This window comes from Mirounga leonina, unplaced genomic scaffold (assembly GCF_011800145.1).
Source record: "Mirounga leonina isolate KUSES-001 unplaced genomic scaffold, KU_Mleo_1.0 Mir_170, whole genome shotgun sequence".
Classification (NCBI taxonomy): domain Eukaryota; kingdom Metazoa; phylum Chordata; class Mammalia; order Carnivora; family Phocidae; genus Mirounga; species Mirounga leonina.
This window is the reverse complement of record NW_023270433.1, coordinates 4,820,988-4,953,160: the sequence shown is the minus strand read 5'-3', so window position 1 is coordinate 4,953,160 and position 132,173 is coordinate 4,820,988. Positions and strand designations below refer to the sequence as shown.

Sequence of the window (132,173 nt, the reverse complement as noted above, 5' to 3'; positions counted from 1 at the left end):
GGGCCGGGGCCGCGGGGGCCGCCCAGGCCGCGGTGCGGAGCGCCCCGCTGCCCTGGAAGCAGCCGGGGCGGCCTGCCTGCGCCCCCCTTCCCCGCGCCGACCTGCCCGGGCACCACCCCGAGCGGGAATGCCGGGGTCGGGGCGCCCCCGGGCCGCGGGGCTGGGGGGCGGCGGGGGCGCGGCGGTGCCCCCCGCGGGCCCGCGGACTTGGCGTTCGGGGGCGGGGGGCTCGCGGCCGCCGACGGCCGCGGTTTCGGGGCGCGAGCGCCAGGATTATTTTGGAAATACTTAATGCTCTGATACTGAGAATGTTTAATAATAAACAGGATGTCGCTGCTCGGGGCCTGCCAGACGGGGTTCCCCCCCTCTTTTTTCTTTTTTGCCCCCTTCTCCTAAGCCAGAAACAGCGCTGTTGAGATCGTGGGCCTCCGGAGTGGATTTGCCTACACAAAACTGGAAGGCGGTTTTCTCTTCTCTCTTCTCCCTCGCTTTCTAAATATCGTGGGAGGTCCGAGCCCACCTTTAGTCAAGAAGAGGAGGTGTTTCTCAAGGGAATGGTTAGCTTGGAGGAAGTGGGGAGAACGGGGGCTGGGGAGGCTCTCCCGACGGTGTCATTTGCTAAATGGCTGCCAGGGAGAAACCTTTAGAAGCCTTTGGTTTCCAGGATTGTTAAATTGGCCCTGAGATTTTGTCCCCCCCGCCCCCCTTAAGATTTTGTGTGCATTTTATTTGGCTTTATGCATTATCCAGTTTGGTTTTTACAACCACCCGTTTGCAGTCGTAGCGTGGTTTCTCCAAATGCATCTGCAGCCCTGTCTGGGTACGGTGCTGGGTGGTGTAAGGGGCTGGGGAGGCCCAGGCTTTGGGGTGCAAATCCTGCTTCTGCCAGAGAAATCTAGGGTTCAGAGAGCCTTCGCTGGCATAAACAGTGCATTCTCCGCCTTGTAGGCTTAGGGCAATGGTGAAAGACCTAGAAGAGCCTGGCACACAGTTACTGTTTAAGAGTTGCTTCTCGTTACTGCTGTTTCTGTACCTGCCATCAAGCCCTGGGATGGAATCGAGCCACTGCGATGCCTCCCGTAGGGCTGACCTGATCCAGCCGGTGGATGCCACAGGTGCTGGGGCTAAGGCGCCCAACCCATGGAACATCTCTGGGCCCTTGTTTATTCAGTGCTGGGCCTCTGTGGGGAGACAGGGATGGGAGAGAGTAGCCTTTGTTGGGAGCCTCCCAGGAACTGGCTTGTGTGGCCGTAAGTCACTGTCCTTGGGTCTGGGGTGCCTGCCCCTTGCAAGGCAGATACACAGCTTGGTTGAAGGCAGATCTAGAACAGTGGAAGATACTGAGAACAACAAGCAGAGGCTGGGGACTCCTGCCTTTTGAGGACGACTGCTTTCCTTTGGGAATGGCAAATTATCCCTTGGGGAGACTGTGCTTGTTCAGGCAAGTGTCTCTTGGAGCCAGGATTCTGGTCTTCGTTGGGTTACCTCATGCAAGTCCCTGAGCCGCAACTCCTACATCTGTAAAATGGGAATAATTAATGCCTTGCTTTGGGTATCTGTTGGGGCTCTTGTGAGCCTCACATGCTATTTGTAGCAAGCCGCTTCTGTCCATAGGAGGGTGATGAAAATGTATGTTGTTTTTGTTGGTTGCCTAGTTTTCTGGTCCTTGCTCCAAATTCCTGATCTTTTCCTCCTGTTCTCCTGGCTGATGGCCCTGTGACTTCCCCACCCCCAAATTCGATCCCTAGCTAATATTTTTATATCACGACTGCTACTCAATGCCTGGAAGCACTAGGATGGCTAGAACAGCTAGGCTGCTCGAACAGCTAGGCTGCTCGTGGTGATCATTGGGGAGCATAGGAGGGACTGAGGCTAATAATACCGGGGGAAACTGACCCCAGTCTTGGTCACAGGTGATGGCCGAGACCCAGGTTAGCTCTGGGCCACACCTGTAGCCTGTTTGTAAATGCCCCTGGAGACAGTCTGCTTGGACTGATAGTAGTTCTGCAGTCTGCTGGGCATTTCTTTCAGTACATTTTGACATTCCCACAACCATCTTGGTTTTGTTGTGTTCTGTTTTTTTTTTAAACCTCCTTGGAACCTCCTCCAGGCCCACTGGCTGTGGAACTGAGATGTCTTAGCCGGGCCATGTCGCCCTTTCAGTTTTCCCAGCTTCCTTCCTCTTGGCCCTTCTTTTCTATCTGATTTCATTCTGGCCAGGTCTGGCTCTGGACTGTTTATTAGCTGGTTTGTTAGGGGAGGAGATGAATACGCTGCCCTTCCCAGCGGGCTTTTGGTTTACCTGTGAGTTGTCAGTTTTCCAAGGCTGCACGGAGGGGCCTTGTTTCAGCCCGCAGTGGGGCTGGGGGAGGGGAGGGCTGCTTACAGTGGCCTGGGTCCTTTCCCGTCTCCTTGGAGCCCAAATGGGTAAAGAGCCTGGGGAAGGGAGAGCCAGAAAACCCTGGGAGAGTGGAATTTCAGGAATGGCAAGTCAGAACTAGTTCCAGCATGGTCTGCTGGCCTGGCCTGGCTGAGGGATTTTTGTTAGGCCTGTTCACCATCCCCCACCCACTTTTAAATTTCAGTTCTCTTTTTTTGCGAAGAATTATTTTATTGTACTTTAAAGATTTTTTTTTTTGGCTTGCACAAAGTACTGACTCATGTTGCTAATGGCTGTATGCTGGTTACATGTCTCATTATTCCACCATTGAAGATTGATCATTTCTATGTTGGTTTCTATTTCAAACCAGAATAGGCCAGGTGGGCTAGTGTGGTGTATTTCTAAATTTGGTAATGAGGCTTGTCTACCATCAAGCGTATGTATCTTGTTATGGGCCGGCAGATATTAAATAGGGCCTATCTACACTGGGTTTTCAAGCAGTGCACTCCCCTTGAAAAATAAAATTTCCACCAGAGATCTGTTGGGCTTTGTGCTCTGAATCTCGTATCTTGGTCAGAGCTAACTAGACTGTCTGCTTTTCAAGTCATAACTGAATTTCTTTCTTAAGAAAGTCCCATTTTTTCCTGGGTCTTGTATAGCCTTAGGAACCTTTGGTCTGTCATTTGGACAAAGAAATAAAGGCATCACCTGTGGTGCTCAGGAGAGAGAGAGAGAGATGAGAAAGACGGTAAGATTTCTAATGAAATAAAATTGTTTATGACCAGCTTTTAGGCTTTAAAGTTGCCATTTGGACCAGGCCTCCTCACCTGGGAGCTCCAAGACCCCAGCTCTGCTGTCGATGATAGAGATCATTGTTTCTCTCTGTTCCTGGCATGTGGGGACTCTCTGCACTAGGAGGGAGGCTTGCCTCGGTGACCTGAGCCAGGAGTCTTGGTTGAGTGTTGTTGTTAGCTGTACTTGTTGATTTTTTCCCCGTGTGGCCTGAGCGGGGGGCTGGGTTGCGCCCGGAAGATGCGGGCTGCAGTGTTGGCTTCAAGCTCTCTGCCTGGAGCGGGGTGTCTGGGGGGCAGAATGAGGTCTGTCCTAAGTTGCTGGTGGTCCTTCACGGTCTCTCTCAGCGTACTTCCTTCTGCTCCCACCTCTGCAGCTGGGTTTGTAGCTCTGCTCTGTATCCTTTCTCCCTCTTCTCCGAGCAAACCATCGGCCTTTTCCTCTCGGTGGTGTTGCGAAAGCAGTATTTGTTGATTTTAGAAGTCACTGTCATGCAGCAGATACTCCTTGAGCACATACTCTTTGCCAGGCACTGTACAAGGCCCTTTAAGTACATTTTTCCTTATTCATAAAAGGAACATTTTTTACTGGAAACAAATTGGAATAAGTGAAAAGAATAAAGATAAAAATACAAATACGAATAACCTGTAACCTCACTGCCCAGAGAGAACTACCGTAAAGAAAGGCTGGTGTATTTCCTTTGAGTATGTGTTTGTTTTTTCAAAATTAGAAAACTACTGTGTAGGGCGCCTGGGTGGCTCAGTTGGTTAAGCGACTGCCTTCGGCTCAGGTCATGATCCTGGAGTCCCTGGATCGAGTCCCGCATGAGCAGGGAGCCCGCTTCTGCCTCTGACCCTCCCCCCTCTCATGTGCTCTCTCTTTCTCATTCTGTCTCAAATAAATAAATAAAATCTTTAAAAAAAAAAAAAACTACTGTGTATACTGTTCACAGTGTATAGTTCTTAACGTTAGAGTGTATTTTCCTAAGTTATTGAAAACATATTTTTTATTTTATTTTATTATTATTTTTAAGTAAGCTCGATGCCCAACATGGGGCTTGAACTCATGACCTCCAAGATCAAGAGTTGCCTGCTTTACCGACTGAGCCAGCCAGGTGCCCCGAAAACACATTTTAATAGTTGTGTGTAATTGCTTTATATGAATATGCTATGATTTATTGAATCCTCTATTATTAGACATCTACATTGTTGTTACACACTTTTCCCTCTTTTTTTTTTTTTAAGATTTTATTTATTTATTTGACAGAGAGAGAGATAGTGAGAGCAGGAACACAAGCAGGGGGAGTGGGAGAGTGAGAAGCAGGCTTCCTGCCGAACAGGGAGCCCGATGTGGGACTCGATCCCAGGACCCTGGGATCATGACCTGAGCCGAAGGCAGACGCTTAACGACTGAGCCACCCAGGCGCCCACACTTTTCCCTCTTGTAAACAAATTTTTAGGGCGCACCCTTGTACCAACATCTTGGTGCACGTTGCTGATTATTTCCCATAAGTGGCATTTGCGGGGCAGAGAGAACGCAGGTTCCTTCTCTAGTTCTTTTTGACACGGTATGGGTTTTCGCCTTCAGCCCTTGTGACTTTGGACTCCAGCCTTGCCTCCAAAGTGGCTTTCCTTCCTAGGCCACTAAGTTCTGAGTATCTCGGACCTGGCTATCTCAGTCCTGGCCAGGCCCTGTGCTGAGTGAAGCTTGGAGTCTTACTCCATTTACGGGGTTGAGTCTGAGCAAGTGTCATGACTTAAACATTTGTTGTTCTGGGGACACAGACATGTGAATGCCATACTTGGGTCCTCGGAAGCTCACGGGCCGGGGAGGGGGGAAGCAGGCACCTCCTTAGAGAAGCCTTTGGGAACTTCTCAAACTGACTTTGTCCTCGCCCTCCCATGATTCTTTCCTCTCCTCTATTGCTTTTCTTCGTAGTTCTTTTCACAGCTTTAGATTTTATTTATTTGAGAGAGAGTGAATGGGACAGAGAGGGAGAGAGAATCTGAAGCAGCCTCTGCCTGTGCCCAGCCCTTTGCGGAACTTGATCTCAACGACCAAGATCAGGACCTGAGCTGAAGGCAAGAGTCGGACGCTCAACTGACTGAGCCACCCAGGCACCCCCTTTTCACAGCTTTAAAAGTGCTTTTTTTTTTTTTTTAAAGATTTTATTTATTTATTTGACAGAGAGAGAGACAATGAGAGAGAGAACACAAGCAGGGGGAGTGGGAGAGGGAGAAGCAGGCTTCCCGCAGAGCAGGGAGCCCGATGCAGGGCTCGATCCCAGGACTGTGGGATCATGACCTGAGCCGAAGGCAGACGCTTAACGACTGAGCCACCCAGGCGCCACTAAATGTGCACAATATTTTATTGTGATAAAGTGTACATAAGGTTTATCATTTTTTAAAAGATTTTGTTTATTTGTCAGAGAGAGAGAGCACAAGCAGGGGGAGCGGCAGGCAGAGGGAGGAGCAGGCTCCCAGCTGAGCAGGGAGCCCGATGTGGGACTCAATCCCAGGACCCTGAGATTATGACCTGAGCCGAAGGCAGATGCTTAACCCGCTGAGCCACCCAAGGCCTCTCTGAAGTTTATGATTTTAACCATTTTTTAAAAAAAAGTGTACAAGGTGCCTGGGTGGCTCGGTCATTAAGCGTCTGCCTTCGGCTCAGGTCATGATCCCAGGGTCCTGGGATGGAGCCCCGCATCGGGCTCCCTGCTCCGCGGGAAGCCTGCTTCTCTCTCTCTCCCTCTCCCCCTGCTTGTGTTCCCGCTCTCGTTGTGTCTCTCTCTGTCAAATAAATAAATAAAATCTTTAAAAAAAAAGAGAGAAGAAAAGTGTACAAATTCAGTGGCATTAAGTACATTCACGGTGTCGTGTGACAGCCATCCGTCTCCAGAAATGTATCACCTTCCCAAACTAAGACTCTGTACCCATTAAACACTGACCCCTCATTCCCCTTTCCGCAGCCCCTGGCAGCCACCGTCTGCTTTCTGTCTGTCTGTCTCTGTCTCTGTATTCTGTATATATAAGTGGAATCCTATAGTATTTGCCCTTTTGTGTCTGGCTTATTTCACTTAGCATAATGTTTTCAAAGTTCGTCCATGCTGTAGTAGGTTTTAGGACTCCATTCCTTTTTATGGCTGAATAATAGTCCATATTCCGTTCCATGTATCACAGTGTGTTGATCCATTCATCTGTCAGTGGATGACAACTTATAAATGCACTCTTGCCCTTGTTTATTGACTGGCACATTTTCCCCAGTGGAGTGCGGGCCATGAAGCAGAATTTGGTTGCTTCCTGGTGCTCGCTGTGCTTGGTGTCTGTGACGGGGGGGTGCCCACATGCAGAAGGTGCGGTGATGCTGCTAAGAGGCTGTTGTGGAAGTGTGTGGAGGATGCAGGGCCCCTCAGCCTGGGGTAGTCAGGGAAGGCATTCTGGAAAATGTAGCCAACTTGAGATCAGCACCTTTTGGGGCACCTGGCTGGCTCAGTAGGTGGAGCATGTGATTCTTGATCTCGGGGTTGTGAGTTTGAGCCCTACCTTGGGTGTAGAGATTGCTTAAAAAAAAAAAAAAAACTTAAAAAATAAAAGAAAGAAAGAAGTACCCATTGAAAACAGTATGCCAAGCCCTGACATATTAAAAATGTGTTTCTAAGTTGAAATCAGAAATGTGTGGGCCGCAGTAGAAAGCTTGTGGGTCAGCTTGCTTTCCAGAGCACCAGAGCCCTTTGGATGGGAACGTGTTCTGTGAGTACCCTGCTGTGGCTGGTCTCCAGCCCAGGGGAGGGCAGGTAGGACCTCGGCCCTGGGAAGCCGGAGGTGACTCTCCCACCCATCTCGTCCTGTGAGATTGGATCTTGGTGTAGAGTGATGGGATGTATTGCTGCAGGACCAACTGGAAAAAGGAGGTCATCCCCGGCACTCTCTCCACGGCTCCTTTGTGTCTTCCAGAGCTTTTTTCGGCAGGTGTTGTTTACACACAGTTCAGACCTTCAAGAACTGCTCTGTCCTGGGTGGTACAGAAATGCAGGCCTGTCTGGGAGGGGTCCTGTCAGGGCCGCCTGGCTGACCTGCCATGGGGGTGAATGGGCTGAGTGTTCAGAAGTCGCTGGGGACAGTGGAGACCTTGTCCTCGAGCAGAAAGTGGAATTTTTTTCCTGATATAAAATTAATTGCGAAAGTATACATACTCATTAAAAAAAAAAAAGAAAAAGAAAAAGCGAGTGTATGAAGAGAAATGAAAGCTCTTCCCTCCAGCTTTCCAGGCAGTAACTACTGTTTACAGTTCAGCGTGTTTATCCTCTCAGACTCTGAATGCGTATAAATACGGCCCTTTGTAGGCAGGTTTTTAGAACACAAAAATGGGATCACACTTCTTTTTCTTGTACCACAACATGCATTTTTAAACATGTCAAGAGAATTCTTTCATATTAATATATACAGATCTATCACATGTTCAGTGTTTTTTTAAAATAATACTAAATTTTAAAAAATCTACAAGTGTATGAAGAAAAAAACCCAAAAATAGTTTATAATTCCGTGGCCCAGATATTTCCAGTTGACTTTGTAAAACAAACAAAAAAAATAGAAAATTTAAGCTGTATTAAAAGGTTGTAAGGGCTCTTTTCCAGTCTCTCTGCAGAGAAAGCACTATGAGAAGTTTCTTGTCATTCCTTCCAGAAAAAAAAGTGGTGCACATTATCCCCACACACGCATTTATATTCTTTTTTTTTTTTTAAGATTTTATTTATTTATTTGAGAGAGAATGAGAGACAGAGAGCGTGAGAGGGAGGAGGGTCAGAGGGAGAAGCAGACTCCCCGCCGAGCAGGGAGCCCGATGCGGGACTCGATCCCGGGACTCCAGGATCATGACCTGAGCCGAAGGCAGCCGCTTAACCGACTGAGCCACCCAGGCGCCCCGCATTTATATTCTTAGCATGCTTCCCTTTGCACTTAATAAAATGCCTTGGTGTGCCCCCTAACAGTCTGTACAGATGGCTTACATCATCTGTTTTAGCAATTGCAGAGGGTATTTTGTGGATATACTTCCTTGATTTAACCTCTTCCCTATTGGTGGACATTTGGGCTATTTCTTATTTTTGGATACTACACAATTTTGGTAAAATTCTGCCAAATTTTTCTTGAGAAACATAATTTGTATATAATAGCGTGTGTTTCTGCAGCGTGGACTCTTCCACTTGAATAGCATTTTGTTAAGAATTCTGCTAAATAACTCTTTAAAAAACTGTCAATTTATAGGGGCGCCTGGGTGGCTCAATCGTTAAGCGACTGCCTTTGGCTCAGGCCATGATCCCAGGGTCCTGGGATCGAGCCCCGCGTCGGGCTCCCTGCTTGGCGGGAAGCCTGCTTCTCCTTATCCCACTCGCCCTGCTTGTGTTCCCTCTCTCGTCATGTCTCTCTCTGTCAAATAAATAAATAAAATCTTTAAAAAAAAAAAAACCTGTCAATTTATAAACAATAGTATACGAGAGTGGGTGTTTCTGGACTGTGGACTTGACTAAATGGGTAGCCTTCAGGCGTCATTTTGGAGGAGCACGTTTCTCAAATCAAAGGCACTTAGTGTTTCGGGCTTGCTCTAGTCAGTGTAGGACCTTGGGTTTTGTTAGGGAAGCAGCATTAACTGTGGTCTTGAGGTGCAGCGGTGGCCCCGGCAGGAGGTGCTCTGGGCATCTCCCTGGGGGAAGGCCAGGAGGAGGTTGTGGAGAGAGGCACAGGTAGCCTCTTGGCACAGATGTTTTCTTCCAGCCTTTACACGCTGGAGCCTAGCCTCTCTGGAGGTTTCTGAGGCTCCCATTTTGCAGCCCTTGGTGGTTTTGTTGCTGTTAATATTTCTTACTGTGTGGAGCTTATTTGGAGGCCAAACCTCTGTTGCATTTCCTGATCATGGCTGTCGTGCAGATGCGCTCAGCCACTCTGCCTACTCAACCACTTGGCCTCTAGACCTTGTCTTTCCCCATCTGGTTATTCCAGGAAATCACGCCTCCTGGGTGAAGCGACCGCAGAGATGAAACCCCTGGAAATGGCTGGATGGTATTTCATCAGGCCAGGTGGGGAAGGATTTGTGCTCTGGTGAGAGAATGTGCCCGGTGGAGGTGCAGTTTGGGATGACACTCCTCTGGCCCTGGAGGGTCGTTATGGTGAGCCTGGCCTGGGAGAAGTCCCCGGCAGACTGGGGCATGCCTTGCCCCCTCCTGCTCCTTTCCTGATGGAGAGTAGCCCTTGGCTTTGAGGTCCACTGACTTCAAACCCAGGTTCAACCACTTGCGAGCTGGGTGATTCAAGGTTATTTCTTTTCTTTCTTTCTTTTTTTTTTTTTTTTTTTTAAGATTTTATTTATTTGACAGAGAGAGACACAGCGAGAGAGGGAACACAAAGCAGGAGGGAGTCCCGCATCGGGCTCCCTGCCGAGCAGGGAGTCTGCTTCTCCCTCTGACCCTCCTCCCTCTCATGCTCTCTGTCTCTCATTCTCTCTGTCTCAAATAAATAAATAAAATCTTAAAAAAAAAAAAAAAAAAAACAAAGCAGGAGGGAGTAGGAGAGGGAGAAGCAGGGTCCCCGATGAGCAGGGAGCCCGATGCGGGGCTTGATCCCAGGACCCTGGGATCATGACCTGAGCCGAAGGCAGATGCTTAACTGACTGAGCCACCCAGGTGCCCCAGATTCAAGGTTATTTCATCTTTCAGAGTCTCTGTTCTCCTTGTCTGCAAAATGGGGTAGTAACATCTTCCTCCTAGAATGGGGGAAGGATTCAGTGGGTCGTTCGCCGAAGTGTTTATAAAGGTGCATGGCACTAGGCAAGCAGCTCTCAATAAACAGGAGCTATTAATGGTTCCTGGATGCAGCACTAGCCAAGGGCCTGGGGGTTTGGAGTAGGCAGGCTTATACACTTGGGGCTCACTTGTTTACTAGATGTTAGTGTTTCTAATAGTGTGCTAAGCCCTGTGCTGAGTGCAGAAGACTTAGACCCAAATCAAATAGCCCCCGCCGTCACCTCCAGGAACTCAGACCCCTTAACCAAGGGCCTCCCTGAGGGGCAGGTGCATCGGAGCACTCTCTGCCGTACTTCTCTTTGTCTGAGGTGGATACCACCTCACTGGGGCATTGGGTCACTTGCTGCCGCCCTGTGCTGAGCCTCTTCTGTTCTTGGAGAGTTTCAGGTAAATGTCTTGAGGAGTAAAGATAAGTGTGTTCAGGCAGTTGGTGGTGCAAGGGAGGCTCTGCAGCTTGCTGGCCTAGAACCCTGGCTCCCCCTGACTGGGCATCAGGCAAACAGGAGTGTTCATTTCCATCACTTACATCTACTCCTTTAGGAGCTTCACCAAGTGATCTTTACGCCTTTGAGCCTCTGTTTCCTGCCAGATGGGGATGAAACCTGTCTTCTACTCAGCTCAGAAACAGTGTAAAGCATTGATTCAGTATTGCTCAGTTTACCCCAGACCTTAAAAACAGTGTATCAGTAACCATACAGGCTTGTTACAAAAAACCCAAACAGCACGAAGTAGAAAATGAGTCATTTCGTCCCACCCGTTATCCCTTTTTCAGATGAAGAGATGAGTGCTGTCTTGAACAATTTTGTTTTCCACTAATGAGAATGCTTTAACTATGCATATGAATTTTAAATCAGAAGTGACCACAGGAAAACAGGAGACATGAATGTTTATAGGTATATCTTTTTTTTTTTTTTTTAGAGGGGGAGGGGGGGGGGGGGGGGGGGGGTGGGGAGCAGAGAGAGAGAGAGAGAGAGAGAGAATCTTAAGCAGGCTCCGCTCAGTGCAGAGCCAGACACAGGGCTCAGGCAGAGCTGGATCTCACAACCCTGAGATCATGATCTGAGCGGAAAGCAAGAGTCAGGATGCTTAACTGAGCCACCCAGGCACCCTTATTGGTATATCTTTTTTTAAATTTTTATTATTTTTTAAAGAATTTATTTATTTATTTGACAGAAAAAGACACAGCAAGAGAGGGAACACAAGCAGGGGGAGTGGGAGAGGGAGAAGCAGGCTTCCCGCGGAGCAGGGAGCCCGACGCGGGGCTTGATCCCGGGCTCCTGGGATCATGACCTGAGCCGAAGGCAGATGCTTAATGACTGAGCCACCCAGGCGCCCCCCTTATTGGTATATCTTAATGTAAATAAAGACAAGTAAAAGACATTTTATTTTACATATGGTTCCCCAGCATTATCATTGGGGTCCTTCCTTGTTCTCTTAAGGAATAAAAAAAAAGGCCATCGTAGTTCTTTGCCACCCTGGATGAGTCATGACACTGTGCAGGGTCGTCCTCAGCGGCAGCAAAGAGTAGATGTAACCAGCGAGTGCAGCCCTGCAGGCATCTTCGGGTTGTAGGATTTGGTGTTGTCACGGGAGTGGGGGGCAAGGTGGGCCCTGCGCGGAGCTTGTTTAGGGTAGGGAGCAGTACAGTGGGGTGTGTTAGGACTGGTGGGGCAGACGATGGAGTGGGGAGGGGGCCGGGAGTGTAGTGAGAAGAGAGTTCCATCAGTGTGGGTAGTGTCTGTGTAAGACTTGTTAGAAATAGTAAGTGAATGAAGTGAGTGTGTTTGCCGTGAGCGTACAAGTTCCTTCCTCTGTGCTGCAGTGACGAGTTTGGCTGCCTGTGAAAGCCCCTGGGAGCACTTGTCTCTTATTTTTGGGTTCTTCCTTCTTGTTACTTTGCTGATTGGTGGCCCAGTGACGGTAATCGTCCTGGGTTTCCTGTAGTGTCGGAGGCTGGCGGAATAAATAGCATGTGGGTTCTGGGGGTATATGGTCCTTTGGGCTTTGTTGGAGATCATTTAAACCAACTCAGCCATTTTAGCCCCCCCTGCCTTCACATTTGGGTTTGTTAATTTACTTCCGTCCAAGAAAAGGTGGATTTCTGGGGGCTGTGTTGTTGATGAACCATCTCTGGGTAAGAGACAACCCAGTGCCTGTGGCTCAGCTCTGGGTTGATGTGACATGAGGAGTGAGACAGCAGAGAACAGAGTGGCCTTGGCCTGTTCTTCCTTCACCTGTGGCCTCCGTGTGGGGGTGATAGGACATTCACTTCTGCAGCCGTGAGGAGGGTCCTCGGTGCAGTCGGGGCGCAGATGGCGCTGATCCCGCCAGCCTGGTGAAGGACTTGCTCCCTCCGACCAAAGGGTGCCATTCCCTGCAGGTGCAATGGTCTGGGGTTTGTCAGGAAGCTACGGTTGCCCCTTTTCCGCCGCCTCCCGGTGGAACCATGGGAGTGCCACAGTCGGAGGAGGGCTGGGAGATGGGGCCTTTGTTTTGTAAGTGGGCTGTGTTCTTCATTCCTCCGCCACGGCTGCTGGAGGCCATCTGCCTCTGGTGTAGTGCACCTGGGGGAGGGAGGGTCTGGGGTCTCCTTCCTGCCTTTCAGGTCTTTGGGCACAAACTAGAAATACGCTTCCTAGAAATGTCAGATGGTCCACCAATACTGGTCAGGGGCGGGTGTCTACATACGTGTCCTGGGATGTTGCTGGTAGCAGTATTTGTTGTAGTACACAGTTGGAAATAATTTCTTTTTTTTTTTAAGATTTTGTTTATTTGAGAGACAGAGAGCACAAGCAGGGGGAGGGGCAGAGGGAGAGAGACAAGCAGACTCCCCGCTGAGCAGGGGAGCCCGATGTAGGGCTTAATCCCAGGACCCCGAGATCGTGACCCAAACCCAAGTCAGATGCTTAACCGCCTGAGGCGCCCACAGTTGGAAATAATTTCTCCATCCCTCCGTAGGGCAGTGGGTAAATGTGGCACAGTTACACAGTGAAATACTATATGTAGGCCTTCAAAAGGATGAGGAGGATTGGTATGTTATTTTCTTGGAAAGATGACCACAGTGTACTAAGAGAAGAAAGTGAGCTACAGCATTGTAGGGTAACTTCCCACGTTGGTAGAATACAACTTGAAGACCAGGAGCTGCTGCTGGGTTTATGCGAGCTGAGAAAAAAAAGTATGAAGGGTATCCACCCGGTTAATGGTGATTACCTTTTGAGTTGGATTGACTTATTTTGCATACTTTAGTGTTTTTGTTTTATTACACTGAATGTGTGTTTGTAACATCTGATAGTTACAAAGATAACTGATCACAAAGGTAACCCATATAAATATAAACAGCATACATGGTCGTGGAGAGTGGTCCCAGGACCAGGCAGCTGGTACATTTTTGGCTCTTCCTGGCAAGAGCTTCTCCCAGGCTCTGTATTTTGCTCAGCCTTATCCCGAGTGCCCTGGCTCCTGGTGTTGGGGCCCTGATGGCTCACAGGAATCTACCCTAGTCAATCACGTGTTTCTGTTCATTTGTCAGTGGCCCTCGGAAACTGCTTTGTTGATCTGGTTAGAAAGAACAATCCAATACAAATACCCTCTCCAGTTTCTGTTCTCTGCTAAATCAGATTTTACAAGAAAGAACATAGATTTTGGTGGCATTTGCAAAGTGCTGCTCCCTTGCTAATTCACTGCTCTCTGGAGGTGGAAAAGGAAGGAGGAACTCAAGTACAGGTGTGTGTGTGTGAGATCTATTCTTTTATTTGCCAGGTCCCTGGTAAGTTCTGACCCTGGAGAGAGAGGCCTGTTTGTGGCACATCTATCCAACTTGTCCATCTCCAGCTGTAAATTGAAATTGTCTTTTCTTGTTGTTAAATCAACTGCATTTTTTTTTTTTAAGATTTTATTTATTTATTTGACGGAGAGAGACACAGTGAGAGAGGGAACACAAGCAGGGGGAGTGGGAGAGGGGGAAGCAGGCTTCCCGCAGAGCAGGGAGCCGATGTGGGACTCGATCCCAGGACCCTGGGATCATGACCCGAGCCGAAGGCAGACGCTTAACGACTGAGCCACCCAGGCGCCCCTCAGCTGCATTTTCAAAAGATGAGTTAGGCCAGGATCTCTTTGCAGACTGCAAATGGATTTCTAGCCAGAGTCCTCTGAAGGCTTCAGCCCAGGCCTGTGAGCTAGGGGTGTAGGGACTGACCCCATGGCCCATGAAGAAAGGAGCCGTAACAGTTTAAGTTGGTCAGGAGTGATGACAAGGGTCACTGGAACCATCCGGCAGGTACTGTGGCTTGGAGCCTTGAGATAGACCCCTGTGGATGAGGAGCCTGGAGCCGCCACACCCTCTGGGGGCCCTGGACTCTGTTAAGTCCCTCCCCTGATGCCGTGCCTGCCCAGACCCCACCCCAGGCCACACTTGACCCACACACTCACCATGGCCCCGGGAGTACTGGCAGAGCCTGGGAGTACTGTGGGCATCTTATCCTGGTGGCCACGTGGTCATTCTCTGGGGCCCACTGAGCGCCCGAGCTTTGGAGCAGACCTGGATGTCAGGCTGACCTGGGTTTGAGCTCAGGTGTTCCAATGCCCTGACTTGTTGGTAGTGACCTTGGGCCAGTCTTGGAACCTCTCAGATTTAGTGTCTTGTCTGTAAAATGAGGTGAACATACCTTTTCCTCGGTGGTTTATCTATTTTATATCTTGGTTCAAAGAACTGTTTTTAATTCCATTTTATTCAAATGTATTCATTAAGTTCATTAAATTACTTTTGGCTCTTCTTCCCTGATTGTTTCTGCATCCCTCTGCATTCAGTCATGTCTTTTTTTTTCTTTCTTTTTTAGAGAGGGGGGTGGGGGCAGAGGGAGAGAGAATCCCAAGCAGGCTCCACTGTCAGCGGGGAGCCCCACGCAGGGCTTGATCCCACGACCCTGAGATCATGACCTGAGCCAAAATCAGGAGTCAGATGCTTAACCGACTACAACACCCAGGCACCCCCCATCATGTCTTTTTTCCAACTTCTAGAATTGGATGCTTAATTTCATTCTTTTCTGTTAGAAATTTTGGGTTTTTAGATTACTAAATGTCCTCTGACTACAAATTTGCCTTTGTTTTAAAAGTTTTGATGCATAATGTTCTTTTCTCCATCTGTGCTTTCCTAGGTATTATGCAGTGATACTTTTGAATTTCCCTTTGATTCAGAATTTTTTTAAAGAGAGTTTTAAGTTTTCCAACCGATAGGGTTATTTTGTACTTCTGCTTTCATTATGTCTTGTTTAATTGCACTGTGGTCAGAGATTTTTGCTTTTCAGAATTTGGGTTTTTCCTTAAAGTTTCATATGTAGTCACTTTTTTGGGGGTAAAGATTTTAAGTAATTTCCACTCCCAGTGCAGGGCTCGAACTCATAACCAAGCGATCAAGAGTCACATGCTCTGTTGACTGAGCCAGCTGGGCTTGAACACGTTTGCTGATCTACCTTAATTAGATCATCTGTTATCTTCTGTGTTTTGAGTTGGCTTGGTCCACCAAGGTTTAGAGATTTTTTTTTTCCCCAGTGTTTTCTACTTACAGTGATTTTTTTTGTTTTGTTTGTTTTGTTTTGGAAGTTACTTGGTGTGTAATAGGTTCCTGCCAGTCAGTGTTTTCATTATGGATTGCCCCCTGACCCTTATAAAATGACAGTCTCTGTTCTGCTTCTTTCTGGTATATACTTCTTTCGTTCGACATTGTATCTGTGAGTTTCATCCACGTAGTTGTGTGTGAGTTTATTAATTCTCGTTGAGTAGACGTGGTGATGATTCGTTCCAGTGGTGATAAACTTTTAGCTCGCATTAGTCTCCATTTTGAGCTTCCGCATAGTGCTGCTGTTAACGTTGGTTGTGTAGATGCACTTGTGCTGTTGGGTATGCACCTGGAATGGGATGGTTGGGTCGCAGGGTTGGCATATGGTCAGCTTTAGCAGACAGCTGCCAGTTTTCCAGTGATTGTACCAATTGGCACGCCCACCAGCAGTGGGCAAGAGTTGTCCTTGCCCCACGTACTCACCAGCGCTGCTGAGTATGGCCTCGTAAAGATGTTAGTTCTCCCGAATTTGAACTCTGGCTTCCATGTAATTCCAGTCAAAATCCCAGCAGGCTTATTTATTTATTTATTTACTTAAAGATTTTATTTATTTGAGAGAGAGAGAGAATGAGAGACCGAGAGCATCAGAGGGAGAAGCAGACTCCCTGCCGAGCAGGGAGCCCGATGCGGGACTCGATCCCGGGTCTCCAGGATCATGACCTGAGCTGAAGGCAGTCGCTTAACCAACTGAGCCACCCAGGCGCCCTGGGCTTTTTTTTTTTTAAAGATTTTTAAATTTATTTATTTGAGAGAGACAGTGAGAGAGGGAACACAAGCAGGGGCAGTGGGAGAAGCAGGCTTCCCGCCGAGCAGGGAGCCCAATGTGGGGCTTGATCCCAGGACCCTGGGATCATGCCCTGAGCTGAAGGCAGACCCGCAATGACTGAGCCACCCAGGCGCCCCTCAAAATCCCAGCAGGCTTTTGTTTTCTTGTTGTTGTTTCGTTTGGAATTGACAAACTGATTCTGAAATTTATATGAAAATGCAAAGAGCCAAGAATAACCCAAGCATTCTTGAAGAAGAACAAAGCTGAAGGACTTGCCGTACTGGACGTCCAGACTTTATAAAAGCTGCAGTAATGAAGACAGCCCAGTGTCGTCAAAAGGATAGACAATAGGCTGATAGAACAGAGATTTTGAAACAGACTTCACAAAAGTAGTCGATTTATGACATAGGTCATAAGGGACCACATGACAAAGGGAAAAGGTAGCCTTTTCAAAAAATGAGTCTTATGCCTCAAATGACATCCAGAATCGTGTTTATGTAGATTATAGAGCTAACTGTGAAAGATGAGACAGTAAAGCTTCTAGAAGAAAACATAGAATATCTGTACGATCTTGGATTAAGACAATTCCTTAAGTGGGACACAGAAAGCAGTATCAAAATAGATGATAAACTGAACAACAAACTTGTATCTTCTCCTTTTTACAAATGCTCCAGTGAAATACAACAAATGCCATTTTTTTTTTAAGATTTTATTTATTTATTTGAGAGAATGAGAGAGAGAGCATGAGAGGGGGAGGGTCAGAGGGAGAAGCAGACTCCCTGCCGAGCAGGGAGCCCGATGCGGGACTTGATCTGGGACTCCAGGATCATGACCCGAGCCGAAGGCAGTCGCTTAACCGACTGAGCCACCCAGGCGCCCAAATGCCATTTTCTAATTGCCAGTGACGTTAGATAATCTGTGAGTCCGTTTACCCCCGGAACCCGCCGTGCTGCTCTCATCAGCGTGGGCACTCCCCTGCCTGATGTGCCGCGGCCATCTCGGGTTCCCTTTGGTTGTCATTCCTGGGGCTTTGCCCCTCTGTTGGATCCCTTGTTTCCTGGATCCCAGGTGTGTTTCCGTTGGGTAATTGGAGCATCAAGTAACCACAGCTATCTTAAGCTGCCTTAAACAATGAGGTTGTTATTGCCTCAGGTATGTGGAAGTCCAGAGAGGGGCAGGTTTCCAGTTGGTTGGTCCAGGGTGCCTTGTTGTCATGAAGGAACGAGGTATCTTACTTGTCTGGGTGGATCAGGTAGCCTTGCTGAACTGTTGGACCGGAGGGGAATGGGTTTCTCTTAGATGAGCGTGGTTCTCCCCGCAGCTGGGTGTGGGGCAGCCCTCAGGTGTTCTGGGGAAGGACGAGACCACTTCCTCCAGGAAGGAGGAAGGGAGAATTAGCTGCTCTGACGTCTGCCTCTGTATTGGATTGCTCTCTTGTTTGTTAGAGTATATTTGTCTGCAACTTTTTGAGAAGGTGTATGTTTGAGCCCTTGTGTGAGTCTGAAAGTGTCTTTTTCTATCTCCACCTTGACTTGGTCAGCTGAGTATTAGATTCTAGGTTGAAAATCATTTTCCGGGGAGGGGAATGATGTTGGTGAGAAGTGTCTCGTTGTTGCTCTTAAGACTTCATTGCCATTTTGATTGTTCCTTCCTGGGTTTTTTTTTTTTTTGTGGGTGGGTAGGGCGCTTTCATAAGCTTTTGGGTTCTTCTCTTTATCCCTGATGTACTTTGATCTTTTTGTATCCGTTATTCTGAGCACTAGGTGGGCCCTTGTAATCTTGGGTATTCAACCTGGGGATGTTTCATGTTTATTTTCATTTGATAAATTCTTCTCCCCTTTTTCCCTGGGAAATCCTGTGTTTCCATCACTCCTAGTTAAGTTTGGACTCCTGGGTTCGTTCATCCTTTAATTTTGGGGTTGGGGGGGGAAGACCAGCATTCATCTTCTTGCTAGTTTTTCTGAGATTTCCTTCTCTTTCATTTCTTCTGTTGAAATTAAAATTTAAAAAAATTTAGAATAGTTTGGATTTACAGAAAAGTTTTAGTTTCTGTATACTGTACTGCCAGTTTCTCAGTTACAAAGTTCTAATGTTAGTATGGTATTTTATCCCAACTAATTGACCAACATTGATACATTGTTGTTAATTGAAGTTTATACTTTATTCAGGTGTTAGTTTTTTTTACCTTATGGGCTTTTTCTGGTCCAGGATCACACGTTTAGTTGTCCTTACTCCTTGGTTTCTTCCAGACTGACGCTGTCGGATTTTCTTTGTTTTTGATGACCTTGACAGTTTTGAGGAGTACTGGCCCTGTATTTTCTAGAATGTCTCTCTGTTGCGATTTGTCTGTTGATTAACATAAGGTGGTGGGGTTTGGCCTATCATATATTTAATACTTCCTAGGGTTTTTTCTGATTGTCCCTTAAGAAAAAAATCCTGTTTCTGTTGCATGGGTTTAGTATCTTCTCTTAGTTTCTTGTGGATACTATTTTTATATTACCTTTTTTTTGTTAAAGATTTTATTTATTTGACAGAGACATAGCGAGAGAGGGAACACAAGCAGGGGGGAGTGGGAGAGGGAGAAGCAGGCTTCCCGCAGAGCAGGGACCCCAATGGGGGACTCAGTGCCAGAATCCTGGGATCATGACCTGAGCCGAAGGAAGGAAGATGCTTAACAAGGCTGAGCCACCCAGGCACCCCTCTTACTTTCTTTTTTAAAATTTTTGGTGCCTGACATTGTGTTTCTTCTAGGTTCTTTTGTTTGTGTATTTGGTATCTGCCTTTTCTCTGAGGCCTTTCAGACGTCTGTGGTCTTGGGCACACACAGCAATTGAGTCCTGAGTGGGTGGGTCAGTGGGGAAGCTCATCCCTGTAGGGTGAGTTGGTGGGAGGCCGGCCTGCTTTCCTCAAGCCCCAGGTGTTTGTGCCTATTGGTTTCAAGGGAAGACTCCTTCGTCTTTGCCAGGGGCATGGAGAGAGGGACTGAATATGTTTGGAATACGTTTGTCTGCCACCCTGCCGTGAGGCTGACTGCAGAGGGGGCCGAGGTGCCCAGCATTTGCCACTCAGGTTTTCACGAAGCTTGTTTTTTGGTTTTTGTTTTGTTTTGTTTTTGTTGTTGTTGTTGTTTTAAGTTCTTTTCCTCACCCCCACCTGCTTTGATCCTGGCTTTTCAAGTCTAGACTTTTTAAATTTATCCAGAGGGGGAGGAGCTCTTTCAAGAAGCCCTCCCAGTGTTAGATCCCCGCCTTCCTGTCGGCCGAGGTGCCCACCGCCTCTCAGGGCCTCCTGAGCTCTCTCCAGTGCCTGGCAGTCCTGTTCGTAAGATCCTTCAGTCTGCAAGATCTGTTTCCACTCTTGTCCGTTCCTTGTCGGCCAAAATCGGCCCTGACCTTTGGGTGCCCTTTGTTTATTTTCATTTTAGGGGTTTTGGAAGGGTAAGCTATAAACGCCAGTAGTCTTTTTTGCCGTGTTTAACCGGAACCTCCCTGTATTCTAAATAGCGTTTCTTGAATCCAGTGGAATTGAATTAAGGGATGTGTGTGCTTATATAGATAGACACACAGTCATATTTGTGTGCGTGCGTGCGTGTGTGTCAGTTACAGGGTTCTGCTGCAGCGCGCTCCGCCCCCCGCCCCCTTCCGTCCGCCCTGGCGGTCTTTTTGTGTCGAACATTGAGTGCTACTTTTGGTTACCGTGGCTGCAGTGTTGCAAGGACCAGAATAAAGGGCGGGTTGGAATGCCTGGTCATTTGTCGCCGCCTCCTTGCATACACGGGGAGTGAGCTCTGGCTTTCCCCGCCCGGGACCCTTGAGAAGGTTTGGAACCGGAAGCTGCCAGGGCTGCAGAGGGAGGTGGGCGCTAGGAGGAGGGCGGCAGGGGAGTCACCCGGTGCCGCAAGTACTCAACAAGGGGTGTTTGTATTACACCTGTGACCGTCATTTCTAGTCCTGCAGCAGCCTGCCAAAGTAGACTTTCTGTCCCCAAACGGAAGTGGCTGAGGTGGCCCTTGGACTCATGGTAATTCTTTGTGTGTGTGTAGAGAGCCACTGTCCGCAAGAGCCCCTCAGTCGTCTCTGGGGCAGCCTTGAGTTTATGCAGCCCAGCCGATGTTTGACGGTTGTTAGGACCAGTCTCGGTCCCTCCACCCTCTTGTGTCTTCATAGCTGAGGATCTGCGAGGGCAGGGGCTTCGGGAAGGGGGAAGGAATGCTTTCCACTGGGCTAAAGACAGACACTTCCTGCCGGTCCGTCCTCCCCCTTCCAGCCCAGCTTCCAGCCTCGACAGTGACGTCGTTCCTACGGGAAGGCTTTGGTTGTAAACAGTCACTGCTGGGACTCTCCTTCTGCGTTCTTGTGCTTGGCCCGTCGGCAGTCCTCTGGAGGCTTTCCTTAAAATCATTTTTGTAATTTTCTTAAACCAATAGCAAATTGGTTTAGAATTTAGTTAACTGATAATTTTCTGTATTTTTTAAAGCTTTTTTTTTTTTTTTTAAGATTTTATTTATTAGAGAGAGCATAAGCAGGAGGAGCGGCAGAGGGAGAGGGTGAAGCTGACTCTGCGCTGAGCAGGGAGCCCGACGTGGGGCTCGATCTAGGACCCTGAGATCATGACCTGAGCTGAAGGCAGATGCTTAACCAACTATGAGCCACCCAGGGGCCCCTTTTTTAAAGCTTCTATCAAGCATATATTCCTTTTGTTACTGAAGAACGTTATGGATAAACAAATGAGTGGGGCTGGGATTACCCCCTCCGTGAAGCAGTCTGTCGTAACACAAGTGTGATGGCGCCGAATGCTCATGCTTACTGCCCTGAAGTGGGAAACCTTGAAGCTGGGGCAGTTTTGTCTTGTTTAAGATGTAGCCACAGTGGCATGTTTATCTCAAGAGGGTTTCCTGAGAGTGAGTGTGTCTCTGTCTCTTGAGAATTTATTATAGGGTCCACCAACAGATCCTAAACATCTCTCGGATTTCTCATGGTGGTTTGGGAGGCCTGCACTCTGCATCAGGGCCCTTTAGCTGTGATGCACCAGACTGGGGACAGGTCCCTTGATCACAGGAGAAGAGAAGGTGGAAGCACAGGTGGGAGCCTGGGGGGGCCGGGGAGGATGAAGGCTTCACCACTCGCAGTCATCGGTCGGAGGGATGAGTGTTGGGCGAGAGGCTGATGGTGGGGCTGGATGGCCGAGAGATGAGGTGTGCGGAGCCAGTGTGACAGCTGCCCTTGCCGAGAACCTTTTAAGGGTGAACAGGCACGGGGTCGCACGTGCTGTGTTCCTTCTCTCATTTATTCCTGACGTCAGACCTGGGAGGTGGGTAACAGTATGTTCATCCCTATTTAATCCACGAGGAAACAGGCCTTAAAGACACAGCCAGTGTGGGGTGGAGGCGAGATGCAAACCCCGTGTTTTGGAGAGATGAGACTGGTGGGGGTGGGGATGAGACTGGGGGGCTGTTTGGGGCCAGTGTGTTGGGCTGGAGGTTTGGGTTTGTCCGTGGCACAGTGGGATCCTGATAAAGGTGTGATAGCAGGGTCTTCTGATCTGGTTGGGCCCTGGTGGAGGGTCGCCAAGGGCCAGTCCAGGAGAGCTGAGCCTGTGTGTGGTCCAGGGAGTCAAGGATGGGGCTTACAGACCTCAGTGTGCAGAAGAGTGGACTGGGGAAGTGGCTTGGTCCCTGCAGCGCACGCCTTGTTTCTTATTTTTAATTTCTGTTGCTTCCTGAACATGCTGTCTGGGGATGGGGGTCTTTTCTGGTGATGGCCCACAAACATGGGGACCAGAAACCCCATTTTCATTCCGATGTTGTTCCCTCGCCTTTATTTTCAAGCAGCTTGCTCCTAGAGAGGTTTGTCCTGTAGTCTGCAGGCACCCCTCACGGCTCGTCTGCAGAAACCTCGAGGCTGGGCGTCTGCAGGTGGAAGGACTGGTTTGTGCCACAGAGAGCCCAGGCCCCAGCTTTTCTGACGGCCTGCTCCTCACAGCTGGGGGACCCTCACAGCCAGGGGGACCCTTACAGCCATGGGATGCAGAAGTATGGGTCCCTGCTTTTCTGACTGCTGCCTTGTAGGGAGCCTCTGAAAGCTGGAGGTGTGCAGAATGTTTGGCCCCAGCTGTTGCTGAGGGAGAGGTGGCAGGAGTTCCCCTGCAAAACCAGCTGGGATTCGCCACCCCCACCCCCCAGTTCTGTCCCCAGCTCCTGCTTTGTCCTGATGCATATGTGAAGCTCTTTTACTTGAATTCACCTTCCTATAACACATTATTTTCCTTTAGACCAGGGATCAGCAAATTGCAGCCACAAATCCACCTGCCTCCTGTTTTTGTAAATAAAGTTTTATTGGAACACAGCTCGACTTTGTGTTGTCTGATTGCGTCACTGCCGCAGTGGTAGACGTGGTCAGCTGAGCAGCTGAGGTGGGGTCTGTGGCTCTAAAGCCAAACACACTATCTGTCCTTTCACAGAAAACGTCGTGTTCTGGGGACAGGGATGGAGAGTCTGTGGACGCCACATAATGGTCCGTAAGCGTCTGAGGATTTGAAGTAGGGGGTGTGGTGCCTCCCTTAAGTTAAAGTTCTTTTTTGCCAGACGTTGGCATGTTGGAGAAGGGTGGGATCATCTGTTAATCTTGCACCTGGGTTTTGTGGCGATGGTTCTTCCTGTTTGAGACTTAGCGAGCATACTAACAACTACATCCGTTCTGGCTCCTCTGGTGGTTTTCTCAAGTGTTTATCTAGCCTGCTCTCAGTTTCCATCCCTGTTGGATCATGCTTTTTTGATATGTTTTGTGTCACAGCGGGATCTTTCTGTTCCTTCTCTGCGGAGACAGTCCGCCTTTGTGTCACCCCCACCCCTTCCCGGCTCCTGCTCATGCCTCACCGTCATGGCACGTACGCTGGCCTCACGGTTCTGGCAGATCATGAATCTTCAACCCAGTGATTGTCTGTGCACAGGGAGAGCAGGGCTGGAGCTGGAGCACACAGTAGGTCCTTCCTCAGTATTGGTGATGTCTCCAGGGCCTGAGGGTTGATGTCCTGTAGGCTTGTGACCTTGACGATTTACTTCTCTGTCCGGACCGTACCTCGGTGTCCTCTGTAAAGCAGGCTGGTGGCATAGTGTCTTCCAAGAGTGGGGACATGTGGGTGCTCAGCAGGGTGCCTGGCTCGTGGCTGCACTGGTTCCCTCGTGAGTTACAGGCCCGCCCACATCACCTGGCCAGGTGGGCTTCTGGGTGTCTGGCACCGTCTCATACCCAAGCAGAGGGAAATTAATCGTGTCCTGGAAATGGCTTTTGGTAAGAGAGCTCAGGGAGGTGTTCCCCCTGGCAAGCAGCTGACGGGCCGCCCGGTAACCTGTGTGGCAGGTGGGGCTACTGTCTGCAGGGGCAGGGCTTGGATATTCAGTTGCCTCTGTGGGCGGATCTTTCTGGTGGTTTTCGTGCCAGCAGATCCTGGGCCTCTCAGAGCACTTCTTTAGATGACTTGCCAGAATATGCAGACCTGCATTTGTTTTTAAATGTCCTTTTCTTCCTAACACAAAGCTATGTTCCCCGTGGATTTTAGTCCTTTTTTTCTTCCACCTAATGGTGATATTTTCATGTAGGCCAGCCCTTTTCAGAACACGCCGGGGGCCCCCTGGCAGGCTTCCCTGGCGTGCCTCAGAGTGGCTGGCTGTGGGAAAGAGCGGGGTTACCACGTAGGGGGCGGGGGGCGGGCAGGACCCCTCCTGGCGCGGCACCCGGGGCTCGTATCTGTTATATATGTAATACTGAGGATCCAAATTAGATTTTATTTGGGAAAGAAATTCTGTTACCTACCAAAGGGAGAGAAAGCTGTGGCTACGAGCCAATCTCAGTCCGCGCCTGTCTGCAAGGACCTGTGCCTCAGCAGGTTCTTGTCCCCGGATCCGGGCGTGAGTCGGGCTTGCACGAACACGCCTCTGAGCCGCTGAGAAACACGTTCTCTCTTGTCCGGCTTCATGATTCACACCCAGATATTTGCCTGCACTTCTCTGCCATCTGATGAGACCATTGTGTGGTGTGTGTGTGTGTGTGTGTGTGTGTGTGTGTTTCAATGGGTAGAAACTCGGCAGATACCTGTGAGCTGTTTAAACTCCTATTAACAGTTAGTGCTCCTGGCCTGATGTTTGTGAAAACCAAGGGGCAAGCAGAGTGGCACTGCTTTACTGGAGGTGCATGCGGTTGGGGATACCTGAATGGTTATATTTGTGTCCAGTGAAATCTGGCTTAATGAAAGAAACTGTATGCTCTGAGGCCAGTGTCTGTGATCTTATTTTGTAAAGGGCCAGGCAGTAAATAGTTTATGCTTTGTGGGCCCTCTAGAGCTCTGGTGCATATTCTTAGGGCTGACTGTAACTTGTTGACTGCTGTTCTGGGGAAAACTGGAGGCTGGAAGAACCTCCCTCTGTGCGGTCTTACTGTGGAGCCTGAAAATGAAAAGTACGCGGCCCCTCCCCCACAGGCTCTGTTGCTTTGCCTGTTAGCGCCCCAGCTTTAGGTAGGAATATAGGATCCAGTCCTGGATGTGTGATAAGAGACAGCTACTTTGACAAAATCATTTGTAATTCTGTGGCTGTGCGGTATTAACAACACTGATGTGTTTGATTTTTAGAACCAGCTGGGACTTGGGAAATCTTGTCTTGGCTCCTCAATTCTGTAGACAGGGAAACTGAGGACAAGGGAGGCCAATAGTGTGTCAACACGTGCAAAATTTGGTTAAAAAGTGGGAGGAGGGGGCACTCCCCAAATCTGCATGTACAGGTTCAATGCAGGCGTTAGTCCAGTCTGTGCCCTCCTCTGGCTTCCCCGAGGTGTGCCGGTTGCCAGGGGTGTGAAGCATTTCACCTGAACATAGTAGGTGCTCAGATAGTATTTGTTGAATGCTTGGATTTCTTGGGAGGGCTTCAGGCAACAGCTGTAGACCGACTAACAGTCCTAGACACAGTTCTAAGTTCCCAGGAGAACAGATCCTGTTTGCCTGGGGTTTTTCTTTTCTTCAGTTTTTTTCAGGGGTGCCAGGACTGGGGGTGTGGTCAGGCTTCTGGTCTCCTAGTGCTTCCTGGGGGTGGGGGTGGGGACTGGTTAGTTCTCAGGCGGGTGTTGTCACCAGGAAGACCCAGGAGAGCTATCTGTGTTCGCTCTAGCCTCTGCCCACAGGCCCGGGCAGTGCAGAATCAAAGAAAGGTCTGTTTGTACCAGTGAACTGGCAGAAGTTTGGACCAACAGACTTTTTAGCACTATCTGTGGAAACAGGTATTTTCTGGTCAAGTCTCAGAATTAAAAGACATTTGATGTGCAGAAGTCAAGTACTTTAGGATTTCATGTGGAAATGGGATAGCCCAGAATGGCTGGTAAATAATTTTTCCTTCCCTGGCCTTTGTCAGTTTGGTTTTGAATTTAGTAAAGAACTTTGTAGTTAGGTGAATTTAAATTAACAATGCTAAATCTGTAGTTCTGCAAGGTATGTGTCCCAGAAGGAGGCACCAGTGATTTTATTCAGAAATGTTTGTAGGGTCACCAGTCTGGTGAGAGCTGTGGTCAGGGACAGCAGACAGGTAGCTGTGATGTGCCACTTTTCATCATTGTGCTGAAGCAGAAAGTTCTGGAACGAGTTTCTTATTAATTAGCTCTGTGACCGTGGGTGGATCTTGTCATCTCTTTGGGCTGGACATATGGAGGGGTGGGTCCAGGTTGCCCTCAGCTGCATCCCAGGCTCGGCTCGGTGCTGGGCACATGGTAATGCCTAATAAAAGCCTCTTGAATGAGTGTCTTTTCGTTTTTCCTTTTTTTTTTTTTTTAAAGATTTTATTTATTTCTTTGACAGAGAGAGAGAGATAGCGAGAGCAGGAACACAAGCAGGGGGAGTGGGAGAGGGAGAAGCAGGCTTCCTGCCGAGCAGGGAGCCCGATGTGGGGCTCGATCCCAGGACCCTGGGATCATGACCTGAGCCAAAGGCAGACGCCTAACGACTGAGCCACCCGGGCGCCCAAATGAGTGTCTTTTCTGTTGTTGTAACCAATTACCATAAATCCAGTGGCTTAAAACAGTGCAAATGTAGGGGTGCCTGGGTGGTTCAGTTGGGTAAGCGCCTGCCTTCAGCTTAGGCCCTGCTCTCAGGGTCCTGGGATCCAGCCCCAAGGACCAGCTCCTTGCTCAGTGAGGAGCCTCTTCTCCCTCTCCTCCTGCCACCATCCCACCTGCTCACAAGGGCGCATGCGCTCTCTCTCTCAAATAAATAAAATCTTAAAAAAACAAAAAACAACGCAGTGCAAATGTATCCTCCTATCCTCCAGTCTTGGAGGTCAGAAGTCTGAAGTCTTATGGGCTACATACTGTCAAGGTGTGGGTGGGGCTTGTTCCTTCGGGAGGCTCCAGGGGGAGAATCCTTTCCTCGCTTTCTCCAGCTTTTCCAGGCTTCTGCAGCCCTAGCTGTGGCCCCTCCCATCCTCAAAGAGTGCTCCAGCCTTAGCTTCCACAGCTTTCTGACTCTGGCCTTCTGCTCCCCCTTCTAGGGACCTTGTGATTATTGTGGGCCTGCCCACATAATCCAGGATCATCTCCCTATCTCGAGATCCTTATGTTAATCACATCTTCAGAATCCCTTTTGCTGTGTAAGGTAACGAAGTCAGAGTTCCGGGAATTAGGATGTGAACTTCTTGGTTATGCGTGTTGTTCCCCCCCCCCCCCCGAGTTTGTGAAAAGAGTGCTAAGTAGACAAGTCCCTAAGTGTCTGGATCACAGTCCATGGGGTAACCTGCTCTGCCTGCTCACTCCCCACCCTCCCATTTTTGGGGCCCTGCCCTGACCCCTGCTTGAGCCTCTCCTGGGCTGCCCAGCTATTGCCGACCTGGAGACCTTGGAAAGTGCTTGTTCAAGACTTCCTTTTAGACCCAGGGTGAGCAAACTTTTTCTACTTGTGGCATTGTGGGCCACATAGGGTGTCACAAATTCTTTGTTTTTTAAAACAAATGTGAAAAATGACTTTAAAAAATCATTCTTAGTTTGAGGGCTTATAAAAAAACAGGCCGTTGGAAAGGATGCTGACCAGTGTTTGCCGTCCCCTGTTGTAGACTGTGAGCTCTGTAAGGCAGGGGCCCCATGTCCCCATCACCATGGTGACAGTCTCCAGGGCTTCTGTTAATAGTCAGGGGGGTTTCATGTTCCTATCCGAATGATCTTTTGATTTGATAGAAGTGTCTAAAAGTTAGATCTCATCCAATCCTGGTGGAGAATTTCAAGCTGATTTACATTTGAGGTCCTGTTAAATACCAGTTATTCTGATGAAAATACAATCCAGTTCCTGCCCTGAGGGGCTTACCGCCCATCGTGGGGGAAGAATGCTGTTATTAGTTATGACTGTTGGGGGCGTGGAGCAGAAACTTCCTGGAGCCAGCTCCCGGGAGCGAGATGTAAAGATAAAGCGGTGTGTTATGGAACCCCAGGGCACCAGAATCAGGATTTGGACACTTCAGGCGATTTTCCGTCTGTGGTCGTTCTTTGCTCCGGGCACTCCGGGCTCGTGAGGCAGACACACTAGAGGGGGCTCTGGCACGTAAGCTTGGGAGCGTTTGTGGTTTGTGTCTTCACTGAGGCTGAGTCTCCTAGAGATTTCATTCATTTTCAAGACGAATGAAAGGATGGATGTACCCAGTTTCGTGTAAGAACCAGCTTGGTTCGCCTTCGGCCTGGCGCCAGGCTCCGGGAGCCTGGAGGTATGTGATGTCACTGTCTCTCCCGTTACACTTTTTTGGCCCCAGTTTGTAACTGATCGTTGCTCCCTGTGCTTTATGTAAAGTCTTGGATCATAATATATAGGATTTTATCTTAAATACATAAATCCATAATATATAGGATTTTATCTTAAAGTCATCCCGGGGGGTGCAGAGTGCTTTGCCAGCACACTGGGGCTGTTCCTTCCGGCCTGCATGGCTTCTGAATAGGGTAAAAGAGCAAACCATACTGTGGCTACTGCCCCCAGGCGCCTTTTATTATCAGCGAATATCAGTGTTTGCAGGTACCTCTGACATACATATTAGCAGTATGTCTAAGTGGATGCTTTAGCTTTCTTCCCCATACACGAATTCCAATGGGAAGTAATAGTCGCTTCTACAAGTTTATTTATCATGATCAAGTTTTAGAAACAATAACCAAGAACCTCTTGAGTATAGGATAAAAGATGTGGAAGCTCTTAGTCCCCAGGTGAGTCCCCTACCAGGCGGCACTCACTCACCGTTGGCAGCACGCGCTCGTATTTGAGTGAATGAATGAGTAACATGCTAATGGACTTGTAGAAGCCCGAAGGAAATTAGAAAGTGGCAGAGGTTAGGAGCTGCCTTCTTGGTCATCTTGTCAAGATTTTCTAAGTGGAGGGGGCAGTGGAGCCCCCGCGTGGTCTGCCCCTGGGGGTGCTGCTGCTGAGTCTGCACCCCAGAGAGCCCTGCTTGTGTTGCCTGAGCAGATGCTTTTTCTCTGGATGCTGGTTCTTTGGTTTGAGAAGTGCACACACCCGGCTGTTCCTGAAGGCTTCCTGATTCTGGTTGCTACCCTTTGATTTGGTTTTGCTCATCCTTGAAATGAACAGCTTTCCGTAGGCAGGTTCTGTACCTCCCCTACTCTGCCTGAGCTTTGATGTTACATGGATGTGCTACAGTGATGAGCACTTATTTTTCCATCTTGAAGAGCTGTCCTTGACTTGGCAAGAGGACTCACTGTGGAAAGGTTTACATTTCAGTGTCATCGGTGAGCAGTAGACTCTGGTCAATTCAGACAGAATAGGACTTCTTAACTTTGGGGGTGGGGGAGGGACCTACAACAAAATGCTCTTTAAATGTGTGCAGAACGGCCTGTGTGTGGTAAGGGCGTTTTTCTAGGGACAGAATCCAAGGCTTTCTTCAGGTCTTCAAGGAGATCCGTGATCCCTGAAGAATTCAGTCCACTGCCTCAGGGATTCTGGTGGAATAACGCTCTTTTTTTTTTTTAACATTTCAAAGGCAGATTGGGAGCGGTGCCGAGAAAAATTTCCTTACTAGATGACATTTCATCGCAATGTCCGATCGTTTGGGGCAAATAACCAAGGGCAAGGATGGGAAAAGCAAGTATTCGACTCTCAGCCTGTTTGATAAGTATAAAGGAAAATCAGTAGACGCAGTCAGATCCTCAGGTAAGAACCGGGGTGAGGCCAGTTCTCTCCGCTTTCCCTTACATGAGAAACCCCAGGCCAGGAATTCGCTTGGTCAGACTGCCTTCTGGGCGTGGAGTGGTCACCTGGCAGCTCTGGGGACGCAGAATTGCCCCCCTGCTCCTGTTGGTGTCTGATTTCAGGGCCTGGATATCCTGGCTCTGCTTCCATGGGATTGTGTCCTCTTCTGTCTTATCTCCTGGAAGCCGGGGATCGGTTTCCCCCCATGGGGTAGACTGGGACTTCATTTGCATTAGTTACCCTGTCTTAGGCTTCCTGGTTCTGACATTCTGGAGCTTGGTGGGAAAATCCTGTTGACACCATCCATACCCTGGGAGGATTTGGGGAATGTTGAGGGGCCCTGCTCAGGCCTGGCACGGGGCTTGGCAGAGGCTGTCCCTTCTGTCCTGCCACAACGGGGCCGGAGCAACCTCAGCTTGAGGAGGGGTGGTTACCACGTGGGGCGGAGGTGTCTGGGCCTGGTTCCCTGCCTGTGGCATAAACTCCCTGCACCTGCTCTTGCCCGCTAGGAAAATGGAAGCCTCGGCACAGATGTCAGCCGCTTCCGTGGCTCCGAGGCCTCGGCGAAGGCCAAGGCCTTGTTAAGCGGCCGAAGCAGCTCCCAGACCGTTTCGTTTGTTTGCACGCAGGCTGCCCCTTGCGTCTGTTTGGCTGTCTTTGTCGTCATTGCTTAGAGCTTGAAGGAGCAGTTGACTGACCGGCCTCTTTGCTTCTGAAACTTGTCTGTTTCCACCCCTCTCTTCGTGCAGTTATTCCTCGACATGGCTTACAGAGTCTCGGGAAAGTTGCCACAGCCCGGCGCATGCCACCACCTGCAAACCTGCCAAGCTTGAAGTCTGAAAACAGAGGAAACGACCCCAACATCGTGATAGTTCCCAAGGACGGAACGGGATGGGCAAACAAGCAGGATCAGCAAGACCCAAAGAGGTGAGAGCAGCGGGGGCAGGTGTGGGTGGGGAGCTGGAGCCTCATGGAGTGCTGTGGCCCCCTTTCCTTCTGCAGAAGGCAGTGCAGAGCTGGAGAACCGGGGAGATCCCAGAGGAAGCTTCTTTCACCCTGACTCCCGCTGCTTGGTCGTTTCTTGCTCCCTGCTCTCGTTTTTCCTGGCTTTTGGAGCTGATGCAGCAGGGCTTCTGTGGGCTGCCTCGTCCCCGGTGACCAGTGTCCCCTGTGCCTTATTAGGAAGGGCCTCATCACCCCAGAGGAGCTTATGCAATGCCTCGGTGCCAGTTCCTGAGCCAGGAAGGGCCGTTGTGGACGGGGCGGGTGCTCGAACACTCCATTCTGCCGGTAGTCCCTTTCTGTTGGTTCCAGGGTGAGGAGGAGGCTGTCTTCCCAGCTTCGGGGCCAGCAGCTTTCCACAAAGACTGCTGCACTTAGTTGCTCCAAACAGACCCAGTTATGAAGGCGAACAATCCAGAATCCTCATTATTCAGGATTGATATGCAGCCTCCCTGTAGGCTCCCACCACTGCCAGCACAGCACTTACGGGAGCCTTAGGAGGCCCAGGGTCTGGCACAAAAATCATGCGAGCAACAGAGCAAATGTTGTGGCTGCTGGGGGCCCGTTCCAGCTCTGCCCCGGGCATGTGACCTGGGCCCCTCCCTCCCACCTTCCACTGCGAGTCTCCTCTGCTGGGCGCCAGCCAGCCATAAGGGTGGCGAGGAGGGAGGATTTGGGATTTGTGCTGGGAGGGGACCAGAGAGGGACAGGACCTTGCTAAGGCTGGCCGGCAGGACCTGCTGCTAGGGTTTGCCTGCGGGGAGTGAGAACAACACAGTCTGGTCTCATACGTCTTCCTGCCCTCAATCTCCTCTTGTGCTCTGGCTGCCGGTGCTCGGGATCCAGAGAGTCAAAGTGACCTAGAGCACAGCCTGCCAACCCGTGTCCTTTTCTCTTGCCGGAAATGGCCATGATAACTTTTTTTAGAGAGAGGGAGTGCGCGTGCGAGTGCGGGGGTGGGAGGGGGAGGAGGAGGAGTAGAGGGGGAGAGAGTCCAGCAGGCTCCAGGCTCAGCGCAGAGCCGGACGCAGAGCTCGGTCTCACAACCCTGAGATCATGACCTGAGCCGACACCAAGAGTTGGCCGCTCAACCGGCTGAGCCACCCAGACGCCCCGGCCGTGGCGGCTTCTGTAAAACTTGCCTGCAGTTACTTCAGACAACATGTAGAGAGTGAGCACATGGTTCAGTCACATGAGCATAAAGGAGTAATAACCAAAGTAGAGTCTGAAAAGCTGTTTTTAAAAATTTTCTAACCGTTTGTTTAGGAGTCATACAGGTTGACGGTAAGGCCTGACTGTTAGGATCAGCCAGGCCACTTCCTACTAGCTTTCTGGAACCTGGAGAGGGATTTGATTTGTGAGCTCCCCTGTCCTGGGTGGTTGTGGGAAATAGGCGAGCTGCCGCAGGTCAGGTACCTGGCACGGAGAAGGTGTGTGGCAGGTGTGAGCTGCTGCTGTCATTCTGTTCGGATGGCAGATGCTACAGACCCTGTAATGACGTGGATGTTGTACATTTCAACATAAGTCCTGCTTTGCCTCCGCCACGGGAAGTTCCAGAGAGCGAGGACAGGGCCTCACTCCCTCCTTCTGTGGGGTCCTGCCGTTACTGGCGCAGAAGGGATCAGGCCGTGCCGCAGCACGTCAGCCAGGGGAAGGTCGGGACGGGGCACTGGACGAGGCCGTGGACCCCAGGCGCTGGTCCTCTGTTCCCCTGGGCCTCGTCCTCCCTCAGAGTCTCAGGGAGGTGATGGGGTGAGGGCCACCACTGCTGGGACTCTGTGCTTAGGTTTGGAGAACACAAGAGCGACACTACATAGAAGCTTCTGTTGTAGGTAGAAGGTAATGTGAAAGGACATTAGGGCCTTCATTTTGTAGTCGTGCTGCACGCTGGGTTCCTTGGGTCGTGTCAACCCCAGCAGCGTATGTGTGTGAGTAGCATTTGGGGTCAGCTTACTGGTGAGCCCCCGGCATCGGGGGAGACTGGCTGACGGACTGCTGCCCTCCTCGGGTCTCCTCGGTGGAACAAGTGCCCAGAAGGCTCTGGGGGAGCAGACATCTTCCTCACGGCCCCTCGTTGAGTATCGACTGACACAGTCTTCTTTGGAGGGCGCCTGGGCCATACCTTGTAAACTCCAGAGCCTCTTAGACTACTGAATGATGCAGAAGTGTGCAAAGATACGTATTAAGAAGTGCTCTTTGAAATTTTGCCAGTAATGGGAAAAAAAATTGGGGATGGGGGCCCATCCAGTTGTACTGTGTCTCTAAAACAAAGAGGTAGATCCGTGTGCTGTCCTGAAAGCACGGTAGATACGTTAAGTACAAAAGCTACGAATTGTGTGTGTGGTGTTATCCCACTCATGTTAAAAAAATACTATGCTAATATATATATAGCAAAATCTGCTTGGCGTTTCACTCTGGAGGATGAGATCGTGACAAATTCTGTGTTATATATATTTACACATTTATTTTTATTCTGGGCACATATTTCTTTTATAAGCCAGGAGAAAAATCACATCTCAAAGCCATCAGCCCCCTGCACTGCCGTGAGCTCTTGGTCAGAGTCTGGGGCTCCGAGCCCCTTCCCTTGCTGACTCGGTTTCCCTGTTGGCAGTCCCTCCAGCTCACGGTGGGCTCCCGGGTTGTGCAGGAGCGGCTCTGCCAGGGCGCCGACGACTGTCCTGCCCGGCAGCGGCCAGGCCTCGGAGGGGGCCCGGCGTCTCATGGGCTCTGCGGCGTGAGAGTCTGCTGGGGAGCTCCCGTGTTGCTGCCGAGGCTCCGGCGGGCGCAGGGGGGCCCGCGCGCCCACCCCTCTGAGCCCCGCGCCCCCTGCCTTGTCCAGTTCCAGTGTGACGGGCTCTCCGCCGCCGGAGTTGCTGCCGCAGCCGGGTTTGCAGAGGCCTGTCTCCAGCTTACAGAAGCCGACACAGTCGAGCAGCCAGGAGGTAGGTGCCGCGTGCCCCGCTCCTTCCAGAGGCGAGCCTGGCGGGGGGCCGTGGGACAGGAGCACGGGACATTGTCGGGGTCCCGTGAGGTGCCTTGAATCTGCGGCTTTTGGAGAAAGACCCCCCAGATCCAGAACAGAGTACAGACAGCTAATTAGCTTTCTGGTGACTTGCCTTCAGGCGAGGTCACGGGGGTGAGCCACAGGCCAGATCAGGGTCCCCCGCTGTGCTCCATGGGGACCGGTCAGGTCACAGGAAGGTTCGGGGGTCAGGTGAGTTGAAAAACAAAGTTAAGCAAGAGCTCCTTTACTGTCCGACTTCTCGTCAGTGTCTTCAGTGGGTTCGCGTGTGCTGTGACTCTACGAAGACTTAGCGGATGGTGCTCCCGGAACCCATCTGTCCTAGGAAACCTGTCTGAGGGACCGTCTTCAGAGACTAGCGTCTCTAAGAACAACTTCGGGAAATACTGACCTATGACCCTTTATTTGTTGATGCATGTAAAGTGTTCTCCTGGGGGTGCCTGGCTGCCTTAGTCGGTGGAGCATGCAGCTCTTGATCTTGGGGTTGTGAGTTAAAGCCCCGTGTTGGGTATAGAGATTACTTAAAAAATAAAATCTTAAAAATAAATGAATAAATAGTGTTTTCCTAAACAGAAAGTCAGGATTTAAGCAAGGGCTCATAATGTATTGTCCATCGGAGTCTGTCTGTGGGTTTCATGGATCAGCAGGAGGATACGCTTAGCTGGTAGCTGGAAATCCAGATGAGACGTCTACAGATTTTTTAGAAGACCACAAGATGTGTAGATAGGTACCTAGCACTCAGCAGCTCTCTGGAAAACAACCTGCACTACTGTGTTTTCATTTTGTACTGCCCCCTGGGCATCAGAAGGGCACCCTCCCCCACCCAACACTGAACTGTGCTTTTGAAATTAAAGGAAAAGGTAAAAGAAGCCCACATTCACACGAAGCTCCCGTGTTCCTTGGCCTGAATCCACCAGTACCTGGCGCCCAGTCAGAGCACGGAGTTGAGTCCGGATCTGTGTCCTGGAGTTGGAAGCTAAGAGATTGGGGGAGCCTGGGTCTTGCAGCCCTTGCTGTAGGTCAGACTCACCTTGGGAGTGGCTGGAAGTGGATCTGTCCTGTCCCCCGGGACTGCAGAGTCTGGGCAGGGCCTGGCATGCTCCTGGCATCTGCGGAGGGTCAGAGCCCCGGCCCGGGGCCAGCGTGCTGGTCGCCCTGCCCGGGGCTCAGCTTTTCCCACGGGGTGGCCATGAGAAGGGACTCCCGGTGTTCCCCAGCCTCTAAAGCCTCGCCCCGGAGGCCCGACAGCACTTCTGCTCTTGTCAGAGGCGCACCAGGAACTCTGATGGCAACATTAGGACCGCTGCTCAGCCCTGAGCCATTGTCTTCCCATTTGGTGCCTTTGGTGGGCGAGGGCTGCAGACACCGAGTGGGAGGCTGTGGGGCCTTGGGGCCTCTGTGCTTCCCGGGGGGCCGGCCAGTCTCAGGGGCCTGTGGCCATCCCAGAGCACTCAGGTAAATCCCAGAGCAACTCCTGGTAAATGAATGGATTGTGAGATCTAGTCAGTTCTGCAGCCGTGTGCCCTGAGTGTGGTGGTGCGGGTGGCTGTGCTGGGCGGGAAAGAGTCATTACTTAATGTGACGTTTGACCCAGTAAGTGCTGAAATGTCATGCTGCACCAGCTTTGTTTCGTGCGTTTTTACCTTCCGTTGGAGGGGGAAGGCTGCTAGGTTGAATGCTGTTGGGAAAGCATTGGACTCAGTGGCTGGGGACTTGACGGGGCTTGGGATGCAGGCCGAGTGGGGACAAAGCCCTGGTCCTGCCCTCCTAATTGGGACTGGCCACTCCTTTCTGAGCCTCGGTTGGGATAGGACTAGAACCTTCCCAGGGTGTGGGAGGATTTGCTCCGGCGGGGTGTGCCTAGCATAACACCTCGCCTGCTGTGAGCTTTCGGCACTGTTAGCTCCTGGGTTAGCTGCTAGGATTGCGTGCGAGCCTGGCGAGCCCAGGTTAGTGGAAGAGGAAGTCCTCACTTGAGTAGTTGTGCCTTGTAGAATGACAGTAATTAACGGAAAGCGGCGTGGTGGCCCATCCGGTGAAAGATGAGGCGCGCCAGCTTTCTTGTGCTAGCTCTCCTTTGCTGGCAGGGGAACGTGATTTTTTTTTTTTAAGTAGACCTTTTGAAGGAGGACTCCTCTTTTTTTTTTTAAAGATTTATTTATTTGAGAGAGAGAATGTGATAGAGCGTGAGACGGGGGAGGGTCAGAGGGAGAAGCAGACTCCCCACCGAGCAGGGAGCCCGATGCGGGACTTGATCCTGGGACTCCAGGATCATGACCTGAGCCGAAGGCAGTCGCTTAACCAACTGAGCCACCCAGGCGCCCTAGAATTTTTTTTTTTAAGATTTTTTTTTTTTTAAAGATTTTATTTATTTATTTGAGAGAGAGAATGAGAGAGAGAGCACATGAGAGGGGGGAGGGTCACAGGGAGAAGCAGGCTCCCCGCCGAGCAGGGAGCCCGATGCGGGACTCGATCCCGGGACTCCAGGATCATGACCTGAGCCGAAGGCAGTTGCTCAACCGACTGAGCCACCCAGGCGCCCCAAGGGCACGTGATTTTTGAGACACATACTAGAATTGGGGTCTGGTATTTATCTCTGGAGCGAGGCACAGTAGTGCTGTGTGGGCGCGAGAGGCGACCTGACAGTATGTTCTGGAGTGCAGCATGAAGGGGATGTGGGCTTGAGTCCTGGCTTTGCTGTGGGACCAGCTGCGTGAGCTGGCCATGCCCTCCGTCCCGCTCCTCACCTGTGCTGTGGGCCTGGCAGCTCCTGACGCTCAGACCGCTGCACAGGTGGGAAGCTGGGAGGAAAGCAGGCCAGTTGGGCTGGCTTTGTTCTCATTTCCTTCCTTCTTTCAGAACACAAATTCAGTGCCAGGTGGACCAAAGTCATGGGCACAGCTGAATGGAAAGCCAGCAGGACACGAAGGTGGTAAGTGTGGGTAGGTGGTGTTGGGCTGGGTGTGTGGGAGGGACAAGTACCTTTTCTGGACTGTTCCCCTTGGGTTGTGGCAGCTCTTGGCTTAAAGCTTTGTGGAAGCCCTCACCTGAGTGAGCTTCTGCTCAGTGGAGCCTTTCCCTCTGCCCCAGGGGTGGGAGCACTGACTCCGCAAGGCTTGTCGGCTCTTTGATTTCCGTGAATGCTATTAGTCAAGACATTCCTCCTGAGGTGTGTGGGGAGGCTGGACACTGGCCCTGCCGCTCTCTGTCTCGGCTGTGCTGCCGGGGGAGTTGAGACCTGCTCAGCAGTGTGGCTGACGTGCGTCCACTTTGTCTCTCCCGGGCCTGCGAGGAGGAGGTGTCGCGTGGTGTGGCGTGAGCCGAGCTCGGGCCTGGGAATTGAGCTGCTTGCTTTTTGGACGGTGACACCAGAGCATTCGTGGCTTACACGGTACTTGTTACCGTTTGTGTCATGCCCGACTCGAGAGGTCTCGCCAGGCAGAGCCGCTCCGCAGCGGGGACGGGGAGAGCGGCGGGAGGAGGTGCTCGGCTTTCAGGGACCGCTCAGTGGCCCATCTGACGGCTTCCCAGGCAGGCCGAGAGCGCGGCCAGACTCTGCCCACCTCCGGTGACAGCAGCCCTCAGAGAAGGCAGGCCCAGGCTCAGTGGGCGCTTTTTGAGAGAAGCCAAAAGTCCAGATTTTTCTACATGAGCCCTCCTAATTTGTCACTGTTTGCTCGAGTATTTCTAGCACACTGTGTGGACCAAACTGGATGATGCTGGAAGGAGGGGGCTGCTGGTGGGAGTGGGAGCCCATGATTGCCCTTTCTCCTGCGAAGAGCACTCTCTGGCTGCTTTGCGTACCCTCTAACCCCCGGTCCTGGCGGCACCTTCTCCGTGCGACAGCCGAGGCTTCGGCTGCCACCTTCTGTAGCTTGCGTAGAAAAACAGCTAACGTCCTGCCTGCCCCGAACCCCCCCCACCCCCCCCTCCCCGCCTTGCCCAGTGCACGTGCCCCTTCTGCGTGGCCGGAGGCTCTGTCCTCGGTCTCTGGTGGGGAATGACACATCAGGCAGCAGTGTGCCGAGTGTTGTCAAGCACCAGCTCCTCCAGGGGAGCTCAGGGCAGGAGAGCTCGGCCTGCGTCTGTCCCGTCTGTAAGGGAGCTTTATGCTCCAGTCTGTAGGGTGAGATAGAGGGGGCAAGACGTGTCTCAGTCCCCTACAATTAGGTCTTTAAAGAGGCTTTATAAAGAGCACTCACTAGGTTGTTTTCACAGTAGTCCTTGCTTTCGAAAGCCTTTATTCTGTAAGGCTAGAACTTTTTTTAAGTAAATCAAATGTATTAATTTGTGTTTAAAAAGAACTATAGGGGGGCCTGGGTGGCTGAGTCAGTTAGGCTTCTGCCTTTGGCTCGGGTCTTGGGATCTAGCCCCCTAGAACCCCCGCATTGGGCTCTTCTCCCTCTGCCTGCTGCTCCCCCTGCTTGTGCGTGCTCTCTCTCTCTCTCTCTCATAAATAAATAAAATCTTAAAAAAAAAAAACTACAGAGGTTAAAAAAATCCTAGTGTAAATTGGCACAACCCCCGTGGAGGGCAGCTTGGCCATTATCCAAACACTGATATGCACACCCTTCGACCTAGCAGTTCCGTTGTGTGGAAACCCCCTAGAATGATCTTTGCCCCTGTGAGAAAGGACATATGTACAGGATACTCCTTGCAACATTATAACAGCAAAAGATTGGGAATAATCACTTGACATGTCCACCAGATTTGGGTGCTTTAATGAAATACTACTTGCCTATAAGGAAAAAAAGCATTTTTACATGGATCTGGCAAGATCCCTAGGTTATAAGATACATTCTTAAATGAAAAAAAGTGTGGAGTAGTACGTACGGTATGTTACTACTATTCATGAAAAAAATTCAGATGAGGGAAAATCTACTTCTAAAACATGTATGTGCATTAGAGAAGAGTCTGGAAGGGAGCCTCAGAGGAAGGGAGGGAGTGGAGCTGGAAGCAGCCTGTTTCTGAGGGCGTCGGAAGTAGGCGGTGGGCGGGGGGGGGGAGGCGTCATCTGTTCATACCTTTTTACGGCTTCTTACTTTTGAACCTTGTGATTCTGTTTCCTATAAAAAAATAAGACGTGGTCTAGAAAATAATTCCAAAACATGACAAAATCCTCTGTGAACGTCTGATCGCTCGTCTTGGAGATGGCAGAACCCAGGAGCCCAGGAGGAGGGACAGACATGTCCTGGGCCTGGGCGGGGGTGGGAACGGGGGTCACAGGCCCGAGGTGCCGTCGGGGCGGTGGGCACTTGGCAGTGAGGCCCACAAACATGTTCCTGGCTCTGCTTCGGAAGGGCTCTTCCTGAATTGATAGACCCCTCCTTGTAGAAGATGGTCGTTGGGCCTGTTTCACCTGGACCAGCCCCCGGGGGCCTGACTGGTGTGGGCTGACGCCCGAGGCTCGTGGGCTCCGATGGGGCGGCGGGACCCACTGATGGCTCCACCTGGGACCTTCGCGCAGGGACCACGTGGCATAGGGGATTGGTGGGGGACCCTCTGCTACTGCTTTGGTTTGAGATTTTGAGTTCTTCCCTCTTTCTTACCTGTGGAGGGTGAGTTTAATCCACGGATAGAGCAAGACCTTCGTGACAGCTGAGGCAGAAAAAAGTACCGAGTGTTTGTTTTTAAGCTTCAGATGTGTATTTTTAAGGCACGACTTCCATATTTCATCCTTGCCAGTGGGTTTTGAACGTGTCCAAGTGACTCTGAGAGTCGAAGTCCCCCTTCACAGAGCAGCAGGACTCCTTTGTGACGCTTGGAGATCATCTCTCAGGTTAATCATCGCTGAGGAATGTGTCCCGTTGTCACCCTGGCAGGTGTTTTTGACCCTGGACCTTTTCGCTAAGTGGGGCAGTGAGTGGGTTGCTGCCTTGTGCGTCTGCACTAATCCCAGCTGCATGTTTCTGGCCAAGCCCGCCTTAGTTCACGGGTCCGTGGATCAGTGGTGCTAAGAAGAATACCTGGGGGGGAAATTTGGCTTTCTCGTCGAAGGAACAAGGCATATCACAGCAGGACGTTGTAACTGTCGTGTTAAGTTTATAGGGTGCTGGGCATTTGGTCCAGATACAAGCAGCAGATCCCACTGGACCCTAAAATGCACCATTTATTATTAGCCATCCGTCTAAAAGATGATTTCAGGTTCCCGGTGCTGAGTGCTCCCAGAAAGTTAAAGAAGGGTTTCTTCTCTGAGGAGCCTATAGCATCAGGGAGTGGATGGGAGAGCAAAGGAAGGAACAGATCCCAGGCTTGCAGGAGTGAAATGTTTATTGCTAATGAGGGTGGATCTGGGGTGGAGGCCTTGGGGAGGCAAGGAGAAGGATCTGGGCTGGAGCGACTGTGATCTGCTGTCCCAGCCCCTGCAGGCCTTCTGCGTCTTGCTCTCCTTGTCCCGTGCAGATGGGACACACTCAGCAGGAGCCTGCTCCAGGCAGCGTGGCTCCTGACCCGTGGGGCTGCTAAAGCCGACAGCTGTTGATGCCCGTCAGTGCCCCTCACCGGGTCCTCTGCTTTTCTCGGCAGGTTTAAGGGGCTCAAGCCGACTGTTATCCTTCTCTCCCGAGGAGTTTCCGACGCTGAAAGCAGCTGGAGGGCAGGACAAGGCTGGCAAGGAAAGGGGCGTCTTCGATCTGTCGTATGGGCCAGGACCAAGCCTCCGCCCTCAGAGTAAGTGCACTGTGGTCCCTGTCTGGGCACATGTGGGAACAGTGGCTGTCCTCCTCCTTTTGCCTTTCTGCCTCTTAGAAGCACACATGCTCTCAACAAGCTGGTGCTCCCGAGCCCCAGGCTCTCTGCCTGCAAAGCTTGCTTACTGACCCTGTTCCCTGCCTCTGTGGGACTTACTCCCTAGGCTGGTCTGTAGAGGACTCCCCCTTTCTCATCCTTCGGGTTGAACCAGGCCTGTCTGCTTCCCCCTCTGTCATCAGACATTTGTTCTGTTCTGTTCTGCTTTGCTCAGGGCAAAGACAGACCAAGGGCCCGTTCACTTCGTACCTGATTCAGGAGTCTGTTTTCTAAGCCAGTGTTTCTTTGCTCTAGCCGAATCCTGTCAGGAGCCTTTGAGGAGTTTGTTAAAAAGTCTGATTTCCGGCCCTCCTCCCTCCCCAGCCAAATTAGAATCTCTGTATTTTAACATGCTCCTCTGGGGATTGTTTGTAGCCAGCCTAGGACTTGTCTCCATGGTCCTGTCCTCTGGGGTCTGGCCAAGGAGTTGACAGGATTGTGGAGCAGAACTTACAAGTAATACATGTGTATTTTAATGGCCTCAAGAGGTGAGAGATTAAGATGTTGGTGAAATGGTTCATGTTTTTTTGTTTGTTTGGGGGTGGGTGGGGGAAGGGAGGGTTTGATTAGGTCTTGAAACATGAGGGACTTCTGTCCACTTGTCTTAATCCGCGAAGCATCTCAGTGTCAGAAGTGATACCCTGTAAATGAAACGATCACGAGATGACTCTTAAATGGCGCATGCTACCTTTTCAGTGACCTGTGCTGGCTTATTTTGTCTGCTCCAAATAATGTAACCGAATTCCTCAAGCCAAGCATTGGGTAGCTGTCTGGGATTAAAATGAGCTGCTCTGTAGGACCACAAAAATTTAGAACTAGAAGCAGCTTCTGGGATCAGTTGCATCTCCTCATTTGAGAAGATGGAGCAGGTGTGGCCAGAGCGGTGACCATAGCATTCGCCCAAGATTGCGTGCAAGGTGCTTGAATTGCTGGGACCCAGCCCTGGTTTTGTGGCTCCTGTGCTGTGTCTCGTTCTCTTGGGGGTCAAGTACTCAGGGACTTCGTGCTTCAACTCCTAACCAGACATTGACTGAGAAGGGGCGGGCTCATCTGATTCCCCCAGATCTTGTTAAATTTGGCAGCGGGACACATCATCTTGAAAAGATAGATAGGTTGGCAGGTCTGTGACCTGCAGGAGAGCACCCTGAGCCTGAGCAGGAGTGGGGGTGAAGGCCTGGTGGGTAGGGCCACAGATCCTCCTACACCCCCACTTGGAGGGCGAGGGGCTCTGCTTTACCTTAAGAGCTGCGAAATCTCTGACCAGAGGCGTCACTGAGAAACAGAGTTGAAACATGTCAGGACTTACACCCGTTTTCAAGGTTTTAGTTTTAAGTAATCTCTACACCCAACATGGAGCTCAAACTCACAACCCCAAGGTCAAGAGTCACACACTCTACCGACTGAGCCAGCCACGTGCCCCAGGACTTACTCCAGTTTTAATGTAAAGCCCAGTGCTGAGCCTAGTGCTGATCCTGATGGGTCAGTATTTGTGGGAGAAATTAACCCCAGGCTGTTTTCATCGAGGCTGTGTCCTGATTTCTTCGTGTGTTAGATCTGTGGGTGTATGTGGTTTCTGTTAATTAACGAAGACCATGTCTTGTTTACACTTGTTTTCTCTGTGAGTGGACCTTGTTTTGTATTTCTCTTACAACCAGACTTCCCACAGCAAGTTCATACTCATTGGTCAGGTGTCTGCCCTCCACCTTCCCTGACAGATTCGACCACTTGACTCTTCACTTTTGGGTTTTTTGTTTTTGTTTTTGGTGAATGAGGGGGTCCCTTGACCTTCAGAACCTCACACAATCCCTCCTCCCCCCTCCTCTTTCCCCTTTTGCCCCCTTTCAATTTCCAGATGTGACAAGCTGGAGGGAGGGCGGTGGGCGAAACATAATTTCTGCCACGTCTCTGAGCGCCTCCCCAACTGAGCTGGGCAGCAGGAACTCAAGTGCGGGAGACGGAGCCCCCTCCTCGGCATGTACCAGCGATTCTAAGGACCCCTCTCTCCGCCCGGCTCAGCCTGTCCGAAAAGGGGCTTCACAGTTCATGGGAAATGTATACCACCCACCTACATACCATGACATGCTTCCTGCTTTTGTAAGTTTTCAGAGTATGCATTTTTTTTTCCCATGAAGTTGGATTGCTCGTGTCCAGCAGAACCTCCTCTAAGTGGTTGAATGTCCACCTCGGTTCTCCTCCCAATGTCTTTGCCCTGATATGCCCTACCTTGGACGAGTCCATTACTTCTGCATTTTTCTCTCCCCCTTTTCAAGTCTTGAGGGTCTTTGGCTTCTTTCCCTGGTGATGTGGGTATTATTTTAGCCTTTGGTTCTTTAGCGAAAGGAGAGGCAGGCATTGCCTACGACATCGCAAGTCCCCAGGTGTGCTTCCTGACGGCATGAAAGAGATGGGGGATACGGGGGTAGGGTTAACTGGGCAGTTCCAAGACTTGCTTGTCTCTTCTTCCCAGTTTCCATTTTCCAAAACGAATTTGAATGCAAGCGGAACTTAGCACGTGAGCCATTACCAGAAAATCCTGTTCATTGATGTTATGTTTCAGATGTGTTCACCGCAGTCATCCGAGAACCAGGGTACAGTGGAACGAGGATCTTTTCCCCTTCCCCAGCTCCGTCTTGAACCCCGTGTTCCTTTTAGACAGTTCCAGATGAATGACCAAGATGGGTAAGGCTCCTGTGTTATCGAGCGTGCCCCCACTTGGGGGCACTGCACGAGATAATGGGCTGACGTTTGAAGGTGCTTTGTCTTCTGGAGGCCACAGTGGACCTGAAAACCAACTCTGAGCTGCAGGATGTGTGGGGTGGCTGGGATCCGGAGCTGGACGAGGCTGGGTTAGGATTGTACGTTTCTGACAAGAGTTGACGTGTTGGCACGCGTTTGTGACTGCTGCCCTAGGCGTTAGTACTGAGTGTATAAAAGTGCAGAACGGGGCAGAACTTCTCCGGGATGTGTTTGTTCGTTATAGGTTTCTTTTAAAAGGAGACGATTTAAATATTAAATGCAACCATGAACCTTGGCAATGTAGGACTTATTTTTGGGAAAAGTATTGGGTTGTGCTTCCATCTGTATACTTGACGTGAGGCCAGATCTTTACTCTTCTCGCCCTCGTCAGAAAAGAAAGCAGGCTGGGAACGACTCGCCCCATCCGCCCGCTGAGGCAGCTGGTGGGACGGGCGCCGCGGCCCACGATCATCAACGCCGAAAACCTGAAGGGCCTGGACGACCTGGACGCAGACGCTGACGATGGCTGGGCAGGTGGGTTGTGGGGCTTTCAGGGCCAGCGAGTGGGTGTGCGTCCCTCAGCACGCCGCAGCGGGGCTGTGGGGCGGGCAGCAGCTTCAGGGCCCCCAGTGGGTGCTGGCCAGCGGTTGCTTCCTCACCGAGCCGTGTCTTCTGTTGGTCTTTGGTCTCGCTCTTAGCTGCAGGGGACGTTTTGTTAACTTCCTAAAAGTTCAACAAAACTGGAAATGGGGCAGTGAGCCCCCAGCTTCCCATCACCTGGCTTTAACAAGTACCACACCCTGTCCGCCAGTCCGATTGTGTTCTCTTAAAATTCTTTTTGTTTATTTGCTTTCAAGTTACACTGAAAGGTGCTCATCTTCATTGTGCAGTTTTGACGGAGGGATACACGTGTGTAGCACACCTCCCGCTGAGAGGACTTTCTAGAACTTTCCCCTGCCAGCCTGCCTTCCTCCCCCGACTCTGCCTAGGGCCTCCCCTCTTGTGAGGGAGGTTCCATTATGAACAGTATTTTCATTTGTCTTCAGTAAATACCCAGGAGTGGAATTGTTAGGTCAAAGGGAAGATGAGCCGTTGGGCCTCTGAGACCCACCTGCACCTTTCCCCGTGGTGGCCGTGCAAGGTTACGTTCCTGGCATCAGGGTTTGAGAGCTGGGTTTCTCTGCGCCCTCACAACACTTCCATGTGATTAGTCTTTTTAATTTTAGCCATTCTAGTGGGTGTGTAGTGGTGTCTCATTATGCTTGTAATTTGCATTTTGCTGATGACTAATGATGGTGAACAAGTTTTCATGTGTTATTTGGTTATTGGTGTATTTTCTTTTTTTTTTTCTCTTTTTGAGTGGTAGGATAAAAGTCATGGATACGAGTCCTTTGCAACTTAACGTTTTACAAATATTTTTTTCTCATTGTTTGCTTGCCTTGTCTGTCCTTTTTTTTTTTTTTAAGATTTATTTATTTGAGAGAGAGAGAGCATATGAGTGGGGGGAGGGGCAGAGAGGGAGAGGGATTGAGAATCCCAAGCAGACTCCGTGCTGAGGGCGAAGTCTGACACGGCTCTCAATCCCAGGACCCATGAGACCATGACCTGAGCCAAAACCAAGAGTCGGACACTTAACCGACTGAGCCACCCAGGCGCCCCTTGTCTGTTCATTTTTTTAGCCCTGGGTTTTGATGAGCCAAAGTTTTTTTGTTTTGATGAAGTTTAATTTATAAATTTGTGTTTTTTAAAGATTTTATTTATTTATTTGAGACAGAGAGAATGAGAGACAGAGAGCATGAGAGGGAGGAGGGTCAGAGGGAGAAGCAGACTCCCTGCCGAGCAGGGAGCCCAATGCGGGACTCGATCCAGGGACTCCAGGATCATGACCTGAGCCGAAGGCAGTCGCTTAACCAACTGAGCCACCCAGGCGCCCCAAATTTGCGTTTTTTGTAGTTATTTCTTTTGTGTCCTGTCTAAAAATCTTTGTCTCCCCTTGACAGCAAAGATACTCCCCCCCCCCTTTTTTAAAGATTTTATTTATTTACTCAACAGAGAGAGTGAGAGAGTATAAGCAGGGGGAGCAGTAGAGGGAGAGGGAGAAGTAGGCTTCCCGCTGAGCAGGGAGCCTGATGTGGGGCTCGATCCCAGGACCCTGAGATCATGACCTGAGCTGAAGGCAGATGCTTAACCATCTGAGCCACCCAGGCGCCCCAAGATACTCTCTTATTTTCTATAGTTTCAATTCTTGTTTTTGGGTCTGTGGTCTATGTTGAATTAATTTTTGTGCGTAAGCTAGGAGTCCAGGCTCACTTGAATCCAGAAGGATATCTAGTGGTTCTATACCATTTGTTGTTAGGACTTCCCTCTCCCTATTGAATTTTACTTCGGCACCTTTGCCAAAAATCAATTGACCAGATAAGTATGGGTCTATTTCTGGACCCTGTTTGTTTCCTTGATGTGTTTATTCATCCTTATGCCAATACCACACTGTAGCTTTATAGTGAGTCTTAAATTCAGGCCGTGTAAGTTTTCCAGCCTTGTTTCTTTTCAAGATTGACTATTTTTTCAATATTATTCAACTATAAGATCTTTTCATTCCCATATAAATTTAGAATCAGCCTGTCAGTATTTACAAAAAGCTCACAGGCATTTTGGTCAGGACTGTGTTGAATGTATTTCTAGATAAATGATACCTTAATTTTGAATCTTCCACCCGGGAACTTGGTACATCTGACTTTTCTCAGCTGTGTTTCACAGTTTTCAGTGTGGAGGTCTCCAACATCTTTTGTTAAGTTTATTCCTAAGTAGTTTATGTTTTTTGACGCTGTTGTAAATGGTGTTGATTTTTAAAATGTAATCATTTTTTTGTTTGGTGTTACATAAACCATTGATTTTTGTGTATGGACCTGTACCAGGCACTTCGTTGAATTACACTGATTAGTTTTACTAGTTTTTGTTGATTGCTTAGAATTTTCTACATAAACCATCATGTTGCTTATAAATAGGGAGAGTTTTGTGTCTTCTTTTCAGATTATATGCCTTTTTTATTTCTTTTTCTTGCCTAAATGCAGTGTGGTACTTCCAGTACAGTGCTGTGTTGAAGTTCTTTGTTCCTGATCTTGGGGAGAAAGTGTCTAGTGTTTCACCGTTAAATCTGATGTCAGCTATAGGATTTTGGGTGTTTTTTTATCAGATCAAGGGGTTTCCTTCTATTTCTAGTTTGCTGAGTGTTTTGTTTTCTAAGTCATGAATGGGTATTGAATTTTGTTTAATAACTTTCCCTGTGTCTGTGATCAAAAGATTTTTCCCCTTTATTTTGGTAATCTGGAGGACTGCATTGATTGATTGGTTGATACTTATTTGTTTGTTTATTTATTTTTAATGCTAAACCAACCTTGCATTCCTAGAATAAGCTCCACCTTGTTGTATGCCTAGATTCAGTGTGTTGATATTTTATTAAGGTTCTTGGTGTCTATGTCCATGGCAGATATTGGTCTCTGATTTTCTTTTCTTTTAATATCTTTGTTGGGTTTTGGTATTGGGTTATGCTGGGCTCATAAGAGGAGTTGGAAAATGTTCCTTCTTTGCTTTTTGAGTTTCTATAAGTTTGGTATTATTTCTCTCCTAAATGCTTGATAAAATTCATCAGTGAAATAATTTGACCCTGGAGTTTTCTTTGTGGTGACATTCTTGATAATAAATTTAATTTCTTTGATTAGTTAGAGGGCTACTCAGATTTCCTTTGTTGTTTTTGTCAGTATTTAAAAAGTCGTGTTTTTCAAGGGATTTGTTCATTTCTTTTGAGTTGAATTTATTGGTATAAAGTTGTTGATCGCATTCCTTTTCCTTTTGGTGTCTGCAGGATCTGTAGTGATAGCCCTTCTTTCATTCCCAGTAATTGGGTAATTTGTATTTTTTCTCTTTTTCTTATTCACTTCTGCTAAGGAGTTATTCTTTTTAATCTTTATTTCTTAAGAAAAGGCAGTTTGGGGCTTTAATTTTCTCCATTGTTGGATTGTTATCTGTTCATTTTAATTATTAGGGCTTTCTGGATTTCTAATTTAACTCCATTGTAGTCCAAGAGCATACACTGTATGATTCTGGTTCTTTTCTTTTTTTTTAATTTTTTTTTTTAAAAGATTTTATTTATTTATTTGAGAGAGAGAGAGTGAGAGACAGAGAGCATGAGAGGGAGGAGGGTCAGAGGGAGAAGCAGACTCCCCGCCGAGCAGGGAGCCCGATGCGGGACTCGATCCCGGGACTCCAGGATCATGACCTGAGCCGAAGGCAGTCGCTTAACCAACTGAGCCACCCAGGCGCCCGATTCTGGTTCTTTTCAACTCACTGAGACTTATTTTATGACTAGGACATAGTCTGTCTTGGTGACTATTCAAGTGTATTTGAAAAGAATGTGTATTCTACAGTTGTTGAGCATCTGTAAATATCAGTTTAGTCACTATCAAGGTGGTTGATAGTATCCTTCAGATCTTACATATTTATATTTTTGTCTAATTCTCTTACTGAAAATGAGGTGTGGAGTTCTCCACTGTGACTGTGGATTTATCTGTTTCTCCCTTTAATTCTATCAGGTTTCTGCTTCATTGGTTTCTAAGCTGTTATTAGGCATATGCACATTTATAATTTTTATGACCGACATATTGATCCTTTGTATTGTTTTCAGATGTCCTTTATCACTAGAAATGTTTCTTGTCTTGGTGGGGGGGGTCTTTTGTCCCATGTTAGATCATTGCTCTGGTGTTAATGTTTTCATGTTGTGTCTTTTTTCTTTAATTCTTTTCCTTTCAGCCCATTTGTGTTTGTATTTAAACTGATGATCTAGACAGCGTATAGTTGCACTTGCCTTTTCATCAAATTTGCTTTGTAATTGTATTGGACTTTTGTTTTCTTTTTAAAAAGATACAGTTCATAAAACAAATTTCACATACCATTAAATCCATCCTTTTAAAGTCCACAGTTCAGTGGGTTTTAGTACATTCACATGTTTGTGCAGCCATTTCCACTGTCCAGTTCCAGAACATTTCCATCACCCACAAAAGAAGCACACTGTACCATTAGCAGCCACTCCCAGTGACCCCCCACCCCCACATGCATCCTCTGGCAACCACTATTTACTTTCCGTCTCTGTGGTTTTGCCTCTTCGGGACACTTCATGTAAACGGAAGCACAGTATAGCGTGTGGCCTTTTCTCTCTGGCTTCTCTCACTGAGCATGTTTTCAGGATTCATCTTGTTGAGGTGTGTGTCCATATTCATTTTTATGGCCAAAATACTCTTTCCCTATATGGCTCTCCCACATTTTGTGTGCCGACTTGTCAGCTGATGGGCACGTTCTGCCCCCTGAGCCCCTCACGCTGGGTAGCTCACAGATCCCACTGGCCAAGCCTCTGTGTTGCCAGGTTGGACTCCCGTCTCGTTTTGCCTGCTTTTTTGTTCACTCTTCCGTACCTTCTAATATGTTTGTAAAATATTTTGTCCAGATTTAAGAACCGTTATCTGTGGAAGGGTTAATCTGGCCGGGTTGCTCTGTTGTCGCCCGAAGCCAGAGCCATCCCTCACCTGATCTGCGGTGTTTGTCATGGTGGCGGTTGGCCAGGTTGCCCTTCCTCCTCCATTGGGCCGACAGCAGCCCTTGACTGGAGGAAGTCCCCAGGGTGGCGCTCTTAGCACTGCTCAGACTTGGCTTCTCTCGGTCTCCCTGGCCCTCCTCCTGTTGTAGGCCTTCATGAGGAAGTGGACTACTCCGAGAAACTGAAGTTCAGTGATGATGAAGAGGAGGAAGAAGTTGGGAAGGATGGCAGGCCGAAGTGGTAAGGATCCCCCATCCCTGCTCAGAGCGCCGCTCCCTGGGGCTTGACCAAAGCGGGTGCACGCGCATCACTGCTTGGCCGTGCAGCCGTGTGCTGGTCACTGTGCCAAGTGCATTTCCTGGTCATGGGCAGCCTCACGCGGGCAGATGTGGTTTCCCTTCTGCGGATGGGACAGCGTGTGGGACCGGAGCCAGGGTGCGCATCCCGGCACGGTTGGCTGGTGGGCTGGCTGAGTCCTGGTGGTTTTAACTGCGTGCCAGTGTTTCCCGAGTGTTGTTTGCACCTCCTGCTCCGCAGATTACGTGTGGGTCTGGTGCCCAGCAGGGTTTCTCTGGCCAGGCACAGCTGGGAAACCACCGGGGTTCAACTTAACTCCTTTACTTCACGGTTGCCCAGAGCCTAGGACATGCGTGCTGAAGCGTGTCGGGGATCTTTGGAGAGGTGGGAGAAGCGCTGAGTGGGGTATGCCAGATTTCCTGAACTTACTTGACCATTTCATCCTTTTTCTGTCTTTTTTGGACTCATATTACCTATAATGCCCTTTGGAAAAAAACTCCATTGTAGTTTGGTCCCTCTAGTTTTTGTCATAATGCCAGTAGATTGATTGGCTAGTACTTTTTATTTTTATTTATTTTTAAAGTAAACGCCACCCCTAATGTGGGGCTCGAACTCCTGACCCTGAGATCAAGAGTCGCACGCTCTACTGACTGAGCCAGCCAGGCTCCCCTGGCTAGTACTTTTTTTTTAAGATTTTTTAAATTTATTTGAGAGAGAAGAGAGAGAGAAGGAGAGAGAACACAAGCAGGAGAAGGGTAGAGGGAGAAGGCGAAGCAGGCTCCTGGCTGAGCAGGGAGCCTGACTTGGGCCTCAATCCCATGATCCCTGGGATCATGACCTGAGCTGAAGGCAGACGCTTAACCAACTGAGCCACCCAGGTGCCCCTGGCTAGTACTTTTTATTTATTTATTTATTTTTATTTATTTATTTATTTTTAAAGATTTTATTTATTTATTCATGAGAGACAGAAAGAGAGAGAGAGAGAGAGAGAGGCAGAGGGAGAAGCAGGCTCCCAAGGAGCAGGGAGCCCGATGCGGGACTCGATCCCAGGACGCTGGGATCATGACCTGAGCCGAAGGCAGACGCTTAACGACTGAGCCACCCAGGCGCCCTGGCTAGTACTTTTTAAATAGTACTTATGGCTGCTTTAATTTGCTTTTCAATTTAATTTAATTTTATTTTTGAATACCAGCAAATATGAATGCTTTCGTTTGTGTGGGATTGCCTATTTCCTTTGTATATTTATTTATTAGACTTATTATATCACCTTTAAAATGGGATTAGTGTTTTATATCATTTAAATATTAATGCTTTGATGTTTTTCCTTTTGTCAGTTTTATTGTCAATAACTGAATGTTTACATAGTCAAGCGTGCAAGTCTTTTTCTTTGTTATTCCATGTTATTTACTTCAAAGTCCTTCTAGAGGGGGTGGGTAGTGACCTTCAGCTACTTTTTCTCTGGTACACGAACAGTGAACTAATTGAGGCTTCTCTGGTTTATTTTACTGCTGTTTGATTTTAACTGAAGCTTTGAATGCACTTGGGAAATATCTATGGGTCAGTTCTTGGAACACTCAGCCCAGAAGGAATTGTGAGCAAGAATTTAAATCAAAGGCAAAGACATACAGTTTTACAGACTTATGGAGCAATAGGACACTCTGTTCCTCGTCTCTTTCAGTTGACGTGAATGGAATATTCAACTGAAAGGGTTAAGCATGGGTTTGGACCCAGCTTCGCTGCTGGCTTTGACCAAGGGCATCTCAGATTGAGAGTCCCCAAGCCATCCCCTCCCTGAACCTGCTCTTTTCTCCGTGTTCTCCGAGTTAGTTGTGAGTCTCCTCCTCCAAGCTCCCGGGTCTTCCTTAAATCATCTTTGTTTCCCCATCCCTGATGGGTTCCCGACACTTCCCTGGACTCCATCCCTTCCTGTTCATTGTCTCTGGGCCCCTGGGACCACATCCTTTCTTTTCTGGACCATTCAGAGGTTAGCTGGCTCACATCCTTCCTCCACACTGTGCCTTAGTCGTCTTTCCTGGTGCGTCAGGAGCCTTGCGTGGTCTTGGCGCCTCTCAAAGTGAGGGCCTCATCTTCCCTTTGCCCTCCCTGCACCTGTGTGCATGGACACACGCAGACACACACATAGGAGCCACTCCTGACCCCCTGCTTTTCTCTGAACTCCTTGATGTGTGCTGGGCGCTTCTTTTGCACAAAAGCAGTGCTTGGTAAATGCACATATTTTTTTTACCCTGGTGCCTTTGTTTCCCTGCAGCACATAAAGGTGAGCACTGTCCAGATCTCCATTCCCTTCCAGCCTCCGTTTGGAACCCCTCTTCTCCTTCTCCGTGCTGCATCTGCTTGGCTTCCTCCTCTTGCTCTCTGTATTATGCATCATTCAGTGAGTCGTCTTTTGCTATTTTGAGAATTGATTGAGCACCTCCTTTATGCAAAACACAGGGAAGGAGCCATAGTCTAAGGAGAAGGGACCTTCATCTGGGATCCTAGGTTCAAATCTGTTCGCTCTTCCTGGGAAGACAGCTCCCCAAGTTCTCTGAAACTCTGTTACCAACCCTTTAAAATGGGGGAGAAAGGACTTATTTTCCCGTAAACCAAGTAATGGATGTGAAATGTCCCACCTGGAGTTTTGTGTGTAAGAGTGACGTGGTAAATGTTGGTGCTGGATTTTGGTGTTCTGGGCGTGTCCTCTCACCCACGGCGGGCTAGGTCTGTTCCAGGGAAGGACATTGGTGTATGGACAGCTGGCTTGGGGATTCCTGAGGCCCTCTGACGGGTAAGACCAAACCATGCTGGGGCTGATGGGAAAACTCACGCTCACTGCGGTCTGTCCCAGGAGCAGTTGGGACCCCAGACGGCAGCGACAGTTGTCGATGAGCTCCGCGGACAGTGCCGATGTCAAGCGTTCCCAAGAGGAAGGAAAGGACTGGGGCGAAGCAGTGGGTGTGACCCGTGTCGTCCGGAAAGTGCCAGAACCTCAGCCACTTTCCAGGAAACTTCACAGCTGGGCGTCTGGCCCTGACTACCAGGTACCGTGGTCCCTGGAGGGGTTCTGTGCCTGTGACTAGCTTGGGGAAGACGCACGCATGCGCACACACCTGTTCTTCTCAAATTCGTTCTCACCAGAGCGCCAAGACCGCAGCTCAGCAGTCGTCTGGTCGTCTGGCCTATGCGTTTGTACTTCACTGAGTTCCGTGGTTAGGTTTCCGAAAAGTCCTGGGTGGACATTTCTCTCTTTTGATTTTTCGTTAAAAAAAATTTCTTTTAAAATTTTGAAACAGTCACAAACTTACCAAAAAGTTGGAAGCACAACACAAAGAATATTTTTCTCTGAACCATTTGTAGAGTAAGTTGCCAGCCTGGTCAGGCCCTGTCACTGCAGAAAACTTTGGTATTAATTTTCTGCCTCGTAGGTAACTGCAGTCAAAACCAGGAAGTTAGTGCTGACACCTCACTGCCACCTGATCCTCAGCCCCATCCACCTCCTGCCTGGAGTTGGTTCCGTCCAATCACAGGCTGCCTGCAGACAGTAGCCGCTCAGCCTTCCTTCACTCTCGTGACTTTGACTCTTGTGGGGATTGCAAGCCATTTATTATTTTTTTTAATTTTTTTTTTTTAAAGATTTTATTTATTTATTTGAGAGAGAGAATGAGAGCGAGAGAGAGCATGAGAGGGAGGAGGGTCAGAGGGAGAAGCAGACTCCCTGCCGAGCAGGGAGCCCGATGTGGGACTCGATCTAGGGACTCCAGGATCATGACCCGAGCCGAAGGCAGTCGCTTAACCAACTGAGCCACCCAGGCGCCCTGCAAGCCATTTATTTTGTGGAATTCACCTCCAGTTGGGTTTGTCTGGTGTTTCCTCATGATTAGGTCCAAGGTTTGCATTTTTGGCTAGACTGTCTCAGAAATGACACTGACTCCTCTCCCCGCATCCCACCATGCGACAGAGAGCCTGCTCTGTGCACGCTCTGGCAGCTTTCACTCTGATCTCTCGACTAAGGTTTTAATGTCCCCCGAATTTCACACTGTGGAGTTTCTCTCTTCCACATTTGTAATAAAAAATATGTGGGGAGATACTTTGAAGCTATGACTATCCTGTTTCTCATTAAACTTCTAGTTTACTTATTTACATAGTGAGTTATAATCTCTTCCTCTCGTTGTTTTGAAGCTCCGAGTGTTTTTGATTTGGCAGTCAGGAGCCTCTTCAGGCTGGCGTCGGTCCTTCTGTGTCCCATCCATTATTGAGCAGTTTCCTTGTTTTCTGGTAGGACAAGCTTTTCTTTTCTTTCTTTTTTTTCTTTCAATTTTTTTTTTTTTCCAAGTAAGCTCTACACCCAACGTGGGGCGTGAACTCACGACCTGAGATCAAGAGTCACATGGTCAGTCTACCATCTGAGCCAGCCAGGCGCCCCAGGACGAGCTTTTCCAAGGTCATTTTGTCCTTACCTTGCCTTGGTCTGGAATCAGCCCTTATGATACTTAGAAACCAATATGTGGGTATCGGGAGTGCTCACTCCTCCTGGGCCTGCTCGGTGGGCTGGGTGAGGAAAGGTGTGTATGTATATACAGATACACATAGATACATGTTTGTGTCTTTATTATTTCCATATCTGTGTGGAGAGCCATGACTTCACAGTGGTATCTCTGGTTCCACACAATCCAACTTGGGTCTTTCCCCCCGTGTATCTGTGGCTCCTCTCTCCAACAGTGAGACATCTGTTCCCATTGTCCCTGGTATTCACACTCACTTGATCCATCCCCCCGTGTGTGACCAGTCTCCCGTTTCTGCCCCCCACGCTCTCTCCCTTGCACAGATGCCCTGCTTGCTCCCTCAGCTGTCAATGCCCCGTCCTCCCTGCCCCACGTGGATGCCCTGAATCTCCCTGCTGGGCCGCCTCTCCTTGTGATGTGCCTCCTCACCCAGCTGGGTTGGCTCTAACTCCCACACCAGCCACACCTCTACACGGACCCCCTCCTCGCCCTGCCTGGGCTCTGACCACCTGCTCTTAGCCACCATGACTGCCCGGCGCCAGATGCCTGCCTTGTGCCACACTTCGGGACTTGGGGACTGATTGTCCAGGAGGCGCAGAGTTAGTTCAGGGAAAGGTATTAATTCAAATACGTTTAGCAAAACAACAACCACAGTAACAAAATTGCCATTTTTAATGCACTTTGCCATTTAAGGGGCTCTGGTTCTACATCATATAAAATAAAAATGCCTCTATTTTCAGTCTTTTGTATTGAGTACCTACTGTGTGCCAGGCCCTGTGTTAGGCATAGGGGACACAAAGGGGAAACAAAATTGACAGAGCTGTTCTTGGAAATTACCCTGCAGTTAATCCAAATTCCATTCCTGTATTGGGGTTACTCAGTATTCCAGGAAGGTTTCACTTTGATCTGCTCATAAACAACAATGTGAGTTAACTGAGTCAACAGAGAAAAAAATCTCTATAATTTTATGCATTCAGATTTCTGAAAAGTTCAAACGCTTTCCAGAGCACGGGGTCTATGAAATGGCAGCTAATGTTAAGGCACTCCCAGCCATCTTACTGGAGTTACACACGTGCCCTTTGATTCTGCTCTTTCATTTCTGGGAGCCCCGAGGGGTGAGGTAAATGATGATGTAGGCCCGGGGGGTGTCACTGTGCACGGCATTCCAGAGCACGGGCAGGCCTGGTCCCAGGCAACGTGAAAGGAAAGTGCGTACCTCGGCCCCAGTCTCATCATCTGAAAGTGCTTTTAAATGCTTCCAAGTTCGAAGTTTCTAATCTTTGTCATTATTGTCTCTGGATCACAAGAAGTTAACTTGCAGGAGAAAAGTCCTTGACTGCAATAAATGTGTCACATGGCTCTTTTGTCAAGGGCTCATGAGCACACCAGAAAAGGCAGAGATCTTGTTTTTGATGTTTGAGGACTGGGGACCCTTGTGTGCATCTGTCACTAGCATCCGGCATGGGAAGCTCTGTGTTGTTTTTTTTTTTTTTTTTAAGATTTTATTTGTTTGACAGAGAGACACAGCAAGAGAGGGAACACAAGCAGGGGGAGTGGGAGAGGGAGAAGCAGGCTTCCTGCTGAGCAGGGAGCCCGATGTGGGACTCGATCCCAGGACTCTGGGATCATGACCTGAGCCGAAGGCAGACGCTTAATGACTGAGCCACCCAGGCGCCCTGGGAAGCTCTGTTTTTTGATGGTCATTCCTCATGGGAGTTTTGGTGACTGGTGCTCAGTTACACTTGCCCATCATCTGTGCTGTGTTCTGTCTGCAGCTCCGCTCCCTGCAGATCGGGGAGCAATCTTCCCAGGGTTGAGAGGGCGTCCCACTGGTTGCCCGGTAACTGGGAACCAGTGAGAGACTCAGAAGTGGATGAAGTGGCCCAAAGAGATGTCTTTATATGAAGAGTCACTTTGAAACCATATGTCTGATTGTGAATTTTAGTTTCTTGCGCCCCTTTACACCCAGAGGTTTCTGTATTTTCACGGGAGAAAGAGGAGAGCCGTTTTGCGACTCAAATGATGAATGTGTGGGTCTCTGCTCCTGTCCGCTAGCCGTGGAGGCCCTAATCTTGTGTATGCATTAGCCATGGTGAGAGCATCCAGGCACTGTTTCCTGTGTCGGTAACGGTGCAGAGCACCTTGCACGTCCTTCATTGCACATCTCCTGTCCCTAGGGCCTCCTTTATCCCCAGCTTGCACAGGGGGAGCTAAGGTAGAGAACGTTGGCACTTGCCCAGACCTCCCTGCAGATTAGTAAAGGGCCAAGCAGGATTGAAACCCAGGTCCACTCGGCACGTGACTGCTGCCTCTTAAAGGTGTTCAGGGGTCTCGGGAAGGAGAACTGATCTCATGGTGGGGTGGACCGTGCCCCAGGCATGGGGCCCATTGTTTCATCCGACTTTATTCTCTGGGCAGAAATCCTCGCTGGGCAGCATGTTCCGGCAGCAGTCTATGGAGGAGAAAGAGGACAAGCCACCCCCACGGCAGAAGTTTGTGCAGTCAGAGATGTCCGAGGCCGTGGAGCGAGCCCGAAAGCGCCGGGAGGAGGAGGAGCGCCGAGCCCGGGAAGAGAGGCTGGCTGCCTGTGCTGCCAAGCTCAAGCAGCTGGACCAGAAGTGCAAGCAGGCTCAGAAGGCGGGAGAGGCCCAGAAGCAGGCAGAGAAGGAAGTGCCCCGATCTCCAGGCACCGAGAAGCTGCCCCCACAGGAGAATGGCCCTGCTGTGCGCAAGGGTAAGCGCTGGGCCCTGGTCCCGTGACGCGGACACCCTGGGCTGTTGCCAGTACTCTGCGGCTCCCTGGCTTCCTAGTGCAACCTGCGGCCGCAGCAAGGGGACGCGGGGAAGCACTGGCTGTTGAGTTCTGGCCTGGGGTCACCTCCTGTTGCAGCTACACACTTCGCTCCCTGGAGCTTGTTTCCTCATTGTTAAAACGGGATGGAAGTAGCCTGTACCTGCCCACACGCTGAGGGGCCACGGGAAAGAAAGTACAGAAAGCACTTGGCGAAGAGCATGCGTGTTACCAACTTTGTCCTCATTGTCCTCATCACTGTTCTCGTTCCTGCCACTGCCCACCCGAATATGCGGGTGCTGGAGGGCTTTAATTCAAGCACAGGGTCCTTGTGGTTCATTTAAGAAGATCCCAAAAAACGTACCTTTGTGACATTGAGCGAGCCTGCCTGCTCGTTCGAGCGCATTCTTCCTGGCATTAATTCTGCGAGGAACAGATTGCGGGGCGGAAAGGGGACTTGGAGCACTTTGAAGAGAGTACGACCCGCTTTGTTCTTTGTGATGTACTTTTTTTTTTTTTTTTAAGGTTTTATTAGTTGAGAGAGAGCGCAGAAGCAGGGCAGAGGGGCAGAGGGAGAGGGAGAAGCAGGCTCTAAACTTCAGCAGGGAGCCCGATGCGGGACTCGATCCCAGGACCCCGGGATCATGACCCTAGCCGAAGGCAGAGGCTTAACCATCTGAGCCACCCAGGTGCCCCGATATTCTTAAATCAACTAAAAACAACTCTTTTTAGGAGAGAAGGGGCTGATGGTAGGTGCTCAGGTGGGTCTTATTCCTGATCTGCTAGTCCTCAGCCCCTTCTGTCCAGGGAATTCTGAGAAACTGCCGACTGTTCTGTCCATTTCCTTGCCTGGAAGTCTGGGTGCAGCGTGTGCCCAGCCTCAGTACTCACTGAGCTGGAGAGTCCAGGAAGCAGGTGGTTTGGTGTGAGCATGGGTCAGTTGAGACGGGTCCTCGGGGGCAGGTCTGGGGGCTGCGTGTGCACCTGCCCTGCGCTTCTGCGGCGTTCCCCTGGGAAGCACCGCCAGGTCCCTGAGGTTTTGCATTGGGGTTTGATTGTCCCCTGCAGTAGAATTAAGAGTGCAGATGTTAATTATAGGTCAGTAAAGCTAGGGACCAAAAAAAAAAAAAAGAATGGAAAGCTAGGACCGGGGCAAGAAAGAAGGAAACTGTTCTCTTCCCTTTGTCGATGAGGAAGCGGGCGAGGAGAGGCGCGGTGACTCGCACAGCCTTTGGATGTGTTGACTCCTGCTGCTCGGATGATGGATGTGGGCTGTCGCCGAGCTGGTGGCTGTTCTCCGGTTTGCTGGAGTCCTTCTCAGTAAAACCTCTCTTGCCTGGAACCGAATCCCAGCCTCACCACGGACTCTGACCTCTGGCAGGTCACCTGCCCTCTCGACCCTTAGCTTTCTCGCCCCCAAAGGGATGGCGTCACAGGGGTCTGTGAGCACACGCATGCGGGGCAGTTAGCGCAGTGCCAGGACTCGGGGCTGTGAGGAGGCCGGCAGTGGGGTGTCCGTGCCAACAAGAAAGAGCACTTGCTGTCAGTGTTTGGCCGACCCAGCTTTTGTGAGCTCACTGCAGCCGTTTTTCTGGTTATTTGTCCTCTAGGCTCTCCCGAGTTCTCTGCCCAGGGAGCCCCCAACACGTTTTCGGAAGAAGCCCCCTCGGCTCCTCCAGCTGTGGTCCAGAGCAGCAGTGAGGAGGGGGCCAGGGAGGCTGGGTCCCCTGCACAGGAGTTCAGCAAGTACCAGAAGTCACTTCCTCCCAGGTTCCAGCGCCAGCAGCAGCAGGTAAACAGATCGGACTGCTCACTGGATGTCCCCTCCCCCTTCGATGAAAGCATCCGACAGAAATCTGCCCTCCCGTATCCCTGTCACTGGCAGGGATGTCAGGAGCTGCACCTGAAAACTTACAGCCCTAGAAGACCAGCCCTGGCCAGTTTGCGTTTTTCCGAGTGATTTCTCCCGTAAATGAATAAAACTGCTGTTGGTAGCGTATTGGCCGTGTTGTCTGGTGTCGGTAAGGAAGTGTTGGTGCTGTGTGCATTCACCCAGTGCAGTTCCACTGAACACTGGTGTTTTCATTCAGAGCAGTCTGCTGTGGCCTCTCCCGAGACCAGCGTTGTCCACCCTGGGACCCTCCCAGCGAGGGAGGAGGCCCAGGAGGGCTTGGAAAGCTGCCGGAGAGGTGTGCTAGCTTTGGGCTAAGGATGTAGGTTTGTGGGTGTTGAACTGATTCTGATCCTGATTGTGCAGCTTGTCTAGTCGGGTGTGGCCTTGGATGGGCCAGGAGGAATGGATTCCTGCCTCAGGGTGGTAGCGAGGCTTTTCGGGCGCCCGCGGACTGGCTCGGCAGTGTTACCAGTGTCCTCATTTTGAGTGGTTCGTAAAGCTCAAAAGGGACCTTGTTTGCCCCGGGGAGGATGACGTGGGTGATGGTTGTCATCACACCAATCTCTGGTGGCCCCACTGGAGCACTCTTCGGGGAGTGTGTCTTTGAGGAGGGATGTGTGGAGGAACAGGTTCGTACTGATGAGCAGTGCGCCTTGGTGGGAAACAGGAAATGTGGACATCACGTAGCCCAGCTGCTAGATGTGCCTTTAGTCGTTGGTAGTGATGACTGAGCATGGACCGGAACATGTGTGCCTTAGGGAGACAAATCAGGGTCTTCAGCCTTTTCCGGAATCTTTTTTAGTTGCCTTTAAAGCCTTCACCTCAGATCCTCCTTCCCCTGGGCCCCTGCGAGGTATTTCGGAAGCTCACCAGATCCTGAGCTATAAACAGGAGGTGATACTCTTCGTGCTTTGGCACTGTTGAGTGAGCGAGCACCGTGCAGCGATTCGCGGGCCTGGTGGAGAATTACCGATCAGCACGATCCCTGGGGTAACTCCAGCCAGACACAGCCGTAAGAGTAACGCTTCGGGGGGCGGGGACGGGTAAGTCATTCCTCAGGAATAGAAAGGAGTCTGAGCGCACCAGGGCAGCCGAAGGAGCCTGGCAGACAGACTGTCTGGTCAGGTTCCCCGGGGGCCTGGGGGCCGGACGGAGGAGCAGCTCCGTGCACCCGGCCCAGGCCTTCCTGTTTGCAGAGGGGTAGGGCGAAGCCGGTCGGCTCTTCTCCTTAACCGACTCTGTACCTGGCTCCTGCTGGAATGCTGATTCTCGGGGCGCTTATGTGGTGCCCCGGGGGTCACTGATGCTGGGGGGCAGGGCTGGAAGCGAACCCTCGCGGGTGCAGGACTTGATTTGAATGTTTTGCTGATACTCACCCGTTTGTGCAGTGTGGTAGGAGGGCAGGGCTGCTACAGGGGGCTCGGCATGTAGTCGCTTACAGCTTTGTGAGGGGAAACCAGCAGTACAGAATCGCGACCTCCTGGGAGTGCTACAGGGAGGAGTCCCAGTGTCGCAGAGCGAGGACGGCCGTCTGGTCCCGCCCGCGGACTTGCAGTGGGCTGCCCAGAGGACAGGCGTTTTAAGCGGAAACTGAAGGAAGGGCAGGGCTGAGCCAGGATGGAGGGAGCGAGCAGGAGCCTTCTAGACGGAGGGCCCAGTGTGTAACCAGGGCCCCACGAGGCCGGCAGTCGTGTGCTGAAGCTAGCGGCAGGTAGGGCAGCTCACATCGGGCCCGGTGGGGTTCGGGCTGCCCCACAGAGAGCCGTGGGGAACCATCAGACACTCCTCCAGCCCGGGCTTGGCGTGACTGGCGGGGGCGGTATGTGAGCATGTGTGTGTCGTGCGTGCACGTGAGTGTGTGTGTGTGTGCACGGGAGTACACACAGGCGCAGGCTCTGCCCCGGCACCTGTCTAACCTGGTCTCTCTCCCCGGTCAGGAGCAGCTCTACAAAATGCAGCACTGGCAGCCCGTGTACCCTCCGCCTTCCCACCCACAGCGCACCTTCTACCCCCACCATCCCCAGATGCTGGGCTTCGATCCCAGGTGGATGATGATGCCTTCCTACATGGACCCACGAATCCCGCCCACCCGCGCCCCAGTGGATTTCTACCCCTCCGCCCTCCACCCCTCAGGTAAGCATGCTCCAGTGGGATGGTGTGGGGGTAAGGGTGTTCCTTCGGGAGTTGGACCCACCTGGACTTTGGCCTTTCCTGGAACGCACAGGACCAGCCTGAGCTGGAACTTTTTGTTGTTTGCAAAGTGAGGCTATGGTAATAGTTCCAGTCACATGGCATCGCTGGGAAGAGTCCTTCCGGTCACGCGTTATACATTGTTTTAATTAGTTCTGGTGTTCCTGCTGTGTCGTTGTGTCCCTCTGTCTTTTTTTTTTTTTATTGAAGTTTCTTTCTTTCCATTCTTAATGTTCTTTATGCCCATTCTCTTCCCTTTTGGCCCTTGATTTGTCCTTCCCAAGGTTTGTGTAATGCCGTTAAAAAGCAGCTTTTGGATTTCTTAATTACTTTATTTTATTTGGCTTTTATTTCATTAATTTCTGTTCTTTTCCTCATTAATTCCTTTGAAATTTTTCTGTTCTTAATTAATTGTGTTGAATACTTAGCTCATTAATTTCTGACCTTTTGTTCTCAGTATTCAAGGATGACCTCAACTGTAAATTCCCATGAATAGGAGTTTTAAGATACAACATTTTTGTTATACAGTTTCAAATGTTAGTTTGATTTTGATTTATTACCCTTTTTTGGTTGATGATTTTTAATGGTATGTTGTAAATTTTCCAAATATTTAGAGTTTTAAGATTGTCCCTATGGTGTTAATTTCTAATGTGGTTGCTTTGTAGTCAGGCAATATTGTCTGGACCACAGAGAACAAGGGTCAGGAAACCTTCTATAAATGGCAGATAGTCAATGTTTTAGGTTTTGAGCATCTACTCCATTTTGCTGTTTTAGAACAAAAATGACCAAACCATCCAGCTCCTGATCCAGGTTGCTTGGCATTTGTTGATATTTTCTTTGTAGGATATGACATGATCTTTTTTTTTTTTTTTTTAACATTCTGTGTTTGCTTAAAAGAACATTATCCTCCAGTTGGACACGGCCCATTACCTGGAACTTGCTGACTGTGCTGTGAGCACCTACCCTATCCCACCACAAGCACTTACCGCCCCTCCCCACCATCACTTACCTAGAGAGGTGTGGGAGAGTCCCCCCCTCTGAATGGAGATCTGTCAGATCCCAAAGCCTGTCAGGTTTTGCTTTCTCTGTCTGGAAGCAGACAGGTGTGGAATGATGCATCTTGTTCTCCTCATCATCACGTAGCACCTGCTATCCTTGATTGTGCTTCCTCCCTCTGATGTCCACTCTGTCTGATATTAATGTCATCATTGCAGTTCTCTTTTGATGAGTGCTCACTTGGTATCTTTTTTCCATCTTTTTACTGTCAGCCTCTCTGAGCCTTTTTTTCAGGGTAATTTGTATGTACAAGATGTGTATGGTTTTACCCACTCTGAAAATCAGACTTTAATTGCCAAAGTGCCTCGCTTAGGTCTTGGGGATTATTATATTAGGATTTCCTACTCTCTTATTTTATGCTTTCTGTGCATCTCACCTTTCTGTGCTTTTCTTTTTCTTCCTTTTTTGGAGCAAGTTTTCCTATTCTCTTGGTGGTTGTGCTCTGCGTTCTGTTTCTATGGTTGCTGGTGGTTACGTTACATTCGAATACGCACCTCTGAGTTGAAACAGCCAGTGCGCGTCCTTACCTCTCACCGGAGCTCTGATGGTGCCATCAGTCTGTCTTCCTATTGATCCCTAGGATTTTAGTTCCTTGTTTTTGTGCCCACCAAGGTAGTCATTATTGTTTTTGTTGTTTCATGCAATCTGTGCTTGTTCAGATTTGCCTGTCCATATACTGGTTTCTTGGCTGCTTTCTCTTTCTTGCGTTTTCCTTCCATCTGGGTGCAACATGCTTCTTCATGACATACGTTCTGTCGAGTTCTTCAGGAAATTTTTTGGCAGTAGGTTTTCTTTGCCTGAAAAAGTCTTTGTGACACCCTTTCTCTAGCTGGGTGTAGAATTCTAGGTTGGCAGTTCTCTCTTTCAGGACCAAGAAGATAGTATTTCATTTTCTTCTGGCTCCTGTTGCTGCTGAGAGTGATTCATGTCTGCATAGCCTGCTCTGTTTTCTCTCTGGCTGCTGCTTTTGCTTTTTTTTTTTTTAGTTTTATACTTACTTTTTTTTTTTTTTTTAATATTTTATTTATTTATTTGTCAGCGCAAGCAGGGGAAGCGGGAGAGGGAGAAGCAGGCCCCACCAAGCAGGGAGCCCGCCATGGGGCCGGATCCCAGGACCCCGGGATCATGACCTGAACCGAAGGTAGATGCTCAACCGACTGAGCCACCCAGGCGCCCTGCAGTTTTCTACTTTTATTTGATACTCAGCGATTAGTTCTCATCCACATTAACTGTCTGTAGATTTTTGAAAGTGGTGACAGGTCCACAGATAACCAACACCTAGAGCTTGTTTGGTGACTCTTTATCCTCGTTATGTTTTCTGGACAAGCGCACATGGGTATGGTATGGAACATTCCTTGCTCCTTTGGCCCAGACACCAGCGTTGTTGAGCCTGGTGTCAGTGAGTGCGCACATCTGCAGTTCCCATCTCTTTCATGGCAAATTTCTGGATCTCCTTGCGTGCCCGAGGGGCACACGTCTTGAAATCCACTTTATGGATGCGCGTGTGACCGTTGGTGGTGGATTCTCTGGCCACCGCCTCGGTGGTGGCAGAGCCGCCCTTCTTTGTGGGAGCTTTCCTGCCGGGCCCCAGAGCTTCTCTTTCTCTATTACTGGAATTTTTTTCTCAAATTTGTATTTTTTTTTTTTTAAAGATTTACTTGTTTAGGGGCGCCTGGGTGGCTCAGTCGTTAAGCGTCTGCCTTCAGCTCAGGTCATGATCCCAGGGTCCTGGGGTCGAGCCCCACATCGGGCTCCCTGCTCCGTGGGGGGCCTGCTTCTCCCTCTCCCACTCCCCCTGCTTGTGTTCCCTCTCGCTGTGTCTCTGTCAAATAAATAAAATCTTAAAAATAAATAAATAACATAAAAATAAAAATGGAAACTGGAACAATTTCTATCTTCTTAAGGGGCGCCTGGGTGGCTCAGTCGTTGGGCGTCTGCCTTCGGCTCAGGTCATGATCCCAGGGTCCTGGGATCGAGCCCCGCATTGGGCTCCCTGCTCAGCAGGAAGCCTGCTTCTCCCTCTCCCACTCTCCCTGCTTGTGTTCTCTCTCTCGCTGTGTCTCTGTCAAATAGATAAATAAATTCTTAAAAAAAAAAGTTTACTTGTTTATTTCAGAGAGAGAGCGTGTGTGAGTGGGGGAAGGGCAGAGGGGGTGAGAGTCCTCAAGTAGACTCCCCGCTGAGCACGGAGCCCAACACGAGGCTTGATCCCAATACCCTGAGGTCATGACCTGAAATCAAATCAGATCTGTTTTTTGTGTGTGCATCAATACATTTTTTTAAAGTTCTTAATTACTTTCTTATGCTTTTACTAATTTAAAACATAATTTCTAGTATTTATTTTTTATCTGAAGTTCTTAGGAGGCACATAACCCTGTGGCCTGTGTGGGCTCATGGCAGGCTGTTTCCCACACATGCTGGTAATTTTGGATTGTGAGTTCATCTTCAGCAGAGTTTTATTTATTGTAGGAATCCAGTACGGCTCGAGTGGAGAATCTGTCCCTCCAGGGTGGTTTTCTCCTGCCCGCCTAGAACCACCTGTTACTCTTTTTTTTTTTTTTTATTAAATGTTTTATTTATTCATGAAAGAGAGAGAGAGAATGGCAGAGGCAAAGGGAGAAGCAGGCTCCCCGCTTAGCAGGGAGCCTGATGCGGGACTCGATCCCAGAACCCTGGGATCATGACCTGAGCCGAAGGCAGACGCTTAACCATCTGAGCCACCCAGGCGCCCCGGGAGCATATATTTTTAAATCTGCCTTTTAGTTGAGGGCCTCGCCCTCTGAGGGCCTCTGTCTTGAGTAGCATCCCAGTTGCAGCTCTCTGCCTTGTGCAGAAAAGCCCCATCGTCCCTGCTGCTGGGTGTTGAAGACCCAGCCCATAGTTGCTGGGACTGACAGCGGTGTCCCTGCTCCTGTCCAGGAGGCACCAGCTCGTGGCACTGGCCTGGGGCTGTGGTTTCAGCCCAGTGGGGGTTTCCCGTCTTCTTGGAAACCTCTGCAGGGGAATGTTTGACACATTCTGCACAGCATTTTTGAGGCAGAGAGTGTTTGGGGTAGCAGCGTTTTTCAGGTAATAAGAGCTGCCATATTGCCCAAAACAAGCCGATGTACAGTGTCGAGCGCTTTGACGTGCTTCGTAATTAGTACTTAATGAGCGGCGTGTAATTTTAGAGTTCCAGAGAGGGTCTCCACCTCCTGACTCACACTGACTTTATATTGGAGTCCTGTATCAGTGGCATTTGAACAGGGCACCCCACAGCTACAAGAAAGCTTTAAACCCGCTGGTGATGTCGAACCATTTTCTGGCCAGATTATCTTAGTAAAACATGGTCACAACAAAGTGCAGGGCTGCTAATTAGCTTTGTTGAAGAGAGTATTTGAAAAATCAGATCTTTTTCTCTCCACAGGCTTAGGCCCAACGAGACCTTTAATTTCTGCGCTGCCTCCCTGCCCCCCCCCCCCACTTGATTGAAATGGACAGAGAGGCCATGGGGGTTGACTTTACCCAGCCAGCCTCTGTCTGGTGGGACAAGGTGTCCTCTGTCTCTCTGTTTTGAAGATTTATTTATTTGAGGTGGGGGAGAGGGGCAGAGGGAGAGAGAGAATCTTCAAGCAGCCTCCCCGCTGAGCTCAGAGCCCACCGCAAGGCTTAATCCCACAACCCTGAGATCATGACCTGAGCTGAAACCAAGAGTCGGAAGCTTAACCGACTGAGCCACCCAGGCACCCCTGTCCTCTGTCTCTTAATCACCTCAGGCCAGTTAACAGTTTGTTGTCATCCGTGTGTCCTCCTGCCCCCATTCACTGTACAAAAATGTGGAGTGTTGCGGTCAGTTTTAGGGCTAGAAGTAGAAGGAACTGGGATGCTTGGCTGGCACATTCGGTGGAGCATCTGACTCTTAATCCTGGGGTTGTGGGTTTGAGCCCCACGTGAGGTGTAGAAATGACTTAAAAATAAAATCTTTAAAAAAAAAAAAAAAAGAACCGAAACCAAAATCCCTTTCCAAGTCTTCTTGCTCGGGTTTTAAAGCAGGCAGGCCCGCTCTTTGTGTAAAGCTCTCTGGCATGCAGCTCCTCTTCCTTGTGTGTGTGTGCAGGAGACCTCGGGCGTCTCTGCTCGCACACAGACCTTCGTGGCTGACGAATTGGCCCCTCTGGTCTTCTGCTAACAGGAGGAGCTCTCCAGTTAGCTATTTCCAGTTTCTATTTGCCACGTTGGTGCACTCTTCAACACGGGGCTCTGAACCTGGGAGCTCAGGTTGGACTTCACGGGCCCCAGGACTGGTCTTTTGGACACCTCACGTTGCACGCATGTGTGCTTTCAGAGGTTCTGTGGTCAGCATGGAGAGCCTGGTGATGGTGGGCAGGTGGGCTGCTGTGTCCACATGATAGGGTCACTGTTGTCTCCTTTGGGCCTCTGGTTGCCCCTGAGATTGCAGCTTGGCTCTCTGAACGAGCCGATACAGATTGGTTCTTTGCCTTTGCCTTCTTCAGGATTGATGAAGCCAGTGTTGCCCCAAGATTCCCTCAGTGGGACTGGCTGTCGCTCCGAGGACCAGAACTGTGTGCCCCCACTGCAAGAAAGGAAGGTGGCCACCCTCGATCCAGCGCCCGTGTGGAGCCCCGAGGGTTACATGGCATTGCAGAGCAAGGGCTACTCGCTTCCCCAGCCAAAATCGAACGACACTTTGGCCATGGACGTGCACGTCAGGTGAGATGGAACTTGGCCCTACTGGCCTGTGATTGAAGGCAGAATCTCCCATGTCCTGCTTGCAAGGGGCTCGGGGATGAAGCACTGTCCCCAGAGGCATTGCCTGGAGAAAGGGCGCTTTCAGGGATTGGCAGTGCCCTCCGGGGATGGAGAATGTGATGAGGTTTGCTTGAAGGCTTTTGTATGAGAGGCAATTCCCTGCCTGCCAGACTGGCGGCAGCCAGGGAGAGGTCCTAGGTCAGGACGAGGGGTGGGGCCCGGCGGGGTCGAGTGCCCGGGTCGTGGCTCCTTCCTGTGAAAGTGAAGCAAGTGGGCCCTGCTGGCCCAGTGCCCCAGACTCTCCGCGGACTCCCAGGCTCCAGCTTGTCGTTTGAACTAGAGGATCCCCAGCTGCACTGCCTCCAGGTGGCACGCTGAGTCCACCAGCCGCCACTGCACTCTTCACTCCGGACTCCGGGGGCCACCCAGCAATCTATGGCCCAGCAGCTCTGAGACATGTTTAAAGATAGAGCAGATGTTGGTGCTTATGTTTTTTTTTTTTTTTCTTTTTCGTTTTCTTTTTTAAAAAATTTTTTTCTTTTTAAAACTAAGCTCTGTGTTCAGCATGGAAACCAGGAACCAGGCTCCAATCACATTGACTGATTTTTCTGGTTCCTTTTCAGGAATGAAAGCTCTTACTCTGCCTCCCCCGGAAGGTCAGGGGGCGTAGGTGCCCAGCGCGATCTCCTTGAGGAGAGAGGGGAGGAGTTCTTGAGTGCTTTTGACAAGAAGGCCCAAGCAGACTTTGACAGCTGTGTCTCTTCTCAAAGAATAGGCCAGGAGCTTTTGTTTCCACCCCAAGAAAATATTCAGGAAGCAGGTGCTCCTGGAGGTCACACCCCAGACCTCAGGTGTTCCCCACTGGAGCCTGACTTTGCCCCAGCCGAGAAAAAGCCGGAATATAGCAATTGGGACGTTAGTCACCCTCCAGAGGCCACCAACACAACCAACGGCATCGAGAAGGGGGTGCCCCGGGAGGAGCCATCCTTTAACATGTCCTCCTGGGAGAAGGAAGGGAGCCCCAACAAAGAGCCGCCCCTGGAGCCCGAGTGGACGCCCGAGCCCAGGGGCCCAGGCGGCCAGCACCCGGAGCAGACTGGCAGGACGCGGAGGTCAGGACCCATCAAGAAACCCGTCCTGAAAGCCCTCAAGGTAGAGGACAAGGAGAAGGAACTCGAGAAGATGAAGCAGGAGCTGGGGGAGGAGAGTGCCCGCGTGGCCAAGGAGAAGGGGCCGGTTCGCACGGCAGACAAGGACGAGGACGAAGAGAATGACCCCGCCCTGGCCAATTCCTCCCCGCCCCCCTTGGAAGACCAGGGCTCCGCCCGCGCTAGTTTGGGCCGCGAGGCCAGCAGGTGCGAAGAGGACGAGAAGCCCGACAGGGCCTGGGAGAGCAGACCCTCCCGGGAGTCCAGCGACACTCCCCCGACAAAGAGGAACAACTGGATTTTTATCGATGAGGAGCAAGCCTTTGGGGGCCGAGGGCAGGCCCGGGGCCGTGGCCGCGGCTTCCGAGAGTTCACCTTCCGCGGGCGGCCTGCGGGCGGCGGCCCCGGCCTCTGCGGTGGGGGGGTGCTCGGGGCGCGGGGCATCTACGGCGGCGGCCAGAGGAGCGGCCGCGGCCGGGGGCTGCGGGACTTCGGCCAGCCGGAAGACTTCCCTAGGGCCAAGCCGCGGCGGCGAATCGCCAGCGAGACCCACAGCGAGGGCTCCGAGTATGAAGAGCTTCCCAAGCGGCGGCGGCAGCGAGGCTCGGAGAACGGGAGCGAAGGCTCGCTCCTGGAGCGGGAGGGCAGCGCCCTGAGGAAGGGTGACTTCAGGGACTCCTGGCGCTCCAACAAGGTGTGCTCTGAGGACCCCAGCAGCCTGGAGGCCAAGAGCCGAGGCCCTCGCGCCTTCGGCCGGGCGCTCCCTCCCCGGCTGAGCAGCTGCGGCTACGGGCGGAGAACCTTCGTGTCCAAAGAGGCCGCCCACTGGCAGAGCAAGAGCCCGGGCGCCTCCTGGCAGGAGTACAGCTCCCCGGATGCGTGTGGGTCCCGGCGACCTGCAGACAGAGACTGTGTCCCTGACGCATACAGACATTCTGACTCGTTTGGTGCCAGGGCCTTTGAGGACAGCCGCCTGGAGGACAAGAGGCCCTTCTTCCCCGACGACCACGCGGCCGACCCGGAAGGCACAGAGAACCGGCCCTTCCGGAGAAGGCGCCCCCCACGCCAGGACAAGCCACCGCGTTTTCGGCGCCTCCGGCAGGAGCGGGAGTCCCTGGGCCTGTGGGGGCCCGAGGAGGAGCCCCACCTGCTGGCAGGGCCATGGCCGGGCCGGCCCAAGCTCTGCCCCGGGGACAAGAGCGGGTCCCCCGAGCTCTCGTACCAGAACTCGTCTGATCACGCCAACGAGGAGTGGGAGACGGCCTCCGAGAGCAGTGACTTCAGCGAGAGGCGGGAGCGGCGCGAGGGCCCCGGGGCCGAGCCCGACCCCCAGGCGGACGGCAGCCTGCCCGGGGCTGCCGTGGGCGAGAAGAAGGAGCTGGCCAAGAGGAGCTTCTCCAGCCAGAGGCCCCTGGCTGACAGGCAGAGCCGAAAGCTGGAGCCGGGGGGGTTTGGGGAGAAGTCCGTTAGGCCAGGTGGTGGTGACACTTCTCCCCGTTTTGAGAGCCAACAGAATGGGACGCCTTTGAAAGCCAAAAGGTAAAACAAACCCAACCCCAGGCTCTTTTCTGTTGCTGTTGTTCTGTTACTAAGCCCGTTTTTTTAAGCAGCACTCCATGCATGCGTGTCCCGCCGTGTGTCAGGAGCCCCGACTCTGTCCCTCTGTTGTGCCCCTGGGGGCACCTGCCCGCCAAGGCCATTGTGTGTGAGCGTCTCCATCACTTGCTCTTACACTGCTTGTCTGCTTCTCTTGTGGCGTGTTGTCGTTGTTGTGGCTTGAAAACCAAAACTTAAGAGTCCCCGCCCCAGTGGTCCTCATGTGGTGGCCGCCCCGGCACCCGGCCCAAGCATTCAGCCTCCGTAAGTGCCCTTGCCGCCCCGCTGAGGGGGCACTGCCCGTGCATGGTGCCAGTCCCCCAGATCCCTCTGCCCCGGGGCTGCTGTCACCCAGCGTCCTGGGGGGCCTCTGGCCTCCTGGCCCTGTGGGGATAGGTCTTCCCGTGTCTGCCTCCCTACAGTGAGGAGATGCAGCTCCGCTTTGGGGATTAACCGCCTCCTTGTTGAAAGAGCCAGGCAGTGGCGGCAGGGAGTGAGCCGCCTGAGGCCCTGTGAGCATCTCTCATTGGACCTAGAGGCTTGCAGGTGGCTGGTCTGTGCTCTGGGGCGGCTCATTGCCCGCAGGCTGCCCGGACTCAGGGAAAGGGGGGAGCACATGCAGGGGGTCACTTGTGCGGCCTGAATTCCGGATCGCATGCAGGCCACACCTCAGGCCGAGGAAGGCTGTTTCCTGCCTCCCAACCTCCTTAGAATCCAGGGCCAGAAACCTGGGGTGGAATTTACTCAGAGCCCCAGAGGAGGAGCCCTCAGAGAATGCTGATCCTTCCAGGTGTCAGGCCAGCCTCGCTTTCCCCATCCCAGATGCTGAGACTTGGCTTTGCTTCTGATTTCTGCTGAGAGCCTTGTGCTAGGGCCGGGCCTGGCTCCTTGCTGGCCAGTCTCGTGTGCCAGGAGCAGAAAGTTCTGTGGCTCTGCTCGGAGCATCCCCTTCGTTGTCTCCTTTGCCCAGGCCCGCTGAGTTTGGCACACAGTGGGAAGGAACAGAGGCGCTGAGCCCTGGAAGGGGCAGGGAAAGAGCGGTGTTCCCCACGAGCAGGCAGAGCTGCTGCAGCGGGGTGGGCTGGGGTGGGGTGTCCACGTGGCCACGCACCGCTGCCGGAGAGCAGCTCCGACCGAACGAGGGGGATGCTGCAGGCCAGGGCGCTGTGTCCGTGCGCGTGCTGTGTGCACATGCAGGTTTTCCTTTTCTCTCCTTCCCCAGCCTTCGGCCGTGTCGGAGCTAACAAGATCCCCCTTCCTTTACAGGCCCCCCGACGAGGCTTTGCCTGGAGGTCTTGGTTGCAGCGGTGGGAGCAGCCACTATGCGCTGGAGCGGGCAGCCCACGCCGCTTCTGACGTCCCCGAAGCCCCCTGTGAGAAGGCAGAGAAGGAGGCCAAGCTGGCTGCTCAGAGGGCGGGTGAACAGGGAGAGACCATGAAACAGTTTGACCTCAACTACGGAAGTGAGTCTGTCCTCTCACGTTTTCAGGGGGAAGGAGAGCCCAGGCCCCCGAGGGCCACGGCGGCCTCCGTGGGGCTGCTGGCTTCGCCCCTTCTCTGAGCATTGTGGCCTCCGGGCAGGTGGGGGGCTAAGTTCCAAGGCTGCATTGGTGAGCAGAACAGATAGGATTCCTACTCTCACATGGCTCACAGCCTTGCCGACCCCCAGAGCCGCCCCATTAAAGAGGGGGAACTGCGGCCCAGAGAGGTTGAGTGGTTTGTCCAGGTCATGCGGCTGGTTAGGAGCAGAGCTGGAACTTTGGTGTTTCTGTCTCCAGAGACTGCCTTCTTAACTGTAGTGCTTCTCAGGTCTCTGGTTTGGGATAACCGTGGGGAGGGTGTAGAGATCCCAGCGGGATTTCTGTAGACCCCACGAACATGCTCTGCTCCTCGGGGGCATCAAGCCAGTACTGCTCAGCCTTCTGAGCTGAGCCGTCCTTAGATACCAGCAGCTGGCAGGGTTGGGTTATCCTTTTTTCTGATGAATGGAAACACTGTCCCTTCTCATGAAATCTGGGTTCAGATTCCATCATCGAAAACTGCGGGTCCAGCCCCGGGGAGGAGAGTGAGGTGGGCCCCATGGCGGGTGAAGGTTTCATCGAGGTCCTCACCAAGAAGCAGCGCCGTCTGCTGGAAGAAGAGAGAAGGAAGAAGGAGCAGGCCGTGCAGGTAAGGGGGGCGGGGGGTGGGCAGGCCGGTACAGAGAAACCCAGAGTTCCGAATGAAGACCAAGATAGAAGTGGGGAAGGAGGGAGAAGGTCCGTGGCCCCGGGTGTCCTGTGGGAGGAGGTTCTCAAGGAGGGTGGTTTGTCCCTGGTGACAGCAGCAGGTCGCAGACCTCCATCAGCCCCTGGGAGCCCACCTTCCTCCCACTGCTCTGGCCTCTGTGGGATGGGATTTGTCACCCGGTGCGTCACGAGGCTCGGGGACCCTGTCCTCAGACGCCATCCGGGCTGGCCACTGCGCACTCGGCCTCTGTGGTCTGTGTCCATGGGCCTGGCGGCCCCTTCCAGGTGTGGTTTGGTTGGCATTGCATTTACCTGTGGTTGAGGTGTCGAGAGGCGAGCGCTCCAGCACCTCTGGAGCAGTTTCCGTGGTAGGGTTTGGAGGCCCGGGATGCTCTCCCTGGGAAGAACCTGTTGTTCTTCATGATTCACGTCAAGGCTGGACACGTCCCCTTTCTTCTCCTCAGATGCCTGTCAAGGGCCGAGGTCTTTCCTCCCGTATTCCTCCTCGGTTTGCTAAAAAGCAAAACAGCTTGTGCCTGGAGCAGAGCGACGTGACCGTGCCTGGCAGTAGCCTGGGCACCGAGATTTGGGAGAGCAGCGGCCAGGGTAAGAGTTGGGTGCTTGGGCTCAGCTGCTTGGCTCAGGGCTGTCCCCTGCGCCCGGGGTCCCTTCTCGGGAGCATCCTGCTTTGGGGCCCTGTATCCATGGAGCTTTACCTGTTGCTGCCTCCTCTCCAGAGCCGCAGTGTTACTAGATACCATCTCAGCCCCACTTGCGGCTGCAGCCCCTGGACAGAAGTACACTCTCCCTGCCTGAGATTTGGGGCAAGAGCACACCGTTCTGTGTGTGCAGGGGTCTGAATGACGAGAGCCCCCGGCCCTGCCCGTTACCCTTTATTCCCCCTGTGCAAGAGCAGCAGGTGACTACGAGGGAGGAGGAGGGGTCAGAAGCTTTCCTGTCTGTGCTGCGAGCCGGCCCCGACCCTGGGCCGTCCTGTCAGTTCCTCCCGATGCTCTCGTAGCAAGACAGGGAGCAGACCTGACTTCTTGGAAAATTTGTTTCCCTGAACTTTTCAAAAAAATATTTCAAATCCAATACTTTTTCTGGTAACTCTTCATTTTAAAATACAAAACCATTTTAATCAAGCAGATTCTTCTTTAAAGACTACTCTGGGCAGAGCCCTGCAGAGTACACAAGTGAATGAAAGGACGCATGATGCCTCACAGGGGAGCTTAGAGAAGTTGTCATTTCCAGTGTGTAATACAGCGTAGCCGAGACTTCTAGAGCGCAGAGCCGCGGGACAGACACCCACAGTTCTGGGTTCTGGGTGTTGATTCTTTTGAGTTTTATCACGTCGACTTTGCTTCTAGTACATTGCAAAGTAACACTGGAAGAGGGGCGCCTGGATGGCTCAGGCAGTTAAGTGTCTGCCTTCAGCTCAGGTCATGATCCCAGGGTCCTGGGATGGAACCCCACGTCGGGCTCCCCGCCAAGCGGGGAGCCTGCTTTTCCCTTTGCCCCTCACCCTGTTCGCGCTCTCTACGTGCTTCCTCCCTCTCTCTCTCTCTCTCTCTCTCTCTCTCTCTCTCTCTCAGATAGATAAAATCTTTAAAAAATAAAAATAAAAAAAAAGTAACATTGGAAGAGACCCAACTTTGATTGGAAGTATAATCTCTTAAATAAAATATTGATGTCGGATGCTTTGGTTGCACGTGTGAGTGATGCTTATCACACTCTGAACGTCCACAAATACCTGCCAGCTTGTCATTCGGAGCAAACTAGACTCCAATTGCTTCTGCTCTTGGGCCTTTGCCAAAGGCCAGGATGCTCCAGCGCCTCATCGGCTGCTCAGAGCCAGGGCCCCTGGACCTGAAAAGAGCGTGTCAAGTTTTGTGTACATACACGGGGTCTGAGGCTTTTGTGGGAATCTTGGAATGGTCCTGGAGCTAACAGGAGTCGATAATACTGGCCTGAATCTTTGAGAGTCTTTTGTGGGAGCTGCCGGCTTGTAGAAATGAATTGTTGGCTTAAGCAAAAGAAAGCTTCACTGCGCAGGGGTAGCAATACGGAATCCTCCCAGATGTGCATGAGAAGCTGCCAGCGAGCCTACTAGAGCATGTAATCGATGAAGGAAAGAGAAGCGTGTTTATTAGAGTCTGACTGAGGACGCTGGGAAGTTGGGTAACGCCAGCCGACTAGCTTCTGTGGATCAGATCTCTCTGGCGTGCCGTTGACGCGACAGGGAGGACAGATGGTGGCCTGGGTGTGTGTCGGCGGCACCCGGGCTTGTTTCTCCAGCCTGGGGGCTCCTCTGTGATGCGCTGACTCTCTGTCTTGCTCCCTCGGGCAGCCCTCCCCGTTCAGGCCCCGACTAACGACTCCTGGACAAAAGCCGCCACTGCCTTCAACAGCGCCGAGCCTGGCTCTGCCGAGGTGAGTGGCCGCCACCTGCTCGGGGCTGCGCGCGTGCTCACCGCCCCCGTGGCTGGCTCTTCCTGGGCCTTGTGCGCCCAGTGCCTAGCCCGGCTCTCCCTCACCACGGCCACCGAGCCTGGCCCCGGGGCCATCTCTGCAGGCCCTGGCTTGGTGCTCATCTTTGGCCCTGACCCTCATCTGTGTGAAGGGTCGAGAGTGGGGAATAACCCGGGAGAGTGGGCGACTGGGGCCTCTCCTGCGAGGCTGTGGTGGCGGTCTGTCTGACCTGGGTCACAAGGGGATGAGCTTGGCAGCCGTGTCCCTGGCACCTACTGCGTGTCTTGTGGTTTTGACCGTGTCATCAGTTGTTGGGTACCACTGGCAGGTCAGGGCAGAGGTCGGGACAGCACTGAAAGGGACGGGCATACTGGGGGGATGTGTCTCAGTCACGGGCTTGGTCTTGCTTCCTGGTCCCATGTTGGAGTTTCGGGGTCAGGGCTCTTAACCCATTTTGTGCCTTGCATAGCAGGGTTTTAAGAGCAGCCAGGGGGACAGCGGCGTTGACCTGAGCGCTGAGTCTCGGGAGTCGTCTGCCACCTCCTCCCAGCGCAGCTCCCCGTACGGCGCTCTGAAACCGGAGGACATGAACGGGCCTGGCCTGGAGCCCAAGGCTGACGGCCACAAGGAGCAGGCTCAGAAGCAGTCCGAGCCGAAGGTAAGCTGGAAGTCCATTCACAGAGGCCTGGGCCAGGGCAGGAGGGGCTGTCGTCCTTTGTCATCTTCCCCTCTTCCTAGGGCTAGGAAGCTGGGGGTTGGGGTCCTTCCAGCCTGTGTTTCTCAGAGTCTCTGCTTTTCCATCAAGGATACAGAACAAGGGTCAGGACAGAGCAAGGAGCACAGACCAGGACCCATCGGCAATGAGCGTTCTCTGAAAAACAGAAAGGGCTCGGAGGGGGCCGAGCGGCTGCAGGGGGCCGTTGTCCCGCCTGTTAACGGGGTAGAGATTCACGTGGACTCCGTGCTGCCGGTGCCGCCCATTGAATTTGGAGTCAATCCAAAAGTAAGGCTTGGATGTGTCTCCTTCTCCTCCCCACCTTCTTTTTATAGTTGGAGAGAGAGCAGGCTGCTGAGACAGGGTTGTCGCCAAGAAAGAGCAGGGAGATTGGAGCTAAACAGTTCTCTCGGGGAGCATATCGGTGTGCTGGACGCGGCAGGTGCTACTGAGCTGCCTTCTAGATTATTCTCCTGACACCAGCCACGTTCTCAGTCTGAGCAGACCAGTTATCTTCACTGTCTCCATTGGGTTGGCCAGTGGGCACAGGCAGGGAGCACAGAGGGAGGGTCGGGGTGGCATCTTTTCTTGGGTGCCGTCTGGTGAATGCTGCTCAGCCGATTTTTTGAGTCACTGAGACTGTGGATGAAATTAACAAAAGGTGGGCCAGATAATTTCAGTGGGCTCTTCCTCCTTTTCAGGACTCTGATTTCAGCCTGCCGCCTGGTTCTGCCTCTGGTCCTTCGGGGAATCCGGTTGTCAAACTTCAGGATGCCTTGGCCAGTAACGTGAGTCTGCTTCCCCCCCAAGCTCTGTTGTTTCCTGTGCTGGCAGGCCCTGGAGAGACGGGAGCAAGCCTCTTGTGGCGGGGGTGGGGGTGCGGTGGCTCTGAAGCCAGAGGAGGGGACGAACACCAGGTTTGGAGTCAGCCGCCTGACCCGGGTGTGAGGTGTGACATGTTTTCTAGCTGGATGCATGTCCTTGGGCAAGTTGTGTAAACATTGCACACCCTGGTTTTGAGATCTTAAAATGGGGAAATGTAATTCCTAAGGTCTGGTTTATTTGGCATTCTGTGACTCTCTGATCTTCCACGTTCTGTGGTTATGTATGTTTGATGCTGCTGGGACAGATGTCTTTATTCTGAGCAGTTTCTCGGAATCCCTGTAATACGTTCCTGGGCACTGGGCGTTGTGTGGGAGGGTCTGTTGGCCACATTTCCGAAGAAATGTTACAAGGATCTCTTTTTTAGTTTTCGGATGGGGAGGCTGAGACAGGACCTGGGATCTCCGAGCTAGGTCCCGGCGCCTCTGTGCTCCGTGGGGTGGGGGCGTGGACGTGGCTCTCCGTGGATTCTGTTGCGGGAATCCGTGACGGCGTCCATCAGGAGGCTATAACCATGGTGTCTGTTGCTGGCAGCCTCGTCCCGGGGGTATTGAGTGCACGTGGCCCAAACTGAAGGGGCATTTTGCTGTGCTGTCGCATTGCATGGTTTCCTTTTCCCCTCCAGGCGGGCTTAACACAGAGTATTCCCATCCTCCGGCGCGACCATCACATCCAGAGGGCCATCGGCCTCTCCCAAATGTCCTTCCCCACCGCTGACCTCACCCTGAAGGTAAACCAGCGCAGAGCTAGGCGGGGGCCACCTGGGCGCCTTAGCTCGGGAAGGGGCAGGAACAAGCAGCCCTGCCCGCCGTCCCGTGTCCGCTGGCTGTGCTAGCCGCCGCCTCCCTGGTGGTAATTCTTCCGCTCCCCTCACTTTTCAGATGGAGTCCGCGCGCAAGGCTTGGGAAAACTCGCCCAGTTTGCCGGAGCAGAGCTCTCCTGGAGGCGCGGGCTCAGGCATCCAGCCCCCATCGTCTGTGGGAGCCTCCAACGGGGTCAACTACAGCTCCTTCGGCGGAGTTTCCATGCCGCCCATGCCCGTGGCCTCTGTCGCGCCTTCGGCTTCTCTTCCAGGTTCGCCATTCCCTGGCCCGAACCAGCTTTCGGGGTCGCCTCCCTTCATTCTCAAAAGAGAAACTTGGATTGCTTGAGCGTGCAGAAGTAGGAGTTTGTTGTAGGTCGGGTGGTCATAGCTTCCCAGGCACTGCGGACAACTTGCACTTCTGCTTCCCTGGGAAGCAGAGACGGGGCTCGCCGCCAGTGAGTGGCTCAGCCCTCTGGGCGAGAAGACTGGCTCTCTGCGGGTCAGCAGACGAGACGAGGTCATACCTGGAAAGTGCTTAGTGTCAGCCAAGCCTTTCGTAAGCGGTAGCCACCTTTACCACCATGGTGGTGCTCTGAGGGAGAGGCTGGGGGTGTTGAGGGCCCAGCTGTCAGGGTCCCAGTGATAGAGTCCCTGCAGACCATTCTGATCCTCCACTGTGGACTCAGTGCAGTGGGACAGAGAAGCCAGGGGCCGAGAGCTAGGCCACCTCAGCTGCAGTAGAGCTGCTCCCCAGGGTGTGGGCCGGTGGGCCAGGGGTCCAGTGGGAGGGTGGGTTGGAGCCTGTCCCCGCTCCTGGGCCCTGATGCTGCCGTCTGCCCGTGTTCCCCAGCGGGTGAGTCGGTGTGGGCTGCTATGCTGGAGCACAGGGCTCTGCACATGCTCCCTCCCGCTGACTCCCTGGGAAAGGATGCACGTGCGAACATCCGGAAACAGTGAGATTTGACTCTGTTCTGTCTCCTCTGGGCTTCCGTTTGCAGGCAACCACCTGCCGCCTCTATACCTGGACGGCCACGTGTTCGCAAGTCAGCCCCGCCTGGTTCCCCAAACCATACCTCAGCAGCAGAGTTACCAGCAGGTGATGACAGCAAGCCAGGCGGCCCCGTGGGGGATGGGGGTACAGCACACAGTGGAGTTACTTCTTGCGTTGACTTGTGCATTGTCTCGCTTCCTGCGTCCCTCACGTGTAATGCCCAGCTCCCAGCCTGTCCTAGCAGCCAGGAAATGTTCAGTGAACAGATACAGGAGAGATAGGGAAGAGGAATGGAGCCCTGGGCTCCAGACTTTTAGTTTCCCTCTCTCAGAGTTCTTCCTGTGTCCTAGCTGGGGAATTAGCTGAAATGGAATTCTCTTTGGTATCCTTTGGTATCAGGTACCCTTCTGATGAAGAGAAGAAAGGCCTAGAGTCCCAGGCATGGATGCGTTAGAAAGAGGTAGTTTTAGAAACGTGCAGGCGTTTGTTTTCATGCAGGATGGGCGTATTTTCTGTGCTGCAAGGGGCAGATTTCTGGAAGCCTCCTTCCTGAAGCTGGTGTGGGGCCTTCTGATGGTCCAGCACCCCAGGGACCTGTGGGCCAGGATGGTGGGGCCCTTGGGCAGGAGCAGATTTGGGGACCGAGGACAGAGAACTTTGCCTGTCCCGACCTCTTTGTAAAACATTTTTAAATACCACATCGTTTAGATTTACAAGATGTTGATCTTCACGTAACCGATCGTACCACATGTATTCCTCATGTACGTGTCCCATCCACCGTTGCTTCCGAAACGCACCGCTCTCAGTACCTGTGGCTAGGATTCATTCTTGCTGTTGTACAGAATCCAGTGTAGGAACATACCAGGGTTTGGGATTATTACCCATTGTTTGCTTTTTCCCAAGAGCAAGGAAAGCACCGGAAGGACAAGCCCCAGTGTGCAGTTGGGGCAGTGTTTCAGCTGCCGTGGGGGGGGGGGGGGGGGGGGGGGGGGGGGCAGCCTGGAGGGCCCCGCGGTGACCTACCCGGCTTCCCACCTGCAGGCTGCCGCTGCTCAGCAGATCCCACTCTCCCTTCACACGTCTCTGCAGGCTCCAGCCCAGCTGGGACTGAGGGGCGGGCTCCCCGCCTCCCAGGCTCAGGAGATCTTCAGCTCCTTACAGCCCTTCAGGTGAGATGCAGCCAGGGAGGCCCGCCTCCCAGACCTGTGGGCTCGCTCCCTTTGTTGTACGACTGCTCCACGCTTTCCTGCTCTGGGGGGGCGGTGCAGGGGCTGGTCACAGACCCTTTCAGAGTCATTACTAACTGCCGCAGGAGCTGCGTGGGCCTGATGGTCCTCCGTAGGCCTTGTTTTTTCTTTCCACGTCATCCTGCCCCTTCCCAGCCCTTCCCCGCCCTCCCTTCTCGCCGGTCATGACCCTTGGCCTGCTCTTTCCACGAGTCTGAAATCCCGGGCCTTTAGCATCACGCAGGTTTTCCCTGCCTTGTACGGCCTGGATATGTGATCTAGCGACGCTCAAACTGGCTCCTAGACCAGCAACATCCACACCATCTTTGGAGCCTGTTGTGAATGCAGATTCTCAGGCTCTGTCCCAGACCTCCGGAGTCAGAAACTCGGTGCGGGGTGGGGTGAGGCCAGAGTGTGGGTTTTGGCAAGCCCTCCGGGGGTCGTGGTGTGTGCTCTTACTTGAGGTCTTGCTGTTGCGCTCCCACCCCTGACCCACTGTCTGTCCGGCTTTTGCAGGTCTCAGGTGTACGTGCATCCCAGCCTGTCGCCGCCCAGCACCATGATCCTCTCTGGAGGCACAGCCTTGAAGCCTCCGTACTCGGCGTTCCCAGGCCTGCAGCCCCTGGAGATGGTGAAGCCCCCGTCTGGCTCCCCCTACCAGCCCCTGAGTGGGAGCCAAGCCCTGGTCTACGAGGGCCAGCTGGGTCAGGCTGCGGGCCTGGGCGCCTCCCAGTTGTTGGACTCCCAGCTCCCACAGGTCAGGAATTCGGTCCCTCCTCTCCAGAACACTGGGCCTCCTTCTTTCATGACTGGCTTTCCTTTTTATCTGCCTCTTGATGTGTGATTGGCTGCTTGTAATCTTGTGGCTGATCCTTGGGCTGCTAGAACCGGGGGGGGCCGGGTCCTCTGCCCCTTGGGAACGGTCCCGTCCCCTATTTATCCCCTGAGAACACTGGTTCTCCCACAGCCTCTCCTCACCCTCGTCCCGGGGGGCTGGGAGATGGGGTGCATGTCCTGGCGTACCCACTGATGCTTCTAGACCTCTCTCCCTCCCTTTTCCCCAAAAGCCCAGCTCTGGAGCCCATACAGTCCACTGCCCCAGTGGCCTGCGTGTTGCTGTGATTCCACACAGTGAATCCAGTGTTGGCTCCTTACCTTCCTCACGACCGTCAGCAGTGTTAGACGGCTTTGAGGGTCACTCCTCCCCTGCTTTGGCCCCTGACTCAGGCTCCCCAACACAGTTCCTAATCTAGCCACTGGTGGTTTTGATGTCTGCGTAGATGATTGCCTGGTCTCTGTTCCATGGCCCCTTTACCCCCCCCCCCCCCCCCCCCCCCCCCCCAGTGCTCCGCTGTGCTCACGGTCCCCAGGCTGGTCAGTGCCAGAAGCAGTCCCTCTTCCGTCATCTCAAGCTTAAGGGGCTTACCACTCTCCAGCTCTGCTGTTCTGGCTCTCCCCGTCTAGCGCCCCAGCTCCGGCCTCCCGTTTACCACCTGCTCCTGTGGGCTCACTTCCTTTCCTGCCCAGCTTAGCGGAGCTGTCCTGTTGCATTTGCCCTCAGCGCCCCCTCTGGTGTTCTCACCTTGGTAAAGTCCAGTCCTGGGTCTGCACAGCCGTCTGCGCCTACGGAAAGCCAGACCCGCTCGGGCTACACGCAGCCAAGCGCCAACAGCCACCTTCGGGAGTGTCCATGTCCCCGCATTCAGGCCCGTCAGTCCCCTGCCCCCACTGCCGGTTTCAGACTTGCAACTTTCTCCTTGCCGCCTTCCACCCGCGGGATCTTGCTTCCCATGTCACTAGAGAAATACAAGCAGTGACAAAATGAGATCTTGTACAGAGTGCCCCCTGCCGGGTCTCCTGCCCCAGGGGTAGGCTGGCCGTGCCTGGGAGAGGCCCTTCCAGCCAGGCTCCTGCTGGGTCCCTCACACGCACTGCAGGGCCGCCCTCCGTGGAGGAGGAGGAGCCTCCTGTTTACACCCAGCCCGACCCTATTATTCCACTCATTCAAGAGACCCAAAAAACCCATGAAACTTTTTTTTAAGGACACCAGTCGATTCCTGATGGTTATTTTTTACTCTCATGCTGCTGACCCATCGGCAGCACTTGACCCAGAGGATGCTCATAACGCCCTGGAATCGTGTTCTTCGCTCTGGTTTGCAGGCACCATCCTGGTGAAAACCTCTTCCTCATCTGCGTGGTCTGCAATCTCCCCGTGCCCCCGGGCTCTGCCCTCTAACCTCTGTCTGGTCCTGTGACTCTAAGTCCCATCAGAATTTGGGTCTTTCCAGTCCCACCAGGTGTCTGATTTCCAGCCCCGTGGGCTGCCTGTCACTTCTGCTCTGGCATCTTACGGCATCTGCAACATGATGCGCGAAGGCATCAAGTCCGAAACGTGATTTTTCTCCCGGCCCTTCTGGCTATCTTGTCCATGTCACCCGTGCGTCCCCACTTGCCCTCACACCCCCTCTGATCCTTCAGCAGGAGCTTTTGGCTCTACCTTTAGAAAGTATTCAGATTCTAGCCATTTCTTGGGCCCAATAGTCTGTTCTCAACACGGCAGCCAGGCTGCCCCCTAAAACACAAGTCTGGCCACACCACACACTCCAAAGCTTAGCGCCGTCCTCCTCTTTGTCCCGCACCCTGTCATGTACAAGGGGGAGTGTGGGGTCTGGAGGCTCTGGCTGCCACTCGTCTCCATGATGCAGTTCCAGTAGATCCTTCTGACCCCCCACTGTGGACTCAATGCACGGGGGATGAAGAGGAAAGTGACTGAGAGACAAGTGGCTTCCCTGCCCCGGTCCTGAGTCTCCAGGCCCCCCTCCCTGTCACCCACGTGGTGCTGGACTTGAGAAGTGGTCACGAGAGCTTGCTGTCACCCCCCTCCCCCATAAACACACATTCTGCTGCCATAATAGCCTTCAGAAGGATCCAAGAGTCTCCAGTTCCAGGAACCCTTAACCCCAGAACCCAGTTGAGTTTTCCATCACCTTTAGAGGCAAAACAGTAAAGGGGTTTTGCCTTTTTGTGCCTCGAAAAGGAGTACGTAGATACACATCCATACAGCGTCCGTTTCTGGGGATTCGCTTGGACATTACTTGCCGAGAAGCCCCCCCTGACCTTCCCTAACTCTTCCCCGCCCCCACGCACAGGGGGTTTGCTGCCTGCACTCCCCATGCTGGGTCCGCGTCCGGTGCAGCCCTGTCCTCGCTGCTCCCTGGGTCTCACCCTGTCCTTGTGCTTCCCCCTGGTGCACATAGCGTGCACTCGGCAAACCTTTGCTGGGCAAAAGCAAGAAGGTCTGGGGTGCATGTGGCCCTGTGCAGCTCTGGAGAGGAGCCGCTCGCATCCCACGCTTACCCCAGGAGCACCTCACAGTGTGGCACCTGCTGGCACGGCCCTGAGCTTATCTTCTCCACCTGCCTGGTTCCAGTGGCCAGACTTGCCCTGCCTTCGAGGGCGTGCCCTAGCGGAAATCCCGAACCTGTCTTACCTGAAGTATAGCGTGTGTCTGCTCTCGGGGCCACGTGTAAACAGTAGCTTATGGCTTCCTCCCCGACATCCGTTCTTCCTCTTGACTGTCCCTGTCCTCCAGCAGCTGACGATGCCGCTGCCTGGCTCCCAGCTCCCCCTGCCGCGGTACGGCTCTGGACAGCAGCCCCTGATTCTGCCACAGTCCATCCAGCTGCCACAGGGGCAGAGCCTCTCTGTCGGGGGGCCCCGAAGAATCCTTCCACCCGGCTCCCAGCCTTCGGTCCTTAACACCAGCAGAGAGGTAAGGAGGACTCCATCCTGCTGCATCCTGGGGAGAATCGTTGCTAGCTAGTCAGGAAGCCTGTTGGGGCAGAAAGGGCCAGGGGTTGGGGTGCAAGCTCTTGGCCTCACCAGACCACTGGTTTCCTGCTCGTGGTAAAGTCCTCTAGGAACCCCATGGTGGGGCCCCTTGGTTCCCGTGTAAGCTAGTTGCATGAGCCGAGACCCAGAGCAGAAGGGAAAGGGGTGTGTGGGGGTGATGCCTGGGGACGATGGGCCAGGGGAGCTGTGATGGGGCCGTCTAGAGACTGGTCCCAGACATCCCCATAGAGCGTGTCTAGGACTGGGGTCCAGGCTCTGCTGATGGCCCATCCTGGTGGGGCACAGTCCTCTCTCCCCACCCCACTTCAAGAGAACAAAAACGGGACAGTTCTTGTTTCCAAGAATTGCCTCTCAAGCCTAGACTTGAGGGGAAGGGGAGTGCTGATTCCTTTAGACGATCCCTCTCTCCCTGGAAATTCTCATCGGCTCTGCACAGGGTGGGTCAGTGAGGGCTGGGCATCTCCAGGGCCATCAAACGACCACTCATTCCTTCTTGGTGTCTTCAGTCCTCTCAGATGGAGATGAAGGGCTTCCACTTTGCCGACAGTAAACAGAATGTTCCTTCAGGAGGCTCCGTGCCATCACCACAGACTTATAGGTAAAGAAATGCCCTGGGGGTCGGATGCTGCGTCACCCAGTACTTGGTCTAGACAGGACTCAGTGGTTCAGAAGAGTCTCGGGCCCAGGGAGAGCCGAAGAGGGGCATTGAGGCTGGGTCCCTTTGAGGCCGGGTGTCACCTTGAAGTTTCAGTGTTGGGACACACTCATGTTTTAGTTAACCATGGGGAAATCAGGAACTGACAGAGTGGTTTTGCTTCTAGTTATCATAATAAAATGCTCTGGTTTGGGAGAGCTTTCTGGAAAGGTAGGAAAAGGAACGGCTGACATTTTAATAGTGTGAGGCCTGACCTATTCACAGCTTTCTCACCAGATTTTCCAAAGGATTCAGTGGCCAGGAAAGTACACTCCCTGGAAGGCGAGGAGAATTTCCTTTCCCAGGGCTGCATGTTCCCCGCACTGGCCTCGCGGGGCCATCAGTGCCTCTCACTGCACGGACTGGCCCCTTCTCTTTGCGTCCTCGGTCTCGGTCTCTGCCTCCAGTAACTGTCCCAGGTCCCTTAACTGGATTTGGAGGTGGCTTTGGATGAGTCCCGGTACTGAATTGCTTACTATACTAGAAAGTTGAAGAACCTCTGGTTCCACGGAGCTGTTGGCCCCTGAGGAGGAGTGTGCCGGGAGGGGCAGGCAGCATGCTCCGGCCTGGGGCCCGCGGGTGGGTGCAGTCGGCTCTTGACGCACGTGGGAGATGCCTGGAGCGCCCTCCTGTTTGTAAGCGAGTAGAACAGACCCGCGTGATTTGGGGCGCTCCGTGAGGTTAGCGGCAGGGCTCCAGGGCGCCCCGAGGTCCCTCTAGGGGCGCACAGCCACCCTCCAATCGGGCAGCACTCCCGCAGATCAGAGCACCATCTCGTTCTCCTGCTCTGGAAGCGTCGAGGCCGGGTCCTCGTCCCTCCCGTCTGCCCCGTCATTCCACGCTCCACCTGCATTTCCAGAGAAAGGCATTTGTGGGACCTTTTCCCCATTCCGTCATCTTTTCTGTTCTTACTTTACCCTCTTGGCTTCATTTATTTTTGTTTATTAGTTTGTTTTGTGGTCTGACCATATTTTTCACGTAGGCCCAAACAACAGAACTGTATGAAAAGTACAGGTAGATAGCAGCACAGAATGATGAGTATCATCCGGAGTGATGAGGGCAGCTCTGTGGATAAACAGATGCTGTTCCCCTGCTGCCGCGGGCGGCCGTGAGCAGCTTCTGGCCGCAGAGGCAAACCCAGAGCTGACAGAGCCTCCCGTGTCTGGTGAGCGTAGGAGAGACGGCAGTGGGCTCTTTGGAGAACATGTAGAAGATAGAAGCCTTCATGAATGGCCTTTGTTTTGTTGGTGCTGTGGCGGGGTGGGGAAAATTGGTGTATTTCTATAGAACGGTGTTTCCCAAGTTTTCTGGAAACAGGGCTTCTGAGGCATGCCCTGCCAAAAAAGGGTTCCCTGGTCAGACACTGGGGGGGCATGCTTGGGGGTCGTGGCCCTCGGCACAGGGTCTGGGCACCCCCACTGTTGAGGGTCCTGAGGAACTCCACACACAGCTCTTCTCAAGCTTTTGACCCCTAGTTAACATCCAGGAGAACTGGTTGTCTGGTCAACAGAACACATTCAGAAAGATGTTCCGACAGATTTTTGTTCCTTTCGGTTCCGCCCCCCTCCCCCGCCTAAAAAAGTGAAAATTAGGAATAAACTTGGCACCATTCTGAAATCTGCTTCATAGACTGTTGGTGTGGGTCACAGAGTCCCGTTGGTCCAGACCCTCTAGACCCCGAGAGACGGTCAGTGCCCGTCTGCCTGTCCGGTCAGTGTCTGCCCGCAGCCGGGGCCTCGGCCCCTTTGCCCTCGGCCGTGTCTCTGTGACCTGCCCCGGCGCCCTCTGCACTCCGCTGCCTGAGGTCTTGCCTTTCCTCCGTCCGAGAGGGCGCCACCCGAGCCAGGGCCGCGCCGTGTGCTAGGCTTGACTCGGTTTCTCTGGCGACGTGTGTGTTCTCACCCCCTGCCTTTGGTTTTTTCAGGCCTAGCTCTGCTAGCCCCAGTGGGAAGCCCTCTGGATCAGCAGTTAACATGGGCTCTGTGCAGGGACACTACGTTCAACAGGTAGAAGATGGCTTTCCAGACCCTCCAGCCCCGGACGCTTAGGCCCGTCTCCAAGCGCCAAAAGAGAAGGGACTGTCCGACCCATTTGAGTGCTCCTCTTAAAAAGAGAGACGTGCCCTAGCGCTTAGAGCGTGGCGCCGGGAGCCGGCAGCCCGAGTCCCTCCTGGCGAAGGCATTTCTCCCCTTGACGGGCGTCTGGATCCTTCCTTGTCCTGCAGAGAAGGGAGGATGCGGATTCCTCGGAGGAGGTGGCGCCAAAGGTGGACCCTCCTCCGTAGCGGTCTGGGCTGTGAAGGCGCTGGGACGCGGTTAGGTCTGTGGGTCAGCTCTAGAAGCCGCGTGTGTGTGCGTGCGCGTGCTGTAGCTCTAGTAAGTGCTGTGTCTCGTCTCTGTCTCGGGGGTGGGAGTACCGTGGAACGCCGCTTTCCCATTTTGTAACAAAAGCGGTTTCTCAGTGTCTTTGCCTTCAGGCACTGTTCTCGGCCGCTGCTCTAAAATGCAGTGGCGCTCCAGAGCTCACACACGGCAGGCGTGGCTTTTTATTAAAACCGCCTTCCTGGCTGATGGAGGCGGAAGTTTGATCGCTCATTACGCTCCTCCTAACTTGGTTCCCCGGAGGGTCGCTCCTTGAATTGCTTGGACTGAGCTGCTAAAGCTTTCTTGCAGAGTTCACACCCCGGTGGGGGGCAGAGTCGAGGCTGACCGCAGACCTGCAGGTTAATGGGACCCTGAGTGGGAACCTTGAGGCCAAATGAGGGTCCTGGGAAAAGGTTTCTGGAGAGCAGGAGTTGGCGGGGGGGGGGGGGGGGGGGGGGCGGTTGTCGAAGATCAGGGAGGACCAAGTCCATGTAGTGGCCCCGTGCCCCTTGGCAAACATTCGGGAGTTCCAGTTGTGGAGTGCACTTGGGTGTGCTTGGGGGCTTTTTGCCCTTGCGGCATGGGGTGCACTGATTTGAGAAGGTCCTTGCAAGTTGGCCTTGGATGTGCCACTCTTGCAGAGGCCCGTGGCCATCATGGGGTGCTTCCCGGAGGACCGAGCATCTTCCTGCTTCCCTGAATCACTGCCCTCAGCACTCGTGGGAGGGGAACAGCAGCTCATGCCTGTATCCTTCCTCAGGGAGGTCCTCAGTCTGGTCCTTCCACCAAAGGATGGCCCTCTTAGGGTAGCTTTCCTATGTGACTCAGGAGCAGGCAGGGAGGGGGTGGTGGGAGCTATGTATCCAGACGGATGTTTCTGCATAAGGGTAACTGTCTCTGTCCCCATTCATCTGTCCAAAGGCCAAACAACGAGTGGATGAAAAACCCAGCCTGGGAGCCGTGAAACTGCAGGAGGCCCCCTCGGCTGCCTCCCAGATGAAGCGAACAGGAGCAATCAAGCCTCGGGCGGTCAAAGTGGAGGAGAGCAAGGCCTGAAGGTGCTTGGCCACGCCTCGACCCCCCCCAACCCCCCCAGAGGACAGGGCCGCCGCTCCGCCTTGACTCAGCCAGACGCTCGGACATCTCGGACATCTCACCAGATCCACCGTCCAACCACCTGGCCCGGACTGAGAGACCTCCCTTCCCTTGTCCACTCCCGAAAGCTCCGTTGTCCAACAAGCTTGCCCCCGTGGATATGTGGCACTGACCTGCTCGCTTTACTACGAAGCAAACAAGCAAGCAAACGACCCCGTCCCCACGTTGTCCCCGTCTCCTGTCCACAGTGACTGTGGAGTGACTCGAGCCTTTGTGCAGTACAGATGATCCCGCCCCTCCCCGTCCCACCCCTCCGCCAGGGCGCTTTCTCTGCAGCGCTTCCCACCTCCACCCCCCCCCCCCCCCACCCCGCCCCAGGCACAGTGGTTTGGCAGCAGGGCCATTTTAGTTTGAGGGTTTTTGTTTTAAAAAGCAACTAAAGTTTTTACAAAGGAGAAAGGAAAAGAAAACAAAAACAAGCTATGTGTGCATAGCTGAACTTTTCTACGCTCTTCTCCATCTTCTCCCTCACCCCTCCTCTATCCCAGTCCCACACTGCCCCCTCTTGTCTTGGGCCGCTGGGCCATCCCTGCCATATCTTAACACAGGACTCTTGGGCAGACGTCCCCCCCGCACGCTCTCTGTGGGTTAACCGGTGCGGGTGCTCACAGAAAACATGGAGGCCACGCCGGGGGGCAGCTCCGTGCTCGGGAGCAGTGAGGGGGAGAGGCAGGTGAGGTTGCTGTCACGGTTGGGTTCCAGCCTCTGGCCTGATGGTCGACTGCTGGAGCTTAGGGGCATTTTTAGTGTAATCATGACATAGAATTTCTGTCCTGGACTCTGTTAAAGCCAGTGGACGTGCTGACCACGGGGCGGCTGAGGTAAATCATGCAGATGCAGAGTCCCTGGTGTTTCCCGGCGCAGCCCGGATGGTGCGAGCGGACGGCCCCGTGCAGGCCTCTGTGTCTGGGGCCCTGGCACCCGGGGGCTGCTGTTTGACCCGCACGCCCTTCCCTGAAGCCTTCCGTAACGTGCCCTCCTCTCCTGAGCCTGTCTCTTGCCTGGATCCTCCTGTCCCGCCACCTTCCACACAGCTCGCCCCCGGGAACCGTGAGGCTCCCTCGCGTGGGGCCGGGCGCGGACGGCTGGCCGCTGGGGTCTGCGGCAGAGGCGTGCGGCCCGGAAGGCTGCTCCCACCGGCAGACCCGGGTGGTTGGGCCAGAGGGGCCTGAGCTGGGCTGTGGGCCGCCTGGGAGAGAAGTGTGTAGCAACGCCGCTAGCAAAATCTTTGTGTGAGCCATTTTATGCTGGCTTTTTGTTGTTTCTTCTTAAAATAAGACCTAGAAGGAAATCATCCCCGATTTTGTCATTCCAAGGAGAGGGGAAGGGAACTGTCAAGTTTTGCACATGCTCTTCGGGGTAACTAAGCGGCCAGCCACGTTCCTAAACGAGTTGCTGCCTGCCAGCGCCGGGGGCTCCAGGGAGGGCCTGGCCCAGAGCACGGGCAGTAGGTGGGTGGGGACGCGCCCCGCAGAGCGCACCCTCGGGCCACCGCAGCTGCGTGACGCCCGCGCTCTGAGCGCTGCGTCCGGCGTGGAGCCGGAGCCGGGGGCGGCGCGCGGACGTCCTCGGGGCCCTGCACTGCTTTGAGAAGCGGGGCTCGTCCCGCCAGCGGGAGTGCGGGGCGGACGCAGGGGTCCTCCGGAGAGGGCCGGTGGTCTTGGCAGATGCTCTAGTGCTTCGTCGACAGCTTTGCGCTCCCCTTCTGCCTCCAGCCTCACCGCGCGCTCCTACCAGCTGGTCCCCTTCAGGCCGGGATCTTGTTTCTGAGGTCCCTTCTCCGACGGCTGCTCGCCTGACGAGTTGCCCGCACTCACCTGCCCTGTGTGCTCATCTGCTCGCTCTCTCCCCTGCGGGTGTGTGACTGCCGTCCCCGTGACCAGCTGCCCTGCCCTGTCCCCCCTCTGCTGCCCCTGCGGGAGCCACACATGCTTGCCGCCGCCCGTGCACTCAGCAACACGGCCAGGCCCGCACACCGAATTCCGGGGCGCATTGTATGTCAGAAGGAAAGAAAGGTTTTTCTCATTTTGAAATACAACAGAACAGCCCCGGATGCTGTTCCAAGCTCAAGGTGTTGTACCCTTCCGGTGGACCTGCCGTCAGCGCGACAGAGCTTCCTGGTTGAGAAAGAGTAAAAACAAAAGGTCACCTGTTCGCCAGCCCTTTCCTCTACCCCTGTATTTCCTCTCCTTCCCCTCCCCAATAAAAACAGAAAACACTAGAATTTATTTATATGTATTGATGTTGTAGGTCTAGGTGAAAAAAAGTAAATGTTTCACTGCTCTATTTATATATAATGTCTGAATTATTCTGTGCAGGAAAGGCCAGGAAATTGCATGTGAAGTTCAGTGCATTCACCACCTCTGTGTGCCCGAGCTGCGGTCTCTTTCCCACTAAGATACAGATTTTAAATTGGGCTTGGGGCAGAGGGCAGGTCTGAGGCCTGCCTGACCCCACATCCCTTCCTCGGTCTGATGAAATGCAGTTTTTAGTGCAGAGAGGTTTTAAGGTGCAATATCTCTTTTCACGTGGTTTTAGAACCAAGCTCAAGGTAATAGGGCTTAGGGTCTTAGTCTGGTTTCAAACCCCCATCCTTAGAATGCAAATCCATGGGGAGGCCTCTGCCAGGATGCCATGGGGCTTTTGGTGGGAACAGGTGAAGACCAGCACTTACCTTTCTGGGGCTGCTGAGATTGGGGTGGAGGGGGAATGGTGGGGGGTGGGGTCAGAACCCTGTCAGTGCACCTCTCCCTCCCTCCTGATGCTGGCAGCTTGGCCCTGGCCATTGATGGTGCAGCGTGTTGCTTGGCAACCAGTGACCCTGCAGTAGTGTCTGTCCAGTGTCAACTGCTCAGTGGGGTGACATGCTGGAGTGTGGGGTCGAGTGTTCAAGAGACATACACCCCCCTTGAAAACCTCTCTGCCAGTTATATTTGGTTTGGTTTTCTTTAGTGTTGCTTCCCCCTTTTTAGTCCACATTGTTGTTTTCAAACTTGGAATTCATACACTTCTGGCTCTGGGTTCCTTATGAGGGAAAACAGAGAATGACTTATTCAGAAATTGGTTGAGTTCCAAAGATGTGGTCATTCCAGCCACTTGGAGGGGTATTGGGGAATCTTGTGAAGTACTGACCTCGGGTCTCTCCAGCTATGCCCTCGCCCTCCTGTCTTCTGGATCTGCCCTCTGGATGGGTGATGAGGTTTGTGACTGATGCTCAGAGCCAAGGAGGCTGAGGGTGTGCACATGAGTGCACGGCCGTGTTCAGAAATGGCCCACTGAGGCAGTGCGTGGCAGACTGGTGAAGCCCCTCCCTGCTGTTCGGTTCCCCTCCACCAAGTAGCTGCATGTTGCCTCTCAAATATGTATTTGTCCCTTTTCACTGCTTGCAGAGCAAGCCTGGGTTAGGTGGTCTGTGGGAAATGGCCTTTGACAACTAAGGGCACTAGAGTGTTTGTGCTTTGTCATGTTTTGTGCTGAATGGGAAATGCAGACTTCCAGAAAGCCAGCTCTTCCTGCTTGAAAACATGAGATGGACCCAAGAGATCACCTGGGACTGGGTGGCTCAGTGTTGGGGTCAGGCACTGTGCCCTAGCCATGCCCTCCATCAGGACCACCAACCAGTGCATACTTGGCTAGTGCTCTTCCGGGCGCCTCTGACCTTGCCATTCACCATCTTCCCACCCTGGCCGGGTGGCTGTGTCCCCGGGACCCTGTCTTCAGCATGTTATGAAGCCTCAGAGAGGAAATGTCTATGAAGGCTCTGGGTGGATGACTTTCTTCCATGGTTTAAAGGGGATACTGTACTCTGAGCTTTTGACCTCATGCCTTGCGTAGTAAAAAGGGTTTGGGTTTTTTGTTGTCGAGGGTTTTTTGTTCCCTTTTGTTTTGGCCTTTCCTCTTTGTCTTTTCATGTAGACCAGATATTTGAAAGGGCAGACGATGGCTAAAGGTGTAATGTGCAGCTTGTTTATATATTTTCTGGGAAGCTTTTGCCTTGGATGGGAAATGGAATCATGGATTCAGCAGGCCATGTGGTACACACACCCTTTGCCCTTCCCTCCGAATCAGTACCTATTGTTTCTCCTTTCAAATATGTGATTGTACTAGCTCTTTCCATATGAAAGAATTCTCCTTATTTAAATAAAAAAATTTAAAAAAAAAAGAAAAGAAAAAGCCCTAAAGCTGAACATGCTTTCTCAGGCTGTGTGTCCCTCGATTTTCTGTGGTCATTTGATGAGAGAGATGGAAGAGTTTTTCTGGACAGCTTATGTGGAAATCGGGAGTGACTTGGCTGAAATGCTTTAAAAGCAAGGTGGGGGAGAGAAGGGATTGAAACCTATAGATAGGGTGCATCTTCCAAATGGGGGAGCATTAGTGCTGGTCCTTTCCCCTGGTGGGTGATAGGAAGGTGTGCAGGACATCTGCCTGCCCTTTGCCCTCCCCCTACTTCCCCTGAGGAGTGGGCAGGTCAGAGGAGAAAGCATCTGATTTGTCATGGCTTATTATTATTTTTTAATTTTGAAGTAAGCTCATGACCCCATGATCAAGAGTTGCATGCTCTACCAAACTGAGCCAGCCAGGCGCCCTGCTTTGTCGCGTTTTTGTTGTTTTTTTCGCCACTTCTTAGTGACCCTTTTCTATTGCTGGGAGGAGAAGATTATACTGCGCTTTCGGGTAGGAAAGATGAGCACTCCAGGCTTGGGGAAGTGAGGGGTCAAGAGCTTGGATTTGAGTCCCAGCGGTGATGCTCCGTTCTGCCCCCACCCACCCTAGCTGCATGACTTGGAAGGACACTCCACCCCTTGGAGTCACAATTTCAACTGTAAAATGTCGACTTAACAGTACCTACACCTCCTGGGGTAGTGTGGATTCAAAGAGGTCACTTAACACAGTGGCCTGGCAGCAGTTAAGAATATAGGAAACTTACAAATGATCCCCACGTAGAACACTTTGCATGAGGAAAGACTCCCTGCAGATTCCTTCTGCGCCTCTTGACTTTAAAGAATTGGGACCTGGGCACGGGCTGTCCGGGCTGTCTCAGCTCTAGTGACCACACCCGTTCCCTGGAGTCACTGCCCCTGGGGACGGGTGGTTCACGGAACTTCACCTAGGAGCCAGCCAGCCCCACTCCTCCCGGGGCCCAGGGAGCCCCCGGCTTCAGGCAGGATGAGCCCCAGCTCGCTCCCTTCTCCACAGCCTTGAGCGAGGCATGGGTAAGTCAGAAGTAACCCTACATTCTTAACCGCTGTCTTCTAACGCTGGCTTGACCAACGTTCGCGGGGGAAAAAGATCTTGCACGGTGAAGAACCGTAATTGTAGTTCTTAACCCCGCAGTGCCCATCCATGAGATGAACACACACGTGCACGAAAGGACAGGAAGAGGGAGACTGGGAAGAAGGGTGGCGTTCCCGTCCGTTAAACGTCCCGCCCCGCCGTTCTCCTGGCCAAAGGCGCTGTGTCTCCTGCAGCGGGGGGACGGAAGAGTGGCGACGGGGGGCGCAGGGGCCCAAGGGACCCTGGGGAGCGGTGGGCGGGGACGCCAGGGGGGCGGGGGTCCGGTGGGGGGCGGGAGCCCGAGGGGAGGTGGGGCGGGAGAGCGGCGGCCGGGAAGGGCGGAGCCCGGGCGAGATGAGACCCCGGAGTCTGCGCGGGACGCGCGTGCGCGGCTTGCGGACGAGCTGGGGCGGGGGCTTCGGCATCCGGCCCGACAAGGGGCGGGGCCGAGGGCAGGTGCGCCGGGGGGGAGAGGGGCGCCCCAGCAGGCGCAGCCTTGGGAGAGGAGGGGGTGCAGCCTGAGGGAGAAAGAATGCCTGGAAGAGGAGTGGGGGCCTCCCAGGACCCATGAGGTCTCTGCCGAGAAGAGGCCCGCCAAGGCGGCGGCAGCACTGACCCTGCCCGCCCTCCCGGCGCACGTGCGCACCCGCGGGCTCCGGGCAGACACCCGCACGCGAGGTGCTCGCCGGACCGCACTGAGACGCCCATGGTTAAGGCCCGACGGTCTTGTTTTTTTAAAAAAAGACACCGGAGCGTTCAGTGGGCACGAGGTTCCCGGAATACTAAAGCCGTTAACGACGTTACTATAGAGAAGGGTCCCCGCGCGGCCCCGGCCCCGGACCCGGAGAGCCCTTACGGCGCACGCGCGGTGCTCTGGCCCAGGGCGCACGCGCGCCGCTCCCGCAAAGGGCTCCGCAGGCACGGCGAGTCGAGCGTCGAGTAGGAGGTGCGTGGGCGGCGCCGAGTGCCGAGCGGTCTCGCCCCCGCGCGCGACGAGAACCCCTAACGGTCGCCGCCCCCCGCACCCCCGCCGGCAGATCCGAGGCAGGGCCGGACGCGGGGAGCACCTCTGCGGGAACTCGACGAACCGAGAGTACGTTTGGGGCGCCAGGGACGAGCGCCCAGATGAGACCCCGGGGAGTCTGCGCGGGTCGCGCGTGCGCGGCTTGCGGACGAGCTGGGGCGGGGGCGTCGGCGTCAGGCCCGACGGGGGGCGGGGCCGAGGGCAGGTGCGCCCGGGGAGAGAGGGGAGCCTGGCAGGTGCAGCCTTGGGAGAGGAGGGGGCGCAGGCTGAGGGAGAAAGGGAATGCCTGGAAGAGGAGTGGGGGCCTCCCGGGGCCGATGAGGTCTCCGCCGAGAAGAGGCCCGCCAAAGGCCAGATGCAGCTTGTTTGGTGCGAGAAAGGGCGCTTAGCGTAGACGCAGCCTTAAGACAAGTGGAGCTCGAGGGAAGATGATGCCTCGGGGAGGAAGCGGGGGCGCCTGGGTACAGATGCACCCTCAGGGTGAGAAAGGGGGCGCTTAGGGGATGGGGAGCCTTCTGAGACCCAGAAGGGCGAGGTTGGCGAGGTCCGCGCTCTTCCCTAATGAGCAGCTCCTCTCCGGGAAGTGCTCAGCTGGTGTTCCTCGAGTGACTTGTTGAGTGAGTGAATATTCAGTCCTGAGGCCCCCGAATTCTCACCTTAGTTGACTCCTGGTGTCCTCCTGACTTTCTCTCAACGACCTGTCCCTAACGCACGGTTCTTCGTGGTGCACCTGAGAGCCAGGGGGGTTGCAGTGCTTTTCCTCGTATCTGTGAGCCTTCAGGGTTGCTGCTTATTTATTGATGCCACCTCTTCCCTTCTTCTCCAGGGCATCCTCAAGGACCTGCTGCTCTACAAGATGTTGGGATTTTTGAAGCGCCCTGTGGTGGTGACAGCTGACATCAATTTGAATGTTGTGGTTCTGACTGCAGTGGGCTTACTGAGCCGCCTGTGGCAGCTTGCCTATCCAAGGGCTGTGGTGTAAGCCAGACAACCCCACTCAGGGCGAATCGGAAAGAATTGTAATTTGTTCATGTGTTGGTGACAGAAGGTGCCCTTCTGAACAGCAGAAGTGAGAGAGTGGAACTCGGTGATGGGTGTTTTGGGCAGAGGAGAGGCCAGTTTGTCCCCCAGGACAGCACATGCTGAGTCCACCTATCACATCTTGCCCTGTAGTTCTCTAGCAGGTGAAATCTGGCCCCTGAAACAGGTAGCAGCTGTAGGTAACCATTTAAAATCAAGGGTGGAGGGTGGAGGATTGATGGATTTGGAAGTGAGTCGCCATTGGCCTTTGAGTGCGTTCTTCATTCTAAGGAGAGATGACTGCTGGTGGTATTACAGGGCCGTTCACTATCTGGTTAATACGTGTGTTCAAAAACGAACAAAAAAGCTTTTCACTGTGGAACACATTAAACGTACACAAAAGGAGGGAGAATAGTTTAACAACCCCCTCCCCAACCAATGTATTCATCACTCAGCTTCAGTGGATTTTTTGGGGGGCAAGTCATAATAAGCAGCATGTTTAAGTAATTTGGTGTATTTCTGAAAGATGAAAACTCTTAAAAACAAAAACTGATTTAACGTTAGCATGCCTAAGAAATTGACAGCAGTATTGACAGGATCCTTGAATGTCCCTGATTGTCTGAAAACATTTGTTGCCGTTGGTTTCTGCACATCTCCCTGTTAGCCCTGCACCTGGTTACCAGGTGTGATTCTGACTCTTAGTCACAGACGTAGCCCCAGGTCTCTGAGGCCTCTCAGTAGGTGCCTGCTAGCACGTCCCTAAATGAAACTGGGGAGGGTAAATAGAGTCTGTGTTGGGCAAACATCCTGAGTGTGTGGCTGTTCTTGGTGAGTTTTCCCTCCTGTCCTTGTGGATGGATGATGCTGTGCACCTGTCTTAACATTTGGGGATGTAGTACAGTTGTGGCAGAAGCCCTGACCAAGGCTGAGCACTCTCTCACCTTGTTTGGAAACAGGTTAACGTTTACCCTGATAACCTGTGTTTGGTGAAGATTTCTAGTTGAATATCATGCGGGTTTGCTTTTCAGTTTCGATGAAGTGTATTACGGGCAGTACATCTCTTTCTACATGAAGCGGATCTTCTTTCTGGACGGCAGTGGGCCACCATTTGGCCACATGCTGCTGGCCTTAGGAGGTAGGATTCATGAGTAAGAGAAGTAACCCTTTAAAACTTATAAGTGAGGGGTGTCCGACTGGCTCAGTCGGTGGAGCACGACTCTTGATCTCGGGGTTGTGAGCTCAAGCCCCACGTTGGGTGTAAAGATTACTTAAAAATAAATTAATAAATAAAGCTTATTTGCAACACCTAAATAAATAAGTAAATAAATAAAATTGTGGCAATTTATTTAAAAGATAATAAAATTCGTAGGTGAAATATCTTGAGGGCAGAAACCATGTCTGATTATCATTGGTTCCCTATTGCTGCCACCGTTTGGCACTCTCCCCAACTCTTGGCTGGGCGGGATAGTTACTGACTCGTCTTCTGTTTCAGGTTATTTAGGAGGATTCGATGGTAACTTTTTGTGGAACAGAATTGGAGCAGGTAAAAGGTCATTTTCACGTCCCTTGTGACATTGCACATGTTAGGATGGAGAGGGATCGGCTTTCATAGGGATTAACAACATGGTTTATTAATTTGCCCAGGGCATGATAAATTCGGCACAAGTGGAAGGCTTTTGAAAGGTCTGGTAGACATCTTAGCGCTTAATCATAGTCCTTGTTTTGTCCTTGGTTTTCGGTACACATAGCACAGCCTGTACTTGGCGTCTGATCGCAGTTATCTTTTGTACATGTAAGTTTTGTCTGTTGGTTCAAATGTTTTTGGGAAAAGATGAGGTAGATTTATAAATAAGTAAAGCACTAACTACTTTCAGGATCATTAGGCATTGTTTCTGCGCTTGATGAGAGCTACGCTTTGACTGCGCACGGCCAGTGTCACAGCTTTTATCTGCAGCGTATGCACTCCATTCCTGACATGGTCCCTAGTTTTGCAAACTTGCATTTTAGGGTCTGTGAACACGACACTGTGTTTGAAAACACACCTGCAGTGCAGGAAGATGGTGCGTGCACCGTGTGCTCAGCTCTGCTGTGGTCGCTTTTCCAGAATACAGCAGCAACGTGCCCGTGTGGTCTTTGCGCCTGCTGCCGGCCCTCACCGGGGCCCTTCTGGTGCCCATGGCCTACCAGATCCTGCTGGAGCTCGGCTTTTCTCATTGCACCGCCACGGGGGCCGCTCTGCTGATGCTTATCGGTGAGACCCAGGCCTCCACCTGCTTCGGTGTCGCGCAGGGAAGAACCCAGCGCGGGCCTTGGATATGTCCCAGTGTGCGGCCCAGGAGAGCTCGTGGGTTTCGTAGATGTGCCCCCTGCAGGGTCCCCTACTCCCAGGATGGAAGGAAGTGTGCCCACTTTGTCCAGATTTAACTCTGGGAGTCAGTCGCCCTCCTCCCAGGGTGTGGGGTGGCGGGACCATGTGGTCAGACTTGTGCAGCTGAATACATCCACGTACAGGAGTTGGTATTCCTTCTGCCAATGAGAAAGATAGAGACTCAGAAAGGTTCGGTGACTTGCCCAGGGTCACACAGGTCTTGCTAGGCGTGATTCACACCTAAGAACTCACCTTCGCCGTTCTGGAGCCCGTCCCCTTCCAGCCACCCAATCGTGAACCTCCTGTGGCCACGTTCTGTGGCATTTAGAGGGTGTCCTTTCTGTGGGTGCTCCCATCTCCTTACGTTTGCCCCTGCTCCCTGGCAGCTGACTTACATGTCCTCTTTCTAACAGAGAATGCTCTCATCACTCAGTCAAGGCTCATGCTTTTGGAGTCAGTGTTAATATTTTTTAATCTGTTGGCTGTGCTGTCCTACCTGAAGTTCTCCAACTCCCAAAAACAGAGGTATGCAGAAGGGGACACGTCCTTCCTAGTTAATGAGAAAGAAGAGTCTGGGTGGTTTGTTGACCTGAGAAGGTCTGATGCCTTTTCATTTGGGGAAGCTGCTTGTGGACTGTCTTTCATCATTTAGACTGGCCCTTGGCTCCTGACTTCACAAATACATTCTCATTTTCAAATAATTTAAAAAATTTTTTTTAAAGATGATTTATTTGAGAGAGGGCAGAGTGAGCAAGAGAGTGCATGAGCAGGGGGAGGGGCAGAGGCAGAGGCTCCCCACGGATCAGGGAGCCTGATGCGGGACTCAATCCCAGGACCCTGGGATCATGACCTGAGCTGAAGGCAGACACTTCACCGACTGAGCCAGCCAGGAGCCCCTCATTTTTATATAATTTAAACTAACTGGGAAAATGTTCTGGCCAAAAAGAAAAAAATTCTGCTGGGACTGAGATTTGGCAGACGGTTCATTTTTCTCATCGTGAAGCTTGGGACGGCCAGCCGACCCCAGAGGTCTGAGGAGTGCCCCTTCTTGGGCGATGTTCCGTGAACCGTGCCCAGCTTTGCTCTTCTGCTTTGACCCCAGGCCCTTCTCTCTGAGCTGGTGGTTTTGGCTGACGCTGACGGGAGTGGCCTGTTCCTGTGCGGTGGGGTGAGTCTGGTCCACGGGTCTCAGACAGCCTTGGCATCCTCCTCGTTCTGTGCCTCGTTGTAACGATTTCTCTTCGGGTCTTTTCAGTGTCAAATATGTAGGTGTTTGCACGTACCTGCTGGTGCTCGCAGTCGCCGGCGTCCATGCCTGGCACCTGATTGGAGACCGGACTCTGTCACACGTAGGTGCCGCCGTGGAGCGGGGCGAGCGGCCGTCCCCAGGGTGGGCGGAGGTCGGTGTTACACGAGTGTCTGGGGAGAAAGGCTTCTCCAGAAGACGGGCCTTCGTGAGTGGGCCTCCCGCCAGTGGCCGTGGGGAGCCCAGAGCTCCACTGGCCACTTCCTCGGGGCCTGCCTGTTTGGAGCAGGTGCACCTCCCCGAGCGGCAGGACGTGACCTGTCCATCTTGCGGCAGGTCCGTGTGCTCTGTCACCTGCTTGCCCGAGTGGCAGCACTGCTGGTTGTTCCGGCCCTCGTGTACTTGCTGTTCTTCTACGTCCACTTGATTCTGGTCTACCGCTCTGGGCCCCACGATCAGATCATGTCCAGTGCTTTCCAAGCCAGCCTGGAGGTAAGGAGGGGTGCCACGGCCGCCTCAGAGAGGAGATAGACTAGACTCAGCGTTTTCTTTTCTTTTTAAGATTTTATTTATTTATTTGAGAGAGAGAGCACAAGCAGGGGGAGTGGCAGAGGGAGGGGGAGAAGGAGGCTCCCCACTGAGCAAGGAGCCTGATGCAGGACTCCATCCCAGGACCCTGAGATCATGACCTGAGCCGAAGGCAGAGGCTTAACCAACTGAGCCACCCAGGCGCCCCTAGACTCAGAGTTTTCTTATGTAGACACTGTCAAGTGTTAGGGGGAAAACCAGATCAAGACATAAAGAATCTGCTTTAGTATTTCTAAAGAAATTCTGCGTGTGCGGATGGTGTGGAAATAGACGAAGGGGTCAGCTCTTCAGTGTGACCTGCCTGAGGACATGGTGAAGTCCTACAGACTCGGGAGAGGTGCACACGCATCACAGGACAAGCTCTAGTCTGGCATGCATTCCTACTGACTTTGCAGAGAATGTAAAACGTACTGATTGTGGTGGTGAGGACAGGAGAGTCAGAGGGGACCCGTTCTTGAGTGCTGGCTCTGCTCACAGCTAGGCATACGTGTTTGGGCAAGTTTCTTAGCTCATCCAAGTGCTAGTCTTCTCACCTTTTTTTTTTTTTTTAAGATTTATTTATTTGAGGGGCGCCTGGGTGGCTCAGCAGTTAAGCGTCTGCCTTCGGCTCGGGTCATGATCCCAGGGTCCTGGGATCGAGCCCCGCATCGGGCTCCCTGCTCCGCGGGAAGCCTGCTTCTCCCTCTCCCACTCCCCCTGCTTGTGTTCCTGCTCTCGCTGTGTCTCTCTCTGTCAAATAAATAAAGTCTTAAAAAAAAAAAAAAAGATTTATTTATTAGAGAGAGAGAACACGAGCAGGGACAAAGGGAGAGGGAGAAGCTCCAGCAGACTTCTCACTGAGTGCAGAGCCCATCTTGAGGCTCGATCCCAGGACTCTGAGATCATGACCTGAGCCGAAACCCGAGTCGGACACTTAACCCACTGAGCCACCCCGGTGCCCCATTCTTTTTTCTTTAAAGGTTTATTTATTTAAAGATTTTTTATTTATTTATTTGAGACAGAGAATGAGATAGAGCATGAGAGGGTCAGAGGGAGAAGCAGACTCCCTGCCGAGCAGGGAGCCCGATGTGGGACTCGATCCAGGGACTCCAGGATCATGACCTGAGCTGAAGGCAGTCGCTTAACCAACTGAGCCACCCAGGCGCCCTAAAGGTTTATTTATTTATTTGAGAGAGTCTCACCTTTCAGATGGACAGGGTTGCCTTTCTCAGAAGATGTGTGTGGCAGCTAAGTGAGGGGGTGTGTGGAAGGACAGGAGAGTGCCTGGCCCCGGAGGCAGCATCGAGTTCCCTGTGTTAGGATTATATGACATAACCCGTGAGGAGTAGGTCCCATGTTCTCATAGCCAGTTCTGTGACATGATAATGACCGCCACCACCCCGAATACACACACACACCCCATGGAGGTGTGGCTGTCGAGAGGCTCTGTTTCTCATGTGCCACCTTTTGCTTTTTCTTAGGGAGGGCTAGCTCGGATCACGCAGGGCCAGCCCCTGGAGGTGGCCTACGGCTCACAGGTCACTCTGAAGAATGTCTTTGGCAAACCCGTGCCCTGCTGGCTTCATTCCCACCAGAGCACCTACCCCATGATGTAAGGAAAGCGACCATGTAAATCGAAGGTCATAACATGTTCGGTTTTTTCACATTTTTGCTGTCACCAGCTTTCGCTGTAAATGAAATTTCTGAGAAAGCCGTGGAGCTCTCAGATTCTGATTATCAACGGATCTTGTCATTTCTGTGTATGAAACAGAGGGTCTTGGGGAGCAGAGGGCCCGGGCTCTCCCATGTCTGCTGCATCACTTGCACGCTGGGCACGTCCTCCAGCCCCTCTGAGACCCACACTTGCACCTTGTTTTCACCCGGACACCTTGCCGGGTGGTGTTCGCAGGAACCTCGAGAGAACGGCTGATTGCGGCCCCTGGCCAACGCGTTGTTGTGTTGGTTCCTTCATGCAGATATGAGAACGGCCGCGGCAGCTCACACCAGCAGCAGGTGACCTGTTACCCCTTCAAAGACGTCAACAACTGGTGGATCGTGAAGGATCCCGGGAGGTGTGTGCGGGTCCTGGGACTCCAGCGTGGGGCTGGCCTCGTGGCCCCCTCTCCGTGGACGCGTCCTCCCTTGGGGCTTCAAGAGCAGCTCCGTGCTGATGAGCCCGCGGGCAGGGCGTTGGACGCTTCCTCAGGGAACTGCCCACCCCGTGTCTCCCCCGGGTGCTCCACAAACTCTTCTCTACCAGCGCTCCCTGCACCCCCCGAGGGAGTCCCTTGCTCAGGCCTCACCGACGGAGGACTCCCTTGTCCGCCTCCCCCGTCTGGTCTGGCAGCCGTCTGTGGCCTCCACCTGCAAAGGAGGTCTCGAGCCATCCTGGCCTCCATCTCTACCCCCTGCCGCCTCCCCCAACGCTCTCCTCCCACTCCGGTTTCCGCAGCTCTGCGTGTCTTTTAAAATGTCCCTCATGGCAGGTCACAGTCGTGCTGAAACCCTAGCTTCCGTTGCCCCTCCAGTGCCATCCAGTGCCACCCAGACCCCTGGCGGTGGCCTGCAGCTCCCGGCCTCCTTCCCGCCCCGCGGCTGGCCGGCCGCTCACAGCACCCACCCTGTGCTGTCACCAGGCTGGACCGATCCTACCCAGCTGGCTCCTTCTTAAAACCCGAATGTCAGCTCCTGTGGGAGGCTGCCTTGGCCGCTGTCCTCCCGTCCCGGGCGTGTCGGCTTCCCTGTACCCGTCGTGTCACAACCGCGGGCAGCGGCTGGGTTTGGCACTTGTGTGGCCGCGTAAGGCGGCAGCCCGGGTCTGGCTGCTCCCCCACGCTCGCCACCACCCTGGGGGCCCTCGGTGCGCATGCGTGGACCCGGGAGGCCCCGTGTCCAGCCGGCTGGCTCTCTGTCTCCGCAGGCATCAGCTGGTGGTGAGTAACCCCCCGAGGCCCGTGCGGCACGGGGACGTGGTGCAGCTGGTGCACGGCATGACCACCCGCTTCCTCAACACGTGAGTGCCCGCCCTTGGCCCTCTCCGCTCCTCTTGGGAGCCCGGGCCCTCTGCTCCCCAAGACCCTCTGTTTCATACACAGAGATGACAAGATCCCTTGAGTGTCCACCGGGGGTTCTCTGTCCCGAGCAAAGCCCGCCCACTGTCCCCACGGCTGGCTCTGGCTCCCTCGGGGTGGACCCGCACCGCGCTGTAGCCTGCGCTCGGTGTTGGGAGGGGCCCCCCAGTGACGGCAGTGCAGGGAGGGGCGGGAGGGAAACGGAGCCTTCGCGGGGTAGCCCACAACCCCGGGGCCGCCCCGGACAGTAGCCGCAGCGGGAGGTCGTGGCGGGGGAGCTTTGAAAGACAAGTTAGGGAGGGCTTCCCACACAGAATGAAGTGTGGGCTCTTCCATAGAGTTAAATGGCTTAAAGTGCGTGTGAATTCAAGAAGGATTGAAATCCCGGCTACGTAGGGTCCGGAAGGGTCCGTGTGTGTCGGTGCTTGGCCCTTGTCTGACTTGACCTGAGCAGTCTCTGCAAACTGATGTGCCCGGCCTCCTCTCTTCCGACCTCCACCCAGCTTCTTGGGTCATCTCGTGGCTCCTCATGCCTCCCAAATTGTGCCTCGAGTCCCCACTTCCCCCCCCAAAAGCCACACTGCAGGCTCCTGGGCTCTGGCCTGCTTCTCCCTGCAAAGAGCCGTTTGCTCAGCCACCACCCTGGCTGCTTCTCTTTCTTCCTTCCGCTCCTGCCATGACCCAGGCCGGGCCTGATCCCTGTGCTGGCAGGGCTGGTGCCCCGACCTCCTGCCTTCCTGCCCTCCACGCCCCCACAGCAGCGCCCTGTGAGCGCGCACCATCTACGGGCTGGTCTCGCTTCTTGGCCAGAAGCCCTCCAGCGACTCCCACTGTGTGGCCGTCACACTCAGAATAACGTCTCCACTTCCCCAGTCCCTTGGGATCCTGCCCCTGGTGACCCCTGGGGAGCTTCACTGCGGTCCCCCTGGCCTCCCTGCTGTCCCCAGACAACCAAGTGCAGCGTCCTTAGGGCCTTTACACCTGCTCCGTCTGCCTGGAATGTTGTTGGACTCACATCCCGCCGTGGCCCACTCACTGTAGTCACGTGTCAGCTTAAATGTCACCTCCTCAAAGCCTTTCCCGGGCACTCCCTGCTGTCTTGGTTTTATTGGTAGCGCCCCACAGCCTGGCACTCTTGTCCGTGCACGTGAAGGCCTGCCTTCTCTGGGGTGAGGACTGTCTCCAGCTCCCCTGGAGTGCCCGGCACAAAGTAGGATAAAGTGTGACAGCCACGCGAAGGAGGGAGGTGGGTGTTTCTGGACGTTTGAGGTCGCCGTCCCCGAGGGCACCTTGTCCCCCGACAGCATTCCTAGTCCCACCATTTCCAAGGCCCGGGGTGCGTCGTCCTGCTCCTGGGACAGCGAGCACCTCCCTGAGACCAGCTTTGCCGTCCGTGGCGGAGTGGCGATGCCCACACGGCGTGGAGTGCCGGCCGTCAGACCCCACATCACGTGACTTTTCCCCAGAGGTGTGATCCCTGGGGAGCGGCTGCCGTTGAGTGTCTCGTTTATCCGCACGCCCTCAGCTGGCACCGCCTCGGGGCCCGGGTGCTCCTTGCAGGCTGCGCCAGCTTTGTTTCTGAGAGTGGTTTTCTTCGCTTCACGGCGTAGTGATCGGCAGGGTGAGGAGCTCCCTCCACAGGACTGTTTGGTTTTCCAGGCACGACGTGGCTGCGCCCCTGAGCCCCCACTCGCAGGAGGTCTCCTGCTACGTCGACTACAACATCTCCATGCCCTCCCAGAACCTCTGGAGACTGGTGAGTCCCCCGCGGGAACCCCTCAGTGGCCACCAGGAATGCGTCCTTTCTGACGCGGGACATTCAAAACCGCCCTTTAGAATAACTGTGACTCAGATGTAAAAATCAGTGATTTTTAGTCCTAAAAGAAGCCCCAGATGTTTTCGCGGGGGACGGAGACTTCCTCTGCGGGAGGGACGAGCTTGCGGAGCAGTTGGTCGGTGCTCCGTGCTGCCGTGTGGCTCTCGGGGCTGCCAGGTGAAGCTTTCCTCAGACTTGGCGACCTCTGCAGCCTCGAGACCAGGCCAGGGAATGCACAGGGCCGGGCACGGCCACCCTCCCTCCGCCACAGGAGCCTCCGTCCTTGAGCCTCGCCTGGCGTGAGCGAACACCCTGGTCACAGGGCTTCCCTGGGGACGGCTGCAGCTCTGGCCGGGGTGGCGGTTCCTTGCAGGGGTCCTCTCCTGAGGCAGCCGGGCCTCTGAGCATCGGGGGGCACATGCTGCGCCCCGCCCCCCAAGTCCCTCTCCGGGGCTGCACACGGCGTACGGGGAAAGGTGGCAGGAAGAGAGAGTTGTGTTCTGGGCCCTTGCGCCGCTGTGAGTTGAAGGACGTGTGCAAATACAGCTTCAGTCTGCTGTGCACACTAGCGCCCTGGCTGGGGTCTCTCCGGGCTGCCCCGTAGCACCAATCTCCCCCCCCGCCCCCATTCTGGTCTCACGGGCGTGACTGGCACGGCATGCTTGGTGCAGTGCCACCAGCAGGCCCTCCCCGCAGAGCCAAGGGCTGCAAGGCTGCCTTCGTGCGTGTGCGCACGTGTGCGTGTATGTGTGTGTGCGTGTGCGTGCATATGTGTGCGTGCATGCGTGCGCACGTGTGTGCGTGCATATGCGTGCGTGTGCACGTGCGTGCGTGTGTGCACACGTGTGCGTGTATATGTGCGCGCGTGTGCACGCGTGCATGTGCTGTGTGTGCACGCGTGTGTGCGTGCATGCGTGTGCACGTGTGTGCATGTGCGTGCATATGTGTGCGTGTGTGTGTGCTGTGTGCGCGTGTGCACACGTGCAGCAGCGACCCCCCCACTGCCACCGCCGCCGCCGCCTCCGCCTCGGTGCTCACGCACGTGTCCGTTCTGCTTCTCCCCCCTCTCCTCGCTGTTGCCGCGGGGTGGGCGTGCTCTCCACCCAGGCCCCGTCCCCGGGAGCTCTCCCAGTGGAACTCCTCCCGAGGCTGTCCTTCTGCCACCCTGCTGACGGCTTGCCGGTCCTCGTCCTGCTCTGTCCCTGCCGGCGGCATCTTCACCCCCACACGCGCACATTTCCAGGGACTGCAGCTCACGGAGCAAGGAGGGAGGATGGCTGACGCAGGCTGTGCCTGTCGGCCCAGCCTCCCCCCTGCTCCCACGGAGCCCTTGGGTCTCCTGGCTCCCGCCAACAGCCACACGCCCTCACGGGTCATCGTGGGGCTGCGATAAGATAAGACAAGGCCAAGTGCGCTCACGATGTTCGTGTTTCCATTATCCACCATCAGCCGGGCCACCCAGGACACCTCCCAGGGACCTTCTGTAACCCTCACCTGGACCATCTCTGCATTTGCCAGAGAGAGAAGGCCAAGCGCGGAGGCCTCTCGACTCTGAAGGAGGGTGGTGTGCTCCCCTGCCCAGCCAGCAGCTTGCTGCGTGGGTGTCGGGAACAAGGTCAGGGGCGCTAGCCTGTTAGCTCCCGGAGCTCGGTCCCTGGTCTCAGACAGTGTCGTTGTTTGGTGACCGGTCCTCACTTGACATGTCAGGAAATTGGGGAAAGAACGAGATCATCGATAGGACCTGCTTTTAACAGGACATCGTAAACCGAGAATCCGACACGGAGGTTTGGAAGACCATCTTGTCAGAGATTCGCCTGGTGCACGTGAACACCTCCGCGGTTCTGAAGGTAAAGGGGCGCCGTGTTTGGCTCGCCCATCCTGGCTGGGGGCTCACGACATCGGTTTACTGGACCCTCCGGGCTCAGCGGGTTCTTCGCGGGCAGGACATCCGGTGAAAGCCTTTGCTGTGTTTCCCTCACACGGAAGGGCGAGGGCTCCAGCTTCTCAGACTGGATCCTGAGAGGCGGGCCCGTGGAGGACCGGCTGCCGCCCTTGTCGGCTGCGGACAGAGGGACCGGGTGGCGGGGCCGGTGGGGGTGAGCCGGGGCCCCGGGCCTCCGCATCACGCCCCGTCTCCCCCGGTTTCGCTAGCTGAGCGGGGCCCACCTCCCGGACTGGGGGTTCCGCCAGCTGGAGGTCGTTGGGGAGAAGCTGTCCCGCGGCTACCACGAGAGCATGGTGTGGAACGTGGAGGAGCACCGATACGGCAAGAGTGAGTCAGGCCCTTGGCTTCCGTTGCTGCCGCTTTCACGAGCCACAGGCTCTTGCTTCACGCGGGGACTGGACGCGCCGTCCACGCACTCTGCTGAGCCGAGCCCTAGACGAGCCAGCTGTGCTCTGAGGTTCGGCCCAAAGGCGGTGCAAGCTGAGCTTTCTGAGTGGAAAGATCTGGATTTGACCGGGGCTAATCGCGGCTGGTGGGGAAAGCCAGATGGAGCGCGACACAGTGGGTTGTTTGAAAAGCGGGACGTGGGCGTTTCTCCAAGCTGACAGCTTCTGTGGTGAGCCCCCTGACCTGCGCGTGTTCCCTTGGGTCCGTGTGTCCGGTCAGGCCAGGAGCAGAAGGAGAGGGAGCTCGAGCTGCACTCACCCGCGCAGATGGACGTCAGCAGAAACCTGAGCTTCATGGCCAGGTTCTTGGAGCTGCAGGTGACCGGCGGGGGCGGCATGGCTCTGCCTGGGGGTGCCGGCTCCCCACCAGACAGCAGTTCCCTTCCCGTCGTCGGCTTTAACTGGGACCTGGCTGAGCAGGGGACGCTCCTCTCTGTCTGCTCTGCGTGGCCGACGCCACACGGTCAGCCCCGGGCCTGTGGCTTTGCGGGCAGGAGTGGTCAGGACACGTTGGCACTGGTATTTGGTGTTATTTATTGATTCTCCAAAGGGCACAGTAAGCTGATGAGACTGTCACACGGCCATCAGAAAACAGCCGTGAGGTCCCAGCTGTGTAACTAGACTCGGGGCCCGAAAGCAGGAGACGGCGGGTGCCCATGCGGCTTGGACGGCGGCAAGGGGAAAGGCGGCAAGGAAGCGGTGTCGACTTGCCGCGTGGCCAGAATATGCTTGGGGCCCCCCAGGTCAGGTCAGGGTGCGCCAAGGTCAACGTGATGGAGCCCCAGAGAGGTCAGAACAGGAAGCTCGGGGTCCCGAACCTCAAAGCGCCCTTAGCACCAAGTTCAATCCCTTCCCCCTGCAGACAGGGGCACGGGGGCCCTGGGACCCTGGGGTGGGGTCCCTGTCCCCGCCTGTGCTGCATGGTCCAGATGAACGTGAAGGGGACACCCCAGCCCCTCAGGCCCCTGAGCGAGGACGGTATCTGGCTGTGTGCTCGACTCCAGCCTCTGGCCTTCTTGCAGTGGAGGATGCTGACGGTGAGGAGTGACGACTCAGAGCACAAGTACAGCTCCTCGCCGCTGGACTGGATCACCCTGGACACCAGCATCGCCTACTGGCTGCACCCCAGGACCAGTGTAAGCAGGCGCTCGTGTGGGCGGCAGGCGGAGCGCTTGCTCGAGGCTTCTCTGGCGTGAAGAGCAGCCGCCACCTCCTACCCAGCCCTAGCTTGGGCCGGGCCCTTCCTGATGAGATTGGGCAGCACGGGGCCAGTACGCGCGCGTCAGATGTGAGGGGAGAGGTTCGTCCTCAGTGGGTGGCTGTCGTTAAAGCGAGAACGTCGGCCTCTCCGGGTTGCGTTTCCGTTTGTAGAACCAAGGACCCTACTCAGCCCTTTTCCCAGAGCAGTGGGTGGGCTGGGTTCCAGCCCGTTTGGGCTGCAGGCTGGCGGGCACGCGGCCGGTGGCTGACGGGGTCCCCTGTGCCCTCACAGGCTCAGATCCACCTGCTTGGGAACGTCGTGATCTGGGCTTCGGCCAGCCTCGCCACGCTGGTCTACGCTCTCCTCTTCTTGTGGTACTTGCTTAGACGTCGAAGGAGTATCCGTGACCTCCCTGAAGGTTAGTGCAGCTTCTGACAAGGGCTTGTGGTGCTCCCGGCAACAGCCTGGCCTCACCAGGAACCTGTGCCTTAAGGCGACCTCCTTGTTTCTGTTGGGAGCGAGCTTAAATCTATTTTTTGTCTCCCTAGAGACGAGGTCTTGCCGTTGAGTTCCCACATTGGGTTAGACGCTTGTCCAGGGAAATGCAGGCACCAGGCAGGCAAAGCCCTCACCCCAGGACGTGAGCACGGGGTGGCTGGGTGGCACAGAGTGGCCAGCAGGCACCCAGTTACTCCGGTGCTGCTGTTTGCAGAACAGAAACCACAGCGGACCACCTTGAAACAGACGAATAAAGACCCAGGGCAGGGCGGGGCCCCGAAGGCCTCAGCAGTGTGGCACCCTCCCACTCTTCCTGCTGACGCTGCCCCTGTGGGCAGGGCGGGGGCCCAGTACAGTCCTCGGAGCTCGGGCTCCCAGGAGGCCGGCCCACTTGCTGCTGATCCCGGAGGAGGAGCCGGGGGCCCCCGGGGGGCGCTGGTATGGCTCAGAGGGTCGGGATGGTGAGGACCCTGCAGGAGGCTACAGGAGGTTCTCACGAGGTCGTTCTTTCTCCAGAGATCACGGCAAGGGTCGGGCAGTGGGGGAAGGGGAGAGCGTGTGTTCCTTAAAGATGAAGAAAGCAGCTCGTGGGACTGGGGGAGAGCCTTACAAGTGAGGCCCGGGTCAGCAGCGCTGGCTCAGGGCGGCCTCCCCCCCCCCCCCCCAGATTCCTGGCTGCGCTGGGTGCTGGCCGGGGCTCTGTGCGCCGGCGGCTGGGCGGTGAACTATCTCCCCTTCTTCCTGATGGAGAAGACGCTCTTCCTCTACCACTACCTTCCCGCGCTCACCTTCCAGATCCTCCTGCTCCCCGTGGTCCTGCAGCACATCAGCGACCACCTGTGCAGGTACAGGGCCTCCGCAGCCACGCCTCCCGGGGCTCCAGGTCTGGGGGTGTCGTGAGGACTTGGGTGTGCCGTGGGAGGGGTTAACAGGCGCCCCAGGAGGGAGGTGTGGCTGGCCGGGGAGGCCGGGAGAAGTGTGGGTGTGGGAGACGGGGAAGGACGCTTCTGGCTCCAGAACAGCCAGTGGTGTGGGCCGGGTCGCGTGGTGTGCAGTGGAGATGAACCAGAGCGAGTTCTGGAAGCGGGACCAGAGGGTGTGGACCTGGTATTTTGGGAGGAGCCGCACAGCCTCTCAGAAGAGCTGTGGTCCCATCTTGCTGGGTGTGGGGATGCTGCCCTGGTGCCAGTGTAGATGGGAGAGTCTGGAAGATGCACGAGGGGTCCCGTTCGGCGCCTGGGCAGGGTGTGAGGGGGCCATGTGCTCATGACGGCAAGGAAGAGCCTCGTCCCCCATGCCTGTGCTCCGGTCCCCGCAGGTCCCCGCTTCTGAGGAGCCTCTTCAGCGGCCTGGTCGTGGCCTGGTACTCCTGCGCCTGTCACGTGTTCAACACGCTGCGCCCGCTCACCTACGGGGACAGGTCACTCTCGCCCAGCGAACTCAAGGGCCTTCGCTGGAAAGACAGCTGGGACATTTTGATCCGAAAATACTAGCAGGACACACACCGTGAACGTTTGGGCCGGGGTCAGGGCAGGAAGCGCGGTTATCTCGAACCGAGTTTGTCTTTGACAGAGTAGCCTGAAGCTTGGCCGCCTGGCCAGGCTGCTGGGCTTTTTCTTCAGACAGTCGCTGATAAGCAGTTTGTTTTGAGCCAAGTTTGTGTTTTCCAGGCAATAGAGAACATGCCCTGAGTGTCCCCCGGCGCCCGAGGGCCCCCGAACTAGGACATGCTGAGTGGCTAGGGCAGGCCTCGCAATGGGGCAAGAGCAGGAGGGGAGCAGGCAGTGATGGGGTGAGTTAGGGACGAAGCAGCCAAGGCCCTGGTCCCCTCTCCCGAGCGCCCGCTGACCTGGGGAGCCACGTCCCTGGTGAGGCCTCGAGGAACCGGCCTGCATCACTTCAGCGCCAAACAAGCTACCAAATGACAGGCCCTTGATTCTCGTCACCGCAGTGAAGACCCCGGCACCCCTCGCCGCTGCTGACGCGGTGGGGGCAGACGAGCCAGCAGCCCCAGCAGGTTGAGACTCGTGTCACCCACACGTAACCCCGTCCCGAATCTGCCCTCTGTGTACAATTAAAACAGGGACACGTTGGCACTGGTATTTGGTGTTATTTATTGATTCTCCAAAGGGCACAGTAAGCTGATGAGACTGTCACACGGCCATCAGAAAGCAGCCGCGGCTACGCGCTCGTGAGGTCCCAGCTGTGTAACTAGACTCGGGGCCCGAAAGCAGGAGACGGCGGGTGCCCATGCGGCTTGGACGGCGGCAAGGGGAAAGCGTCCTTTCGACACAAACAGGGTCTCGTGGGAGGGAAGACAAAACGAGGACGACACCGGTCGCAGGCATCGTGCGTGCAGCCGGGGATGCTGGGTGTGTGCAAGGAGACCGGCTGGCGTCGGGCGCTGTGCCCTGTCCACACGGCGCCCAGGACCCAGGGTACAGGGCGCGCGCCAGCCTGCCTTCCGCCCCAGCCGCGGAGCCGGGCTTGGCCTGGGCGGGCAGGTGCTGCCCTGTGTTTGCTGCTGGTTGAGGAAAGGCTCGTTGCGGGGGCTCCTTCCCTGGCGCACAGCCCAGGAGGAAGGAAAGCTCTCTGTGGCTCCGTACGCGCGGGTGTGCTGTGCTGGATCGCACCCACCGGCGGGGCACGGAACTCGCTTCCTGGGTCACCACTCACGTGGGAGAATGACAGAACGTTCGCACGTGTAACACACAGAAAGGGGACGTACTCTCCTCAAACCTCTGTTTCAGTCGCATGTGTGTGGGAACTGGGTCGTCCTGGAAGAGTCGCTCTCGCTGTGGGTTCCTGTCAAGCACATGCTGGGACGGCCACCACACCCAGGCCGCGTGCTCCGCGTTCCCAAGAGACGTGACTGGCTCACCACACGTTCTGGGGCATTTCTCAGTAACTCAGACTTTTAACCCTCTAACGTGACGAGGCAGGTACAAACGTCGGGAGGGCGTGCCAACAGCCAGTTGAGTGTAACAGGTGCCGTGATCCCCATCCCATCCCGTCCGTACAGCGCCCAGAGGAAGCAGCGGTGGCGTTCATGGGGGCGGGTGGGCATCTCTGGGCCCGACCCTGAACACAGTCTGTCGGGGGTCCTGCCCAGGAGGCTGAGCACCCCGCTCCTCAGTGGGGTCTGCTGCTGGACTCCAAGTGCGACCGCTTGCCAGAGGTCAGCACCCCGGGATGGTCTCCCGGCTCAGGAAATGTCCTCTTGTAGCTCCGCCCATTGGACCCTCGGTGCCATTTGCAGAGGTCGCCGCTCAGGATGTCCTGGATGTGCTGCACGATCAGGTTGATGGCCACTGTGGCAAAGACAGCATGCACTCAGCCCGTCGGGTTCCCCCCGGACGCCTCGAGGCCAGGCTCCATCTGCTGCCGGCTCCCTGGGCCACCCTGTCCCGCAGCGGCCCGGGGCCGGAACGCAGGCCCTCCCGCCGAGGCTTCGCCGGGCCCCGGCAGACAGAATACCGTGGGTCAGGGAGGGCGCACGGTAAAACGGCCCAGCCTGGTCCGCGGCCCTTTCCGTTCACCAAGAACCCGGGGAAGACACTTTCTGCTAACGAGCGAGTCCCTGTCAACGTAAGTCTCCTTCTCCAGCCTCACTGACCCGTAACTGACAAACAGGAGGGGTCCATTTAAGCTGTCCAACGTGTTAAACATTTTAAAAATATTCTTTGGACCTTGCCATGAGCGGACGCGGACGGCAAACCCTCATCACTCAGCGTAACCGCCAGGACAGGGCCCCGGGAGGCGGACTGAGGAGTCGGGGCAGCGACAGGCCCAGTTCTTACCCATGTTGTCGACCCCTCGAGGGATTATCACGTCCGCATACTTCTTGGTCTGCAAGGCAAAAAGCAGGATCTCAGATGATCTGCCCCCACCCTTCCCCCGGGACTTCTGGTTGTTGGACACAAGACTCCACGGCAGGACAGCAGCCCTGGGGGTGGCAGGGACTGGTGTGGTGGCAGACGGGGGGCCAGGACTCAAGTGTTAGGCAGGTGCGAGAGGCAGGAGGAGAAGCTGAGGCAGCCAGAAGACAAGTGTTTCTCCCCCGGCGTCTCTGAAATGCGCCTGCGCTTTCCTGGGAAGGCCGCTGTGGGAACAGTTCTCTGTGCTAACACTTCACTGAGCCAAGTGACCTGCGGCATCCGTCGTCACATGTGACCCTCTTCCCCCGAACTAGGACCCTTTCTGCGGGAAGCCCGGAGCAGGGAGCAGGCCGGGTCGCGGCATACTCCCCGGACGGCGTGTGCAAAGCCCTCTGCACCTCCTGCCCCCGCGCGGCGGCGCTGCCAGGTAAGGGCAGGGATAGAGACACCAGGAGGAACAGGGCCGCCGAGGGGGGACCCCAGCCAGATGTTGCTGAGGGGGACACGGCTCAATCAGGCCAAGCAGGAGGAGAGGAAAAGGAAGCGGTCTGAGCTGAGGGACAGACCCGCGGACCAGTCCGTGTGGCGGGCGTGTGGACATGGGCCAGATCCTGGGGCAGCTGTGTCTGCATGCAGTGGGGACCCACGGAAGCCACGAGCACAAGATGGCCAGGCTGGCTTCATGGGGGGTGCTCGCCGGTGGGGTGCAGAGAGGGGTCGGCAAGGGGCAGGAGAGTTGAGGAAGGTCATACTTCAGGGACCAGGGAGGAACACGGTCACCCTGGCCGGACTCGGTGTGTGGCTGCACGTAAAGGGATCGGGAAGTTCAAGGACAGTGCTGGGACGCAGGCTCCACACAGGGTCACCCGGTGGGACTGGGTGTCCCGAGTTTTATCGTAAACCACCTGCTCTGCCAGATGTCTTTCTTTCCATGAATAACAGAGAGAGTACAATTATCAATTTACTTTTCTCATCGCTTTCCAGACACTTCGGAGAACATGAATGTAAAATAAAAAATGTTCTCTTCCAACTGCAGCAGATCGCACTCACGTGTCTACTCAACAGAAGCGGGGATCCTGGCTCCATTTCCTTTGTGCTGTATTTTACTTTTAAGAAGCAACATGTTAAGTTTCCCTTTCAAACCACCTGTAAGTCCTATCCTGTAAGAGCTGGAAAGTAGAGGGCAAGACACACGGCCGCAGACCCCCAAGTCCCAGCCAAGGACAGCCTGGAGGAACAGATGGTGTGGGGGGTCAGCAAGCGCCTGTGCCGCGCCTGCGTGAGTCGGGGTGTGGGCCAGGGACGGACACGAGCCCCTGCCCCTGTGCAGCTCCCTATTCCGAGGGCGGCAAGCAAGGCACAGCGAGTTCAGCCAGCCAAAGGCACCCTGGAGAATGGAAAGCAGGCGGGCCAGGAGCAGAGGGTCCTCGGGGTGACCCTGGGCGGGCCACGCAGGTGCCGTGGGGAAAGGCCTGAAGCAGGGAGGAGGGGAGCTGCGTGGACGTGGGGGCCGAGGGGCTTTTCCAGGCAGAGGAAGGGATATGCACAGACAATGCTTTTAGAGCAGACAACGAGTCCCTGCGAGGGGGTATGATAAGCTAACTTCTCTGTTCAGAAATCAGACCCCACTGCTCCACGATTTGGCTCTCACAGGACAGGGTGCCAAGGGTTCTCTTGAAAAGGGAGAAAAGGAGGTCCCCAAGTAAGCAGAAGGGGTACCGGCAGGCAGAACTCCTCGAAGGCTGGTTTGACGAAGGTGGTGTACTGGGTCAGGATCTGCTCCAGGTCCCTCCCGCGGTGCACGTCCCGGAGAACTGAGGCGGGAGGAGCAAGGCGGTCAGGACTCGCGGCCGCCCTCGGCCAAGGGCAGAGGGAGGCCTGAGTCCACCTTACCTCTTCTTGACAGCCTGACGTCGGAGTCCGTGTCCACAAAGAGGCGCAGGTGGAACATGTCCCGGACCTCCTGGCTATAGAACACCAGGATGCCCTCGAACAGGACCACGTCTGCAGGGTAGACTACCGTGGTCTCTGCTAACCTGGGAGGCGAGACCAGGAGACGGACCCCGCTGGAGCTACGGGATCTGGGGGCCTGGAGCACAGTTGGCTCCACAGGTGTGGACCGTGTGGAGGGGGACAGATCACAGCAGGGGACAGGGGTGTGCCCAGACACCAACAGGGCCAGGCTGCTGCAGGGCACATGCTAGCTGGCCCCCCGCACACGGTCCCTCTCCCAGGAACCACCTTGCTCACCTTGAATGGGTCACAAAATCATAGGTTGGGACCTCGACAGTTCTGCCCTCCACGATGTTTTTTAGAGTCCTGTGCATCAAATCGTTATCAAAAGCATCTGCAGGAATGGAACGGAACAGAAGGCAAGACTATCCAGGTGTCCTCGTGCTGGGGATGGGAGTGAACTTCCTTTGCCTTGGGGGCGGGCAGCCACAGCCCCGCCCAGGAACATGTGGACTAGGGGCCGCCCCTACAGTTTACAGTTGCAGACTGCTGTCCCACACAGAAGTTTGGCCCCAGGGATCTCCTGATCGGCCAGCACTGGGACACAGGTGGGTTAGGCATCTGCTTCTATTTCTGGGAAATACCCACCGACTCATGCTCCTCAGGCCTTCTTCCCACGTGTCCCCTCCTTCCCACGTGGGAGCCAGCCACAGGGTGGAGCCTTCTAGCAGTGCCAGGCAAGGGCAGGCTGGCTCTTTCCCCTCATCTGTCTATCCCATTTGCACCTGCCCCCCGATCAGACCAGACCAGACACGGCCCTCTTGTGTACCCACTGCTTCCCCTGCTAGCCTCCCAAGGACTTTGCCCCAGGGCAGGCGGGGACCCCAAACAGCAGGAAGGTGGGGGGATTTCTCCATGAGCACAGTCCTGGCAGAGCAGTGGTCCCCAAGGCTCCTCCGCAGCAAAGACTTCCTGACTGGCTCCCAACGGAGGGAGCCAGCAGCTCCTGCAGGGCCGCTCAGGGCGCAGAGAAGGAGGCAAAGTGCTTTCTGACGTAATCACACAGCCCGCTCCAGCTCAGGCTACCTCAGAAATTTCACTGATCCACTGGGGTCTCTCTGCATCGCCCGCCAACCCTGGAGCCAGTCCCCTTGTCTGTCCTCCTCCCCCACCCCCCTCAGGGTCTTCAGCTGCACCTGGGTGGTCGAAATTGTACTGTCCCTTCAGTGCCTTGGCCTTCTGTTCTGGGGTCAGGACCTTGTAGAACCTGTCCTGACTCAGGATGACCAGCTTGCGCTGCCGGTGGTCCACTTCGTTCTGGCCCAGCAGCTCCATGATCTTCTCACACACAGTGGACTGGGAATACACAAACAGGATTCCCGCCTGGACGTGCGCCTCCTGCCACGGAGCTGGCCTCTGGAGACACTGGCCCGCCAGCCCCCAGGGGCCGCCGAGCAGACCAGCGACAGGTGAGGCTGGCCTCCGGGGAGCGCCGCGGGGCACCGGGAGGGGCAGCACGCACCGGGGGCCCGGAGGAACGAGGCCAGCGGGGAGGCCGGGCAGAGCCCGAGGGCAAGCGCCCCTCGCCCTGCCTGCACCCCGGCCCCGCCCCGGCCCCCCACGGCCGCAGCCCCTCGCCCCTCCGCGTCCGCCCTGCAGGGGACGCCTCGGCAGCCGGGAGCCCAGGCTGTCGTCCCCGGCTGGAGGCCGGATCGGTCCGCCCCGTGTCCCAGGGGGCCGGGGTCGAGGTGGCACGCAGGCCCCGGCGGGCTGCCCAGCCCCTTACCTTCCCGCTCGCGGTGCCGCCGCTCACCCCGATCAGGAAGGGCCGCTGGTGAGGACGGTCCGCCTCCGGCGCGGCGCCCTCGCAGTCGCCGCCTCCAGCCGAAGCCATCCCAGGCGCTGCCGGCGGGCATCGGGCTCCGAGCTCCCAGCTCCCAGCTCCCGCCGCCTCCCCGAACCAGCCGGCCCTCCCACCGCCGCGCAAAGGTCGGAGACGCCCCCCGGGGTCCCATTTCCGGCAGGCGCGCGGCGTGGCGGGGGAGGGGCGATGGGAGCGCGCGAGGCGCGGCGGGAGTTGTAGTCCTAGGCGACGGAGGGCGCTGCGCCTGCGTGGGGCGGGGCGGCTCACCTGCGGCTGGGTTGCCCACAGCCCGGGGTGCTGCGGGTTTGCTGCAAAGGACGAAAGCCGCTCAGTGGCGCAGCTGGCTGCAGGAGTCCCCAGACGCCGGGCGGCCTCCCCAGCAGAGGCGGTGACCGCGAAAGTTCCCTCCGTCCGCGCCTCCAGTGCCTGGGGGCGTCGGGGATGATCCCACCCGGAGACTGCGGGGCTGGGGGAGGGGGGCAAGGGTAGCGCCAGGGCCGGCAAGTCAGCCCCCCGCAGCCGGTGCTCCACGGGGGCCATCGGAGTTTCCTAACGTTGCCCTGATCGTGCCGCTGGTCCCCCTACCCCCGCCTTCAGAGGTTCCCCACTGCCCTGCAGCAAGTGTCGCCTCCTCAACCTTCCCAGCACGTGGTGGTGACAGTGATGACTTTCGACTCCAGCATTAGGCAGGCTGTGAGCCAAGGAAGCCGAGACGGAGTCGGCTGGGTACCCCTGAACCCCCGGTGCCTGGCACAGAGAAGGCAAATGCTGATCGATTCTAATTGTGTATTTCCCCCACGGCATCAGGACTATCTCTGTGGATGGAGCTCCTAATGCACTGTGAGCCCCACATGAATATTTGATGAGGTATGAAGCCCGAGAGACTACAGTAACACGCAGACAGCAGGCAAAGTCGCTGTTTATGTAACTTCAGAAGCACTAACCCATCTCAGGAGGGGTTACAGGCAGCTTCTGCTGTGGGGGCGGGGGGGTGCACGGGGCCTGGGACCTCCTGAGCTCTGTGACCTGGACAGACTGAAGCTGATGAAGGGACATGAGAGGAACTTACGCAGGAGCTTAAAACCGGGAGGACCCTGCTCCTGCTCACAGTGAGCCGAGCGGGGTTAGGAGCCAGGCTCCAGGCTGAGAGAGTGGTCAAGCCTTGCCTCTGCTGAGTGACCTCTGGCAGTTATGTGATTCCTCTGCATTTCCTTTCTCCCCAAATGGGGCAATGCTATAAGTTTTTTATTTATTTATTTATTTTTAAGATTTTTATTTATTTATTTGACAGAGAGAGACAGCGAGAGAGAGAACACAAGCAGGGGGAGAAGGAGAGGGAGAAGCAGGCTTCCCGCGGAGCAGGGAGCCCGATGTGGGGCTCGATCCCTGGGATCATGACCTGAGCCGAAGGCAGACGCTTAACGACTGAGCCACCCAGGCACCCCTGCTATGACTTTTTAATTTATTTTATTTTAAAGATTTTATCTATTTATTTGAGAGAGAGAACGAGATAGAGCATGAGAGGGGGGAGGGTCAGAGGGAGAAGCAGACTCCCTGCTGAGCAGGGAGCCCGAGGCGGGACTCGATCCCGGGACTCCAGGATCATGACCTGAGCCGAAGGCAGTCGCTTAACCAACTGAGCCACCCAGGTGCCCCCTGCTATGACTTTTTAAAATGAACATTTGTTAAGTGGAGCTCGGGGTGCTGAAAGGCGAGCGGAGTTTCAGTCAGACCACAGAGATATTGCAATAGAGACGTTTATTACGCACAAGTCCGGTCTTGAGGGGCCACACAGGGAGGTCAAGGAGGAGTGCAGACAGAGAGGCAGGACCGGGGGCTCATGCCTTTGTTAGGGTCTGCGGGTGGGGTGGTTTGGGCGTCCTGGGCTAGGGCCAGATTGGGCAACTCAGCCCAAAAGAGCAGGGCTTAGATAAGCTGCTTTTATGCCAGAAAGCCCACCATGGGGTTGGTGCAGGGCCTGGCCCAGAGGAGGTACCTGTTCTGTGTTCTCTTCCATTCTGTATGTGTCTCTTTTTTTTTTTTAAGATTTTTATTTATTTATTTGAGAGAGAGAATGAGAGACAGAGAGCACGAGAGGGAAGAGGGTCAGAGGGAGAAGCAGACCCCCCGCTGAGCAGGGAGCCCGATGCGGGACTCGATCCCGGGACTCCAGGATCATGACCTGAGCCGAAGGCAGTCGCTTAACCAACTGAGCCACCCAGGCACCCTGTATGTGTCTCTTTGACATCCATTCCTCATAGGCCCAATTTTATTAACTCACTTTTATTTATTTGTTTGTTCGATGCTGTGGCATCTGGGGCCTTCCAGGCTCCCCGGGGAGACACTGCCCTTGCAAGGCTAACCAGTTCTCAGAGATAGAACCTGTTAACCAGCCAGTCCCCAACCACTTCTTTTATTTATTTATTTATTTACTTACTTACTTATTTGACAGAGAGAGACACCGCGAGAGAGGGAACACAAGCAGGGGGAGTGGGAGAGGGAGAAGCAGGCTTCCCGCGGAGCAGGGAGCCCGCCCGATGCGGGGCTCGATCCCAGGACCCTGGGACCATGACCTGAGCCAAAGGCAGACGCTAAACGACTGAGCCACCCAGGCGCCCCTCCCCAACCACTTTTTATCTGACTCTCACAGACTCCCACCAAGCCCCAGGCCTAGACCCTTCCTCCCCACTGTCCCATCCTACCCTTTGGAGGGCTGACTCTTACCAGCATCCCTCCCCAGCTGGACTGGGCGAGGCCAGTCTAGGTCCTCGGTGGCCTGGGCATTTCTCCTGGGAGCCCCCAGGCACAGCTGCAGTTAAGCCATGGCTTCTGCAATCTCCTGCATGATGCTTGTCTGGAGAGCAGAAGCCCCATGAAGGCAGGCAGGCCCCTGCTGGCTTGCTGGGCTGAGCCTCTGCTCCACATGGTAAACATTTGTTGTTGCTGAATGGGGCACGGAGCTGAGCAGCCGCTGGGTTTCTCAGAAGCAAGTGAGGCAGGACTGGTAAAAGTGAACAGTGACAACCCTCTGGGATCCTCTGCTCCTGTCCTCACCATCCCCCACCCCCTGCTCTCCAAGGCTGCCCTCTGTCCCCACCCCCTTCGCCAGCCTCAATCACCTGCAAAAGTGTCGTTCATTCCAGGTAGTCTTTAAGCTTTTATTGAACACAGGCTGGTACTCAGCACTTGAAGAGCTGACCAAGTGTCTTTTTTTTTTTTAAAGATTCATTTATTTGAGAGAACGAGCACGAGCTGGGGGAGGGGCAGAGGGAGAGGGAGAATCCTCAAGTAGAGGATGAGCGGGCATCACAGGGACAGGTGATGTCCTCAGGTGTCACTACTGATGTTAATCTTGATCACCTGGCTACGGGGGGTGTCTGCTAGGGTTCCCACTGTAAACTTACTGTCCTTCCCTTTGTACTTGGAAAGTATGCTGAAGGAGGTACTTCGAGACTATCCAAGTATTGTTTCTGCTTAAACAACTTTCACCTGCTAGGCTTAGCATCTGTTGTTGGGTCTTGCCTGTGGCAATGATTACTATGAGGTTCTAATGGTGATTTTCTATTTCCCTCATTCCTTCTGCTATTTGTTGAGATTCTGCTGCGAAAAGAGAGCTGTCTTTTCCGATGGACTCTGAAAAACAAATGGAGGGTTCTAGAGGGGAGGGGGGTGGGAGGATGGGTTAGCCTGGTGATGGGTATTGAGGAGGGCACGTTCTGCATGGAGCACTTGGTGTTATGCACAAACAATGAATCATGGAACACTACATCTAAAACTAATGATGTAATGTATGGGGATTAATATAACAATAAAAAATTAAAAAAAAAAGAGCTGTCTTTTCTCTCCCATTTATTTATTCAGTTATTTATATCAGCATGGGCTTATGGATATTTATTTTATTCTTGGGCTATATCATGATGGGATTATTTTGTTATCTAGGTTATTCCAATTTTGGCCATAGGGACCAATTTTATGTTTGTTCCTGTATCTTTTTTTTTTAAAAGCACTTCATCACCTTCTGGTATTACAGCATGCTCTAGGCTCACCTTGTGTTTTCCCTGCCACTGCCTTGGAATCCAGCACTTCCCCAAGGGTTCCTGGTTTCTTTTATTGGAGACTGGGATTTAGAAACTGAGATTTGGGTCCAGGTATAGTAAGGACTGCTTTTTACATACATCAGTCTTTACGTGTAGTGTAAGGTCTGCTTTTTCTCTGCGTAGACCCCTATTTTCCTTCCCATCTTTTGTGCGGTTACTATACTGTTGTACAATTTACTTTGTTTTTTAAAGTAGACTCCATGCCAAGCATGGAGCTTGAACTCACAACCCTGAGATCAAGACCTGAGATCACGAGTCAGGTGTTTAACTGAGCCACACAGGCGCCCCATACAATTTACCTTTAAATGTGCTAGAAACATTTAGTACATTGCCTTTTTTTTTGCCTTAGTTTGTCAGTTACCTTTTAGCACAATTAAAACTAAAGACATTTTTTACTGTACTCTGAGTTTTCCATTTCTACACTTTGTGTGGATCCATGTTTCAGTCTGACATCTTAGTTCTTCTCCCTGAATCAATTCCCTCACTGTTTATTTCTGATGTCAGCTTTTGAATTCTCAAGGGTGTTTTTGTTTTGTTTAATGAATGTTCTTTTTTATAGTGTCTTGTTCTTGTTTCATGGATGTCTTCCGGAATCTCTGAGGATCCTGAAGAGAGGTTTTAAAAGTTTTCTTCTCTCTGCATGCTCTGTTTACTCATTTTTTTTTTAAAGATTTTATTTATTTATTTGACAGAGAGAAACACAGCGAGAGAGGGAACACAAGCAGGGGGAGTAGGAGAGGGAGAAGCAGGCTCTCCGCGGAGCAGGGAGCCCGATGCGGGGCTCGATCCCAGGACCCTGGGATCATGACCTGAGCCGAAGGCAGACACTTAACGACTGAGCCACCCAGGCGCCCCCTCATCATTTCTTCCATGTGTTTAATCTGTGCCTCTCTCACGTGACCTGTTTTCTTCAGATCTACAGTGGGGGGCCCTCGCCTGATGAAATCTAAGAGCAGGGGACTAGCCGGATGGTTGGAAATTCTGAGTGTGTGGGACGTTTGCTAGGCCGAGTATTTTCATGCAGGAAACCCTGGTATTTCTGTATCTTTTCTCTTGGGCTGGTCATCGTCCCAGGAGAGGATTCTGCTACTCCTTGCCAGGAGGGTGAAAGCCTATCCGCTAGCTTTCTCTGAGCCAGCAATAACCACAGCAATTGTTCAGAACTTAGACCAACAAAATGTTTTTTTCAGGCGGAGTGTTTTGTCCCTGACGGAGTTTAGAATCACTGTCGGTGGTGATGAAAAGCAGGACAACTTCTAGTCCCTTTCAGCGTCTTTAAATCCTCTTCCAACGAGGCACCCCCTGTGGCCGGCGCCCACCACGGCTTCCTCTCCCGTCCACATCTGGGTGTACAGCTCAAGCCCTGCCCGCCAGGACCGCCACCCCACCACGGCGCACCCCCAGCCCCCAGGGCTGCGCGCGCCCCCGAGCCCACCGGGCGCTTCTCCTCGGGTCCCCGGGGACCTCCCTTCCGCTCTGGGGAGCTCGGCTAGGAATTTACAAGGACCTCTGGCCGCTCGGTGTAGCCCCTCCAGCCTTATCTAGGTGTTCGCACGGGGCCCTGCTCCAGGGTCCCCGGTCCGGCAAGCTTCACGGAGCAGACACGCACACGTTTTAAAACCTCAGATTTCACGTGAAGCTCTTCCTTTCTGGCCTTTCTTGCTGCAGAAAATGGAAAGGCCGGTCGGGCAGCCGCGATTCCCCGGGCTCGTGGGCCACGCCGGTGTCGCCGTGCGCTCTCGGGTCCCCCGGCCTCCGGCGCTCGCGGCGGGGGAGGGGCGCCCGCGAGGGACCCCGGCCCCTCCCCCCGCCCCAGCCCCTGCTGGGCGCGCGCGGGGCCACCTGCTGGTGCAGCGGCGGGCCATCAAGGCGGTCAATCATTAACCGGCCGCGCAGCCGCCACCAGGAAACCCGAGCCCGCGGCGCCAGGCGAGCCCGGCCCGACGGCGGCGGGAGGCGGGGCGCGGGCAGCGGGCGGCGCGCGCCATGGACGCAGGTGAGGGCTCCCGGGGGTCCCGGCGCCGCGGCGGGGGGCGGGCCCGGGAGCTCCTCCCGCGGGGACCAACCTGGCCCTGGGACCCCCTCCTCCAGAACCCGGAACGCCAGGAGGATGCTGTGGAAAGTTCTGGCGACTTAGGCGGCGCTCCTCTCCAGCTCCCTGGGCGCCCCTGCGGGAGCGGAGGGGGAAGGGCGGGCAGCAGGTGCCCCGCGCCGGGCCACTTGGGGGGCGTTTTCCCCTCTTCTCCCCCACGCCCCGTCCTCCACCTGGTGACTTTGCCCGCCCCTCCGGCCACGCAGAAGTTCTTAGAGCGAGGGCAGGGGCCCTGGCAGGGGGTGGGCTGGGCTGGGCTGGGGGAGGGGGACCGAGACGGGGTCGGGGAGGGAGCCGCGGCGGCGGGAAGAGACCGCGCGGAGGCCGGCGCGATGGAACGGGGTGCGGGGACGGGGCAGAGAGATGGGCAGCAAGGGCGGGGCCGAGAGAGGCTCGTTCCGGGAGCTTCGACGCCCCCCCCACCCCGGGACCGGGCCCTGTGCTCGGGAGCCCCAGGCTGGCGGGGCGGGGGGCCGAGGTGGGGATGCGCCCGGAGCTGCGGGTGTGGGGGGCGTGCGCCCGGCGCCGCGCGCCCTCCGCCCCCCTCGCGGCTGGAATGTCCGCGGAGGCTCGGGTGTCGAGAACCCGAGAACCCGAGGCCGCGGGCCCAGCAGCCCCGCCAGCAAATTTATTTACTCAGCAGCCCTATCTCCGCGCCATCGGGCCAGGTATTTGCCCCGGCGGGGGCCCCGGGAAGCTGCGGTTTTTGTTATGATAATTGCGGCTGTGCCGGGCCGGCCTCTGCGAGGGACCAGCCTCTGCGAGGGACCGGCCTCCGGAGCGCATCTGCATCTGGCGGGGCCCCCGGGGAGCGGCCGTCGGCCTCCCTTCGCGCACCTGTGAAATGGGGCAGGTGCCCCTGACCATGACCCGAGACACTAGAGGAGAGCGGGCCAGAGCTTCACGGTGCTTACTTGGAAGTGATTGTTACTCTTCCCATTTCGCAGATGAGGCGCCTGAGGTATGGAGCGCGCGTCAGGGCCCTCAGCTGGTGCAGCCAGACTTCACGCGTTTGCTGGGCCGCGTCCGCGTTCATGCGGATGGACTGTCGGGGGGACGGGGTGCAGGGCCCGGCACCTCATAGATGCTCAGTCATGGTCGCTGCAGTTCATGGTCTTGCCATTATCCTTCACCTGGATGTGTTACCTGCACAGCTTCATGCGCTCGGCAGCCCCCGGGCGCCTGAACCTGCTGAAATCGTGATCTTTTCATAGGGTTTGTGTACAGAACTGCGTTTCCGAGCCCACGGCACTGGTCCGTGGTGGGTGCCCCACAAGAGCGGGCGGGATCGAATGGCTGGCTGGGTGCTCGGTGTATCACCTACGCAGAAGGCCGTTTGGGGGCTCCGTGTGGAGGGGTGGCGGCTTTGAGTAAGAAGAAGCCTCCCCGGCAGACAGCAGACAGGACTTCCCTCCATCCCCCAGTGTTGTAGGCTTGGTTGGTGAAGAACCCCAGCCCTTGGGGGCGGCAGTGAGGTTGGGGCCCTGGAGTTCTCAAGAGCGTCTCCCGAGGCCTCTACAGGGACTGGGGTCTGACTGGTGTCTGTCGTCCTCTTCCAGTCTCTTCCTAACCTCAGGTCACAGTAGCCAGTGTTAGGAGCACTTTACCCCCATTTAATCCCAACGGCAACCCCAGGAGTTGGTGGTGTCCCCATTTTAAGGGTGAGGAAACTGAGAGGCACAGGGAGGTGAAGGGGCCCAGGCGGCATGGTCCCTGGGCTCCAGCTCTTGAGTGGCACCAGCCCGGAGGAGATGAGGGGGGTCTGCTGTGCCTGTCACTCCCCATGTTGCTCTTCCCGCCGCCCCTCTGCACGCTGTCAGGCCGGCGCACCTCCTCAGTCCTGCCTGGGTTTGGCCACTTGCCCACGTCCCTCCCTTCTGCTCAGGCCACTGTCACCTGTCCCTCTGTCCCCACTGCTTCCTTCCTGCTCGCGTTCCGGCCACTTCCCGCACTCGGCTCTGGCTGCCAGAGGAAACCTCCTCTCTCAGTTCTCCGTTGGCTTATGCTGTGTAACAAACTAGCCCAAACTGAGTGGCTTCACACAACAAGCGTGTAGTGTTTCTCAAACTGCTACAAATATTTGTGTGTGTGTGTGTGTGTTTAAATCTTCTTGGGCATTTACATGTATTTATTTTTTTAAAGATTTTATCTTATTTTTTTAAAGATATTACTTATTTGACATAGAGAGAGAGAGAGAGACCAGAGGGGGAGCAGCAGAGGGAGAGGGAGAAGCAGACTCCCCACTGAGCAGGGAGCCCAATGTGGGGCTCGATCGCAGGACCCTGGGGTCATGACCTGAGCTGAGGACGGCAGACACTTAATCCACTGAGCCATCCAGGCGCCCCTGCTACAGATATTTGTGAACAGGTCTTTACGTGGTCCTATAATTTTCTCTCGGGTCCATGCCTATGAGTGGGGTAGCTGGATCCTACGGCAGGTGTATGCTTAACTTTTAAAAGGAACAGTTGACGTGTTTCCCAACGTGGTTTCACTGTTTTCCTTTCTCACCTGCTGTGCCTGAGAGCTGGGGTGTTGGGGTCAGGGTTGTCGGTGGTGGTTAATCCCAGCCCCCCCAATGGGTGTGTAGTGATACCTCCTGGTTTTAGTTGGCATTTGTAATTTTGATGGCGTTTCTGGCGACTGCTGACACCGAACATCTTTTTTATGTGCTCATCGATCATTTGAATATCCTCTTTGGTGGAGTGTTCACAAATCTTTCATCCATTTTCTCATTGGGATGTTTGACCTGCTGAATTGTGGGAGTTTTTTATGCATTGTTGATACAACTCCTTTGCCTGATACATGTGTTATGAATATTTTTCTCCCATTCTGTGATTTGCCTGTGTATGTTCTTACTGATGGTTTTCTTTTTTTTAAATATTGGCTTTAAAAAAAAGTCCCAGTGTTGTTAACAGTGTTATTAGTTTCAGGTGTACAATATAGTGATTCAATAATTCCATAATTAGTGCTCATCAAGATAAGTGTCCTCTTAATCCCCACCACCTATTTCACCCATTTCCCCCCCTCCACCTCCCCTCTGCTGACCATCTGTTTGTTCTCTACAGTTAATACTCTGCTTTTTGGGTTGTCTCCCTCTCTCTCTTTTCCCCCTTTGCTCATCTCTTTTGTTTCTTAAATTCCACATATGAGTGAAATCATAGGGTATTTGTCTTTCTCTGATTTATTTTGCTTAGCATTATACTCTCTAGCTCTATCCATGTCATTGCAAATGGCAAGATTTCATTCTTTTTTCTTTTTTTTAAAATTTCATACCTATTTAAGAGTAGAGTGAGAGCACGAGCAGGGCTGAGGGGCAGAGGGAGAAGCAGACTCCCCCATTCCCCACCCCCCACAGGGAGCCCACTGCGGGGGCTCCATCAGGATCCCAAGATCATAACCTGAGCCAAAGGCAGACACCCAACTCAGTGAGCCACCCAGGGGCCCTGATTTCATTCTTTTCATAGCTGAATAATATTCTCTCTCTCTACCACCTTTTCTTTATCCATTCGTCTACTGATGGACACTTGGACTGCTTCCATGTCTTGACTATTGTGAATAATGCTGCAGGTAACCCTTTGAATTAGATATCCTTTGAATGTATCCCTTTGAATTAGTGTTTTTGTAATCTTTGGGTAAATACCCAGTAGTGGAATTACTGGATCATAAGGTAGTTCTATTTTCTTTCTTCTTCTTTTTTTTAAATTTAAGTAGGCTCCATGCTGGGAGAGGGAGCTTGAACAGGGGACTTGAACTCAACGATCCTGGGATCAAGACGTGAGCTGAGATCAAGTCAGATGCTTAACCAACTGAGCCACCCAGGTGTCCCTGTGTTTACTTTTTTGAGGAACCTCCATACTGTCTCCCACAGTGGCTGCACCAGTTTGCATTCCCACCAATAGTGCAAGAGGGTTCTTTTTCCTCTACATCCTTGCCAACCCCTGTTGTTTCTTGTGGTGTTGATTGACTGATGTGATATCTCATTGTGTTGTTTTTTTTTTTTAAAGATTTTATTTATTTATTTGACAGACACACAGTGAGAGAGGGAACACAAGCAGGGGGAGTGGGAGAGGGAGAAGCAGGCTTCCCGTGGAGCAGGGAGCCCGATGTGGGGCTCAATCCCAGGACCCCAGGACCATGACCTGAGCCGAAGGCAGACTCTTAATGACTGAGCCACCCAGGCACCCCTCATTGTGGTTTTGATTTGCATTTCCCTGATGATGAATGATGATGAGCATCTTTTCGTGTGTCCGTTGGTCATCTGTATGTCTTTGGAGAAATGTCTAAAAATGGGCAGAAGACATGGATAATGATTGTTTTTTTGCGTGTGTTGAGTTGTATAAGTTCTTTATGTATTTTGGATACTAATCCTTTATCATGTGTGTCATTTGCACATATCTTCCATTCGGTAGGTTTTCTTTCAGTTTTGTTGGTGGTTTCCTTTGCTGTGCAGCTTAGTGATGTCTTCTGAAGAGGAAAAGTTTTTTTTTTTTGTTTTTAATTTTGAAGTCCAGTTTACAAATTTTTTCTCTTATGGATCATACTTTTGGTGTCATATATAAGAAATCTTTATCCATCCTAAGATCCCACAGATCTTCTATGTTTAATCTAGGAGTTTTATAGTTTCAGGTATTACATTTAGGTTTATGATCCCTTCAGAATTATTTCCTGTGGATGTTGTGAGGAAGAGTCAATATTCACTTTTTTCCATGCAGGTAATCAGTTGATCCTATTTCAGTTATTAAAAAGGCTTTTCTTCAGGGCGCCTAGGTGGCTCAGTCATTGGGCGTCTGCCTTAGGCTCAGGTCATGATCCCAGGGTCCTGGGATCGAGCCCCACATCGGGCCCCCTGCTCTGCGGGAAGCCTGCTTCCCCCTCTCCCACTCCCCCTGCTGGTGTTCCCTCTCTCGCTGTGTCTCTCTCTGTCAAATAAATAAATAAAATCTTAAAAAAAAAAAAGGCTTTTTTTCCTTCACTGAATTGCCTTAGAAACTTCAGCAAAAATCAACTGACCGTGTGTGTGTGTGTGTGTGCACGTGTGCTTCATTGATGTGTGTGTCTATCATTTCATTTGTAATGAACCATCTGGTTTATCTTGGATTTACAGTAAGTCTTGAAATCAGGTAGATTCTTCCAATTTTGTCCTCCTTTTGAAAATTGTTTTGGTGATTCTAGGTGCTTTCTATTTTTGTAAAAATTTTAAAATGAGCTTGTCACTTTCTATATCTTAAAAAAAAAAAACCTGCTGGATGGGGCACCTGGGTGGCTCAGTCAGTTGAGCGACGTTCTCTTGGTTTTTGGCGTGGGTCATGGTCTCGGAGTTGTGGGATCAAGCCCTGTATTGGGCTCCACACTTGTCGAGGAGTCCACTTGGGATTCTCTCTCTCCTTTTCCTTCTGCCCCTAGCCCCACTCTCTCTCTTTCTCTCAAAAAAAAAAAAAAAAAAACTTAGAGAAAAAAGACTGCTGGAATTTTGATTGTGATCGCAATGAATCTATAGATGAATGTGGAGAAAATTGTTAACAGTTTGAGTGTTCTGAACAATGAACATGGTATATACCTTTCCATTTATTTGGGACTTCCTTAATTTATCAGCGGTGCTTTGTAATTTTCAGTGTAGATGTTTTGGAATTCATTGGTTCAATTTATTCTTAGTTATTTTCCAGTTATGTTGGTGCTACTGTGATCTGGATTTTAGTTTTAATTTGTTTTCCAATTTGCTAGTAGTGCATAAGAACATAATTGATTCTGTATATTAGCCTTGTGAACTTTGTATTAAATCCATTTATTCATTTTAGGAATTGGTGTGGATTTCCTGGATTCTCTATATAAAAAGCAAATCATCTGCAAACAAGGAGAGTTTTACTCCTTTTGCAGTCTGTGATTTTTATTTCTTGTGCCTTATTGATATGGTGAAGACCATCAGAATAGTGTTAAGTAGAAGTGGTGAACGTGGACATCCTTACTTTGTTTCTGATCCTGGGGAGAAAAGGGAAGCAATTTGGTCTTTTACCATTAAGAGTGTGGTTAGCTGTAGGCTTTTCATAGATGCCCTTTATCAATCTGAGGATACTCTCTACTATTATTAGTTTGTTAAAAGGTTGTTTGTTAACCATTAATGGGTGTTGGATTTTGTCATATTTTCTCTACATCCTTTGAAATGATAATATGGTTTTTCTCCTTTATTCTGTTAATATGGTGAATTATATTGCTTTTTTTGAATGTTGAACCAACCTTGAATAATCCTGTTTGATGGTGAGGTATTTTTATGTATTGTTGGATTTAATTTGCTATTATTTTATTAAGGATTTTTTTGTGCTTATATTCATGAGGGATATTGGTCTATAACTTTCCTATTTTGGCTTTTGGTGTCAGGTTTATGCTGGCTTCATCAGATGAGTTGGGCAATGATCTTACCTCCTCTATTAAAAAAAAACCTGTGTAATGTTAGTGTTATTTTCTTCTTTGAGTGTTTGATAGACTTTAACAGTGAAACCATCTGGGCATAGAACTTTTCTGTTTTTGATAACAAATTTAATTTCTTTAATAGATATACAATTATTCAGGTTTCCTGTTTCTTGGGTCAATTTTGGAGAGCTGGAAAGAGAAATGTCTTTCACCTATGTTGTCAGATTTGTTGGCATAACGTTGTTCATAGTATTCCCTTAATTTTCTTTTAATGTCTGTAGGATCTGTGATGATAACCCCTTTTTCATTCCTGACATGGTTATTTGTGTGTGTGTGTGTGTTTTTAAAGATTTTATTTATTTGACAGAGACACAGTGAGAGAGGGAACACAAGCAGGGGGTCGGGAGAGGGAGAAGCAGACTTCCCACAGAGCAGGGAGCCCAATGTGGGGCTCGATCCCAGGACCCTGGGATCATGACCTGAGCCGAACGCAAATACTTAACTGACTGACCTTAACTGACTGAGCCACCCAGGCATCCCTGGGTTTTTTTGTTTGTTTGATGTTGTTGTTTAATTCTAGTGATTATAATGGGTGTGAGGCGGATGGGTGGTTTTAAGCTGTGTTTGTGGTTACTTTGTTAGATGATGACAGAAAACTAATACATACCTTTATTCCTCAAGCACATTTTCTTTAGGTCTCAGTTTCTGGGTTGACCATTCTTTCGGCACTGTAAGATCCCGATCTATTGTCTTCTGACCTAGCTGTCTATCGAATGTTTATGGAAGTTCAAGTTATTTCAACAGAGGTCTTGCATTTTCTTCTGCCTTCTTCTGTTTTCAAGACTTTAGTACTATTATTGGTTTTGAGAAGTTATAGGAAGATGCATTTAGTTTCCCCCAGAGTCCCTGCTTTGGATTTTCCAAGTTTTATGCATCTATAAATTGGTCTTTGACCAAATTTGTGAAGTTTGGATCTGTTAGTACTTCAAATATATTTTCCCCCCAAGTCTCTCCTGGGACTTCACTGACCCATCCATTTAGACCTTCTTGTGTTACCACACAGGTCGCTGAGGTTTGGTTCTTTTCCTTTTTCCTCCTTTACTTTTCTTCTTTCTGTTCTTCTGATGGGTGTGTCGCACCTTCAGAGACTCGTTTTTACCCCCGTCCCCTGCCTTCTGCTATGGAGGGCAACCGATGAATTTTTAATTTGACATTATATGCCTTAGTTGAGAATTTCTGTTTGGTTCCTTTTTAAAGAATTGTTTCTATTCTCTGTTGAGAACTTATTTCAGGCATATTTCTATCTCCTGGAGCACAGTCGTGATGGCAGCTGTGCGGGTAGTCCCCGCAAGTCGGTCCCCTCGGGCGCGCCTCTGCTTGTCCGGCTCCTCCCGAGAGGACCGGGCACATCTTCCTGGTTCTTTGTGTGGCATGTTATCTTGTACCGTGTCCCAGACCTTGTGACTATTAGGTTGTGTAGATTCTTAGCCCCGTTAGAATTCCCAGGGAGGGGGCGCCTGGGTGGCTCAGTTGGTTGGGCGACTGCCTTCGGCTCAGGTCATGATCCTGGAGTCCCAGGATCAAGTCCCGCATCGGGCTCCCTGCTCTGCGGGGAGTCTGCTTCTCCCTCTGACCCTAACCCTTCTCATGTGCTCTCTCTCATTCTCTGTCTTAAATAAATAAATAAAATCTTTAAAAAAAAAAAAAAAAAAAGAATTCCCAGGGAGATGTTGATTTGTTGGGTTTTAGCTGGCAGTCAGCTGTGGCTCTCAGATCCCGAGTTCTGTGGCCCCTTCGTGAGTGGGGCATCCTGCTGTGGTCCAGTTTTCTGTCTTTCTTTTTTTTTCCCTTTTTTCTTCTTCTTTTTTCCTTTTCCTCCCCTCCCTTCCCCTCCCCTCCCTTCCCCTCTTTTCTTCTTTATGGGGTGCCTGGGTGGCTCAGTCATTAAGCGTCTGCCTTCAGCTCAGGTCATGATCCCGGGGTCCTGGGATCGAGCCCCGCATTCGGGCTCCCTGCTCAGTGGGGAGCCTGCTTCTCCCTCTCCCACTCCCCCTGCTTGTGCTCGCTTGCTCTCTCTGTCAGATAAACATTTTATTTATTTATTAGAGCGAGCATGCATGGGGGGAGGGGGAGAGGGAGAGAGACCATCTTAAGCAGACTCGACGCTGAGTGAGGAGCACGTTGTGGGGCTCCATTTCCCGACCCTGAGATCATGACCTGAGCCGAAACCAAGAGTCGCACGCCTAACTGACTGCACCACCCAGGCGCCCCTTGGTGGTTCTATTTTTAATTCTTTCAGGAGGCTCTACTGTTTCCCCTCGTGGCTGCACCAATTTGCATTCCCAGCAGCTGTGCACAAGGGTTCCTTTTTCTCCACCTCCTCGCCAACACTTGTCATTTCTTGGTTTTGATGATAGCCACCCTGATAGGGGTGAGGTGGTGTCTCCTTGCAGTTCCCTGGTGATGACTGATGTTGAGCATCTTTCCATGCACCTGGTGGCCATCTGTATGTCTTGTTTGGAGAAATGTCTATTCAGGTCTTCTGCCTATTTTTTACTTGGATGGTATGGGGTTTTTGTTTTTGCTATTTTTTTTTTTAAAGATTTATTTATTCATTTGAGACAGAGAGAACGAGAGAGAGAGAGAGCACATGAGAGGGGGGAGGGTCAGAGGCAGAAGCAGGCTCCCCGCCGAGCAGGGAGCCCGATGCGGGACTTGATCCCGGGACTCCAGGATCATGACCTGAGCCGAAGGCAGTCGCTTAACCAACTGAGCCACCCAGGCGCCCTGTTTTTGCTATTAAGTTGTATGAATTCTTTGCATATTTTGGATATTAGCCTGTTATCAGATACATGATTTGCAAATATTTTCTCCCATTCAGTATGTCGCCTTTTCATTTTGTCGATGGTTTCTTTGTGCAGAAGCCTTTTAGTTTGATATAGTCCCACTTGCTTATTTTTACTTCTCTTGCTTTCATTTTGCTTTTGGTGTTAAATCCAAAAAATCATCACTAAGACTGATGTCTGGAAGCTTTCTGCCTATGTTTTCCTCCAGAAACTTTATGGTTTCAGGTCTTAAATTCAAGTCTTCAATCCATTTTGAGTTAATTTTTCTGTATGGTGTAAGAAAGTGGTCCAGTTTCATTCTTTTGCATGTGGCTGTTTTCCCAACACCATTTATTGAAGAGACTCTCATTTCTCCATTGTCTGCTCTTGGCTCCTCTGCCGTAAATTAATTGACCATATATATATACATGGGTTTATTTCTGGGCTCTCTGTTTCATTGATCTATGTGTCTGGTTTATTTTTTATTTTATTTTTTTCAAATTTCATTTAAATTCTAGTTAACATACAGTGCAATATTGGTTTCAGGAGTAGACTTCAGTGATTCATCACTTACATACAACACCCAGTGCTCATCACAATTGCCCCCCTTAATACCCATCACTTATTTAATCCATTGCCCTGCCCACTTCCCCTCCAGCAACCCTTGGTTTGTTCTCTAGAGTCAAGAGTCTTTTTTTTTTTAAGATTTTATTTATTTATTTAAGAGCAAGAGAGCGCCTGTGGAGCAGGGGGGAGGGGCAGAGGGGGAGGGAGAGGAAGAGGGAAAGAATCCCAAGCAGTCTCAGCGCTGAGTGTGGAGCCCAAGGTGGGGCTCAATCCCACGACCCTGAGATCACAACCTGAGCTGAAACCAAGAGTTGAACTCTTAACCGACTGAGCCACCCAGGCGCCCCTAGTCCAGAGTCTCTTATGGTTTGTTTCTCTCTTTTTTTTCCTTCCCACATATTTATCTGTTTAGTTTCTTAAATTCCACATATGAATGAGATCATAAGGTATTTGTCTTTCTCTACTTATTTTGTTTAGCATAATACATTCTAGCTCCAACTACATTGTTGCAAGATTTCATTTTTTGATGGCTGAGTAATATTCTAGTGTGTGTGTGTGTGTGTGTGTGTGTGTGTGTGTGTATATATATATATATCATATATATATCACATCTTCTTTATCCATTCATCTGTTGATGGACATTTGGGCTCTTTCCATAGTTTGGCTATTGTGGACATTGCTACTTTGAACATTGGGGTGTATGTGCCCCTTCAAATCTGTATTCTTATATCCTTTGGGTAAATACCTAGTTGTGCAATTGCTGGATTGTAGTGTATCTCTATTTTTAACTTCTTGAGGAACCTCCATACTGTTTTCCAGAGTGGCTGCACCAGTTTACATTCCCACCAACAGTGCAAGAGGGTTCCCCTTTCTCTGCATCCTCGCCAACACCTGTTGTTTCCTGTGTGTCTTTTTTTTTTTTTTTTTTTTTTTTTTTTTACAATCTCTTTGTGATACAGTGTGAAATCAGGGAGTGTGATGCCTTCAGCTTTGTTCTTTCTTGAGATTGCTTTGGCTATTCAGGGTCTTTTGTGGTTCCATACAAATTTTAGCATCATTTGTTACATTTCTGTGGAAAATGCCATTGGGATTTTTTAAAAAAAGATTTATTTATTTGAGAGAGCACAAGCAGGGGGAGTAGCAGAGGGAGACGGAGAAGCAGACTCCCCACTGAGCAGGGAGCCCGATGTGGGACTCCATCCCAGGACCCTGGGATCATGACCTGAGCTGAAGGCAGAGGCTTAACCGCCTGAGCCACCAAGGGCCCTTCCACTGGGATTTTGATAGGGATTGCACTGAATCTGTACGTTGCTTTGGGTGATATGAACATTTTAACAGTGTTCTTCCAATCCATGAGCATGGGATGTCTTTCCATTTATTTGTGTCTTCTTCATTTTGTTTCATTAATGTTGTCTTCTCATTTTTGGTATACAGGTCTTTTACCTTCATGGTTAAATTTATTCCTGGGTGGGGGGCGCCTGGGTGGCTCAGTTGGTTAAGCGTCCGACTCTTGATTTCAGCTCTGGTCATGATCTCAGGGTTGTGAGATCAAGCCCTGTGTCGGGTTCACTCATGTGGTGGGCATGGAGCCTGCTTTAATTTCTCTCACTCCCCCTCTCTCTGTCCCTTCCCACCCCTTAAAACAATTTATTCCTAGGGGCATCTCACTGGCTCAATCAGTGGAGCATGTGACTCTTGATCTTGGGGTTGTGAGTTCGAG

At 53.1% G+C, this 132,173-nt stretch overlaps 4 protein-coding genes and 2 non-coding genes across 20 annotated transcripts in view; 5 read left to right on the top strand and 1 right to left on the bottom strand.

Moving 5' to 3' along the window:
• The first annotated feature begins 27,069 nt into the window (after window positions 1-27,069).
• Window positions 27,070-90,458, top strand: PRRC2B (proline rich coiled-coil 2B). 8 transcript variants are annotated; one of them, XM_035015589.1, is made up of 31 exons: window positions 27,071-29,518; window positions 30,307-30,484; window positions 33,399-33,501; window positions 36,441-36,513; window positions 40,107-40,250; window positions 42,220-42,461; window positions 42,925-43,046; window positions 43,495-43,637; window positions 48,840-48,930; window positions 51,842-52,028; window positions 55,908-56,223; window positions 57,891-58,072; window positions 60,112-60,307; window positions 65,914-66,130; window positions 66,793-68,856; window positions 70,180-70,376; window positions 70,937-71,082; window positions 71,606-71,747; window positions 73,492-73,574; window positions 74,083-74,271; window positions 74,419-74,616; window positions 75,030-75,116; window positions 75,836-75,940; window positions 76,092-76,284; window positions 77,014-77,111; window positions 78,048-78,175; window positions 78,749-78,989; window positions 81,825-82,004; window positions 82,591-82,682; window positions 84,703-84,784; window positions 86,063-90,458. In XM_035015589.1, exons 1-31 carry the CDS (start codon window positions 29,404-29,406, stop codon window positions 86,195-86,197), a joined length of 6,669 nt encoding a protein of 2,222 aa, XP_034871480.1. In that variant the 5' UTR covers window positions 27,071-29,403; the 3' UTR covers window positions 86,198-90,458. The 8 variants fall into 8 exon arrangements, with proteins under 8 accessions (XP_034871484.1, XP_034871483.1, XP_034871480.1 ...); XM_035015586.1 differs by having other exon boundaries at window positions 27,072-29,518; window positions 51,836-52,028; XM_035015587.1 differs by having other exon boundaries at window positions 27,073-29,518; window positions 51,836-52,028; window positions 74,086-74,271.
• On the top strand, window positions 76,650-76,734 carry LOC118018246. The gene has a single exon (XR_004681336.1). It is a non-coding gene; the product is annotated as a small nucleolar RNA SNORD62 (small nucleolar RNA).
• LOC118018245 lies at window positions 80,924-81,009 on the top strand. Its single transcript, XR_004681335.1, has one exon. It is a non-coding gene; the product is annotated as a small nucleolar RNA SNORD62 (small nucleolar RNA).
• Window positions 90,459-92,437: 1,979 nt separating the features above from the next.
• Window positions 92,438-108,872, top strand: POMT1 (protein O-mannosyltransferase 1). Of its 6 annotated transcripts, none has more exons than XM_035015578.1 (20): window positions 92,438-92,516; window positions 93,421-93,572; window positions 94,643-94,749; window positions 95,107-95,157; window positions 95,719-95,865; window positions 96,396-96,507; window positions 97,085-97,150; window positions 97,238-97,331; window positions 97,565-97,720; window positions 99,277-99,407; window positions 99,772-99,867; window positions 100,716-100,808; window positions 102,526-102,622; window positions 104,437-104,529; window positions 104,834-104,954; window positions 105,294-105,391; window positions 106,096-106,209; window positions 106,566-106,692; window positions 107,440-107,617; window positions 108,091-108,872. In XM_035015578.1, exons 2-20 carry the CDS (start codon window positions 93,451-93,453, stop codon window positions 108,263-108,265), a joined length of 2,178 nt encoding a protein of 725 aa, XP_034871469.1. In that variant the 5' UTR covers window positions 92,438-92,516; window positions 93,421-93,450; the 3' UTR covers window positions 108,266-108,872. The 6 variants fall into 6 exon arrangements, with proteins under 6 accessions (XP_034871469.1, XP_034871470.1, XP_034871467.1 ...); XM_035015579.1 differs by lacking the exon at window positions 92,438-92,516 and adding an exon at window positions 92,523-92,663 and having other exon boundaries at window positions 107,568-107,617; XM_035015576.1 differs by lacking the exon at window positions 92,438-92,516 and adding an exon at window positions 92,523-92,663.
• UCK1 (uridine-cytidine kinase 1) lies at window positions 108,868-114,631 on the bottom strand. Of its 3 annotated transcripts, none has more exons than XM_035015584.1 (7): window positions 114,417-114,626; window positions 113,800-113,959; window positions 112,901-112,997; window positions 112,544-112,686; window positions 112,370-112,464; window positions 110,573-110,621; window positions 108,868-110,083 (listed from the first exon to the last, which is right to left on the bottom strand). In XM_035015584.1, exons 1-7 carry the CDS (start codon window positions 114,495-114,497, stop codon window positions 109,905-109,907), a joined length of 804 nt encoding a protein of 267 aa, XP_034871475.1. In that variant the 5' UTR covers window positions 114,498-114,626; the 3' UTR covers window positions 108,868-109,904. The 3 variants fall into 3 exon arrangements, with proteins under 3 accessions (XP_034871475.1, XP_034871474.1, XP_034871476.1); XM_035015583.1 differs by having other exon boundaries at window positions 114,390-114,624; XM_035015585.1 differs by lacking the exon at window positions 112,370-112,464 and having other exon boundaries at window positions 114,390-114,631.
• A 5,919-nt stretch (window positions 114,632-120,550) lies between these two features.
• PRRT1B (proline rich transmembrane protein 1B) overlaps window positions 120,551-132,173 on the top strand; it is a 19,761-nt gene continuing 8,138 nt past the window's right edge. Inside the window, exon 1 of the mRNA XM_035016577.1 lies at window positions 120,551-120,560. Within this exon, the coding sequence (XP_034872468.1) occupies window positions 120,551-120,560 (10 nt within the window). The remainder of the gene's footprint in view (window positions 120,561-132,173) is intronic.

Excerpts from the sequence above, each read along its gene's own strand:
- POMT1 (XM_035015578.1), top strand. The coding sequence starts at position 93,451 with ATGTTGGGATTTTTGAAGCGCCCTGTGGTGGTGACAGCTGACATCAAT. Across the intron at positions 104,530-104,833 it reads ACACCTCCGCGGTTCTGAAG|CTGAGCGGGGCCCACCTCCC; the intron begins GTAAAGGGGCGC and ends CGGTTTCGCTAG. Across the intron at positions 107,618-108,090 it reads ATCAGCGACCACCTGTGCAG|GTCCCCGCTTCTGAGGAGCC; the intron begins GTACAGGGCCTC and ends CGGTCCCCGCAG.
- UCK1 (XM_035015583.1), bottom strand. The coding sequence starts at position 114,497 with ATGGCTTCGGCTGGAGGCGGCGACTGCGAGGGCGCCGCGCCGGAGGCG. Across the intron at positions 112,998-113,799 it reads GTACAATTTCGACCACCCAG|ATGCTTTTGATAACGATTTG; the intron begins GTGCAGCTGAAG and ends CCATTCCTGCAG. Across the intron at positions 110,084-110,572 it reads TCGAGGGGTCGACAACATGG|TGGCCATCAACCTGATCGTG; the intron begins GTAAGAACTGGG and ends TCTTTGCCACAG.
- PRRC2B (XM_035015586.1), top strand. The coding sequence starts at position 29,404 with ATGTCCGATCGTTTGGGGCAAATAACCAAGGGCAAGGATGGGAAAAGC. Across the intron at positions 43,047-43,494 it reads CAGATGAATGACCAAGATGG|AAAAGAAAGCAGGCTGGGAA; the intron begins GTAAGGCTCCTG and ends CGCCCTCGTCAG. Across the intron at positions 66,131-66,792 it reads GCCATGGACGTGCACGTCAG|GAATGAAAGCTCTTACTCTG; the intron begins GTGAGATGGAAC and ends GTTCCTTTTCAG.